Source organism: Lepus europaeus, chromosome 9, assembly GCF_033115175.1.
Source record: "Lepus europaeus isolate LE1 chromosome 9, mLepTim1.pri, whole genome shotgun sequence".
NCBI lineage: Eukaryota > Metazoa > Chordata > Mammalia > Lagomorpha > Leporidae > Lepus > Lepus europaeus.
Genome location: NC_084835.1, coordinates 55,045,770 through 55,167,665, shown reverse-complemented (window position 1 = coordinate 55,167,665; position 121,896 = coordinate 55,045,770). Strand labels below are relative to the sequence as shown.

At 42.9% G+C, this 121,896-nt stretch overlaps 2 protein-coding genes across 6 annotated transcripts; one reads left to right on the top strand and one right to left on the bottom strand.

Moving 5' to 3' along the window:
- Positions 1-236: 236 nt before the first annotated feature.
- FAM210A (family with sequence similarity 210 member A) lies at positions 237-38,577 on the bottom strand. 4 transcript variants are annotated; one of them, XM_062201303.1, is made up of 5 exons: positions 38,440-38,577; positions 27,869-28,042; positions 13,937-14,447; positions 7,304-7,415; positions 237-4,226 (listed from the first exon to the last, which is right to left on the bottom strand). In XM_062201303.1, the coding sequence occupies exons 3-5, from the start codon at positions 14,410-14,412 to the stop codon at positions 3,993-3,995; spliced, it is 822 nt and encodes a 273-aa protein (XP_062057287.1). In that variant the 5' UTR covers positions 14,413-14,447; positions 27,869-28,042; positions 38,440-38,577; the 3' UTR covers positions 237-3,992. The 4 variants fall into 4 exon arrangements, with proteins under 4 accessions (XP_062057287.1, XP_062057285.1, XP_062057288.1 ...); XM_062201301.1 differs by lacking the exon at positions 27,869-28,042; XM_062201304.1 differs by lacking the exons at positions 27,869-28,042; positions 38,440-38,577 and adding an exon at positions 37,148-37,171.
- Positions 38,578-38,738: 161 nt separating this feature from the next.
- On the top strand, positions 38,739-75,840 carry RNMT (RNA guanine-7 methyltransferase). Of its 2 annotated transcripts, none has more exons than XM_062201300.1 (11): positions 38,739-38,828; positions 41,343-41,791; positions 44,442-44,577; positions 47,202-47,327; positions 50,905-51,017; positions 52,914-53,095; positions 53,646-53,810; positions 56,414-56,531; positions 66,727-66,828; positions 67,023-67,056; positions 70,463-75,840. In XM_062201300.1, exons 2-11 carry the CDS (start codon positions 41,378-41,380, stop codon positions 70,498-70,500), a joined length of 1,428 nt encoding a protein of 475 aa, XP_062057284.1. In that variant the 5' UTR covers positions 38,739-38,828; positions 41,343-41,377; the 3' UTR covers positions 70,501-75,840. The 2 variants fall into 2 exon arrangements, with proteins under 2 accessions (XP_062057284.1, XP_062057283.1); XM_062201299.1 differs by lacking the exon at positions 38,739-38,828 and adding an exon at positions 39,643-39,704.
- The last annotated feature ends 46,056 nt before the right edge of the window (positions 75,841-121,896 follow it).

Below are 121,896 nucleotides of genomic sequence, written 5' to 3'. Positions count from 1 at the left end.
GGGAAAGATCTTTCAAGAACTGGAGGATCGAGCCAAAATTCCTGGCTGATCATGTATTCTGGGCTCTAAAAGTGCCCCATCTCCTCCGTGAGGGAAGAATGTGGTCTTTGACCCCTGCTGTCTCTTCTTCTAGTCAACTCCACTTAGTACCAGCCCTACCCATGAGTATGTGATAATGCAAATAGGCCTGAGACCAAATTTTTTTTTTTGATTGATTTATTTATTTGAAAGTCAGAGTTATACACACAGAGAAGGAGAGGGAGAAGGAGAGGGAGAGGGAGAGGGAGGGAGAGAGAGAGTCTTCCATCCCCAATTGACCCCAACAGCCGGAGATGTGCTGATCTGAAATCAAGAGCCAGGAGCTTCTTCCGGGTCTCCCATGAGGGTGCAGGGGCCCAAGGGCTTGGGCCATCTTCTACTGCTTTCCCAGGCCATAGCAGAAAGCTGGATCAGAAGTGGAGCAGCCGGGACTCGAACCAGCACCCATAGGAGATTCCGGTACTGTAGGTGGTGGTGACTTTACCCGCTACACCACAGCACTGGCCTCCCAAGACCAAATATTTGCAGAGTAAATAAAATGCATGTGTGCTTCTGCAGTTTTCTGGTTTTGAGGGTTATGCTGCAGGTGCTACTTCCCTCTCTGAATGTCCACCACGGCCCTGTGGGCATCTGGGCCAATGCACTGAAAGACCCTGGCACTGATGTAGGCAGTTAGTAATGAGCTTCTCAAACCACAAAATACTTTAAAGGAGGGGGGGGAGGTCTGAACAGGTGAAAACGATTTGAAAATACTTCCTGTTTTATTTTAGACCTTTGGAAAATCTGGATGGTATTCAAGTCAGAAAGTGAAAAGAAGTCTCTCTGTTACCCCACCATGGGTTACCTGAGAAGGACTCCTTTAGTAATTCAGAAATCAAAAGTATCTTCTAAAAACGTTATTTCAGAAAAATCTGGACAGATGTGCTCATTTTCCTTCTGCCTCATCTGTCCCTTTCACTACCTATGCTGTCTTCTGCCGAGTCCTGGCTCACGTCTGTATGAAATACTGGAGATGGCCTAACCCAGTGCCAAGGACGAGAAAGTAACTCACTGTGTCTCACACATCTCCTTTCCTTTCTCCAATCACCTTCTGTGAGGTAGGCATCAACCACTCCTGGAATCACCTTCTAAGCTCACTCACAGGAGCCAGCCAGGGGTGCCTTCTCATCTGGAGCATGAGCAGTGCATCACCGTCTTTCATTTTTGAGCGAGTGGGGCAGCTTCAGTGACAACCAAGAAACACACAATTACACCTGAAAGCATCCTTTTATTTTCACTACCGGGAGGTAATCTTTGCAAAATGCTTGCTTTTCTCCTTTGCTGATCTTGTAAGCAGCGCCGTTGCAGGCAGAAGCTGTGACAGCAACAGATGTGGTTCATTAAAGGCTGGTCCTGCTGTCACTCTTGAATAAGCTAAGTCTCTTGTCTAATCCATTTCTCAATTGAATGATCAGTCTCCTGAGCACACCTTTCTGTCCATTTTATTTAGGCAGTGCTAACTCCTGGCTCCCTTTCCACCATCAACGCATCTCACAGAAATGCAGGAGCAGCTCTGCCTCCCTCACAGGCCCCAGAAGCTATGGAGAACAGACCCAGAGAGTAAGCCTTAGTGTAAAAGTGATGAGGATTAATATGTGTATCTATCTATCGGTTATGTATTTTTAAGGTTTTAATTTGACATGATTATATTTTGTTGGCCTGCTATTAATATCCTAACCTCAATATGTTACAGTTATCTATTTATTTATTTTGAAAGTCAGAGCTACACAGAGAGGGAGAGAGAGATCTTCTATCTGCTGTTTCACTCCCTAGGTGGCTGCAACGGACAGTGCTGGGCCCAGGCTGAAGCCAGGCCAGGAGCTTCCTCCAGGTCTCCCACGTGGGTGGCAGGGGCACAAACCTTTGGGCCATCTTCCGCTGCTTTTCCCAGGCCATTATCAGGTAGCTGGATTGGAAGTGGAGCAGCCAGGACATGAATCTGCACCCACCATAGGATGCTGGTGTGGCAGGTGGCAGCTTCACCCACTATGCCATAACAACTGCCCCCGACAGTGATCCTTATAAGCTATTTGTACTTCGCCTTAAGTATTAGGCTAGCAATGTGCTAACAAGAGTGTTTTTGTGCAATTCCTGATGCCAATAATGACAAGAGCACTACAGCGTTCCAAAGCACTCATGGGCAGTACCTCGGCGTCTCTAGCTGGAGAAACAGCACAGTCACACTGCTGCATGGCAGCAGCACTCACAGGGACTGAACAAAAGAAGTCTACGCAGGAAAAGCAAACTTTAGTCTCAATATTATTAGTAACACTAATAATAAACTAAGAACACTCAGTTTATCTCAACTGGAAAATATGCTCTGTGTGATAGGAAAAGTAAAGAGAAAATAGTTTTAGAAGCATTTCATATAGCACAGGATTTCATAGGCAATCTCAAATGACTGAGAAAAAAGGAAACAAGAAATCTGTTAATATCTTAGCATTTAATAGCTGCAAAATGTGATTTAATAAATGTACTACAAGTTAACGATTAGACGTGCAAAGGGGTGGCTGGGGTGGCGAGAGCATGCCCCCTGTGCAGCCGGAGACAGCGGCACAGGAAAGCACAGCAGCTCCTGCTCTCGTCCCGCTCCATCTCCACAGCGATGCCAGCTGCAGCGCGCTCGCTGAACAAGTACTCCAACATAGCACATGTGAACCAAAGGCATTTCTCCCCTTTAAACCACTCTCTAAAACTTTGGCCTAGCTAAAAATTTGGCTAAAAAAACAATCCTGCCAAATAGCAGGGGCCCCTGCAGGACCATGTGGCAAACCCATCGACACTCTGTTGTATTAGCAGAGAAGGCAAAGCAGACACCATCAAGAGACGACTTCCTCCTCCAACTCCAGCTCAAAGCTGAGAGAGCAAAAGGAAACAGACACACGCAAACTCACATATGCCACTGTCAGGACAGCTCTCATGTCCAACAACGGCCAGACATCATTTCAAAAAGGTCATTTAATGACAATTTTGCTATTTAAACAAAACAAAACAAAACAAATCAGCAGCAACTTAAAAAAATTTGCTCCATGATGCAATCAACATTAACACTGAAAGAAAGACACTGGTTTGCTGCATGAGGAGACAATGGAGGCCACCCTGAGTCTCCCGCGCCAGGCAGCTGTGGAGGAACATGTGGCCTCGGCAGCACACCCACAGGGCAATCCTATCACTTGTCTTCTGAGACACGAGTCAGAGAGGACACCCAGGACTCACAACCGTGTTTTCCATCCTAGCTGATCACCACCAACGCACGGGTTTGAAAAGGTACTATGGCCGTAGAGATTGCTTTAAAAATTTTTATAATGATGAGCTTCAGGTAAAAATCAGTTTAAAGGTCCATTTCCTATGTACATATAAGCAGTACATCTCATTTACAAATATATGACTGAATTTTTATTTGACTTTCTTCATCTAATAGGGTCTATACTTTAATGGGTAGGTAACTGTTAAGATAATTTTTTATAGAAAGACTAACTCCCCGCTTATTCACAGGCAGTTCTGATGATGCTAGTTTGTCTCAACAGGGAAAATACAGTTAAAACCTTAGTGGACACATGAGGGTTAGCAGGTTAACAGTTATCTGAGGAGTTCAGCACAGCCAGCAAAAGCTGCAGCAAACAGGACCCTGAAGAGCCTCACAGGGAACTCTGATGCCTAAGACGGCAGCCACTGCTTATGGCTGCTGCTGTGAGAGACTTATACAGGGGTCATTTTTTCCTTTCAAAAAACACTGATTTTTCTTGTGATATTTAACTGTACAACAGTATCTGAGTTCTTTAGCCCTCAGACTACTACAACAGTCAGGCAACTAACCACCAACAAAAACAAAAAAATAAAACAACCCAGAAGCACACATCTTTGCCCAGTCCCCAAAGGGTCGGAGTGCAGGCGTGTGCTGTCATGTAAGGACCCTACTCCACTTTCTTCTTGAAAGAAACTTTCTCTTTGGTTTCCTGGAGCTTCTCAGTGAGCCTGTCCTTGGTCTCCTCCATCTTCTCGGAGAGCAGCTCCTTGGTCTCCTCCATGCGGTCCTGCAGGTACTCCTTCACGGGCGGCGGGGTGGACATGTAGCCTCGGCTGCGCAGGTACTTCACAGTGAAGGACGTCCCTCCCAAGGTCACTGTGTACCGGGCAGGTGTTGCAATCTTCAGAAAAAGAGCAAACAGGCAGATCAACACCAGGTTAGGACTATCATCTTATGCAAACCTGGGCTGAAATTAAAGTTCCTGGGACTAACCAATCAGGATAAATGAATGCTTTAACAGGCTGAAATCTAGCATAACTATCTGTGTGGTTGTGTTCATAATATGCGCTTTTCATGAACTATTCTATGTCCAGGGATTGAAAACAAAGCAAAACAAAACAAAACTTCTGCACCAAAATAAACCTAATCCTTGCATTCCATTTTCCATGGATTTTCTGAGGTACCCTTGTGGATCTAGAGCTAAACCAGAACCAAACTTCTCCAGATGGCAAGAGACAGAGCAAGGCAAACATTTACTCTTAGTGGGTTTAGTTCCACTTCCAAATTCTTTCCCTTGACTTTTCTGAGCTTTATGCTATCTATCACAATTCACTCTGGGCCTGGCATCCCAGCTGGGAACTTCTATGAGGTCGAAAGTGGTAAAATGGGGGTGCCCACGGTACTGACAGGCCACAGCTCTACCTCTGACCAGATTTATAGACCAGGACCAAAGGGGAGACGACTGGCCACAGGGGGCCTTGACAGGAGCGAGGCTGCACTGCAGTCTGAGTGTGACTGCTGGGCTGCTGTTCACCAAAGCCCTTGCAAACGGCTGGCTGTGCTCACTCCAGCCTCTCTCCAACTTACTCCAAGAAAGTTTTCACGCTAACCCCTTCAGCAAACTGCTCCTCAGAGTCGCAGGGACTTCTAGGAAACCACACCCAGCTGTCGATCTGTAACCTGCCCCAGAACGATCAGAGCCACATGATGAAGCTCCTGCTGTCCCCAACACTCCCTGCACCCAGTGCCAGGACAGACCTGCCCCTCCACACCTCTGCCACTGACCACAGGATGACACCTGCTCCTGGACCTCTTCTTACGCCACCCCCTCCCTCCCTGGTGGTTCTCCCATTTCTTGTCTCTAATGCCATCTACACATGGATGGTTCTTACATTCAGATCTCCAGACCTGAAACTTTTCCTGGAATTCTAGCCATCGACAGCCATCTAGTGACCTTCACTTTCCCGCCCAACAGTTACTTAGTTCAAGGCTGACCTCCTGCCTTACCTGTCCCACTGCAGCCTGCTCCTCTCAAAGTCCTTCCCATCGCAGCAGGAACTCTACACTTCGGGCTCACAACCCATGGTATGGCTTCCAATCCTCTTTCCCTCACGTTTATACCCACACCATTAGAAAACCCCATCAGACTCCAGCTACTTCTCACCACCGTCCTGCAACCACCTGGGGCCTTCCTTAGGCTTCTGTGATAACCTCCTGCCAGGCACCTTGTCTCCTACCCTTGCCCTGCTACTGTCTGTTCCCAATATGGCAGCCATAGTGACTGTCGAAACACAGGTCAGAGGCTCGAAGCACCCAATGGCTCTGCATACATTCAGAGCAAAAGCTGAAGTCCTTACAAGGGCTGACAAGGCCACTGAGCTGGCATTCCCCGCTCCACTAGCCCTGAATACCCTACACCCTGGCCCCTGGTGTCTCTGCTTGGAACACTCTTTCCCTAGGAGCAGCCCAGTCAACTCTCGCCTTCTCAGAGCGGCCTTGGCTCTCACACTGCCACCTCCCTGGAATGCTCCATAAACACACCCCAGCCCTAGCGCATTCTCTTCTTAGCACTGACCATCTGAATACACTCACTCTGTGTGTACATTTTTAATTTGCTCTTCTTTTTTCTCTCCAACTGCCTCTTTGCCCCATGCCACTCACCAGAACATAAAGCCTGGGAGGGTGGGGGAAGGGGAGCAGGTCCCATGCACTGTGTATTCCCAGGACCTAGGGTGGTGCCCAGCACACTGCAGCAATGCCATGGGGTCACACCACCCAGCACTTTTCTCATCCCTGCCACGCCTCACTTTGGGGCTTTGCCTCCAGGAAGTAATAAATCTGTGTCATTCTACTTGAGAAATCATGGGTTACAGAAAACACACAGGAGGATTTGTAAATCCCTCCCCCCACCGCCCTTTCCCACGTCATAGCGAACAGTGAGGGGCACCACCATTGGCACTGACCACTGACCTGCCGTCAGCATAGTGTCAGGTTTCAGTCCCAGCTCCACAGACAAACCACCCCAGGCAGAGGAAAAACCCAGACAAGGAAGATTCCATTCTAAAGTCCATGGAGTGCATCATCAAATAAAGCAAACATTAAATAAATCCAGAGCCACCAGAGCCACGTGGGAGAAGAGCACGTGATTTATTAAGCTTACCTTATTCCCAATGTAACTAGAAACGTCATAATGTATGAATTTAGTATGCTTTAATGTAGACAAATTCAGCAATTAAGCTTTAGTCCTCTAGCCAAAATTACAGTAAAAGATTTCACAGGATTCTGGTAAGGATGACAGAACACAGTACTATGCATAGGACTAGGAAGCCGTGATTCTAGGTATTTTTGTGTAAGCAGAAGTAAAATAACATTTTCTACCCATTTTTTCTTTGGTAGATGCTTCATAGAATCTCATAAGAATTTGTCAATTGAGAAAATTACATCAATATGGCTAAATCTTATAATTTACAGTGAGTCTTCTCTTCCAAGGCCCATGGGTATAGAAACTATTTATAAAAAGAATGGCATCTGAATCCAAAGAGCATCTAAAACAAGACATATGTACCATCTAACAACTAAGCCTGAGTTACCACATAAAACAGTTTGGGTTAAACCTTACTATTTCACCTGCTAGGAAAGGTGAGCTATCATAAGCAGTAAAATAAATGCTACGTTTCAGCAATAAGTCAGGTAGCACAAAGATCTCTGCAGAGGGGAGAGGAATTGGTGAGTCTCATGTTTGACCCCAGCAAGCCAGGAATGATCCTCGACTCGTGAAGGCACTTCTTCCTAAAGCCATCGTCTTATTTACACTTTACAATTCGATAACCTTACTTTACTAGACACAGAGGAGATGAAGCACAAGGGTTTCAGTTGTAAAGGAGACTCCTGGGAGCAAACGGGGAGCTTTAAGGAGAGTAGGCAGATCAGGGGTCAAGTGTGCGTGTACCAGGGCAGCCTGTGTGGAACAGCACCCACCTTAAACATGGCATATGCTGTCAGTACATTTCCACTCTGGGAATTTTTCAGGATGTTTACTATGCTGTCAGGTAACCCAATGAGTTCTAGAAAAGGAATGACATTCACTCCTCTATGAAAAAAACAAAAAGCAATTTACATATATATAAACTTTGTAGGATATTTTCAAAAGATTATCTGAAAACACCAAAACCACAATTTACTATAATCTGTATTAATCAAATTTTTTCAAGTTGATTCTGCATTGCCAAGCACTTGAATTTCACTCCACTTACATGTGACTTGACGAACACCACACACACACACACACACACACCCCATCACTGTCGTGCTGCATCTTACCGTCTGCAGCTTCTAGTCTGCTTCTGCGCGTGGCATCCTGATCAGTCCATTCAGAAGAGAGCAGTTATTAGAACAAAACGGATAGCTTTAAGGAAACCAGGAGATGAGGATTGGAATCATCTACCTGATCTTACATTTCCTCAACCAAATCCCACTTCCTTAGAATGCTCCAGCTCAAATTTCAATACCTGAGTTTTTGCCTTTAAAATTACAAGTCAAACTATCCTATTATTGTAGGAAAAAGCCTCACTTACTATGCTATTATGCAAAGAGTAAATGATTCCAGAGGTTTGATGAAAACTTCAATTCTTCTAAAAGGATGCTTCTAGTCTATTAACAGACTTAAAAGGCAGAAGAAGAAGCAATTAGCATAAACTGCAATAAGATTTTGGATGGAGGGCGAGAGAGAAGGCAGAGAAAGTCTCCAACATGAGCTGCTAAGACCTGCTTTATTTTTAGTCTCCTGATGAACAACACTTTGCTACTCCTGCTCTCCCGTTCCTGCTCCCTCACTCTCTCCCTGTGCGGTTTTACAGTCCCTGTGGCTCTTCACTCCTAAACTAAAACAAGGTCATTCCCCTACATAAAAATAATTATCACATACGGGAAGCTGAGCATATATTAACAAGTGATTTAACATACTATCTTCAGTAAAGTGCCCTAAATTGCCCCAGGATGTCCCTTACTGCTATCCTTGTCTCTCCTGGCCCCTTCTCTCCGAAGTGCTTCCCAGCAGGTCTTCTTGGGAGGAGGCCGGGATGTCTTCCCTGACACTGATATCTTATGGCATCTGGGCCAGCTGCATGGTGGGACCTCTCTCAACACGGGTTTTCTGTTTCCTCATGACTAGATCCAAGGTAAGTCGATGCTGTGTCCATCTCAGCGCATCAGAGCAGGGGCTGTCACATGCTGGTATTCCTGAGCCTGCCTCTCGGTTGTGGCAGGGCCATCCATGGGTCACTCCACTGGGAGTGCATCTTTCCCTTTGTCATTAGGAAAGGGAAGCGGGCTTGGGGAACAGGCTCAGCCTAGTGGCTGGCTAAGATGACCACATCCTGCCTGGCCGCGCCTGGGCTCTGTGCTTGCCTTCAGCTCCTGACACCAGCTTCTTGCCAATGCAGACCTCAGTAGAACCGTGATGGTTCCATTAGTTGGGTCCCTGCCACCCACATGACAGATGTAGATTGAGTTCCTGGCTCCTGGCTTCAGGCTAGTTCAGTTCCAGCCATTGCAGGCAACTGAGGGGTAAACCAGCAAATGGGAACTCTGTCTCTGTTTCTCTACACCCACACTCCCCATTTTTTTTTTTAAAGCAAAATCTATGGATTAATTATTATTATTATGGAAAGTGTGATCTCTTAATTTAAATATTAAAAAATAATTTGGAGGGGCCAGCATTGTGGCATAGCCAGCAAGGCTGCTGCTTGCAACAACAGTATCTCATTTGGGTTCTGGTTTGTGAGCTGAAAGCGCTGCTTCTGATCCAGCTCCCTGCTAATGGGCTGGGAAAAACAGCAGAGGAAGGCCCAAGCTTTTGGGCCCTTGCCATCCACATGGGAAACCGTGATGAGCTCCATACTTCTGGCTTCAGCCTGGCTTAGCCCTGGCCATTGCAGCCATCTGGGGAATACACCAGAGGATGGAAGATCTCTCTCTCTGTCTCTTCCTCTAACTATGACGTTCAAATAAATTAATAAATCTTTACCACCCCCCCCCCAAAAACAAAAAAACAAACAAACAAAAAAAAAAACTGGGGCCGGCACTGTGGCATAGCCAGAAAAGCCACCACCTGCAGTGCCAGTATCCCATATGGGCACCAGTTCAAGTCCTGGCTGCTCTACTTTTGATCCAGCTCGGCCGGCACCGTGGCTTAACAGGCTAATCCTCCGCCTTGCGGCGCCGGCACATCAGGTTCTAGTCCCGGTTGGGGTGCCAGATTCTATCCTGGTTCCCCCTCTTCCAGGCCAGCTCTCTGCTATGGCCCAGGAAGGCAGTGGAGGATGGCCCATGTGCTTGGGCCCTGCACCTGCATGGGAGACCAGGAGAAGCACCTGGCTCCTGGCTTCGGATCAGCGAGATGCGCTGCGGCCATTGGAGGGTGAACCAACGGCAAAAGGAAGACCTTTCTCTCTGTCTCTCTCTCTCACTATCCACTCTGCCTGTCAAAAAAAAAAAAAAAAAAAAAAAAAAAAATCCAGCTCTCTTCTATGGCCTGGAAAAGCAGAAGATGGCCCAGGTCCTTTGGCCCCTGCATCCACATGGGAGACCTGGAAGAAGCTCCAGGGTCCTAACTTCAGATCAGCCCAGCTCCAGCCATCCAGCCATGCAGCCATTTGGGGAGTGAACCAGTGGATGGAAGACCTCTCTCTTTCTCTGCCTCTGTAACTCTACCTTTCAAATAAATAAATAAATCTATAAAAAATACAAAAAAAAATCAGAAAAAAATAATTTGGTTAATTGGGAAAGGGTGTCTAATTAACCAAAGAAATCAAGGAGGGGCTAGAACTGTGGCACAGCGGGTTAATGCCCTGGCCTGAAGCACAAGCATCCAATATGGGCACTGGTTTGAGACCCGGCTGCTCCACTTCCGATCCAGCTCTCTGCTATGGCATGGGAAAGCAGTAGAAGATGGTCTAAGTCCTTGGGGCCCTGTACCGATGTGGGAGACACGGAAGAAGCTCCTGGCTCCTGGCTTTGGATCGGCATAGCTCCGGCCGTTGCGGCCAATTGGGGAGTGAACCAACGGATGGAAGACCTCTCTCGTTCTGCCTCTCCTCTCTCTGTGTAATACTGACTTTCAAATAAATAAATAAATCTAAAAAAATAAAAAAGAAATCAAGGAGTATTCTCAACAGTTACTCTGTGTAACTCTGACTTTCAAATAAATAAATAAATCTAAAAAAACAAAAAAGAAATCAAGGAGTATAGTTACCACTCATCACCATCAGAGAATAACTATTACAATTACTCACTGCCTAAAATAAGAGGAAACCAGAAGAACTCAGGGAGCATTAATTAAAAACTCAACTATAATACATTCAAATTCAACTATGATCCAATCTGGTTTATCTCTACTTCTTAATCTTTTCCAACTCTCTATTATTTATTATTATTTTTTTATTCTTTTAAATATTTATTTATTTATTATTTGAAAGGCAGAGTTACAGAAAGGCAGAGGCAGGGGGGAGGGGAGAGAAAGAGAGAGGTCTTCCATCCACTGGTTCATTCCCTAAATGGCTGCAAAAGCCCAAGCTGGGCCAATCTGAAGCCAGGAGCCAGAAGCTTCTTCCCAGTCTCCCACATGGGTGGAGGGGCCCAATGTCTTGGGCCATCTTCTACTGCTTCCCCAGGCTATAGCAGAGAACTGGACAGGAAGTAGAGCAGCCAGGCCTCTAACTGGAGCCCATATGGGATGACAGCACTGCAAGCAGTGGCTTTACCTGCCAGGCCACAGCGCCGTCTCCTCTCTTTCTAGATAAAGATACAATCCATTAAAGTTCAGATCTGGAGTTAGTCATTCCATGGTTCTAATCAACTCACTAAAATAATCAAGTAATGTTCTGCTAGTTTTATCTTCTGGTACCAACATGGTTATGAAATTATTCCATTAATCATTTCCTTCTCCCAACCAAGTCCAGAACATAAAATCAATATATTTAAAAGCAATCACGAAGGGGCCAAATACAAAAGTTAGTGATTAAAGAAATAAGCATCTAGTTCCTCTTCTAAATTGCTGACTTGATTTTCTTTTAAAAAAAAAAAAAAAGGCTCATTTCATTTGGAATTGCTAAATGGGAGTTATGATCTGTGCAGTGTTTGTCAGACAGGGGTGGAAACAAAGCTTAGTTTAAATTAAAATCTATCCACACGCACAATTTAGATCTTCCTGAAATAAGAATTAATGAAATACAGGGGACACTTTGCTCTGGTTCAGAGGAGGCAGTCAGGCCAACCATTGGGTGCTGCCGTGAGACATCATCCTTCTAGACACAAACGACTTTTCCTTTCTTTTAATAGTAAGTAGGCAATAAGAATTTTTTCCAATTTAAAATGCTAACATACAGCAACTATCTTCTTATTAGTCGATTTTAAAAAACTATATTTAATACAAAGAACTTCAATTTGACAATAAAATCGTCTCACAGACACTGCCATTTGAACATAGCCTACCTTCCTTTTTCTTTCATCCATGAGTTCTATTTCCTAAGTATTACTGGTGATAAAGGTCTTCACTTAGAACACATTAGTTCCTCATACTGAAATATTATGGATCTATTGAAGACAAAAAGGAGTGCTGCTTAGGAAGCAGCAGGTCCTGTGCTACACAAATCAGTGGCACGATACTATAACTCAGCCAGCCAGGCAGTCCTGCTGGGCAGCCGGGGGTGGGGGGTGGGGGCGGGGCTTGTGACCAGTTCTCAGTCCCAAGCCAAGTTGTGCAAGGTAAGGGATGTGAGTTTAAAGTGCAGTCTTCCACTGGATTCAGCCACAAGCACTGTGCAGAAAAAAAGCGGGGGAGGGTAAAACTAAGAAAGCTGCACATCACAGCAGAGGGCAGCCACCATCCAGGTCAGGTGCCAAGAGCACACTGTCACCTCTATCACTGGGTCACTCTGCATCTTCTTTTTTAGTTGCATAACTCCTTCACCAAAGAAGGCAAGGGAAAGTAAAAGGAACACAAACATTCTTTTTAATAGTCAAATTAAGGGGCCAGCATTGTGGTACAGTGCATTAAGTTGTTGTATGTGATGCTGGCAAACAATTGTCAGTTCAAATCCAGTCTACTCCAATTCCTTTCCAGCTCCTTGCTGGTACTCCTGGAAAAGCAGTGAATGACGGCCAAGTATTTGGGCCCCTGCTCCCCAGATGGGAAATGTGGGTGGAGTTCTGGGCTCCTGGCTTTGGCCTGGCCCAGAACTGTCTGTTGTGGCTATCTGGGGTGTGAACCAGCAGATGGAAGATTCTCTCTCTTTCTCTCTCTCTGTCACATTTTCATTTTTTTTTTTTTCTTTTTTAAAGGTAGCCCAAATGAGACTCTCATATTCAAATTAATTAAAAACAGATTTATCCTTCTAAGGCCAGGATGCTGAAGGCATATTAAAGGCAACATAAGGAGAGCAGAAGAAACAGGGATTACTCAAGTCACTTCCACAAGACTGAATTACAGGAATCCTTAATGGCTCAGAAAGGAAGTCTAATATGTACAAAGCCATTCATTAAATAGCAGGACTAAATTTCTAATAATTTTTATTCAAGAATGTTTTTTGTTCTGTCAAAAATTAAGGACAATTTTGAAGACTTCTATAAATACTAAACATGCCCGGAAGATGTCATTAATAAACAAAGAATTCCACAAAGCACAGATACAGGATCTCCTGGAAAGAAAGGCACAATTCTTAAAGAAAATAAGCCACTGACCCAATGCTGCAGCCTGAGGCTGCCGCCCAAGCTCTGCTGCACCAGGCCAAGCTGTGCAGAGCAGGCATTTGGCCTTCCTCATGGCAGAATCACTGGTCCTCCTGCTGCTACAGCAGTGACACTGCAACTCAGCTTCAAAGGAACAGTATTTAACAAGGATGCGTTTAGAAATTCTGCCCTACAACAGAGTCCAGGCTCAGCCACACACAGTTTAGAAAAAAAGGTCATAAAATCAGCTGGAGGAAGTGACATCACAGCATACACCTGCAATCGGTATGTGTCTACAACTGACAGTGGCCTGTCGCCAAATATTTTAAGAATTTCCCACCAAAAGCATTCAGCCAGCAAAACAGTTGTCTTTTTTTTACATTTATAAACACCCTAGGAAACACATAAGTAGAGGACCCATGGTGCTGCCAAGTTTCTGAAACCTGCTATTTTATCTCCAGGCTCTCCTGAACGCTGGCTGAGAGCAGCACAGCAATGAAAAGCAAGGGCCGTGAGATCAAACAAACCTAACTGGGCTTTGGTCCAGACTCCACCTCTTACCAGCTGAGTTATTTTACTTCTCCTTGCCTAATCTGTTTTCTCATTGATAAAGTGAGAAGAACTGTTACTTCTGACTTCATATGGTAGCCCTGAGGATGAAATGAGTTGATACAGGTTAAAAATTTAGCAAAATGCCTGCTGCACACAGTAAGCAAACGTTAGTGAATATTCCCAAAATGTGAAAAACAGCTATGAAGAGTAGTCATTTTCTGCCAATCAGACATTCAAGCATTTTAAAAACTATTTAAGGCTACCATTAGTACAATTAACAAGGTTAACATTGTGAGAAAACAAGGAAAGAGGGCCAACCAAGCGAAAACTTACTTGATGGCTGCATAATAAAATGTTCCAAACCACACACCAGAAGTTATTAGATGCACTGGAATCAAGACTTTCCCATATTGTCTAAATGTTCTCTTAAATCGCTGATAAAGACTAATGGATTTGTCTTGTAAAGGATCAGACTCTTCCTTTTTTTCCGAAGAAGCTCCTTGAGCTGTGGCCTTGGATGATAAAGCCCTCTGGAATAGAGTGGCTTGCTCCCATGGTTTATGGTGCAGGGTCCCGGGTTGGGGGTGATGAGCAGCCAAAGGCTTCCTCTGTTTTGCAACACACTGGGTAGCAGGTAAGTGCAGCCACTGTTTTTGAGGGCCTTGTGCCAAAACCACTTTGGATTCAGCATTAGACAAGATTAATGGTCCCTTTATGGCTTGACAGTGTCCCAAGAGACCAGCTTTCTGTGGTTCCAGGCACGTCCTGTGTGCCAGTCGAGATATAGTCCGTGGTACGTTCCATTGCATTTTGAAGGATGGTGACAGACTTCAGCGTCTAGAGCCTAGATTAAAAAATACCAGATTATACATAGGTTTCCATTTTAAACCAACTGACCATTAACTATCAGGAAGAAAAAGACTCTTAATTTCTTACTTACCCAATCCACAGAAATTAATCACAGTACACAGCTTCAAAACCGTAACAGTAAGATTTAATTGAAACACATCATTTAAACATGATAAAGTAACCAGACCGGGAATCACAGAGGGCGCTGTTTTGAGGCTATCTTGTAACTACAAAAGGGATGTTTCTATTATTCTACAAAGAGAATAAACCTGGAGAGAAAAAAGCTGGATTCTTCTGTTTTGGAAACATAATCCCACAGAATTCATTTTCAGACTCCAAGCCCACCAGGAAAATGAGGATGACTTCACAGTTACAAGAATGAACCTGCTGACCTAAAGGTGCTTTTGCAAACCACGGAGCACCACACAGGTGCTGGCTATTATTACAAATATCAGGGTCTGATGATGACTGGATGTTGGTTCCCTTTGCTGTGTAATACCTTTGGACTAAGTTATGGAAAGGTATAAATCGTGTCTCCAATTGGTCAGAAGAGTTGGCCTCTTTTCCCCCTGAATCAAAGGTGGGGAGTATAAAGGGTATACAGTGGGTCTAATTTGGCATCACTGTGGGATTACAGTATATCAGTCTTCTCCAGACACCTAAAACTTTTTTTTTCCAGCAAGGCAATATAATGCAATTTTATGAGTTAACAATATTATTTTGAGCAAATTATTTGGCCTCTCAATGCAAAGGTCTCCCTAGCGGGAAGTAGAACTACAGCAGCCATTACTAAATGGTCAGTTTGTCCTCAGCAGCAGGCAGTACCCCTGCCCCACAGCCATACAACATCAGCTACCCTTACTACTTCTACATTGAGAACAGATGATCTTATCTTTTAAATTGTATATGAAACAGTAAGGTTTGAATTAGAGTCCATTTTCCATGAAGACTCATTATCTAGGATACAAAGTTGACTGGGGAAACAAACTGTCACTGTAGAAAAGCGCCCATTAATGAACTACCCACCAGTACAATTATTCCCCTCCACTACTCCTTGCCTAATTAGTAATTAACACCAGGTTCTAATAGTCTCTCACAGTTAATCCAACAACGCAATGCAAATGGTGAGTTGCTAAGTGAAACTGAGAATCTTGCAAGATAAATAGGCTCCAGGAAGCCTTTAAAAGCGACACAATTGATAAAATCAAAAGCAAAAATCAGTGCCGTGAAGAATCTGAAGAATCAGACCAATTAACAGCCAAAGGGAATGGCGAGCCCTGGGGTACAGGGGTGAAGCCTCTGCTTGGGAGGCTCACATCCTTTATCAGAGAACTCAGGGTCCAGTCCTGCCTCTGCTTCTGATCCAGGTTCCTACTAATGCACTCCCTGGGAAGCAGCAGAGGATGGCCCCAGTACTCAGACCCCTATCATGTACATGCAGACCCAAATGGAGTTCCTGGTCCAGCCGTGGCTATTGTAGGCATTTGGGAAGTGAACGTTGCTCTGCTTTTCATGTAAATAAAAATAAACATTTAAAAAAAAAAAAAAGCTAGAGATAATGACCAGTGCTTCAAGAATGCTTTAAATATGGAAAAATTATTAAGCATCTTTTTATTTTTACAAAACGGACCCTCCTATGGCTATTCACTGTGCAAGTCCAACAGGAAGCAAAGCTATCTCACTGTGTCCTCCTGTGGCCTGCATCTTTGGCTCCATCTGTGCCATTCTCCGTGCACATGGGGCCTCTGCCATCAAGGACTCTCCGAAGCTCAGCTGGAATGACAATCTACCCACCTACTTACGAATACCTCTTGGGCCACAGGAAACTCAAACAGGATAATACTCCAGCTACAAGTACGCTTCTTGGCTTGTAATCAGTATCACAATGGACAGCCTTTGGTTGTCCTGCTCACTGCTCCCTTGCAAGCTTATGGCAGTAGCCACTCTAAGAAGAGACCCCTACAACAGAATACCCTCAGATTACAGTCTGTGTTGCAGCAGTAGTCATAGTCAGCCCCTACTTGTTCCGCTTGGCTGTTGCTTCCCTGCAGTGAATGTGTTCAATGAATCTAGCCCTGCTTACTCTATCTGTTCTGCTGAATTCTTTCGCTACCTGTGACCTGCAACAGCAGCCTCCAGTGGTTGCTTCCCATGATGTGCACATTATCAGAAGCTAGAATGGGCAGCAGAGCTAGGACTGCAATATAGGATGCAGGCATCTTAACTGATAAGACAAATACCACCTCTAAATGTATCACTCAATTCTATTTTGTAGGATTTTCTTTTAAGTGCTGTTATTTGGTTATTCTGAGAAATTGCTGACACAGGAATGGCTCTGAAAGCCTGCCCCTGGTAAAGAAAATTACATTTATAAAGGCAGTCTAACTCAGAGAAGTAAAAAGTGAGCAAATGCCAACAGCTTGCTGTTATCTCCATTTCTGCCTAGGAAAGATCTTTTCCCAGGAAGAGATCCCTGACTACTTGGCTGCTGGGGGATGGGGAGGGAGGGTGGGAACAACTTCCCCTGCAATACAAGCCAGGTCCTGCTCCCTGTGCTTCTCCTGTCCCCAGCCTTCTGTCACCAGAGATGCATCAGTGGTCCTTGTCTTCATACAAGAATTTCAGATATGAGCCAGAGCAGCAGTCAGCAAGGTAGCAAAGTTTAAGAACACACCCGTTGGGCCAGGCAGGCATCTTAGCAAATAACCTAGAGCCCAGTCTGCACTCAGCCTGCAGTTTCCTAGATGTGGACCATCTGTTTCTCCTCCTCCCTCCCTCTTCCGCGCGATGCTGCTGGCAGAGGCACAGTTAATGAAATTCCCCCAGGACTTTATCAGACATGGTGGTGTTGGCCCAAAAAGCAGCCCCCCTCCCGCACACACATACACAGGGCAGGGAAGAGTCCCCTAAGCTGCCCCAGGGGAGGGTTGGGATCCAGCTAATAAGGTGATCTGGCAAGGGCAAGACTTTAGGTGTACAAATGCTGGTCGACTTCCAAGGGGTGTGTCTGTGCTTCTTCCCTCATTCAACTGCATGAAATTCCCAATCTTGTCCTTTAGCCCCTCTCACACACCTGGGCTTCTGCTTCCACAGCCTGCAAAGAAGACAAACCCCACCCCTTTGTATGGGCTCTGTGTAAGCTTCAATTGTCTGGCTCTGCTTTGCATTTCATTCTGTATGTGTATGCCTCCTGTGTTTAGGCACACTAATAAAATTTGTTATTTTTCTTATTAATCTAAGGTCAGTTTTTTAAAAAAATATTTATTTATTTACCTGAAAGTCAGAGTTACAGAGAGAGATACCTTCTACCCTCTGATTCACGCCCCAGAATCGCAACAGCTGGGGCTAGGTCAAGACAAAGCCAGGGATGCTGACATTTACCCACTACACCAAAATGCTGGCCCCCGGTCCATTGATTTATAACCTAAAATTCTCAGGCCTTCAAAGGGAAAAATTACATTTATAATCCCCTAAAGCTAATCCCTCAAAATCTGGTTTTATTTATAAGGAAGGCCTCTTTGCCTTAACTTTTACAAGAAAAGTAAGTTTGAAACAAAAATTTGCCTTTTGTTGTTTCTGCTTTCCTTAGCTCTTTCCAGTTTATAAAACCAACCTCCTGGGGGCTGGCATTGTGGCATAGTAGGCTAAGCCTCTGGCTGTGGTGCCACATTTCATAGGAATGCCAGTTTGTGTCCCGTCTGCTCCTTCAATCCCAGCTCTCTGCTTATGGCCTGGGAAAGCAGTGGAAGATGCCCCAAGTGCTTGGGCCCTCCACTCACATGAGAGATCCGAAAGATACTCCTGGCTCCAGCGCCGCAGCTCACTAGGCTAATCCTCCACCTGTGACGGCGGCACTCCGGGTTCTAGTCCCGAACAGGGCGCCAGTTCTGTCCCGGTTGCTCCTCTTCCAGTCCAGCTCTCTGCTGTGGCCCAGGAAGGCAATGGAGGATGGCCCAAGTGCTTGGGCCCTGCACCCGCATGGGAAATCAGGAGGAAGCACCTGGCTCCTGGCTTTAGATCAGTGCAGCGCGCCAGCCATAGCAGCCATTTGGGGGGTGAACCAATGGAAAGAAGATCTTTCTGTCTCTCTCTCTCTCACTGTCTAACTCTGCCTGTTTAAAAAAAAAAAAAAAAAAAAAAAGGAAAAAAGAAAGAAGCTCCTGGCTTCAGATTGGCTCAGCTCCGGCCACTGCAGCCATTTCAGCAGTGAACCAGCAGACAGAAAACCTTTCTCTGTCTCTTTTTCTTTATGTCTGTAACTCTGCCTCTCAAATGAATAAATACAATCTTAAAAAAAAATTAACCTCCTTTGCTCAGTCTATCAGATCAGAGCATAGATTCTTTTTTTTATTTTTTTTATTTTTATTTTTTTATTTTTTACAGGCAGAGTGGACAGTGAGAGAGTGACAGAGAGAAAGGTCTTCCCTTGCCGTTGGTTCACCCTCTAATGGCCGCCGCGGTAGCGCGCTGCGGCCGGCGCACCGCGCTGTTCCGATGGCAGGAGCCAGGTGCTTCTCCTGGTCTCCCATGGGGTGCAGAGCCCAAACACTTGGGCCATCCTCCACTGCACACCCTGGCCACAGCAGAGAGCTGGCCTGGAAGAGGGGCAACCGGGACAGGATCGGTGCCCCGACAGGGACTAGAACCCGGTGTGCCGGCGCCGCAAGGCGGAGGATTAGCCTGTTGAGCCACGGCGCCGGCCAGAGCATAGATTCTAAAAGCCAATGAAGATCTGTAAACTAAACTGGTTTTAACTACTTTTTGACAATAACATCAATATAATATACAGAAGATGTAACAATTGTAAACATGCATACATTTAATGAGAAGGTCCAAATAAATGAGGTGAAAACTGGCAGAATGGAATGAAGAAAGAGATGATTCTCCTGCTACATTTAGGGAATTAAACTCAGCTGGCAGAAAATCACTACGATCTGTTAACAACACTGTTAATCAACAATCTAAATGAGATTATTTAGCAAGAGTAAATGCACAGTCTATTCAAGCTTGCCTGGAACATTCAACAAGACAGACCACATTTCTGAGACATAAAATATACCTTAACAAATTTAAAAGAATGAAAATCTTGTAAAATGTGTCCTCACACTACAACAGAATTATACTAGAAATCATTAACACAAAGATAGGTGGGAAATCCAAACATCTGGAAGTTTTTAGTCTACTTTTAAAATAACCCATCAAAGAAGTTTAAAAAAACATTTTTAAGTAAATGAAAATGTAACATCAAAATTTGTGGGATGTAGCAAAGCAGGGCTCACAAGAAAATTCCAAGCTTTGATTGCACATTTAGAAAAGACCTGAACTCAGTAAAGGCACCATTCTTTCTCCTTAGAAAACTAGAGAAAAGAATAAGCAGAGGAATAGAAACCAGAACAGAAATCAGTGAAAATAAAAAAGGGAAAACAGAGAGTATCAGTGAATCCAAAATCTGGTTCTTTAAAAAAAAAAAAAAAAAAAAGAATGAAATTAACGACTGAACACAATATCAGTATCAGAAATGAAAGAGGAATACAACTACCAATCCAATAAATATTAAAAAGGTAGTTTATTAACTTAGATGAAATGGACAAATTCATTGCAAAACACAAACTACCACAACTCATACAAGGAGAAATAAAAGACCTGTATTTAAGGAAACAATCAGCAATTAAAAAAGCAACAGGCCCAGAGAGTTTCACAAGTGAACTCTACCAAACATTTGAGGAAAATAATACTAAGCACACTTCCTTCCAGAAAATGGAGGCAGAGGAAAGACCTCATTTTATGTGCTTGGTATTCCCCTAATCTCTAAACCACCCAAAGATAATCCAGGAATGGAAGACCACAGACCAACATTCCTCATGAAAATAGAAAGTTACATCTTCAACAAATAGCAGCAAATCAAATCCAGTAGTGTCTAGAAAGAATCACATACCCTGACTAAATGAGATTTTTTTTAAAAAAATTATTTATTTAATTTAAAGTCAGCATTATACAGAGTGGGAGAATAGTGAGGGAGGGGGGAGAGAGAGAGAGAGAGAGACAGATCTCTCATCCACTGGTTCACTCCCCAGATGGCTACCATGGCCAGGGCTTAGCCAGGCCAATGTTAGTAGCTTCATCTGGGTTGCCAGGGACCCAAACACTTGGACCATCTTCTGCTGCTTTTCTCAGGCCATCAGCAAGGAGATGGATTGGAAGTGGAGCAGCCAGGACAAGAACTGGCGCCCATATGGGATGCTGGTATAATAGGCAGCAGCTTTACCTGCCAACCCCAACTCTGCCCCAAATGAGATTTAATTCAGCTATACAAGGATAGTGCTATCATTTAAAAACCAACCCATCATATCAACAGACTAATGAAAAAGTACATAAACTAATGGAAGAGAAACATCTGGGGGGAAAAAAAGCCACACCCATTTGCAATTTAAAGAAAACAAAGTACTCTCTGCAAACTATGAGTGGAGTGAAACTTTTTCAACACTACGAGGAATATCCATAATGGGACATCTTCCCCTAAGACTGGGAACAATGCAAGGAGGAGCTCTCTCACCACTCCTATTCAGCAAAGATGGCACTCCAAGTCTTAGCTGGTATAGTCCTCCAGTGAGGTAAAAATTTAAAAGTACATAGAAAGGAAAATAAGAAATAAAACTGTTTTTCTTTGCACGTGGCATGAGTGTCTATGTAGAACATCACAAAGAATCTACAAAAAGATTCCCAGAACAACAGGCAAAAATAGCAAGATTACAGGGTACAGTCAATGTATAAAAGTCAACTGCTTTTGTATATACCAGCAACAGTAACCAATATCAGTTAGAATGGCACCCAAAAAAAAAATCACTCCAAGAAACTTAAATATAAATGTAGCAAAATACAAGTATGTACAAGACTTATCTGAGGAAAACAAAACTCTGAGAGAAGTCAAAGATATAAATAAATGGGAAGATAGTCCATGTTCTTGGACAGAGAGATTCATCATTAACACTTTTTGTCAATATGATCTATAGGTTCAAAATTATAATCCCAATCAACAGATTCTAAAGTTTGAATTCATTTACCATAAAGCTGCAGGAATCAATAGGCTTTCATAGTGAAAAAGATTCATGGATTGTTAACAAAGGACAAAGGCAGTTCAAAGGAGGAAGAACAGTCTTTTCAACAAATGGTGCTGGCTGGCCAGCTAGATATCCATGTGTAAACCAATGAAACTTGAGACTTTTTATATCTTTCACAAAATTTAATTCAAAATGAATGACAGGCCTAAGTATAAAATGAAAAAGTATAAAATTTCTAGAAGGAAATCTAAATGACCTTAAGTTGGCAATGACTTTTTAGTTACACCACCGAAAAGCTACCATCCATGAAAGAAAAATTTGATTAAGTGGGACTTCATTAAAATTTAAAATGTCTATCTAGTCCATGACACTGAGAAAACAAAAAGATAAGTCATATACTGGGAGAATATATTCACAAAATTTATATATGATAAAGGACTTATAACCAAAACACACAAAGAACTCATAAAATTCAATAGCAAGAATACAACCCAGTTACCAAATGGGATAAAGATGTGACCAAATCTCCCACTAAATAAAATAGATCAATGAAAAGATGCTCATCAGCCTGTCACCAGAGAACTGGAAATGAAAAACAATGGACACCATTATACAGCTATTAAAACAGCTGAAATCACACCACCAAACACTGGTGAGGATGTGGAACAACAGGAATTCTATTTTGGAAGAGATCTTGGCAGTTTCTTACAAAGATAAACTATAAAATCTTAGAAAGGCATACTATGGGGTCCAGCAATTACATTCCTAGGTCTTTACTACTCAAATGAATAGGTAACTTATGTCCACATACAAACCTGCACAGGGATGTTTATAGGAGGTTTCTTTACAACTGCCAAAATCTGGAAGCATTCAAGACATCCTTCAATGGGTGAATGGATAAACATGTGATTCCTCCATAAAATAGAGTATTAGTGATAGTAGTATTAGATTTTAAAAAATATGAACTATCAATCCCTGAAAAGACATGGAGAAACCCTAAGTGTATATTGACCAAAGACAGTCTGAAAAGGTTTTGTGGGAAAACACAGTCTCTGTACCTTTTCACATAACACTTCTGATGACAACTCTGCAAACAGTACTCTCCTACAACTCTCTCACAATCTAGCACACTTGTGACCAGATGTGAAAGGAATTTTCCCACAAACAAGCAACTCTTCACATCTCTGGAACCTGCTGAATGGCCTATAATGTAATTCTGATACTTCTACCTGGGCATTAGAGCCCACAGGTTAACGGCTCATTTTCACCAAACTGCTCCCAACTCTAGATGTCCATTCAAATCCCAGGAGGTGACCAGTGCTTTTGGCTGATGAGCTATCAATCAAGATTCCTGGAACTCCCACCGCCCTCAGGTTTGGTAATTTGGTAGGATGTTCTCAGAACTCAGGGAAACATGTTTTGGGGATTATTATGAAGGATTCAATTAGTCAGATGAAGAGGTACCTGGGGTGAGTTCAGGAAGAGTACCAAGAGCAGGCGTTTCTGCACCCCTGGAGTTGGGTCCACCAGCCAGGAAGCTTACCAGCTCTGCAGGTCAGGAGCTTTTATAGAGCTTCACCTCCAGCCCCACCTTTCCTGAGACTGGCTGATGGGGTTCAAAGTTCAGATCCTTTACACATTAGGTAGCCTCATTAGTATAAACTTAGGTGTGATCTTCAGGGCTTGTGAATACAAAAAAAGACACAGAAAACAAAAAAAGCCTCACACTTATTACCTAGGAAACAAACAAGGTTAGGAGCTTTGTGCCAGAAATTCCTGAAGGAAACAAAAAACATGCAATCATCCTCCATATCTATGGATTCTACCTGAAAAAAATTAGGGAAAAACTGCATCTAACCGGAATGTATTTAGAACTGTGTTCTAAATATTCCCTGAACAGAACAGTATAACAAGTACCCTGTATTAGGTATTATAAGTAATTAGATATGATTTAAAGTATACAGGAGGATGTATGTAGGTTATATTCAAATACTATGGCATTTATAAAAGGGACTTGAACATCTCTGTTGGTCTTGGAAGCAATCCCCCATGGATACCAAAGGATGAACATACTCCTTACTACAGTATTATACTGTACGTTTCCAACTCTATGACATCTTAGAAAAGGCACAACTATAGAGATAGTAAAAACACATTTGTCAAGGGTTGGAGGGTGGCAAAGAGATGAACAGGTAGCACCTAAGGCACTGTTAGGGCAGTGAAATTATTCTATATATAGTAGAATGGTGGATACATATTTGTGAAACCACACAAAAGTATGCAAAATAATGAGAGAACGCTAATGTTAACTATGAGCCTTAGTAAACAATAATAGGGGAAACCGTAGGGGTAGGAGTGTTATAGATAAGGAACTGTCAGGGACTAGAGAAAAAGCCAGAGGAAATGTCACATCTTTCCCCAAAGCTGCCGCTAAAAAACCCCTTCTAATGGCCTGCAACCTAAAAATCTCTACTGCAGCATAGCTGCCACCCAGAACCAGCTCCTGCTGAAAATATCCAACATGGCTGCTGACTACTTCATCACAATGACCTCTAGACTATTATATCATTATAAGACTTCCATGGCTGACACTCCCACTCCCATCATGCTCCCTAGGCCACGACACTGCCAAGACTTCCTAAAAAGGCCAGAAAACAAGCAAACAACAAATTCCTGAAAAGCTCTGCCCAAACCCCTGCCCCACCCCGTGCCTCTGGACTACATAAAGGGATGATCTGCACCCCAGTGGGCTGCAGCTCACTACGGAGTGTGCCCACACTCAGAGTGTGCACTTTTGCTTTGCCAATACATTTTACTTCTCTGCTAACTTTATCTACAACTTGTCCTTGAATTCTTTTGTGGGTCAGAGAAAAGACCTGGACCCCTCAGCTCCCCAACGTGAAGGTGGGTCTGTGGGAATGCCAATATCTCTGCTCAATGTTTCTGTAGGCCTAAAACTACTACAGAAAATCAAGTCTATTAATTTCTTTTTAAAAAGCACACTGTGGTCTTGCTAAATAAAACTGACAGTGGTATAGCCTTGCCCTGAAACACAAGTATGAAGCACTCTGAAAGATGAAACAGAATAAAACCAGCAAGTGAAGAAAAGAATTTCCCCCAGTTATTCAAGCTCTCTCCGAGTCACCAAATAGGACGTAATTCAAATTTTCTCCAACAGATTAAGAATATCATAAGATTTATTTAATTTCTTATCACACCTTCACTGATGGTTAGTCAAATTCAGTTTGCCTGTTAGAAAAAAGGAAGGCATGCAATAGTTTCAATTTAATTTCTAATGTATAATCCATCTCTTTCAATCTATTCTGTATTCGGTGCTTTCTGATACCAGAATGAGCCACAAAACAGGCTGTGCTAAGGACAGAGCAATGGCTTAAATCTTCAGGAAAGGTTATTATGCCCCCTAGTGAAGTCCTATAGAATTTCCCTAATAATTCAATGATTTCTAAAACAGTCAAATCTATCTTTTAAGAAGTCAATGATTTTTCCCAAGTTACTAAAAATATTCATTTGTACAAGATGCTTATCTTTATTTCCAGAAGACCCAAGTTCCCGAGCAAGCCAGAGGGGTCTGTGAGGGTAACACGACTACAGAATCCACATGGCCCACTGCCACTCACCTCCTTTTCAGTTCTGGCAGTTGTTCTCTCCGTGCAACCTGACAGAAATGGAGGCATTCCTATCACAAAGACCAAAGCTCTTTCTTGGCTCTTTTCTTCATCCCTCAAATATAGGATTTATGCACATCTCCTGTCGGCTGCCTGGGAATGGGAACATTGACTACCTTTACCCTCGGATTGCAAACATCTGGAGCCAATAATTATATTGTGTCCAGAATGAAGATGCATATAAGAGGTTACCAGACTCTTTATGAGTATTTTTATTAAGTACTCATATATACATTCATTATCTTTTGTTTGTCCCTCAGCCATTGTTCTTTCTCAATATCTAAAATTTCCTACAAAGAAAATTTTACTGCTTTGTAACACATCAGTACCATATCTCTGTCTTCTTTGGAACACCGATTTAAAGCAAATCTGCATTTCTTGAATTCCTAAAACCCCATATAAAACTCTTTTACTTTTATAATTTCTGAATGTAAATTGATTGACATTAGCACTCTAAGTTATACCAGTAATTACTAGTGCTAGCTTCCCTTCTTCATCTTCTTATCCAGTGAGCTGGTCAAACCAGACTCATGCAGTAGGGTCTTCCTTCATCTAAACTTTGGCCATTAATTCAAGTAATCCTAGTGTAAGGGAAAAAACTGTTTCCCCTCTACTCTCACAATAATAATACCTCTGTAATCAAATGTAGAGATTCCCCCCTCACACCATAAACAATTCTCTCAACACTAAGTGTCCCACATTCACTCCATCAGATGCTACCTATCTTAAGACCTTGAGTCAAATCTCACAGGTTCAAGGTGTAGTCCTGACTACTCCCCACTTCAGATGCAAATCACAAGTGAAGGTGGTCACTTACACTTCTGACTTGAATGGCTAGAACTTGGGGTTCCCATCTTGGGTTCAATTAATTCCATAAATCCTCCTTGGGTTTGACAAATTTGCTAGGAAGACTCACAGAACTCAGGAAACATTTATTTGTATTTACTGGTGTACTATAAAGATATTATAATAGATACAGATGAGAGCCAAAAGGAGACAGAAAGGGTGAGGTATGGTGAGGGCTCCTATGGTTTTTCTGGGCACACTACCCTTCAGGCACATCCATGTGTTCGGCACCTGAAAACTCACTTTATCTTATTGTTCAAGGGTTTATTTAGAGCAAATTCTCTGATCTCTAGCCCCTTCCCAGAGGAGGGAGGGTGGGACTGGAAGTTCCAATCCTATAATCCCTTCCTGGAGACTAGCCCCCAACCTCTCTAGCGTAATTGCACAAATTATGGAGGGACCTCATTTTAAACTTAAAAAAAAAAAAATACTCCCATCACCCAGGAAACTCTAAGGATTTTACAAGGTCTATGACAGGAACCATGTGTACTTCATATTATCCTACACCTAGGTTCTTGAGCAAATCATTTCTAGTCACGTCCTTAACCTTGAAATCACCTGCTAGCTCTTCACAAATTAAATCCTCACAGCTACACTATCCCAGTCTGCAGCTACTTCTATTTCCAGCCTCCACAGCCTCCTCCTAGTGCCTGCCCCCTCGCCCCCCCCCCCCCCCCGTTCCCTTTCCCTTTCAAATCTAGCAGCTCCTCCTTGTTTCAGCCTGAGGTCTTCACGCAGCTTATCTCCTACTGCACATTACTGGAATCACCGCTTTGTCTTTCTGCCACACCATCCCACAAAATCCAACTCTGAGACTGTCCAGCTGTTTTTTTCCACAATTACATCTCAACAGTTGAGCACTGCTCCTGAAGTCTATACAACTGAGTAAATAGTAGCAGCACATATAGACAGTATTCAAACATCATCCTATCTCGAAAGGCTCTCAGTGCTGTATGACAATTCATGGTTTCTGGTCGGCTCTCTCCCACATTCCCCTCAAGGACTCTTCTACACTTTGCCCAATCTCTCCAAGCCTCTTACAACTTACTTTTGTCAGACGATAAATTTAAGTCAGATGATGACCCTCCTGTTTAAAAACTTCTCTTGGAGAGCCTAGTCTGTACACCTGCTTCCAAAGCCATACCTAATCTCTTCCCTCACCTCACCTATTTCTTTCTCTCATTCTAGTCTTCACTGACTCTGCCCTCCCCCGCTCCCTTGCAGCTCTGTCATCATGCTAAAAAAGTCCCTGCCTTAAAATTATTGCACCGGTTGTTTTCCCCCATTGGAACAGTCTTTCCCCCGATATCTGCAAGCCACCTGTAAAGACTACTTTGACCATACTACTTAAAACCGAAACACTACTGCGTTCTCATCTTCCTTAATTTGCTTAGTTCCTTTTGTTTAGAGCATTCATCTTGCAACATTCTGTATAATTTACTTGCTTACTATGTTTACTCTTAACGGTCCCACAAGAATCAAGACAAAACAAAGGCTAGCTGACACACAGCAGCACTCATTAAATATCTGTTTAATGAATAATCAGATAAAACTATCATCTTCCTCCTTTTATAAGTGAACCAAAATTATCATTGACTACATTTTCCTCACATTTTTTTTTACTGCCATTTCTCTCTCTTTTATCTTCAACTGCCCTCTCCATTGGATTCTTTCCTTTGACATATAGATACACACCAAGAAAATAGATCTGTCGTATCTGCCCAATTTCTTCTCTTTGACCAGCAGTTTCTTAAAAACAATAGCTGCTTCTTTTTCACATACATTGCCCTCCCACCACAAACCACTCAATGAGTTCCGACTCATACCTGTTAGGCCTTTCATTCTGTTGCAGAGTTGTTCTTACCACTTACTTCCTATTTGTTCAAAGACTTGTTTCTAAGCCTCCAGTTTTCTTCTGCCATTTTATCATGGAGTTTCCTTCTCAGTCTCATCATAGCCTTCTCTTTAAGTCTGAGCTCTTTGACCATTCTACACACCGTCTATGAGTAAACAGTGTTGCATCCATTAAAGTGATGGACCACAAATTTGTGTTTTCTATCCAGATCTTTTTCCAATTCAATTTTTGTTGCTTTGAAATGCAGAAGGAGTGGAGGTGGTGGGGGGTAGGGAGAGAATGAGAAAGACAGAGAGAGAGAGATCAAGAGAGAGAGAGAAATCGAGAGAACCATCCTCTGGTTCACTCCCCAAATGCCCACTAACAACCAGGGCTGGGTCAGGAGGAAGGAATTCCATCTAGGCCTCATGTGGGTGGGAGGGACTCAAAAACTTGAGCCATCATTTGTTGTCTCCCACATGCATAGCAGGAAGCTGGATTGGAAGGCAGAGGCAGGACTCATCCCGATAAGGGATGTGGGTGTCCAAAGCAGTGGCTTAATCTGCTGTGCCACAACACCTACTCAGATTTTTTTGTCTCTCAACCAACCTGGACTGCCCAAATGTTTATTCTGGACACAAAGCACCTCATAAGGTACTCATTAATACCTAGTCCTCCCAATCCCATTTGGTGCCCAAGACAAAAAGCTACATGGAAGTCAGCCAGGAATCTTCCTATCACTTCAGTTCTTGCATCCAGTGTTTATCAAGTTTTGCCAAGTCAGCATTGTAGAGAGGCAAATTAGAGGAGCTGCATAAGAAAGAAGAGAAATGGTCAAGGAGAAAGAATGACTAAAAGAAGACAAAGACTCAAAAGAGATCTTAGATTCTCGAAAATGAAATTAAAAAACATAAAAACAATAAGGATATAAAAAAGGTCTGTCAGTGCAAAACCAACAGGCTGTTGGCCCTTTACCATGTGAGGTTCTAGTAAAAAAATGGCTGTCAATGCACCAGCCCTCACTAGACACTTCATCTGCTAGCACCTTGACTGTGGACATCCTAGTCTCCAGCACTGTGAAAAACAAAATTCTGTTAAAGTCACCCAGCATGTGGTGTTTTTTAAAAGATGTCTTTATTCGAAAGGCAGATTGGCAGAAAGAGAGGGAGACACAGAGAAAGTGGTCTTCCATCTGCTGGCTTCACTCTCCAAATGCCTGCAATAGCCAGGGTTAGGTTAAGCAGATGTCAGGAGCCAGGAACTCCATCTGAATATTCCATATGTCCCAAGAGCTTGAGCCAGCATCTGTTGCCTCCCAAATGCAAAGGCAGGAAGCAACCGTGACATGAACAGGGACTCCAATACAGGATGCGAGTGTCCCAAGTAGGGACTCTACCCAGGGGTCACAATGCCTGAACAGACTTAACACAAAATACACCCTTCCTGAAAATATTATCTCCACTGATGAAAAAAGGAGTCAAAACGAAGAACTTGAGAACGTGAGAGCTGAGGGATTAAAGTCTCACTATGGTCCGCTGAGAAAGTGCAGGTAGTTCTCATGGACTTGGACCACACAGATCACCTGCTGGGTGGCTCATCTGGTGTCACTGACTTTCCTCAGTCCAGCTCTGTCTTTCCTTGTTAAAAATGCCAGAGATGTCAACAGCTAAGATGTTCAGATCTTGAAAGGATGACTTGGTTATAATCTTTTCTATAATTACAAGTTTTAATTACACAGTTCTAATAAAGCCTTGTTCCTCACAGCACAACTTTAACTGATGATTATAAATTTAAACTTCTCAATGTTAAAACCAGTAACTTCAGCCGGTGCCGTGGCTCACTTGGCTAATCCTCCGCCTGCGGCACTGGCACCCCGGGGTTCTAGTCCCAGTTGGGGCGCCAGATTCTGTCTCGGTTGCTCCTCTTCCAGTCCAGCTCTCTGCTGTGGCCCAGGAAGGCATTGGAAGATGGCCCAGGTCCTTGGGCCCTGCACTGGCATGGGAGACCAAGAGGAGGCACCTGGCTCCTGGCTTTGGATTGGCATAGCGCGCCGGCCATAGTGGCCACTTGGGGGGTGAACCAACGGAAAAAAGGAAGACCTTTCTCTCTGTCTCTCTCTCTCACTGTCTAACTCTGCCTGTCAAAAAACAAACAAACAAACAAACAAAAAACAAAAACCCAGTAACTTCCCCACAAAACCATTTTTTCTTGAAGGACAACTTAAAAAATTTTGGCATTCTTGCCTGATGTAAGTCTACAATGTATGCTGACAGAAAACAACATGACAAAAGCTTCAACACCAGAGGTAAGATTCGACATTTTGCAACTACCATCTTTTAAGTTTTTTCTCAAATTACCATGATTTACTCTTTCTATTTTCAGCCCCCTTCTTCCTTACCACCAATTTAAGATCTCCAGCCTTCAGAGCAGTTCTTTCAAAAAGCAATTTATTTGAAAGGCAGAATTACAGAAAAAGGGAGAGACAGAGAGAGATCTTCCATTCACTGGTTCACTCTCCAAGTGGCTGCAACAGTCAGGGCTGGGTCAGGTCAAAGCCAGGAGCCTGGTCCAGGCACGTGGGCCATCTTCCACTGCTTTTCCAGGTGCGTTAATAGAAAGCACACGTATAGGTATCACAGGTGGCAGCTTAACTTGCTACAACAATGCCAGCCCCCTCAGCACTTCTTAAACTAGTAAACCTTGCACTAGAACATAAAAGCATCCCAGGGGTACCCATATGTATACAATCTTGAAAATATTTAAACACGTGAATTAGCACAGACTTGTAATTCCAGCCAACCTCTGCAGAGACTGGCAGATGATGCCTGAGGCCAGACTCTACCAATGCTTCAAAGGTCAGGAGCAGTGAAGGACTTGACTCTGAAATATTCACTGAGCCATCTCCTAGCTGCTCAACACTGCTCCAGGAAACTTAATTCATTGTTTTCTCAACAGCATTAGAACTTCTCAAGGGGTAGGAACCAGAGTATTTTCTTCTGCACCTTCAGATCAGGTACAGCAGACCAATGTAAAATGGTTATAAAGCGGGGCTGGCGCTGTGGTGTAGTGGGTAAAGCCACTGCCTGCAGTGCCGGCATCCCACACGGGTGCCGGTTAGAGTCCCGGCTGCTCTACTTCCAATCCAGCTCTCTGCTATGGTCTGGGAAAGCAGTAGAAGATGGCCCAGGTCCTTGGGTCCTTGCACCCTCATGGGAGACTCAGAAGATGCTCCTGGCTCTTGGCTTCAGATCAGTGCATCTCCGGCTATTGCGGCCAATTGGGGAGTGAACCAGCAAATGGAAGACCTCTCTCTCTGCCTTTCCTTCTCTATGTAACTCTTTCAAATAAATAAATAAATCTTTTTTAAAAAAATGGTTATAAAGCAACAACAGAGTTTTTCACTGACCAACTACCAAATGCTTGACATTACACACAATTGTAACTCTTCTGGCACTTGGTATATGTGCAAACAGTCACTGCCTTCAAGTAAAGACTGGAATTGTAATGTATTTATGGAATTGTAAAGGATTTAAGAATTCCCAAGTAAAGAGCAAGTGCAAATTACTTTACTTGGGAAAAGTGACACGCAGCAAGAAGGATAAAGTGAACTTGGTGGCTTCTGTTTTTCACCCTGTAGAGAAATCTGCCCAAAACAATTATCTAGCTAACTGGTCTTCTCTGACCTTTGGCTTTGTACACAGGAACCAAGAGAGAACTAAACTCCTGAGTTTAACTTAGGATCCCAGATTACTGCTTTCTGAATTACATGTAACTGTGTATTCTTTATTATTAGCTTATATCCACATCAATGAAAAGTCACCAAAAGTATGAATCTGGAGAGCTGGATAACAAAGAGTTCATCCTCTTGAAAAAACAAACTCATAAGTGATTCAGCCGGTTGCCAACTATGTCTGCACAAATTTTGCATTCCAACATTGGGGAAATAATCACAGGGTGGCACAGGGACCTACTGACCCACTGGGGTGAACCTGAGCTAAAATTCCACTGACTACCTGAGCTGCATAAACCTCTACTCTGAATGGTGGGCCACAACAACATTTTGGGTCATTCTGTCAGTTCAGTCAGTGTTTGGTAATCCTGGAAAAGTCTGATTATTTCCTTTTCTCCAAAGCATAGTCACTCTGGCAAAAAAAGTCACAGGTCCTTTTGTAAAAGACTAGGGAAAAAGCTAACGGTATAAATTTTTGGCAGAAGAGTGATGTTGTGTCTCAAAAGGGCCCAGCTGGGGCTGGCGCAGTAGGTTAAGCCGCTGCTTGCCAAGCGGGTATCCCAAATGGGCACCAGTTTTAGTCTCAGCTGCTCTACTTCAGCTCCAGCTCCTTGCTAATGGCCTGGGAAAGCAGCAGAGAATGGCCCAAGCACTTGGGTTCCTGCTATCCCTGTGGGAGGAGACCTGGAGGAAGCTCTTGGCTCCTAGCTCCTGCCTGGATCCACCCTGGCCATTGAGACCATTGAGGGAGTGAATTAGCAGATGGATGGTCTCTCTTTAGCTGTCCTTCTTTCTCTCTCTGCAACTCTGCCTTTCAAAAAGTAAATCTTTTTTAAAAAACAAGGAGGGAGTTTCAAAAGTCTCCCTTCATTCAAATGGTTATATCTGTAAAATGACTCATATTTGGGAATTGATTAAGAGAATATCACTGTTTTGGTCATTCAGGTTAAACTTCACTTGACTTAGAACTCTTCTGTTTAGGGGCTGGTGCTGTAGCGCAGTGGGTTAAAGCCCTGGCCTGAAGCACCAGCATCCCATATGGGTGCCGGTTCTAGTCCCGGCTGCTCCTCTTCTCAACCAGCTCTCTGCTGTGGCCTGGGAAAGCAGTGGAAGACAGCCCAAGTCCTTGGGCCTCCACACCCCTGCATGGGAGACCAGGAAGAAGCACCTGGCTCCTGGCTTCGGATCAGCGCAGCTCCGCCCATTGCAGCCATCTGGGGAGTGAACCAATGGATGGAAGACCTCTCTCTGTCTCTACCTCTCACTGTAACTCTCAAATAAATAAAATAAATCTAAAAAAAAAAAAAAAAAAAAAAAAAGAACTCTTCTGTTTAAACAGATCAAATCAGAACTCAGCACTTGTCCTTTAGTTCTCTTTAAGGGACACCATGATCAATCAGCCAAGATTACAGGTCTCTGTGAGCTTAAATAGTTTGCTCCATTATGGTACCATGCCTGCTTAGTTTTTGGTGATGAAGTGCTGCCATCTGGTCCCTCCCACCTGGGTCCAACAAACCCCACTCCATGGAAGGGTTCCCAGTACAGCAGCAGCAGCCCCCACTGTAATTTCTGATCCACACAGAGGAGCACCCATAGTGCCCTTCACAGATTCTGGGGCTCTCTTAAAACATCTGCCTCTCACCATCCTGATGAGTGATCAAAGTGTGTCCTCTGCACCCCTGCAGACTGGGTGAGCAGACCTCCTGTGTTAAACCCACCCTAGCACTCTGGTCTCCCTAAGCCTCTGGGGCCCTTCCTCTGCAGTGAACCTCCTGGCACTTCAGCCTCATTCCATGTAGGCTACTTTCTAGTTCATGTTTCAACCACCTGCCAACCAGGCAACCAGATCAACCAACAAAACTGTTAAGAGCCCTCTCTAATTCCTCAAGTCACAGAACTGAATCCAGAAGCTCTGCTGGATCAGTTGGTTCACCTGCTCCAGCTTCATGTTTCCTCCATGATTTTTTTTTAGCCCACACCCTTAAAACTCATTCCCAAGCACATTCCCAATATTTCTGTCTGCATAAATTTTTTAAAAATGCAGTTTTTTTTTTAAAAGGATCCTCCTCATGGATCACACTTTATATCTTACCCTTCAGGACCTGCTGCATTTGAGTCTTGTAGTTCAAGAAGCAAAGAGGAGAAGTGGTATGTCAAGAGAACCGGCAGTGTCTTGCAGGGCAACTAACTCAAGTGGAATCCTGACAGGTTCTTTAGGCAAGGCAGAGGAAACCTCCTCAAATAGGGGTGGAAGGACTGCTTTTACTTGCAAAACAAGATGAGAACAGAACTTAGAGGTTTACTATCCCAACCTTCACCAGGATCTGGATCTTCTGAACATAGGTTCCCTTTTGGAATTTGAGGACCCATTTCTCCTCAGTCAATGCCCTCATTTAAACAGCCTGTACCTTGTGATGCTGGGAATTTATCGGCATTGTAATTCAGTCATTTTCAGGATAAGACTCTGGGTTTGGGTTTCAGCAACCTCCCCTACTCGGCTATGACAAGGTTTCTGTAGGGCAGCGACAGAAATTCTTAGGTGAGTTATATGGAGCTTAAGCTGGGAATCCGAAGCCCTGAGTTCACCCTATTCTGCTCTTGGTTTATCCAGCAGACTGAGGACCAACCGGCCAATCTCATCAATCTGAGAAAAATGTTCTAGGATCATTCAACCCCTTGCCTTCTCCAGGCATTTGAGCAGGAGTACCGAATGGTGATACTCTGCATATCTCACTGCCACACCCACACCATGAACACAGTGTTCTCTACCACTGCAGTCAGCAGTGCCTTCAAATCTAACCAGATTGGAAATTCAATCCCAAAAACTGCAGACCCATTCAGAAAATTCATCAAAATTCTTTCCTCTACAGTAACTCTTGGTTTCCAAACCTGAATCAGCCAGGGTTCTGGAGAGATACAACACCAACTGATTGAAAAATATATATAAATATCTACATCTATATCTAGATTTAGAGAGACTGTTTATTGAGGGCACTCTCCAAGTCAACTGATTGTATTAACCACATCTTCATAATACCATCACAGAAACACCTAAAATCATATTTGATTAAATAAATACTATAGCCTAGCCAAGTTGACATATAAAATTAATCATCACATATAATAAACTTACAGATTTTTCAATCAAATCTTACTTTTAACTATAGGATAAAACCTTTTAAACCTTGAAAAAAAAAAAAAGAGTATTTCATGTGCTCTAAAAAGACAGTAAAATTTCAGTATGGGTAGTTTGTTGATTGTTCCTCCTAGACTATTTGGAGGAACAATATCCATAAACTACCTCTACTTCCTGCCTAACCAGATCATTATTCTTAGGAAACTGAAACATTGTATCCACATTAAAAAAATCAATTACAGGGGGCCTGGTGTTGTGGCATAATGGGTAAAGCCACTTCGTGCAGTGCCAGCATCCCATATGGGTGCTGGTTTGAGTCCCCGCTGCTTCACTTCCGATCCAGCTCTTTGCTATGGCCTGGGAAAGTAGTAGAAGGCGGCCCAAGTCTTTGGGCCCCTATATCTGCGTGGGAGACCTGGAAGAAGCTCCTGGCTCCTGGCTTTGGATCCGTGCAGCTAAGGCCATTGCGGCCAACTGGAGAGTGAACCATTGCATGGAAGACTCTCTCTCTGCCACTCTTCTCTCTGTGTAACTCTTTCAAGTAAAATAAATAAATCTTCAAAAAAAAAGAAAAATCAATTACATAATTTGAGAGCAGACAGATACAGGAGAGAGCTAGCTTCTGTGTGATGGTTCACTCCCCAAATGTCTGCCATGGTCATGGCTGGGCTATGCCAGAGCCTGCAACTCAATCCAGGTCTTCCACGCGTCAGCAAGGAAGCTGGAATCCCCAGCAAAGCCAGGACTTGAACTCAAGCATTCTGATATGGGAGAGGGGTACATTAACCAGTGTCTTAACTACTAGGCCAAATGCCTGACCCTGCAATCACATTTAAGAAATAATTTTTATATTTCAAAAATATTTTCATCTTTATAATAGAAACACTTTAACATTATACCTCTTAGAGAAGTGCTCTCATTTCCTTATAAATTAATTAAAATAAGTCCTGTATGCTATTAAAAAATTATGAATTAAAAAAAATTTCTTGGGGCTTCATTCACTCAGTAAATACCTGGCATGTGCCAGGCATCTGGGTTAAAACATTGAACAACATGATGGCCCCTGTATTGCTGAAGCTCACATTCCAGCAAGATAACATCCTTTCCCAGCTACCAACTCTCTGTACATAATTACCCAAACATTATGAAATATCGAAACACTTTCCTAGAACCCATGTGGCTGGCAGCTTTCAGTTCTGAGTACACCTTCTCAGTGGGCACAGTTTCATTATTAGCACAGATTCTGCAGCATGGTTCTACCGCTTGACCTTGGACAATTTACTTTGTCATCTGCAAAAAAAATCATAAATATCCCCACCGGATTATGTAACAACTAAATGAGGGTGTAGTCAGTATTAAAGTATCAACTATTATCAATACTTTCATTTAATTTTCAGAAAAGCAGATTCTTTTTGGAAGTAACTGGAGAAAACAACATCAACAGTAACTTTTTAAAAGATTTATTCAATTATTTGAAAGGCAGAGTTAGAGAGGGGGAGAGACAGAGAATCTGGTTCCCTCTACAAATGGCCAGGATGAAACCAGGAACCAGGAACTCCCTCCGGGTCTTCCACATGGTGGCAGGAACCAAAGCGTTTGGGCCACCTTCTGCTGCTTTCCTAGGAGCATCAGCACGGTGCTGGATTAGAAGTGGAGCAGCTGGGGCTAGAACCAGCATTTAAATGGGGTGCTGGTGTTTGTAGGTGGCAGCTTAACCCTCTGCATTACAACAGCAGCCCCCAACACAAACGTGGAAAACACTTGCATCTGGCTCACTTACTTGATACATTACTGCTTTCAAGTATTCTTTGCCCATCCTCAACTGATTTTATACTTCTATTTAAGTTTCACAAAAACCTAAAGGGATCTCCATATATCCCATTGTGGAGTTTCTATAAACGTGTAATTAAAAGCTTTTAATTTAATGAGAAATTTCTATAAAAGTTGGGGCAGGCGTTTAGCATAGTGGTTAAGACAACACTTTGGACGCCAGCATCTCCTATCAGTGTCTGGATTTGAGTCCCAGCTCCACTTCTGATTCTAGTTTCCTGCTAATGCACATGCTGGGAGGCAGCAGGTGATGGCCCAAGTTCTCGAGTTCCTGCCACCCATTTGAAAGACCCAGATTGGGTTCTGGCTCCTGGCTTTGGCCTGGCCTGGCCCAACCCAGGGTGTTGTGGACATTTGGGGGAGTGAACCAGTGCATGATAGATCTCTGTCTCTCTCTTCTGCCTTTCAAACAGGTATTTTTTAAAAGTGAAAATCAGACTTGTTTTCTCTCAAACTGCAATAGCAATTACTTCATGACTTTTAAGCATCAGAACCAGCAAGTACAGGTCACCTAACTGTCTAGTGCTAATGTTTGCATTTGTGAGCAGTACGTCCAATCCCCAGAAACTGATTACCTTTGCAGTTGTCCACACTCATGAACCAAACATATAATAAAAAATATAGGTGCTGATGCTGTGGCATAGTGGGTAAAGCTGCAGTGCTGGCATCCCAAATGGGAGCCTTGTTGTTCCACTTCTGACCCAGCTCTCTGCTATGGCCTGGGTAAGCAGTAGAGGATGGCCCAAGTCCTTGGGCCCCTGCACCCACTTGGGAGATCCTGAAGAAGCTCCTGGCTCCTGGCGTCGGATTAGCACAGCTCTCTGGCCATTGCAGCTATCTGGGGAGTGAACCAGCAGATGAAGAACTTTCTCTTTCTGTCTCTGCCTTTCAAATAAATAAATCTTTAAAAAAAAAAAATACAGGCCCATTTATTTGAAATTGATGGCTCATTTTCATGTTAAAAACAGGCCTCATTCTTGGTTCCAAGTTTATGAAGGGTCAACAAACCTCAGAAGGGCTGACGCCTACAATTCTGAAGTGATTAGACTGGAAGGCATGAAAACACAAAGTTTGTGGAAAATGTATATTATTTAAATAACAATGCATAGACTTCCATTTTTTTTTTGCACCACCATATACTTTTAATTCCATTTTCCCACAAACTTTATTAAATACTCTTGTACCTACAGCAAACATTGCTTTCCCCAGAACCAAGTCTATGAATTAACGTTGTTGTGCCTACAAATAAGAAAGCAGACTGGTAAACACATTTTCAAACCTGCTTTTAAAAGAATCAATTTTAGCAAAAAGTATTTCAACATGATCAGTTTTACCCCCTAAGGTGGAGAGGCGCTGAGACGCAGCAAAGTAACTAAGTGCACGCACGCACCAACAATCTATCTTAAGTCTAGCAATACAGAATAACGCTCCCGTTGGTGCTCTCGGGAACAAGTGTGGGCTGCGTGGCTCCCCCGGGGGGGGAACCGCACGGCCTCCCAAATACGGCCACAGGGAGCGACCTGCCAGCCCCCAAGCTCAATGAGTGTCGACGGCGGCCGTTTCCCGGCCCCACGTCCCCTGGCTTCCGACGAGGGGAGGCGCAGCGCGCTGACGGTGAAGGGCTACAGCGCAGCTCCGAAACACTCCCAAAGGCAGGACTTGCCGGGGATACTGGCACGCACGCCTAGAGCCAGGGTGACCTCTCTCGGCCGCCGGGGACGGTGGGGCCCGCCAGAGAGGGTGACCTCCTCCCAGCAGGCGCACCCGCACAGCCCGAGGGGCCCCCCACTTGCCGAGCACGCGCCCCGGGTACTTGCTGCCCTCTGGACCCCCGCAGTACAACACAGAAGGCTCCGGCCCAGGTTACCTCTTCGCACGCTGAGGCCGCTGCCACTTCCCGCCGCGCAGGCCGGACCAGGCTTCTCGCAAGCAACGGCCAGGTCACTCGGCGGAGCGACTCGCCTGAGCGGCAATCGCGACACCCAACCCGCGGTGCTCACGCGGACGCTCGCCCCCACCGCCCCTGCCCCCCAGCCGCGCCCACCGGCAATGTGCTCCACCGCCCGCGCCCGCCCTGCGCGCCCGCTGCACGCCGCGCGCGTGGCACGACGGGACTCGTAGTTCCTGGGTGGGGGACACGAGCCGCTTTGGGCCGGCGCAGCGCCACGTGACTGCGCACTTCCGGAAGTGACGCAACAAGACAGGCGGGCCGAGCAGCCGGCGTTTCCGCAAACAGAATCGTGAATGGTTGAGCTGGTGAGTGTGGCGGCTGGAGCTCAGGCCGTTCTTTGTGTTCAGCCCCTCTGGCGCTGTGTGAGGGGGTGGAAGGGGGGCTCCGAGTTCTGATGGGAATGCTTCCTGTTAGCCTTCTGCTTTCAGGTCCTTTGCGTGGGGTTTGTTGAGAAAAGCAGCCCAAAGAGCTGCTGCTCGTCGTGTCCCAGGGCCGCGCTGAGCGCTGGCCTGGGGGATCCAGTGGGATCCACAGAAGCGTCTGCCTTGGGCGGCGCGTCGGAAGCCCGAGCCGCGACCGAAGGGGCGAGCTTGCCTCGGGAGCACACCCTCCGGGCCTCCAGGTTGGCGGGCTGGCTCACTGATGGGGCCGTGGGGCTTATCCTGCTGGGGCTTCGGCGGGCGGGCCTGGCGCCCTGCGCTCCGGAATCTGGAAGGGCGGGCAGATCTAGGCGCGCCTGGAAAGCCGGGTGGACCTGCCGGTGTGGACGCGCGTCGGAGATCCGTGTCCGAGTCGGCGCCGCGCTCCCCTCTGCTCGCTCTGCCCGGGTTCTGAGGCACGGCCTGCTCCCACGTGGAGTGTTGTTTTAAGCATTCTTTGCCGTTCCTGCGGCCGACTGGAATGCAGGGTCATTTATCCTGGCGAATAGGTTATGCTTTTATGATAACACGTCTGTGGATGTAGTGCCCCATATAAATAAAATTCACACTCCTTAAGTAGTAGTTTCAGGCGATAGCTGAAGCTAAAATTATATATGGCATAACTTTATTATGAATGTAAAGCGGATTTCTGTTTCCTTTTAGGAAATAAACAGCAGAGCGAGAAATACGAATTTCATAATTCAGTGGCCGGTTTTCATAGATAATCATTTTATGCAATTATTCTGAAAATAACCTTTCGAGGTGATTTTCGTTTCGTTTTGTCTAATAAGTTGATATCACCGTTTGGCATTGCTTGGTATTTTACAACTTCAAACAGTGGTAATGAAAGCTAATATCCCTCGAATCCCTCCCAGAATCACCCATCTGCTTAAGAAACTTGATTTCTTATTCTTTTTATTTACATATAAAGTTTTTTTCTTCATAATTTGCAAGTTCTGAATCTCACTAGTTTTTTGTTTTTTTGTTTTTTTTTTTTTTTGGTCTTTGTCTTTTGCTTGCTTTCTCCATTGGATTTGATAAGACAGCCTAACATTTTAACAGGGGTCTATTATGTTGTAAGCCTCTTGCAGACCTAATTCATATTAAATTCCTCTGTAGCTGGTGGAATGTTGAATGACTTAATAAGTGGACCATCTTAATAATTCCTAACAGACTGGTCAGTTCCCTTTCCCTTCCATGTTACACAGAGGTCTAAGAGCATATGAGTGTTTGAAAGAGAGTTGCTGGGTATTAAACTAAAGGCTGCCTTGAAATTTGTCTAAAGTCATTTCCACTCTCTTCATTTACTACCTAATTGGGACCCGTCCCCTCTCCCCCTCCATGAAATAAGGATTTCAGAAGTCCTTGCTGAAGATTCCCAGGTGTTTTCTGTTCTAAGATACCATTAGTATTCCTAGGCCAAAGTAGATATCTGATAATTCCATTTATTAAGTAGCCCAGACATTATAACAAGTACTTATGCCTTAACAAGTTTGTGTGTTTTAAAAAATTAATATCCATAGATTGGCTGAGATTGTACACCTATTGGGTGCTGTACAACTTCTCAAGTCTTGAAATGAGATTAGACATCAGCAGCCTAATTTCCTGTTCCACCTAGATGTTCTGTAGTGCCACCAGTCTCAGCCTCACACTTATGATGTCAGAAGCAGTGTGTGCAGTCTGCTGAGTTGAGACTGCACTGCCTGAAGCTGGTGGTTCTTGTGAGAGCTAGAGTCAGATCTGCACATGATTTGGGAACTAAATCTGTAGAGAAAGAATCACAATACAAATGGAATCAGTACTTACATATTCCCAGCTCATTTTTCAGTTTTAATGCCAGTAGTGACTTATCTGAAGAAGATTGTAGAAGTTTTTGGGAATTGTAATTAGTACTACCATATACTTAGAAATTCAAATGTAATATGTATTAGATCCATCATTTGATCTCTCGACAAGGAAATTTTTTTTTAATTAAAAAAAAAAAGATTTATTTATTTATTTTAAAGGCAGAGCTAGAGAGAGATAGAGACCTTCCATCCACTGGTTCACTTCCCAAATGTCCACGAAGGCCAGGCCTGAGCCATCCCAAAGTCAGGAGCCTGGAACTCCATCCAGGTCTCCCATGTGGGTGGCAGGGGTCTAGCACTCCAGCCATCTTCTGCTGGTTTCCAAGTGCTTTGGCAGGGAACTGAATCAGAAGTAGAGAAGTCAGGACTCAGACCAGTGCCCATGTGGGATGCGGGTGGTGGATTAAGCCTCTCTGCCACGACACTGGCCTCTACAGAGATTTTTTTAAAAACTCATTGATCACTGAAATTAAATAGCTAGGTTCTAGTTAAAAATATTTCAAAGTGTTAGCATTAGTGTTTAACAAGTAATATTAAAATTTTGCCATTCTAGTGTTCATGAAGTTTTATCAATTCAAGTAACCAAAAATGGAAAATTCTACAAACACAGAGGAATGTGAAAAGCTGCCTCTTGAACAGGCAGAAGCTTCAGTAAATTCGGAACCAGAATCTTCCCTCAGTGCTGGTGAAAACTCAGCAGCTTCTGGACCTGGGCTTTCTGAAAAGACTCTTACCTGTGAGCAGATAGACACATCAAAAAAGAGAAGAGAGTTTGAAGATGATCTTGTAAAGGAAAGCTCCAGTTGTGAGGAGGACACTCCTTCCAAGAAAAGAAAACTTGATGCTGAAATTGCTCCAGAGCAAAAAGGTTCTGCTGCTGATGAAAACATTTCAAAGAAAAGAAAAACGGGGACTGATGATGATACACATGAACCTTGCCCTGGGGATGGTGCTTGGAAAAAGAGAAAACTAGAACTTGAAGATGTTCCTGAAAAGCAGAAGGTATGTTAAATGTATTTCTTTTTATTTGTAATACAATATGTGAAATGAAGATGTGGAGCAGCTCTGGAATTATGCTGAGTTTTACATAATCTTAGAAGCTTTAAGAGTATTCTATTTTTAATACATATAGTTTTATAAAAGAGTAGGTTTAAACTTAATTTTTATTTGAAAGGCAGCATTACAAAGGAGGGAGATACAGAGATCTTCCATCCACTGGTTCACTCTGCAAATGGTCACAGTCGTCAGAGTTGGGCCAGGCCAAAGCCGGGAGCTTCTTCCCAGCCTCTCATGCAGTTACAGGGTCCCAAGGACTTGTATCATCTTCCACTGCTTTCCCAGGCACATTAGCAGGGAGCTAGATTGGAACTAAAGCAGCTGGGACTCGAATGGGCACCCATATGGGATGTTGGCATTGCAGGCTTAACCTGTTTTACCACGGTGGCAGATCTTTAACTCTTAATTTTTATATAATTGAAACTTCTGGTATTTTTTGTTGTTTTAGAGCACTAACTTGATGAGAAACTTAAAATCCAGTTTTACAGTTTGCTGTTTCTTATTGTTTCAGAAAAGTAGGTTGAAGTCCAAATGGTTTAATTTTTTCCTTTTTTATTAGATGTCCATCTCTCTTTCTCTTTTAATTAATTAATTTATTTGAAAGGCAGAGAAAGAAAGAGACAGAAAGCTTTTATCAACTGGTTCACTCCCCAAATGCCTGCAACAGCTGGGGGTAGCCTCTGCTAAAGCCAGGAATCTCCTACATGGGTGTCAGGGCCCAAGCATTTGGATCATCTGCTGCCTCCCAGGGTGCCTATTGGTAGGATGCTGGATCTGAAATGGAGGAGATCCCAGAACCCAACCAACACTTCAGTATAGTATGCAGACATCCTAAGCAGTGGCTTGATGTACTGGATCACAACACCTGCTTTTTTATTGCTGCTGTTTGTTTTGTTTGGAAGTAGTTAAGATTGTCATTGATAAATGTAAAAATGATACTCATCTTTATATTTCTTTAAACTGAGGTTGTTTCCAACTCTTTAAAAATTTTTTTCAGTCTTTTTTGGTTTGTTTGTTTTAAAGATCTGTTTATTTATTTGAGACCCAGTGTGGCAGAGAGAGAGAGAGATCTTCTATCTGCTGATTCATTCCACAACAGCCAGGGCTGGGCCAGGTTGAGGCCAGGAGCCTGGAACTCCATCCTGGCCTCCCACATGGGTGGCAGGGGCCCAAGTACTTAGCAGATACATCAGCAGGGAGCTGGATGAGAAGCTGAGCAGCCCAGCACTATGGTCTGGGATGCGAGTTTGGCAAGCAGCACCTTAACCTGCTGTGGCACAATGCTGGCCCCACCAACTGAAGTTTACATACAGTTTTCTTTAATTGACTACAGAAGCCTGATGTTTAGCAGGGATATTACAGAGCAAGGGAGAGCAAGTCATTTTCCTCTCAAATATTATTTTAGAAAGGAATTTGGGGGCTGGCACTGTGGCGTAGCTGGTAAAGCCAATTCCTATAGTGCTGGCATACTATATGGGTGCTGGTTCAGGTCCCAGCTGCTCCACTTCCAATCCAGCTCTCTGCCTTGGTCTGGGAAAGCAGTGGAAGATGGCCCAAGTCCTTGGGTCCCTGCACCCACATGGGAGACCCTGAGGAAGATTCTGGCTCCTGGCTTAGGATCAGTGCAGCTCCAGCTGTTGCAGCCAATTGGGGAGTGAACCACAGGATAAAAGACCTTTCCCTCTGCCTCTCTTTCTTTCTCTGTGTAACTCTGACTTTCAAATAAATAGGTAAATATTTAAAAAAAAAAAAAAAGAAAAGAAATTGAGGTAGAATCTGTAATTGGACGGAAAGAAAAGAAATTGAGGTAGAATCTGTAATTGGACGGAAAGAGCGCTTTAATGAATAGATGAAATTCTGCCATCAGCCCGGAAGAGGAAACCAGCGGATAGGCCAGGCCTTTACATTGAAGGAGAATGAGTCCTTGTAGCCAGGGCTGGGGGCTAGTGTTTCAAACATATTTTTTCAGACTTTTACCAGCAATATATGCCTTTCTCCAAGTGAAAATCTTGTACTTAAACCTGATAGATAAAATAGGTAAGTAAGAGGCACTTTACTGAAAAGGGAGGTGGGAGGACTCTTAGAGAGTGCCCAGGGAGTGACACAGACTGAAAATTGTTGGATTAGATTAGTAATAGCATGTACTGTTGAATGTAGCCAAATGAGTTCTAACACTTTTATATTTGTTTTATTTAATCTTCAAAATAATTGTATAATAATATGTATCATTATAATTTATTCCTGTTTTATTCCCTTAGAGGAACACCATCTGCTGACATTTATTGGATTGAATAAATGAGAATCCTGAAGCTGTGGGTTCTGTAATGACATTAATACTAAAATTATTCAGATGGAAAGATGAAAATGGAAATTATAAATCTAGAGTTTTTAAAAATAATAAAATAAGTGAAATTGTGAATCTAGAGTTTTTAAAAATAAGAAAATAAGTGTCTGGCAGAATTTAGTGGAGTTTCTGTGGTTGATACCATTGCTTAGTGAAGTTTAACAGTTTCAGTGGCTTCATACATTTACAGGTCAGATGCTCTTATTTTAACCATGTTCTGATCCTTAATTTTATTCCATTCTTTATTTTCAGAACCTAGAACATGGACATAGCTCAGCAGTAGCTGCCCACTATAATGAACTTCAGGAAGTTGGTTTGGAGAAGCGTAGTCAAAGTCGTATATTTTACCTAAGAAACTTTAATAATTGGATAAAAAGTGCTCTCATTGGTATGACTGTTTTTTGTATTTTATTTTGCCATTTCTTTGTTTAAATTGCTTCATTTTTCTCCTCCATACACCAAGCTCAGAGTCTTACTCAATTAATCAAATCTTGATTAAGGTAGAACTAAAACTTGACCTTCAGTAAGTTCTTTTTTTTATTACTTAATTTTATTTGAAAGGCAAAGAAAGATATCTCCCAACTGCTAGCTAATTCTCCACATGGGTAAAATAGCTCACACTGGGCCAGGCCAAAGTGCCAGGACATAGGACCTCTGTCTGAATCTCCCACATGGTGGCAAGGCCCCAAGTACTTGAACCATCACCTGCTGCCTTCCAGGGTACACGTTAGAAGGAAACTAGAATCGGAAACTCAGGTGGGACTCAAACCCGGGCACTAAAATATAATATGCAGACATCCCAAATGCCTGCCTCAAATTATTTCATTATTATTATTTTTTAAAGATTTGCTTGTTTATTTGAAAGTCAGAGTTAACACAGTGAAAGGAGAGGCAGAGAGAGAGATCCTCCATCCTCTTGTTTTACTCCCCAGTTGACTGCAACAGCTAGAGCTGCGTCGATCTGAAGCCAGAAGCCTCTTCCCTGTCTCCCGTGCAGGTGCAGAGGCCCGAGGACTTGGGCCATCTTCTGCTTTCCCAGGCCATAGCAGAGAGCTGGATCGGAAGTGGAGCAGCCAGGTCTCAAACCAGCACCCACATAGGATGCCGGCACTACAGGCAGTGGCTCTACCTGCTATGCCACAGCACTGGCCCCTCAAATGATTTTTTTAAAGACTTATTTATTTATTTATGTAAAAGTTAGAATCACAGAGATAGAGGGAGAGAAAGAATGATCTTCGATCCACTGGTTCACTCCCCAAATGGCCTCAATGGCTGGAGCTGGGCCAAGCTGAAACCAGGTTAATTAATGTAATGGCATGTTCAGCCTCCTACTTGCAAGTTCTCTCTGGACCTTACTCATGCTAATTTGTTTTTAGCTTGTCTCTTTCTCATTATCCTCAATAAAACAGATAATATATATATTTACAATGTATCATTTTTTCATTGGTTATACATTTTAGAGTCTATTTTTCACATTTTACATGCATTCTGTGATTAAGAAAGAATGTAGATGTTGAAAAGTCTGAAGTCAGACTTAACAAAATGTAATTTCCTTCTTCAGCTGTCCCAACAACTCTCAGTGAGTGGTTTGCTATCTGCAGCTGTCTGCCTCACCCTAATGCAATCAGTCAGGTCTCTGCTAAGCTCCCTTGTTGGCTTTTTCTGTTCTCAACATGGTATCATTTCTCTCTCTCTCTCTCTCTCTCTCTCTCTCTCTCTCTCTCTCTGGCATTTATGGCTTAGTAAATAGTTTGAGTACAATTTTTGAAGGTGATGAAGGTATCTTTGAAAACAATATAATATATCTTGATATTGTAATTACTGGTTTTTGCTGTTTTCTGTATTTCTTGTGCCATTTTCTTAATATTCATGATAGAGAATGAGATATGGAACACTTGTGCTTCTGTTGAACTTAATGTTAAGTTCTTATAGACAGTGAAAGACAGAAGACCTAGTGTTTGTATAGAATATTTTAACTGTTAAAATAGTACATGCATGAACTAGAAAGTATTAAACTCAGAATGGTAAGGACAGGGAAATGTAGCTCCGGGATTCAATGTTGTGACGAGTTTTAAAATTGCTGAATACTTAAATTGAGAGTTTTAATATCCTTTTAACTAATATGTAAATCGCTTGATTGTTGATGTATAGAAATCTAATTATTTATTGGCTACTAATGTGGCTTGATAGATTGAAGTGCTTATGAATTTTAATTATTATAAAACTGTATAATTTTTTGGTTTCTTGTATTTCTTTTGGTGCTAAGCATGACATTTTTTATGAAAAGTCAAGCACTCTTGTCATTCTGTAACCAACCTGATTTTTTTAGGTACATGATAATTTAAACACCAAGCTGTGGAAAGAGAAAGCTACAAAAAAGGTTATGGAAATTAGATTTTTGGGGCCAGCGCGGTGGCTCACTTGGTTGATCCTCTGCCTGAGGCACCGGCATCCCATATGGGCACCGGGTTCTGGTCCCGGTTGCTCCTCTTCCAGTCCAGCTCTCTGCTGTGGCCTGGGAGGGCAGTGGAGGATGGCCTGAGTGCTTGGGCCTCTGTGTCCACATGGGAGACCGGGAAGAGGAACCTGGCTCCTGGCTTCAGATCGGCGCAGCGCGGTCTGGTGGCCGTTTTTTTTTTGCTGATCATGAACAAGTGTTGTATTATAGAATGTAACATATCCTATTTAATATTGAGTGAAATTCATAATACAAGTCTTGTATTATAGAGTGTGACATATCCTATTTAATATTGAGTGAAATTCTGAAAGCAGACCTTCAAGAAGTTGTCTTAACTTTCTAAAATGTCAGACACAGTTTTGAATCTTTAATGTTGGATCAAGTTAACTAACTCAGAGTTGTATTTGGAAATACTTACCTAGAGTTAGAAATTAACTACATAAATGAATGTGTAATAACATGTTACATATCAATCAGGTTAGTAGGTTACTAGAGATAGCAGTTTATGTTTTATAAAATTGATGACGTTGTTTATTATGACATTTCTCTTTTAGGGGAATTTTTAGAAAAGACTCGACAGAAAAAAAAACGTGAAATTGCTGTTTTGGACCTGGGCTGTGGTAAAGGTGGAGATTTGCTGAAGTGGAAAAAGGGAAGAATTCACAAGCTTGTATGTACTGGTAAGATGAATAACGGTATTAAAAAGAAGAATGTGATTTTAGTCAGGAGACTGTAAAAATGAGAAAAAGCTCTTCGTCAACCTAGTGCTAGACTATGCCGTGGCAAGGTATCTGAGGACTACAGAGGAGATGAGTGTTTCTGAACGCCAGTTGTAAGACCTTCCTGATGGCTTTGTAGTATGGTTAATGAGCATGGAATAGCTTGTCCCTCTGTAAAGGAAGGAAACTGTCAAAGGTAGTCAAAATCATTTAGAAGGGACAGAATTGGACGTTTCTGTTGGGCAAGATAGGACAGTTTGAACATCAAAAACAGTAGTGGTTAAACCGTTCAAAGAGGGGAAAACCTTCATTGTTCACCCTCGGAGGTTGCTAAGAAGCTTACTATTCTGAAACTCATAGAATAACTGCAGGGGTCAAACATTTTCTTAACCTCTCTAATATGAACAGAATTTTAAGGTAAGCAGATAGTTTAAAGGGAAATTTCTTTAAAAAAAATTACAACAGATACATGAAAGAGGAAAAACAGTACTTCAGTATCACTATTTTTTTACCCTTGATGAAATACTAGACCCTGGCAGCAATCTTTTTTTTTGACAGGCAGTGAGAGAGACGGAGAGAAAGGTCTTCCTTTTCCGTTGGTTCACCACCAAAATGGCTGCTATGGCTGGTGCGCTGTGGCCGGCGCACTGTGCCGATCTGAAGCCAGGAGCCAGGTGCTTCCTCCTGGTCTCCCATGTGGGTGCAGGGCCCAAGCACCTGGGCCATCCTCCACTGCCTTCCCAGGCCACAGCAGAGAGCTGGACTGGAAGAGGAGCAATCCTCCACCCTGGCAGCAATCTTAAAGAGACTGAAGCTGTTAGGTAAAAGATTGACAGGAACTTTATAAATGAATACACCTGAGCCCAGCCTTTAGTCTGCACTCTGAAGAGGGAGAAGCAGACCTCATGTTCTTTCTGATGGAACGAGTTACAGGAGGTAAAACAGCACTCCTTCTGAAGTATTTCCTAAATCAGCAGTTCTCAAGTTTTTCATTGATGAGCTCTGACCCAGCAAGGCTTGTGTATGAGGTAATAGCCATTGATGTTTACCACATTAGACATCAGAGCTCTGAGATGTTAAAAGATACTGAATTCAGAGTAACAAAGTGAAGACTGGTTTGCTTTTTTCTTTGTTTTTCACATTTTTTGCAAATCCCTTTAGAGTCTCGAATAATAATAAGATTCTCAAACCTGTTTTTTTTCCTCTTTAATTTATTTTATTTATGTCAAAGAGTTACAAAGAAAGGTAGAGACAGAGAGAAGGGTCTTTCATCTGCTGGTTCACTCCCTAAAAGGCTGCAATGACCAAGGGTGGTCCAGGCCTGAGCCAGGAGCTTCTTTCAGGTCTCCCATGTGGGTGCAGGGGCCCAAGCGCTTTTGTCATCCTCCACTGCTTTCCCAGGCAACATTGGCAGGGAGCTAGATTGGAAGTAGAACAGCCAGGACATGAGCTGGCCCCATCAAACCTTTTTCTGTATTCAGTATGTTATTTTGATTAAGTGCTTGCAAAACAAAGGAATATTTCAATAATCTTTTCAGAGAATAGTGGATATTTTTGGCACAAAACTCAAATCAGTGACAGTTCCATAAAGGTTAGTTATAAGATGATATTTTTTACTTTGTTATATTAAAAATCTGCTGGTCTATCTTGCATTTCATGATTTTGTAATATTTAGAAAATACAGTTTACTGAAGTTATGCAGATCTTCTAACTGTTGACACCAATAAATAACATTTGTTTAATGTTATCACTAATCAGAAAATCTAAATATTGGGAAGATGTCCAACCCTTTGTAGTTGATAAAATGTTCTCAGAGTTGTAATTTTCCCTTGAAAGTTAAATTTTGCCCTTGGCCACAAATATACTGTTGTTTTCCTTGATAGGGTCATTGTTCATTTTCAAGAAAATACATACCAAGTACTCAAGTCAAAATGAGTTTCCCCAAAAAAGTGGTCAGTGCAGCTCACAACTGAAAACACTCAAACCAGTGCTGTTCTGTAAGAAGGCCATCAAACTTTGTTATGTAGCAGAAATGTGTTTGTTACTTCCTGTTATATCACACAAGATTTTTTTTAAGTGTGTTTAAGAGGGGGCTAGTGCTGTGGTGTAGTGGGCTGAGTCTCCACCTGTGGTGCCGGCAGCCCAATGAGTGCCAATTTGTGTCCCTGCTGCTCCTCTTTGATCCAGCTCTCTACTAATGGCCTGGGAAAGCAGTAGAAGATGGCCCAAGTCCTTGGGCCCCTGCATCTGCGTTGGGAGATCCACAGGAAATTCCTGGCTCTTGGCTTTGGGTCGGCACTCCATCCGTTGTGACCTTTAGGGAGTGAACCAGGGGATGGAAGACCTTTCTCTCTGTCTCTTCCTTTCTTTGTCTGTAAGACAAATAAATAAATAAATCTCTCAAATAAATCTTTTTTAAAAATTATATTAAAGACCTAAAATTTAATAAAATAAGATTTTGCTGCTTTATTAAGGATTTTTTTTTTTTTTGACAGGCAGAGTGGACAGTGAGAGAGAGAGAGAGAGAGAGAGAGAGAGAGAGAAAGGTCTTCCTTTTTCCTTTGGTTCACCCCACAATGGCCGCTGCTTCCAGCGCGCTGTGGCCGGCGCACCGCGCTGATCCGAAGCCAGAAGCCAGGTGCTTCTCCTGGTCTCCCATGTGGGCGCAGGGCCCAAGGACTTGGGCCATTATTAAGGATATTCTTATATGAAACTGACTCCTATATCCCCCATTAGTGTATAGTGGTGAAGAATATGTGAAGTATTCCCCATACCGCTCAATGCCTCTACACTGTATTCTTGGTAAGGAGCCAGAATTTTACCTACTGATGCACCATCTCAAAATAGGGAAAAGAGCAGGTAACATTTTATTACGAAAATAGAAACTTGGCTTTTCCAAAAGTTGCTTTATCTATAGTGTTAAATTTTAGAATTCAGGCTGGCGCCGCGGCTCACTAGGCTAATCCTCCGCCTGTGGCGCTGGCACACTGGGTTCTAGTCCCAGTTGGGGCGCCAGTTCTGTCGCAGTTGCTCCTCTTCCAGTCCAGCTCTCTGCTGTGGCCCGGGAGTGCAGTGGAGGATGGCCCAAGTGCTTGGGCCCTGCACCCGCATGGGAGACCAGGAGAAGCACCTGGTTCCTCGCTTCGGATCGGCGCAGTGCGCCGGCAATAGCAGCCATTTGGGAGGTGAACCAACAGAAGGAAGACCTTTCTCTCTGTCTCTCCCTCTCTCTCACTGTCTAACTCTGCCTGTCTTAAAAAAAAAAAAAAAAAAAAAAAATTAGAATTCAAACTGGAGTCCAAACTTTGTGATTGGATCATGATAGAATTTTTATGGTATTTATGAGAAAGCTTTGAGTTCTTTTTGAAAAATAGGGCATTTGTATGAGAACAAAGACTTTTTATTTTGTGTTAAAGGAAATGGATCCTTTTTGTGGCTACTAAAGCTGAATTTCCTGCCCAAGTTTGTCAGTTGAAATCAATGTCTAGGTTAGTACCATTACATCCAGACTGTTCCTAAGACCCTTCCACCCTTCCAGATATTGCTGACGTTTCTGTCAAACAATGTCAGCAGCGTTATGAGGACATGAAGAGTCGTCGTGATGGTGAATCTCTTTTCAATGCGGAATTTATTACTGCTGACTCTTCAAAGGTATGGATATTTTCTTGTATATGGGTTTTTTTCCTTTTTTTTTTAGTGCTGGTCAGTTTTTTTACATTTTTAGTACAGCTAAATGATACATATTAAAACTTATAACATGCATTTTCAGTTTCTGTTAGGAATTCCATTATGATAAATTTCCTTAAATGAGTGAGTACTTCAGGAAATTTTTGGCTTTAATAATTTGTTGAATCACCTGTTGCTTTTTTGTTCAGACAGGATTTAATTTCTAGTGTAGTCATCTCTTGGTACCCTCAGGAAACTGTTTTAGGACAAAATCCAAAGATGTACATATGCACAAATCCCTTATGAAATGACATATTATTTGCATATAACCTGCTCTCACAGACTTCATAGCATCTCTAAATATTAAAATACTTAATACAAGTGTGAATGCTATTTAAATAATTGTTACTCTGTATTGTTTAGAGAATAATGACCCAAAAAATCTAAATTCATACAAATGCTTTTTTTTAAAAAATATCTTGCTCTGTCATGGTTGCAGAACCTGTGGCTGTGGAGGGCCAGTTGTGTTTTTTTTTTTTTTTTTTGACAGGCAGAGTGGACTAGAACTGAACTTAGTTTTGTTCACATTGTAATTTGTTAGGATAGTTTTACAACATAGCAAAGGCTGTTTGCTTTTTCCACCTTCCACCTCAGTTATGAAGTTTTAAGGAATTCCAGAGGCATTTGAGGTAAAAGTCTCAATTTGAATTATGTCTGACTTTCTAGCTGTATTAAATTATTATAGTTACTTCAGTTGTACATATTTTGTGTGTAGTTTTCAAAATAAGAAAGGTGGTAGTATATTGCCATAAAGTTGGAAACCTTTAAAGCACTTCTGCGTTTTATAAATTGCCAGAAGCTAGGTATCTTTTTTTAGCCTAAGCTATTGTTGAAGGGCATTTTACTTTTTCAAGTGAAGCCAAGAAAGGGTCAGCTGTGAATGTCATATTTGATTGATTTGTTTTTAAACATCGTGCCAGAATCTTTAAGTTTTTAAATGACTATGAAAATAGAATTCAGATTGTTTTGTTAAACCAGGATAAAGAATGATTTCTTAGGTGCAGAAATTTGGTGCAGTGGTTAAGATACCACTTGGGACACTTGCATCCGGGTTGTAGTGTATGGGTTTGAGCTCCACTTCCCATTCCAGCTTCCTTCTAATGTGCACCCTTCGGGGCAACAGGAGTACTTGGTTCACTACCACCCACTTGGGAGACACAGATTGAATTCCTGGCTTCTGGCTTAGGCTGGCCCAGCCTTGGCCATTGTGGGCATTTGGAGGGGTAAACCAGTGAATGAAAGATCCATATCTCCCTTTCTCCCCACTTCCCTCTCCCTCCCTCCCTCCTCTCTCTTCCTCCATCTCAAGTAAAATGAAAAAAAATTTTTAAAGAGAATTCTTTCTGGGGCCGGCACTGCGGCTCAATAGGTTAATCCTCCACCTGTGGTGCCAGCACACCAGGTTCTAGTCCCGGTTGCCCCTCTTCCAGGCCAACTCTCTGCTGTGGCCCGGGAGTGCAGTGGAGGATGGCCCAAGTGCTTGGGCCCTGCACTTGCATGGGAGACCAGGAGAAGCACCTGGCTCCTGCCTTCTGATCAGCGCGGTGCGCCAGCCGCAGCGGCCATTGGAGGGTGAACCAACGGTAAAGGAAGACCTTTCTCTCTGTCTCTCTCTCTCACTGTCCACTCTGCCTGTCAATAAATAAATAAATAAAAGAATTCTTTCTGGCTTTTATTATGTGTAAGGAGGGAAAGCACAAGTTGCAGATCATGAGGAAAAGGATACATTGGTGTCAGGATATGTCTAAATTTTAAAAACTAATTTGGTAAAAATGTTTTAGTCTGTGTTGCAAAATCTTAACCCCTTTTAATTTTTTTCAGGAGCTTTTGATTGAGAAACTTCGCGATCCAGAAATGCGCTTTGACATCTGCAGTTGTCAATTCGTCTGTCATTACTCATTTGAGTCCTACAAGCAGGCTGACATGCTGCTCAGAAATGCTTGTGAGAGACTTAGCCCTGGAGGCTATTTTATTGGTACCACTCCTAATAGCTTTGAACTGATGTAAGTAGTTTTCAATGTATTGTGGTTTTCAAAGTATTCATTATTCAGCTGACAATATCAAGAAGCAGATGCTGATCAGAGAGTATATAAAACATGCTGTGTTAGCCTCAATAAGTGCTGAGCACTTTGATATTGTATTGGAGTAGATATTCACAGTTTAAGTTCAAAAGACAGATTTACAGATGAGCTTTAAAAACCCGTTTATATAATTTAGAGACTGAGATTATGTTGAGGAGGATGATAATATTGGTAGACAAACTGCAGGTCAGAACAAGGCCCAGAAACTTACCCAGTTGTTACAAAGTGATACCTATTTCCAGTTTAGCTTTGTTGGTGAGACATTGTTTCTTTTAAGTAGCTCAAAGTGTATTATTTCCTAAACCTAGCTCAAATCAAAGTATATTATTTCTTAAAAGTAGCTCAAATTCAATTAGAAAACTAATTAAATGTCTTAAAATTGTATTATGCATTTCTTTTCACTTACAATCTGATCAAACTATTTATTCACAATTTTAATCTTTGTATTTTGGTTGTGTGATAACCCTGACAGAAAACGTCTTGAAACATCAGAAACAGAATCATTTGGAAATGAAATATATACGGTGAAATTTCAGAAGAAAGGAGATTATCCCTTATTTGGCTGCAAATATGACTTCAACTTGGAAGGTGTTGTGGATGTCCCTGAATTCTTGGTCTATTTTCCATTGCTAAATGAGTAAGATTATTACTTATCTGTTACTGTTCTCTTTTTGTCTTAAGAGAAAAGGAAAAAGGGGTGGGGATTAATACTTCCAGTCAATTCATTTTTAAAATGAGACCCTGAGGTATATATCCCTTGTAAAAAACAGACTGTGCCTCAATCCCGGGATTGGTGCTCTAAGTCTCTTACAGCCGCACTTGTTTATTCATCTTTCATTGCTGGGTGAGAAAAGGAGCCAACTGCCTTCCCTTGTGATGGAAAAATACGTGACATTGCAAACATTTTTATGTGACTGCTAATCAGTTCTGTAATATAAAGTGCATTTTCATGAATCAGAAGATCTTCCTTTTGATATGATAGGTATTAACGTTATTTACATCTCACTATAGGTTTGAAATTGCCTATGTCTCACAGGCTGTGTTGATAATAACATCTTGATTCAGGAATGGATTCCCCTTGGAAATTCCTCCTGAATTCTAGGAGTCCTGGCAAACTAAAGAGAGGACAAGTCAAGGGATGCAGGACTTAGGAGGTCAGACTGCAAGGCCTTGGTGCGCACCTGGGTCTCAGGTTTCCCAGATTAGGAGAGGATGAATTGTATACCATGTCACTTTTGACTGAATTTGATTTGCTATTTTTTATTTTATCATTATTATTATTATTTATTTGAAAGGCAGAGTTACAGAGGTAGGGTGGGGGGAGATCTTACATCTGCTGGTTCACTCCCAAATGGCCACAACAGCCAGGGCTGGGCCAGGATGAAGCTAGGAGCCAGGAACTTCATCGAGGTCTCCGTGTGAGTGAAGGGCCCAAGTACTTGAGCCATTTCTTCTGCTTTCCCAGGCACATTGGAAGGGAGCTCCATCAGAAGTAGAGCATGCAGGAGTCACTGGCATCCCTATGGGATGCTGGCATTGCAAGTGGCAGCTTAACCCAATATACCACAACACTAGCTCCTGATTTACTGTTTTTTAGAGTCTTTTATTTTGAATAATAACTAAGAAAAGGCTGTATTGTCTATTTATTTTTGGCTGGTGATTATTTGAATTATGATTCAACTTGTAAAATTATGAGTATAGGATTTTCAGGAATTCTTAAATACTAATTTAAGATACTAATAATAATTTAAAATACTAATAATAATAATTCTTAAATACTAATACTACAGGAAAGTCAGTAGTGTGACTGAACATGAGGAAAATAATATGAACACTTTTATAAACTAAATTTTTTATTAAAATTAATGAATTTGGGCTATATGTTAGCGCTCTTCAACCTTCAAAAGAAGAAATTAAAAAATTGTTTTTAGTATGTTTTGTTGGTGTAGTATGTTAGCTTGGTGTTTTTGGTTAATAAAGTTGGTAATTTTAGGAAACCCAAAGAGACAAAGTATAAAGCAAAAGTTTTAAATACTAAGCAGTCACTGGCAGTCTTTTCTACTTAACTCCTTAGTGATGATAAATCCAGTATGCTACAACTCATCACTTCAAAAAAAATATTGTAACAGGTTTGGTGAAGTGAAATCTGAAATTGGATAGGGGTTTTATATCCTTTTGCCATCCCATTAAGAGACTGAACAAAAAAATTAGCTTTTATATGGTAAAACCCTGTTCAAAGTGGCCAAATTGGGTTTAGTTGTTTATAGTTTTTTAGGTGTAAAATCTGGATTCATTTCCAAAGACATAATTTGAAGATTCATGGTAGGAAATGAATTACCTGCAGTAAAAAAGATTTATCTTTGCTCATTTAGGGAGATCTGATTCAAGCAACAGAGAATCCTGTTTTATACATGCCTCTAAATCCCAGTGGCCACAGGTGTTTCTCTTTCCCTGTCCCATTAGTATTAATACTCTAAAATTTAGAAGTTGGTTAATAAACTGGCAAAACAAAGAAGCAGCCTAAGATGTATGGTAAAATGAGTATGTGTTTTGAGGCAGGTTTTGGCACAGCAGTTGGGATAACGCACCCCACTTTGGAGTGCTTGAGTTTGAGGCCCAGCTCCACTTCTCATTCCAGCTTCCTCCTCATGTACACCCTGAAAGGTAGCAGGTGATGGCTGAAGTACTTGCATCCCTGCCATCCGTCTGGGAGACCTGGACTGAATTCCCAGCCTCTGGTTTAGGCCTGGCCAGTCCCTGACTTTTGCAGGCGTTTGAAAAGTGAACTAGGGATGGGAGCTAGCTTGATCAGTCTCTCTCTGCTTTCAAATGAATAAATTTGAAAAATAATTGTCACAAAATCCAGGAGATTAAAGTGAATCTTTTAAGAATGAGGTTGGCGGCCCTTTTTAATGCTGCTATGAAGGATCAAATAAAATAAAATGGAATCAGTAGAAAACTGTTCTCTTTAGCTCTTTTTCCCCATCTCACAGCCCTTGAAATACTTTTTTACTCATGACCTATTTGGTAGCTAATAGAACTGTCTGTGATTTAGAATGTATATTTCTTTACAGGCGTGGTTGTTACTATGTTACTCTTAGTTTGTTTTGCATTACTCTTGGAATTCATGGAGGAAATGATAGCTTTTTAGTTTCAGCCCAGAAGATGTCACTGTTGTACAAAAATGAAGAATTACAAACATTTTAGAATCCTTTTCATTAAGTAATCTTTTCTGGACAGAATGGTGAAGAAGTATAATATGAAGCTAGTCTACAAAAAAACATTTCTGGAATTTTATGAAGAAAAGATTAAGAACAATGAAAATAAAATGCTGTTGAAACGAATGCAGGCTCTAGAGGTAAGTCCTTTGAAAAGTTATAAAAAATCCCAAGAACTTGTTTGGCTGTTTTTGAGATCTTTTCAGAGCCATATAGACACCATAGTGTGTGAGGCATCTTCGGAATGTTTGCAAAAAATGTGTGTTATGGAAAAATGTCCGTGGTTTTCAAATAATTTTTTGTACCAAAATAAACTTGTACTAACTTGCTATATAACAAGTCTGAACACGATCTGGTTTGAGAAGGATAAGGCATGAGTTTGGAAAGAGCCCCTATCAGGGCAAAACGAGTTCTGCTACAATTGAAGCAAGAACAAACATCAAGTTATTGTAGAACTTAGGTGGAAGAACAATGAAATAACTGATGCTTTACAAAAGGTTCATGGGGACAGTGCCCCAAAGAAATCAGCAATTTATTAATGGATAATGCATTTTAAGGAAGACTGAGGGGCCAGCATGTGGCACTGCTGATTGAGGCACTGCCTACAACGCTGGCATCTCATATGGGCACTGATTTGAGTCCCGGCTGCCCCACTTTTGATCCAGCTCCTTGCTAATGCATCTGGGAAAGCTGCGGAAGATGGCCCAAGTACTTGGGCCCCTGCCACCCACATGGATGGAGTTGCTGGTTCCTGGCTTTGGCCTGGCCATTGTGGCCATTTGGGGAGTGAACCATAGATAGATTTCTCTCTGTCCAACTCTGCCTTGCAAATAAATGAAATCCTTTTTTTTTTTTTTTTTAAGAAAAAGAAGGACTGAGACTGTTGAAGGTGAAGCCTGCAGCTGCAGACCACCCATATCAATTTGTGAGGAAAAACTTAATCTTGTTTATGCCGTAATTAAAGAGGACCAGTGACCAGTAACAGCAGAAACAGTAGCCAACACTATAGATACCTCAGTTGCTTCAGCTTACACAATTGTGACTGAGAAAGTAGAGCAAACATTGATCCCTGAATATAAAACTGTTGGGATACACAGATCAGCTACAGACAAGAAAAAAGCTTTTTAAAGGAAACTTTAAACAAATAAGATGACGATCCTGAAGGATTTCTATGAAGAACTGTAATGGAGATGAAGCATAATTTTAACAATATGATTTTTGTCTTGAAGACAAAGCACAATCAAAGCAGTAGATACCAAGAGGTAGAAGAAATTCAGTGAAGGGAAAAATGAACCAATTGGAACAAAGGTCATGGTAGAAATTCTGGGAAATGCTCAAGACATTTTGCTTGTTGACTTTTTGGAGGGCCAAAGACCAGTTAACATCTGCTCATTAGGAGAATATTTTGAGAAATTTACCTAAAACATTAGCAAAAATAACATGGGAAAGCTCTACCAGGATCCTTTTCAACCACTGCAGTGCTTCTGCTTATTCCTCTCAAAATAAGAGCAGTTTTGTAAGAATTTTGCTGGGAAATCTTAGGCATCCACCTCGAAGTCCTGATTTGGCTCCTTCAAACTTCTCTTTCTACTTTTTTTTTTTTTTTTTTAAGATTTATTTGCAGGTAGATTTATAGAGAGAGAAGGGGAGACAGACAGAAAGAGATCTTCCATCTGTTGGTTTACTCTCCACATGACTGCAATAGCAAGGGCTGGACCAGGCTGATGCCAGGAGCCTGGAGCTTCATCTGAGTCTCCCACATGGGTACAGGGGCCCAAGTGTTAGGGCCATTTTCTGCTTTCCCAGTCACATAAGGAGGGAACTGGTTTGGAAAAGGAGCAGTTAGGACTTGAACCAATGCCCATATGGGATACTGGTGTCGCAGCCAGTGGCTTAATCTGCTGTGCTACAATGCCATCCTATTTCCTGCTCTTAAGGGACCTCTAAAAGGGCACCCAGTTTTCTTTAGATAAAATTATAAAACACAACATTGACATAGTTAAGTTCCCAGACCCTTTAGTTCTTTAGTGATGGTCTAAATGACATATAACATTACTAAACAAAACTGTCTTGAACTTGGTGGAGCTTGTATTGAAAAATAAAATTTATTTTTTATTATTTGTCTTTTAATTCTATTTTTCACAAACTTTTTGATGTCCCCTTATATTATGCAGATTATTTATAACTACTCTAGATTTCAGCACCTAGGACAGAACTTGAAACAGGTACTTCCTGCGGAGGGTGCTCAATAAATATTTGCTTTGGGGTCCGCACTGTGGCATAGCAGGTAAAGCCGCTTCCTGCATTGCCAGCATCCCATATGGGCACCAGTCGAGTCCCAACTGCTCCACTTCTGATCCAGCTCCCTGCTAATGTGCCTGGGAAAGCAGTGGAAGATGGCCCAAGTCCTTGAGCCCCTGCACCAATGTGGGAGACTGGGAAGAAGCTCTAAACTCCTGGCTTTGGAAAGAGCCAGCTGCAGCCACTGTGGCTATTTGGGGAGTGAACCAGCAGATAGAAGACCTCTCTCTCTGCCCCTGCCTCTGCCTCTCTGTACAACCCTGCCTTTCAAATAAATAAATCTTTTTTAAAAAAGATACTTATACATGAATGAATAATGTGGCTTTCAAGTTCTCTTTTCTAGATAGTACTGCTTTAAAATAGGATTTTTTTTTTCCCCTAAGATTTATTGAAAGAGTTACAGGGAGAGAGGGAGAGGAGAGATAGAGTTCTTCCATCTGCTGGTCCATTCCCCAAACAGCTGCAATGGCCAAGGCCGAGTCAGGCTGGAGCCGGGAGCCAAGAGCTTCATCTGGGTCTCCCAAGCAGATGTAAGGGCCCAGGTCCTTGGGCCAACATTACACTGCTTTCCCAAGCACATTAGCAGGGAGCTGGATGGGAAGCAGAACAACCAGGACTTGAACCAGTCCCATATGGGGATGCTGGTATTGCAGACAGTGGTTTAGCTGGTTACATCACAATGCCAACCCTTAAAATAGGATTTCTTGGGGCCAGCACTGTGGCACAGCAGGTTAAGATGCCTTCTGCAGTGCCTGCATCCCGTGTGGGCATTGGTTCGTGTTAAAGCTGCTCTGCCTCTTATCCATCTCCCTACTAATGCACCTGAGAAAGTAGCAAAGATGGCCCAAGTCCCTGGGCCCCTGCACCCATGTGGGAGACCCGGAAGAAGCTCCTGACTTCCTCCTGACCCAGCCCTGGCTGTTGCGGCTATTTAGGGAGTGAAACCGGATGGAAGATTGTTTCTCTCTCTCTCTCTCTCTCTCTCTCTCTCTCTCTATTAACTCAGACTTTCAAATAAATAAATAAATCTTTAAAGAACACACATACACACACACAAAATAGGATTTCTTAACCTTGGGACTCTTGACATTGTGAGTGGGATAATTCTCTGTTGGGAAACACTGTTCTGTGCAGTATAGGATATTCAGTGGTATCACTGACTACCCACTAGACGCCTGCTAGTCGCAGCACAGTACCCAACTATTATGAGCAAATATTCCCTGTTGGGGAATTTTTTCAGTTGATAAGCACTTTTTTTTTTGTTAAAGATTTATTTATAGGCCAGAGCTGTGGCCTACTAGTAGGTAAAGCTGCCACTTGTGGTGCCAGAATCCCATATGAGCACCAGTTCGAGTCCTGGCTGCTCCACTTCTGATCCAGCTCCCTGCTAATGTGCCTAGGGAAAAGTAGCACTCACGCACCCGCAAGGGAGACCTGAAAGAAGATCTTAGCTCCTAGCTTCGTCAGTCCCAGTTCCAGCTGTTAGGGACATCTGGGCAGTGAACCAGTGGATGGAAGATCTCTGTCTCTCCCTCTCTCTCTAATACATCTTAAAAAAAATTTTATTTATTTATTTGAAAGAGTTAAAGAGGGCTTCCATCTGCTGATTCACTCCCCAAATGGCCACAGTGTTTGGAGCTGGGTGGATCAGAAGCCAGGGCTTCCAGGGGCCCAGGTACGTGGGCCACCTGCTGCTGCTTTCCAGGCACATCAGCAGGGAGCTGGATTGGAAGTGGAGCAGCTGGGACTTGAGCCAGCACTGATATGGGATGCTGGCACCACAGGCCCCGATAGATACTTCTTTACAATGACCTGTGGTTACATCAGTAATTTAGAACCTTCTTGACCAGGGCCCAAGACAAGCTCTTACCAAGTGACTATCTAGTGAGATCCCAGTTTTCTAGATTACAGTAGCATCCCCCCCTCTTAACTGAAGTTTTGCTTTCTGTAATTTTATTTGCCTCTGGTCAGCTATGGTCTAGCAAGTAAATGTAGTACAATAAAATATTTCGAGAGTGAGACCACCTAGTTTTTATTAGTTTATTTTTTAATTGAGGGGCTGTTTAGTGGAAACAGTATATTATATATTGATCTTTTTCTATTAGTGATTGTTATTAATTTCTTACTGTGCCTGATTTGTAAATTAACGTTTGTCATAGGTATGTATGTATAGGAAAAAAACATAGTGTGTATAGGGTTTGGTACTGTCTTTGGTTTCTAGGCATCTGTTGCAAGGTCTGGAAAATGAATCCTCAGCAAATAAAGGGGGGCTGTCTGTGGTAGCTGAGACCTGTTCTCCTGCTGAGATCCTGTGCTGTTCCCAGTGCAGCAGGGAGGGAGGGAGGGCAGTCTGTATAATCCTTAAGCGTACTGGACAGCCATCGATAGTTTTTCCTTTATCAGTGTTTCATTTGGTGAGGTTTTTTTGTTATTGTTGTTAATCAGCAGAATCATTTGTATCAATTGGGCATTAAACTTCAGAGAGTTCATTCAATTTAGAAGAATCAGATTTTCTTCAGTTTTTCTAGGTAACACCCAAACAAAAATGTCCTGTGGAAGTTGTATCCATAGCCCTCCCACACAATTTTGAGTTTTTTTAATTCTTAAATTGTCTTTTGAAATCCATAATCAAGAAAATGTTGTTCTTTATATTTCCTGTATGTTAGAAATGCTTTTATTTGCTGTACCTTAGGAAGTGGGTCTCGTTTGTCTTGAGAGGAGAAAGTTAGAAAGTCTGTTCACATCTGCATGTAAACACACACCTTTAGTGCATTACCTCAGTTGCTGCTTTGCCTCACAATGATGAGTTATCTATGCTTTCTCTCAGCATATAAATAATGAATTTGTTTATATAACTTATTTAAAGCTGTCCTTAGATAGTTGGATATGGGATAACAGGATCTCCTTCTTTCAAGGATCTTATGGTATACTGAGACCACAAACATACAAGCAAATTAATTCAGTGTAATGTGAGGGTTGCGATAATGAAGAAACATTCAAAATGCATTGAGTGTAATAGGGTCTTCTGGGAAAGAAGCAGACTGTAAGAGTAACGGCAGAGAAGCATGAAATGGAGCAGGGGATGCTTGAGGAGGTACTAATAACTTTCATATTTCTTTAGCATAGTTGCTTCTTGCCCAGAGCTGCCATTGATAATGTGAGTTACTACTATCGCTGTCTGGCATCATAAGCAGTAACACCATATAGCACCTTGAATTCCTTTGTGTTTTTTCCTGCTGCTTGACCAAGTCACATCTGTGGCCTGCCATGAACTTGGAGCAGAAGGGGACGTGTGCTGACAAGAGTTACGGAAGACCATTTGGAGGGACACGTCCCAAAGGTAGAGGGAGTGTCAGCATGCTACTGCTTTAGTGCCAGGCAGAGATAGAAGCAGTTCTAGTCCTTCACACTCTGCATAGGCAACTTTTTCCTAGAAAAAGTGTTTGGCCTTTAGCTGGCCAGAGTTTCAGCACTCTAATCAATCAAACTTTTCTCTGCTTTCCTGGATCATTGCATCAGGGAGAAGAAGACTGGAAAGATGTAGGTCATGGAGCAAAACTGTGATTATGAAGTCCTTATACCTATCTTGTTTTCAGCAATTTACCCCTGAGAGCAGTTTTGGAAAAGTAACTTCGAGAGGAGACTCTGGGTTATATAATATACCTTTCAGTAAGTTTGGAAAAATATAGGGAGTTTTGCAGCTTTATAAATATGTATTGGTTGGTCTTTAGAAATGATCAGGAGAGGAGAGGAACTTGATGTCCGGCAGCAGGGAGATAATCACCAAGGAGTTGCACATTGAGCAGAAGAACAGATTCATAACAGACCACTTGGCAGCCATTCATTCATAATAAAATCTGAAGCTTTGTGATTTGGTGAAAGCTGTAATATGTGGGGTTTTTAAATTTGTGTTTTCTTAAAAATATTTATTTATTTATTTATTTATTTGGAAGGCAGAGTTATAGAGAGATCTTCCATCAGCTGGTTCACTTCTCAAATGGCTACAATGGCCAGGGCTGGGCCAGGCCAAACCCAGGAGCCAGGAACTTCTTCCAGGTCTCCCATGTGTGTGGCAGGGGCCCAAAGACTCAGGTCATCCTGTGCTGCCTTCCTAGACACATTCGCAGGGAGCTGGATTGGAAGTGGGGCAGCTGGAACATGGACCAGCGCCCACATGGGATGCCTGTAGGCAGGAGCTTAACCCGCTGTGCCACAGCACCTGCAGCATGTGATATTGAAGTTTAAAAACCAGTTGATTATCTCTTGTGCTAAGCTGTAGAAGTGTAAGTAGCCAATGCTAAAGATGCGTAGTCTTAGAAAGCCGATAGCTTTCTAATCAAATAGCGTAATTTCTAATGTCTGTGAATGTTGTAGGATATTTATAAAGAAGAAGGAAAAAAATAACAAAGTTGTCTTCAGAAATAATTTTCTTAAAAATGTGTTAGGGAGATTTAGGTTTAAAGTGGTTCCTTGCTGGCTGATTCATTGCAGTAAGTTAAAGGTATTGTAAACAGTAGATAACTTCTGTAAAGTAAATGGTTTTTCCATTAAATACTTCATGTAAGTGTGTTTTGATTTGTACATACTAAAATGCAAAATTACTTCGTAATGTGAAGACTCACTACCTGAAATGGGTTAGAAATAGCGCTTGCGGTAATTTGAATATAAATTTGGCTAGTTATCCCTTAAAAGCACAGCATTTTTTTTAACCCTTCTCCAGATTTTTATGGGCACATGGGAACTGCCTTAATATTAGAGACTAGATTATTTTCCTTACCTTCTCTTGGACTCACATCTTTTGTTGTCTTAAACAGGGTTCTCTGTTGACTTTTTCATTTGCATTATTTCTGATCACTATTTATACTTTTCCCATAGCTATTAAATTGTCATCAAATAATATTTAGCTTTTTGATATCACCTTCTTGAAGCTCTGTTATAATAGAAAAAGCTCTTTTTTGCAGCCAAGACAATGCATGTTTTTGCTACTGAATGGTCCTTGGTAGTAATTCAGTCACATCCAGCTGTGAATTTTCTTAAGATTGTGGTAAAAGTCGGCCATGATAGCTACTATCCAGGGCCTTGCATTGTGGCTTAGCAGGTAAAGCTGCTGCCTGCAATGCTGGCATCCCATAAGGGCGCCAGTTCATGTTCTGGCAGCTCTACTTCTTTTTTTTTTTTTTTTTTTTTCCCCCCCAAAGAAGCCTTTCATTTAAGGATACAAACTTCATACATTTCACAAGTACAACTTTAGGAATACAGTGATTCTTTCCACCATACCCACCCTTCCACCCACGCTCCAACCCCTGCTCCTCCCTCTCTCATTCCCAGTCCCATTCTCCACTAAGATCCAATTTTGATTAAATTTATACACAGAAGACCAACTCTACTAAGAGTTGAATGATTTACACATACACACAAATTTGTTCTCAACAGTTGAGACAAGGGATGTTCAAAGTAAAAGTCATTGCATCTTGAAGTTAATTTCACTTTTTTTTTTTTTTTAAACTTAATTAACTTTAAAGAAGCACCCAAGAATGATACATCTTTTGCAAGCACTTAGACATAATTATAATACAACTCTTTGAGGTCAGAGGTCCTGCCTGGGAAGTTAGTGCACAGTGACTCCTGTTGTTAATTTAACAGTTAACACTCTCATTTATGACGTCAGTGATCACGCGAGGCTCTTAATGTGAGCTGTCTAGTCTATGGAAGCCTTTTGAATTCACAGACTCTGTCAGTATTTAGACAAGACCATAAGCAAAGTGGAAGTTCTCTCCTCCCTTCGGAGAAAAGTACCTACGCCTTTGATAACCACTTTTTTCCACTGGGGTCTCACCCACCAAGTTCCTTCATGTAGGACATTTTTTGGCTGCTCCACTTGTGATCCAGCTCCCTGCTAATGGCCTGGGAAAAGCAGGTGAAGATGACCCAAGTAGCTGGGCTCTAGCACCCACCTGGGAGAACCTGAAGAAGTTCCTAGCTTTGGCCTGGCCCAGCACCAGTTGTTGTGGCTGTCTGGGGAGTGAGCCAGCACATGGAAGATCTGTTTCTCTCTGTGTAACTCTAACTTTCAAATGGATAAAGTAAATCTTTAGAAACAGCAACTACAACAACAAAAACAGGCTGGTATTGTTGTGTAGCAAGTTAAATCTGCAGTGCCAGCATCCCACATGGGTACTGTTGGACCTCTCAGTTGTAGAGATGCCCACTTGCTCGAGAGGACGCCCAAAAATCCAGACTCCAGACCAGTTGATGCAAAAAGCATGAGGTATTTATTGTACGTTTGCGCAAACGGGCCCCCACCTAAGGCGGTGAGGAGCCCTGAGCGGCAGTTTCACACAGGTTATATAGTCAACAAATTAGCATATGGGATTGGCCGGTTCGGAGGGACAATTAGCATACCGGAAAGTGCTGAGGAGAGTGCTGAGGGAACCAGCTGAGGAGAATGCTGAGGAGAGTGCTGAGGGAACCAGCTGAAGAGAATGCTGAGGAGAGTGCTGAGGGAACCAGCTGAGGAGAATGCTGAGGAGAGTACTGAGACTCTCCGAAGGGGAGTGGCAGCTCTGCTCTGGGCATGCCTAGAGGTTCTCTAAAGGGGATAGACTTTTCCTTCCCAGAGAACGTGCCCGCTGGACCCTGGGGAACATCTAACCTCTTAAGAAGCCCCTGATATCTGCCCAGGCCTAGTTTCCTGTCCCTCTCCCCCCATAAGGGTCCTTCAGGTACCAGTTCAAGTCCCGGCTGCTCTACTTCCAATTCAGCTCCCTGCTAATGTGCCTGGGAAAGCAGTGGAAGATGACCCAAGTGCTTTGGCCCCTGCACCCATGTGGGAGACCCAGAAGCAGCTCTGGGCTTCTGGCTTCAGCCTGGCCCAGCCCCGGCTGTTGTATCCATTTGGGGAATGAACTAGTGGATGGAAAATTTGTCTCTCCCTCCTCCCACCCCTTGTCTTCCTTTAACTGCCTTCCAAATAAATAAAAAATGTATCTTGTTTTGTTTTCCCAAAAACCTTTTATTTAAGTTATACAAACTTCAGGTATTTCATAATTACAAATCTGTAGGAACATAGTGATTCTTCCCACCCTACCTACCTGCACTCCCACCCTTCTTCCTCTTTCCTCTCCTAGTCTCATTCTTAGTTTTTATTAAGGGGTATTTTTGATTAACTTTGTGGGCATACAATTAACCGTACACTGAACATAGAGTTCAATAACTAGTATGAAAAAGAAAAAAAAAACCCTGTTCCTCAGCAGTTGACAAGAGCTGTTCAAAGCTATCACATTTCAAATTGCCAATTTTACTTCTATAGACTACCTTTCAGGTACTCTATTACCACAATTCAGGGAGAACATATGGTGTTTGTCTTTTTTGGGACCCACTTATTTCACTAAGTATAATGTTTTCCAGTTGAATCCATTTTGTTGGAAATGGCAAGATTTTAAAAATTGCCTTCCCCTGCCTTTTTTTTTTTTTTAAGATTTATTTTTATTTATTTGACTTTCTCTCTCTCTCACTATCCACTCTGCCTGTCAAAAAAAAAAAAAAAAAGATTTATTTTTATTTATTTGAAAGAGTTACAGAGAGAGGTGGAGACAGAGAAAGGTCTTCCATCCACTGGTTCACGCCCCAAATGGCTGCAATGGCTGGAGCCGAGCCAATCTGAAGCCAGGAGCCAGGAGCTTTTTCTGAGTCTCCCACGTGGATGCAGGGGCCCAAGGACTTGAGCCATCCTCTGTTGCCTTCCCAGGCCATCACAGAGAGCTGGATTGGAAGTGGAGCAGCCAGGACTTGAACCGGCTCCCATATGGGATGCTGACACTGCAGACTGGGGCTTTAACCTGCTGCACCACAGCTCTGGCCCCAGTCTGTTTTTTTTCATGTTACTAAAATATGTTTAGTTTGTATTCTTGAAGCAATAGTGAGGGATGATCTTCCTAATTATTTTATTCCAGTGATTTATTGTATTTAATTCTGCGTTGTAAATGCTAATGTAGAGTTGTTGATGTTAAGCAGGAATTTCATTTGTTTCCCCAGCCATATCCTGCAAATGAGAATTCTAAACCTGCCTCTGAGAAGGTGGATGACTACAGACACGCTGCAGAATACATGAAGAAGAGTCAAGTGAGGTTACCTTTGGTGAGTGTTTATTCTGGAAGTACTTTATAGAAAATAAGGATAAAGCATGCATTATGTGAAAATCAACTTGCATCAATTGTATATGTATTTAGAGTGAAGTTATGGGTTTGGGGGCCCCTCTGTCCATTACTGAAAATAAGCATGTGTTTCCTTCCATACTGAATCTAAAGCTTACTTTCTTTTTTCGATTTTAGGGAACCTTAAGTAAATCAGAATGGGAAGCTGCAAGTGAGTATATCATCAGTGTAGGTTAACTGACAATTTCGAAGATTGTGCTTCAAAGTGCCATTAAGATCTGAGAACTCCAGAGTTTTCCTGACATGTTTTTGAAATATACCTGTATCCCTATGTATGATGAAGCCCCTTTCTTGGCACAGCTGTTGAACGCCAAGAGAAAATGAATGTAGGATGTTGCTCAGTATAAACGCACCAGCACACCAACAGTTTTATTACCTACTTGTTACGAAATAGCTTTCTCTGTTTCATATCTTTACCAAAGATTTCTATTAGAGTTTTTGGCTTATATGATACTTTTATGTATTTTGTTTGATTCTGGCCACTGTGATGTTGACAGTGAGGGCATCACGCTAGTGAGTAAAGCAGCAGTGAGCAGGGTATCTTAGAGGGGTATGTGATTGGGAGCAAGGACATTCTGAAGTGAGGTTCCTGTCGTCAGAAAAGCGGCCAGAGGCCTGGCACATCTGTGAAGTCCTGTTGATCTTCAGCAGGTTGATGGATGTTGCAGAGGTCAGTTCCAGAGCCTCACTGTCAATGATAAGAAATCCCTTACATGATTGCCCTGAGAACTCAATGGTGGTTTCCACTGTTGGTTTAAAAGTGTTCATTATGTTGAAAGTATAAGAGGTCATAAGAGTCCACTTGGTAAACACTGAGCACTGACTTAACGTAATTCCTCTGAAAAGACTTTGGGAACTTATAAGTTAAATCTTCTCCTCCTAGAAGTGTACAGTCTAATGGAAGGTACAGACATAAATGCAGGTACTACAAAGTTACTGTAGTCTGAAAGTAAGTGAAAGAGAGGTTAGTGGAAACCAATGAAATCTGAGAAACAGCAATAGATGATATTGACTCTGAAACATGGACCCGGCACTATTCTAAGCTTGCCTTGTACTTAACTCATTTGATCCTGACAACTTTGTTGGTATTCTGTGACTTATTATCTCCTTTTCACAGATAAGGAAGCAGTTAAGTAATTTGGCTAAGATCACAGACCTAATGAGGTCAATGAACCTGAGTGGTCCATGCTTTTAGCCATGGCCTCATGAAAGCCCCTGCAAGCAAGAATACCAAGCTTGCTGAATTAACTGGAGAGGAAGAGCAAAAAAAATAAGTAGGGCCAATGTGTTAAGCCTGTTTCTCTTTAATATTGATACTGTTAGTAGAAACAGGATTAGAAGATGCTTTGCAGACATAATCATCTTTGAAAAACTGGGGAATGTGGGCATAAAACTAAAACTACCTAGTGCTTTTTCCCTGCAGTAGAGATTGGCCATCTGATACCCTGCCAGTCCCAAAATGTGGCATAGGTTTGTTCAAAGGCCACAGCAGTATTTTGCCATCGCTTAGGATCGTATTTTATATGAAGTATGGAACTTGGTCATAGCACCCATTCATTTGAGGAAAGGATGGGATAGACTTGTGAAAAGCCATGGGAGGGGCCAGTGGCCGAATGGCAGCCAGGACCTAACATCCCACGGTGAGTGGGCTCTGGTGGATTACACTTGTCCAAATTGGAGGCTTTCATGGGCTCGAGAGAGTTTTGTTGACCTCAGAAACTACATTCTAGCTTCTGGCTTGATCTCTCTCACCAAGGCCTGCTGTTACTCAGGAAGGTGTTTCCTAGGGGAAAGGAACATAGAGATTTGCTGTTGATTTGCTTTTGGAAATAAAAGTAGTCCAAAATTTGTTTCTTTGAATCCCAGTTGAAATGCCTTCATAGAAAGAAGGCATTTTATATAACCAGTAGGACTTTCAGAATTTTTTGAGTTAGAAAGGAAAGAAAGATACTAATTGCATATCTGAAGTAAGCCTTCACACTGTTAGTGGTTTCAAATGACCCTGAATTTGAGCAGGACAGGACTGAAGGGTTGTTTGCAGTCAGTGAGGGTGTATGGGTTGGGATCTGGCAGCTGTGGACTGCGGAGAACTCACTTGGAGTAGGGATAGAGTAAATGGTGCTGTCAGCTTTTTCCTCGCCCTCCAGGTTGGGAACAAACAAGGTTGCCTGTTTTCTGTCTGTATACTATGCTGACAACCACATTTCATTTCTGCTGAAGGAAATCAGAACTTAGTAAATAAGGTTCAGGAGAATAGCATGACCAAGGCAGTATATGGGGAGGACCAGTGTGCTTTTCCTATACAGCTTGGGTTGAAAGCACAAAAAGCTGGTTTGAGGCTTGGGACGTAGCCATGGTCTACTGATGCTCAACGCCCTCTGCGCACAGTCAGCTCAGGGAGCACGGTCTTCACCTTCCACGACCTGTCTCTTATCCAGGTGCATGAATAGCTTTACATTCTTTGAAATTTGTCACCTTTTCAGGTATTCTCTTACCATAAAATCCACTGGTGTCTTTATTAGATCAAATAAGTTTGAACTTCAATGTGATTCAGAACAGGGAACCATAAATTTATTTAGCTCTCTTTGCATGAACACACATCAAAGCAGGAAACCTTATGGGACTAGGTGAATACAGAAATACTGGTGCTGGACCAGATAAATACTGTATCTTTTGGTCATCACGTGGCTTTTGACTCAGTTTCTTTACTAAGCCCTACAACACAAGAATTGGATAATCAGATGAATTTTAAACATGTCAAGTTACAAATGTTCCTTGTATTTCTTCTTAATAGTTGTGTTACATGTTCCTTATATTTCATCTTACTCATTTTTTGTTTTGTTATTTCTACATAGAAAACCTAGAGTACCACTGCCACTAGTACTTAATGTGGTGTAGCTACTTGATTACCTTGTTCTAGGTACAAAATACTTATTTGAAAGGCAGAGCTTCAGAGAGAAAAGGAGAGACTGACAGAGAGATCTTCATCAGCTGGTTCACTTCCCAAATGGCCACAATGACTAGGGCTAGCCAGGAGCCCAGGAGCTTTTTCCAGGTCTTCCACATGGGTACAGGGGCCCAAGCACCTGGGCCATCCTCTGCTGTTTTCCCAGACACATTAGCAGGGAGCTGGATCAGAAGTGGAGCAGCCAGGACTCAAACCGGCACCCATATGGGATGCTGGCACTGCAGGCTGCTGTTTAACCTGCTGCACTGCAGCGCTGGCCCTGTTGTCATTTTCTTTGCCTTTATACTTTCAATTTTTCTTACCTCAAATGGTTTTTTGAGGCTTTTAAAGCTGTTGAATCGTTTTTCCTATGGACTGTAATGTTACCATTAGAATAGGTAGATTTGTTTCCAAGTAAGCATATCTCATATCTGCCTGAATGTGACTCAAATAATAGAGGAACTCCTAGAACCGATGGCTTTTTTTCCTCTTAAAAAGCTGCTTGAGAGCCTAAGAATTTTCACCAAGTTAGACACAGGACTAAGAGTGTTGCTTTGTTTACCCTAAGGGCATGATAAGCTAAACTGACTTTCCTTTATTTCCTCTTCAGGTATTTACCTGGTTTTTGCCTTTGAGAAGCAGCAGTGACCACCTGGGCAGTAGCCCCTCAGCAGCTGTGCTCTGCCCTGCACAGTCGTGAGCAGCCATCGCCTGTAGAGCAACAACCTTCTGTTTGTTTTCATTCTAAATGTGCAGGATGCTACCAGGAACTCCAGTGTATAGATTGAACACTTGCTGTCTGTGACAGATGAACTTTCATGTGTATATAAGAAGGGGTTGGGACCTTTGTCTTTAAAAATCTATTTTTAAGTAATGTTCTGAGAATTCCACTTACCTCTACTGTCTTCGCTCATAAAATTTATCATATGCCTTCTTAGGCAGTCAGACTGTTTCCACAGTGTTCTTATTTGTTCAATGTGTATTCACAGTATTACATTTATCACAGTTGTAGAATTGGTGAAGAGAGCATACTGATTCAGCAGTGTGCATGCTTATTTCCATAGTTTTGTTATATGGTATTTTTCAAGTTTAAGTGGGTTGTGTTATATATAATTAAAACTGTTCACTATGTGTTGCTAAAGTTACAAGTTTAAAATTCAGTTTTAGATGATCATAAAAGTTCCCTAGACTGAATTTTAGCAGTTCATTGCATTTCACTAGAAATAACTAATTTTGCTAGTGTGCAGCAGTTCTGGAACTTTTCAGAACATTTAGATGGCAGCATAGAGTCATTTTGGAATTTGGGGGCTTTCTCGTGAGAACTTCCAGTCATAGCAATTAATGGTTCCAGTTTTCAGATCGTATGTAATGAGACACATTTACCCATCTTCATTGAACCATGGGCTGTAGTTATTTTTCTCAAGATTAAGTCAAAATCCCTCCCTTGTGAGACAGTTGTACGTTGTGTTCAAATTTGTACACAGAACTGCAGCAGGAGGGTAAGGATTATAAAGAATGCAGACAGACTTCAGATTAATTCTCACTGAGGTTAGATCTGGGTTATTGATTACTTCAGCTTATCAGTAGACAGTACTTCTCCACAGTAGGAGCCATTGTGTCATCACCTTTCAATATTTTTCTTTTTGCCTTTTCAGAATCATCATGATCGTCATTTTAGCTGATGCCTATGTGAATTATTGTCCTTACTTTACGGCACCACTTAGAGAACTTGCCAGCTTTTAGATATGTTTAAAAACTGAAAAGCGCAAAGCAGAGCAATTGCATATTCTTTTAAATAAAGTCATTTACTCAGAGCATGGTTTACAAGGACATTGCTTTCTCTAATTGTCCAGAGTACTTGTTTTAAAAGCATAGTCTGAATTAGTTTACATCTATTGATTGTTCATAGTTAAGAGTAGGGAACTTTTTAGCAAGAGGATGTGGGTTTCCGCATCCTGCAGTAAACCTTTGGGAAATGAGTAAGTACATCTGACTAGTTGCTGTCATTAGCTAGGAAAGGTTTGGGGATGGTGCTGGGTCGATAGCTTGGGGAGGTACAAAAGGCTTTGCCATCATTTCCTAGCCCTTCTTAGTTAACAGGTGACAATGATTCATGTATTTTTGGCATCTTTTATTCCTTTCCCATGCATGTGTAATTTTGGGGAAAGAAGAATTCCCCAAAGGATGAAATAAGTAGTGATGATACAAAGGAGAGAGAAAAGAAAAGTGGAGTTCTAGGGCTTCCAGTGAGGGAGAGGGAGAGCGAGGTCAGCCTGGAGGGGGCTGTGGGCTGTGCCAGCTATTGGAAGTACAGGGTCTCACACAGCCACACCCACAGGAGCTACCTCCTTCCATGTGCTTTGTTTGTCTTGTTGCCTCTCTGTTCTTGCCCTCTGCTGCAACTAAGTGGGCAGTGACTTGAGGAACTGTCAGGGAAAGAATTGGAACATGAGGGTGGCTGTGGGACACCCCTGGACCTGTGCTGTTTATCCTCCGGGGAAAAGACCAGAAATGGAGATCAAAAATGAATCATTTGCAGGAATGGTACAAGCTGCGGTTGTGGTGGTTGGTTTGGGAATGTGACTGCACTATGGTGTAACCAGAAACACTGGCAGGGAGCTCTTTGGGCCTAGAATCCATTCAAGGAAAGGCAGCAGTGGCCACAGTGTTGAGGGGGACAAGTGGGCAGGGTGCAGCTACAGCTGAGGGGCAGCACCCTCCCCTACACTGGGTGCAGACTGTAGTAGAGTGACTCTGGGGCTATCAGCCTGTGCCTTCAGCGCCAGCCACCCAGGTCCAGTGTGACTCCCCATGCATGTTTGCTTTCAGTGAGAAGGCACTCAGGGAGGCTCTTGCTTAGGTCAGTCACCTGTGGCCCTGCATCATGCTTGGAAACTGAGGAGGTATGATTGCTGTCTGACTTCTGGGGCCAGTAAAGAGGGACACCAGGTGACATGAACTTTGGGGTGGGATGCAGCAGTAAAAAGCAGAAAAACTTTGTCAGCCATGGGAGGTTGCTCTTTAGGGCATTCCCTGCCTCATTGCTGTTGTGGGATTTTGAAATGCATTATCTGATATGTGGGTCTGCCTACAGGGTAGAAGTGCCAGTGTGAACACTCTGGCTACTGGAAACTTCATTATTTTTCGTTATTGGTAAACTGACTTTCTGTTGTCAAATTCAGGCTTTGAATTTTTTGGTTATCTGAAGCCAGTCACTGCAAAGATGTCAGGGTGAAGAACAGAGGCCAGATCCAGGGCCCAGGGTCATACAATAGAAATTGTACCCAAAGGCCCACGGAGCGTACTGGCCTGTTGGTCGACTTGGAAGCATCGATGTGTGTTGTCTCAACCTCTAGTTGCTGTTTGCTCAAAAGCCGCTGGTAGGTATTTTCATTTCCCAGCAACATTCCTGATTCTTTGCCAGCAACCAGGACAGTGGCCACTATACTTTCTTACTGATAGGCATAATTAACAGCAAATACCCATGGGGCTGGGCCCAGGAGACTGTCAGCTTTTCCCCTCATGGACGTCTTCCTTTCTGTCTGCCTCTCTTTGGGCCTGGGGAGCATGAACTTCCTGCTCCTCACTATGGTACAGAGGAGGAAAAGGAGGTTTGGGACATCAGCAGTCCTGCCACAGTTGGAGGATTCCAAGGTAAGCCCCAAACCCTTGGCCATCTACACTGCCTTATCTTAGGCTTTGGTTCGTTGGGGACCACATTCCTAGGACAAAGCTGAGTAGAGAGCTAATATTTTATTCAGCTCCTGTCTAAAGGCCAGTTTTCTAAATACACTTGGTGATAACCCCTTCTGATCCTTAACTCCATAAGGTAAGCAACATTATCCCGATTTGAATGATAGGGAAGCCAAAGAGAGGATAGAAAGTTGTCCAAGAAAGCTGGCCTTTTCGTGTCACACCACAGCCAGGTCTACTCCGCCCCTGTGTTAGATACCTCCCGGGGCATGGGGCCCAGGTGAGTCTGCACCCATTCACAGTGTGCACCTTGAGATGTTAACCATGGGAGCTCCGTCCTTTTTTGATTCCAAACTTTGGTATTTAAACGTGCTCTTGAGGAAGAGCGTATGTGACCCACTGGCAAGAAGGCAAAAGTAGAGCTGGGTTTCGCAGCCTGGGTCTGTTGACCTCAGAGCACAGTGTGAGTGTAGTCCAGATAAAAGTCAGCTGAGTGTCCAGGCAGAGGCGACTCGTTTGTTTTGTAACTTTAGATTGCAGTGTGCTATCTGTGCAGTGATGTTTCACCCGAACCTGTTGTAAGCAGTCATACCCTAGGAGCCTGCCCTCTGCTTCCTTCCAGTCACTGCCTCCCTGAGGGTGACCACTATCCTGAGTTCTAAGAGCATAGATTAGTTTTGTCTGCTTTGGATGTTGTGTGAATGGAATTAAACATTATGCGTTTCTTGTACCTGGCTGCTTTTGCTCAACACAATGTAAGATTTTTCGTTGCATGTATTTGTACATGGTTCATTCTCATGGCTGTATAGTATTTCATCAGGTGAATAAACCACATATTATGTATCCAGTGAGTGGTTGGTTCATTCCTGGTTTGGGAGTTACTGGTACTGCTCCAGATATTGGAATGTGTGTATTTCAGTGCACAGAGCCACACATTGCAGGGACGTAGTCAGGTCCCATGTTCTGCTTTATCAGTTATTGCCAAACAGCCCTCCCAAGTTCCCGTTGTCCATAAACTTACCAGAGTTGGCGACAGTCTTTTTCATCCTTTTCTGGCGGGTGTGTAGTGGTATCCTGTGGCTCTAGTTTTCATGATACTTGATTATTAACAAGATGGAGCACTTTTCCTATGCTTGGTAGCCTTTGGATAGCTGTGAAACAGCTGTTTGATTTCTTGCCCATTTTTCTGATGTGTTGACTATCTTAGTATTGGCATACTGTTTTTTCTAAATATTCTGTTCTGGATACAAGCCATTTGTTGAATGTATTATGAGACTAGTACAATTTATCACTGTTCTCCTTTATAATTGAGCATATTTTGCTCAAGAAATATTTGTACTTTGAGGTTGTGAAGATGTGCCGTGTTTTATCTTCACACTTCGCTTTTATGTTTCACCTTTGCATCTGAAATCTTACCGTATTCACTGTGTGAGAGTAGGGTAAAAGAAGCTTTTCCTCACAGATTTCCAGCTTTGCCAGTGTTACTTGTTGAGGAAAAAGCATGGCCAGTGTAACCTTTGTTGTGTGTCAGGTGAGGACTGTGTGTTTGGTCTGTCTCTGGACTCTTCTGTACTCATGTTCAGCCTGTTCTCCCTTGCACCTTCACCATACTAAATTAGTTACAGTGTCTCTATGATGGATCCTGATGCCAAGTCATTAAGACCTCCGGATCTGTTTGTTTTGCTACTCTACAGTTCTTTATGGTTTTTAGAATCAGAATATAGGGCAATCTTCATAAGACATTTCCCCCAGCTACTATTAAACTGCCTCTCCAGTTTTTGCCAAACAACAATAGTATTTCACTTCTTTCCCTGAATGTCACCAGTTAATTCATACTTTCCTAGAGGGCTTCCAAAAACACAATACCAAGAGCAGTCAAGCAGCCCCTAGACGCATGGACCTGCCAAGACGTGGGCAGTTCAGCCATTGTTCACAAACTCAGAGGTGTATTTCCCACTCCCCCATAGCAGCCTACAGTATCTTGTTATTTTTTACAGATACACTTAGCTTTGTCAAGGCAAACCACTTAGTGGGTGAGTGAAGAGTAATTGGCCGCTTAGTGTAAAGGTTAGATGTCACGAATCGTAAGCCTACAGGGACGATTGTAGAGCTGAAAGGTACAGTGTGCTTTTGTCTTGTTTTTCCCTATAGAAAAATGTTCATTTTCTTATAACTTTATTGGTTTTTTTTCCCCCAACAATAACAATCTGATCTCATAAATAAATTGAGATTTTTCAGAGGAAGACTTCCTTGCATGTATCACTTGTTCTAAATGGTAATGAAATCAAGTCACAGTTGTATCCAAATACATTATTGTTCTCACATCTTTTTGTGTGTTTTTCAATTGATTTTTGAGACAGATCACTCATCTGCTGGTTCACTCCCTAAATGCCCACAACAGCCAGAGCTAAGCCAGGCTGAAGCCAGGAGCCAGGAACTCAATCCAGGTCTCCCAGTTTAGAGGCAGAGACCCAACTGCTTGGGCCATCATCTGCTGCCTCACAGGTGTGCATTAGCAACGAAGTTGGAATCAGGAGTGAAGCTGGGACACAAACCACACAGCTATTTGTACAACTATCCAACACAATGTATGCAAAAATGCTCAATATTCCTAGCCATCAGGGAAATGCAAATCAAAACCACAATGAGATAACCACCTCATCCCTATCAGAATGGTTATTATCCTTTTTTTTTTGTTTTTTTTTTTTTTTTTTTTTTTTTTGAGACAGAGTGGACAGTGAGAGAGAGAGACAGAGAGAAAGGTCTTCCTTTACCGTTGGTTCACCCTCCAATGGCCGCCGCAGCTGGCGCGTTGCGGCTGGTGCATTGCGCTGATCCGAAGCCAGGAGCCAGGTGCTTCTCCTGGTCTCCCATGGGGTGCAGGGCCCAAGCACTGGGGCCATCCTCCACTGCACTCCCGGGCCACAGCAGAAAGCTGGACTGGAAGAGGGGCAACCGGGACAAGAACCCGATGTGCCGGCGCCGCAGGCAGAGGATTAGCCTAGTGAGCAGCGGCGCCAGCCGAGATTGGTTATTATCCAAAAGACAGTAAAACATATGCAGGTGAAGATGTGGCGATAGGGGAACTCTTTTTTTTTTTTTTTTTTTTTTTTTAATTTGACAGAGTTACACAGTGAGAGAGACAGAGAGAAAGGTCTTCCTTCCATTGGTTCACCCCCCAAATGGCCACTACGGCCAGAGCTACACCAATCCGAAGCCAGGAGCAAAGTGCTTCCTCCTGGTCTCCCATGCAGGTGCAAGGGCCCAAGCACTTGGGCCATCCTCCACTGCACTCCCTGGCCACAGCAGAGAGCTGGCCTGGAAGAGGAGCAACCGGGACTAGAACCCAGTGCCCATATAGGATGCCGACGCCACAGGCAGGTGATTAGCCTAGTGAGCCACGGTGCCGGCCCCTAGGGGAACTCTTATATGCTATTGGTGGGAATATAAATTAGTGAAGGCACTGTGGACAACAGTATGATCCAGAAATTCCACCAGTGTGTATGGAGTCACAAGACATGAACACATTGTATCAAAGAAAAAACTGGCTCCACCATGTTTATAGCACCATTGTCCACAGCCAAAATTTGAAATCAACCAAGGTGTCCCTCATCAGGTGAATGGATAAAGAATGGATAAGGTAAACACACAAACACACACACACACACACACAATGGAGTATTATTCAGCTCTAGAAAATAATGAAATTCTATCATTTGAAGCAAAGTGGTAGGAACTGGAGGACATCATGTTGACTGAAATATGAGACCACAGCATGTTCTCCCTTACATGAAGGAGCTAAAAAAATTTGTTTAAATAAAAAACAAACAAAAAATGTTTTTGCTACAGATAGTGTCTTGTCAAACTTTGTTTTAAATATTTGTCAAGGGGCCAGCGCTATGGCGCGGTGGGTTAACGCCCCACACTTCCACCCTTCCTCCCCTCCCTCTCCCCTTGCCAGTCCCATTCTCCATTAAGATTCATTTTCAATTAACTTTATACACAGAAGACCAACTCTATACTGAGTAAAGATGTCAACAATTTGCATACACATGCACACACACAAACTTTGGGAACTAGTTTTACAGTTAACTCTCATAATACAACTCATTGAGGAGAGAGGTCTTGCATGGAGAGTTAGTGCAGAGTTAATTTATTTGTTAATTTATTTTATTTATTTTTTGACAGGCAGAGTGGACAGTGAGAGACAGAGAGAAAGGTCTTCCTTTTCTGGTGCACTGCGCTGATCCGAAGCCAGGAGCCAGGTGCTTCTTCCTGGTCTCCATGCGGGTGCAGGGCCCAAGGACTTGGGCCATCCTCCACTGCACTCCTGGGCCACAGCAGAGAGCTGGACTGGAAGAGGAGCAACCAGGACAGAATTCGGCGCCCTGAACGGGACTAGAACCTGGTGTGCCAGCACCGCAGGCAGAGGATTAGACTGTTGAGCCACCTGCTGTTGTTAATTTAACTTTTAACATTCTTGGGCTGGCACCTCTGCTCACTAGGCTAATCCTTCGCCTGCAGCGCCGGCATTCCAGGTTCTAGTACCGGTTGGGGTGCCGGATTCTGTCCTGGTTGCTCCTCTTCCAGTGGATGGAAGGTTTTCCTCTCTCTCTCTCTCTCTCTCTCTCTCTCTCTCTCTCATTCTCTCTATCTCACTCTCTCTCTCTGTGCCTCTCTGTAACTCTGCCTTTCAAATAAATAAATAAATAAATAAATTTTTTTTAAGACCTAAATGTAAGATCTCTGCGAGTGAGATCCCAGTGGAAAGAACGGGTCATCAAAGGAGGAGGTTCCTTTCTCTGAAGGGAGGAGAGAACTTCCACTTTGACTATGACCTTGTCGGAATAAGATCGAAGTCGGCGAACTCAAAAGGCTTCCATAGCCTTGGCAACTCATGACAAGAGCCTAGGGCGATTACTGATGCCAAAAACAAGAGTGTCAATTTGTTAAGTCAACAACAGGAGTCACTGTGCACTTACCCCCCATGTAGGATCTCTGTCTTTAATGTGTTGTACAATGTGAATGAATGCTATAACTAGTACTCAAACAGTACTTAACACTTTGCGTTTTTCTGTGGGTGCAAACTGATGAAATCTTTACTTAATATATACTAAACTGATCTTATATATATATAAATATAATTGAAAATGAATCTTGATGTGAATGGAATGGGAGAGGGAGCAGGAGATGGGAGGGTTGCAGGTGGGAGGGAGGTTATGGGGGCGGAAAAAGCCATTGGAATCCATAAGCTATACTTTGGAAATTTATATTTATTAAATAAAAGTTTAAAAAAATAATTTAAAAAAAGAAGAAAAAGAATGAGATCCCAATACAGGAAGGACTGCTCACAGCCCAGAACCTTCAGGGATGAAGGTTGGAGTAACTGCAGGCAGAACAGCACCAGTGACTACAATGCTTGCTGATAGCAAAAGCAACTGTGTCCGTGGAGAAGGAAGGCAGAACTGTCAGCTGGGGAAATGAGGAAGGCAGGAGTTACGAGTATCTCCGCCTTTCTTCATTGCAAGCACATCTGTTATAAATTGGCCAATTCTTTCTCTTTCTCCTGACCCATCCCACTGTCATCCACTGAAGGCCATTAGTGGTGAGGCAGGCTAAACGTCAATAGTCAAACGACAGCACAGCAGAGGGGGCGTGTGCTCAGCTGCGAGAGGAATACATCTCCCTTGAAAGTCAGACGGGATTTTAAAGCCTTTTAAAAATTATGCTCATGTATTTATTTATGTGAGAGGCAGGGAGACAGAGAACTCGCATCTGCTGGTTCACTGCCCAAATGCCCTAAATGGGCCTGGGCCCGGGGCCAAAGCTGGGAACCAGGAATCCAATGCAGGTCTCCCATGTAGGTGATGGGAACCTGACTACTACAGTCATCACGGCTGCTCTCAGGATCTGCACTCACCAGACACTGGAGTCAGGATCTCGAGCTGGGGGTTGAGCTCCAGTACTCCATGGTGGGTCTCAGGTGTTATAACCATCAGGCTGCATGCCCGTCCCCGGCAGGCCTTTGTGTACCCTCTTTTAGAGAGGTTAGTGTGCTCTTGGTTGCACCATTTTAAAGAGAAGTATGATGTCATGATCATCTTCCTTGAGCAGCTAATGTCGTAGGAGAGGGTTATGTTAACTGCCAAGCTGTTACTCTGCTCCTGCTAAGGCTGAAAACTACATTTCCCAGGATCTGTTCCTCTGTGTGGCCCTGGGGTTGCATAGCCAATTAGAAAACCGCCTATGAGATTTGGTGGGCAAAGGTAAAGCTAGGCCACTAAAATCTGGGAGTGTGGGGTCTGACCTGGTGACAGATGAGGGCTCAGGGGCCTGGCAGATGCCCATTCTGCAGCCAGCTCATGCCCCTCCCAGCCCCACAGTTCATGAGTATCCGTGGCTGCAGTCCTGCAGATGAGCAGCTTCTAGAGAGCTCTCTGGAGCTGCCCCCAGGGTGCCACAGAGCAGGCAGCCCCACAGCTATCAGACTTCCTGCAGGTTCCTCCACAGCCAGGGCCGGGGGCAGGTGGGTGGTCATAGTAGGCGACTGCTCCTCTTATCTTTCCAAATCTTCATGCCCCATTTCCCTCCAGACCCCAGCACACACACTCATGTCAACTCCTCTTCTTTGTTAATTTCCTCATTCCATTTTGTAGCATTGGTGTCCTCAACCAAACCCTGAGTGGCTGGGACCATGGGAGCTCCCCCAGCAGTAGCCACCTGTAGCCAAGGGGCCGGTGGGCCACTGACAGCAGCGAGGCACCTTCTCAGGGGTAACAGGGATGGGACTGCTGGGCCAGGGGTTCCTCTCTTGTAACCCCTGGCATCTACATGGAACTCGTGACTCAGTCTTGCCCATGAAATGTGAGAGGAGGTGACAGGTGTCACCAACAGACAGAGACAGAAGAAATCATACCTTTTCCATCCCCTCGGCTTCTTCTTCCAGCTGCGCCCAGGAGACTCCCACATTCAGGGATGTATCACCTAGTGTGAGGGCCACCAGCCATGTGTGGTTATGGGGCGCTTGAAATGAGGCTAGTGCAAGCTGAGATGCACTGCATCTGTGCAAAGCACACGGATGTTGAGGATTTAGGACCAAAAAAAGGAAACTGCTTCATTAATAATTTTATATTGATTACACATTGAAATGATAGCAGTTTAGATATACTGCTAAAATAAAATCTATTATTAAAATCCACATGTGGTGCTCACTCTCTTTCTCTAGGCCACGCTGCTCTAGGGGATGACAGAGTCAGGGGATAGTGGGAGCCCCGTCTGCTGTATCACCACGAGAACGCAAGGCATATGCCAACTTGAATGAACTTCTGTTTCGCGGGTCCTCTCACATATGGGGGCTTATTCGCTACATCAGTGAGCCTCAGCCTAGCTAATATAGCACGTTACTTGCCACAGTAAAACAGAATAGAATAAAAGAAAACAAACAAAATCTATGCCTGAAAATGGCAACTGCATGCAGAGGCAAGCAGAGCTAAGGGACAAGAAAATCACTGGAAGCCTGACCACACTGGAGCCGCCTGGACCCAGCCAGCTATAATCCAATGATTGCTTCTGGCTTGGGTTAGTCTGCATTGTGTTTCTGTCATTAGCAAAGAGGATGTCCTGATGAATAAAGCCTGGTTTCACCTGCCCATCCTCTGGCAGCCCAGCCAGCCACAGCTCTCATAGCCACGCAGCTCTGCCTCCTGTTTTTCACCCTGCTGCCCAGTGGTGCCCCTTTAGCTTTCCCATCCCCTTCACCCTTGCATACAGTGTGTCTACCTGGCACAGACAAGGCTGCTGGTCCCTGGCCTGCTCCCCTGCCCTGGGGCACAGCCCTCATGCCCACAACACTCCTCTGGACCCACAAGGCCCATGTGCTCCCTACCTAGTGCACCTGCTTGTTCTTTGGGCCCCTAACACACCTGTTCTGACTCCCAAAGCTTTGCATTCTTTCCTTGTACTCCTGCAGTTCTAATACATCTCTGACCATGCTGTATCATATCCCTTATCAAGTTCATTAAAAATGTTATTTTAATTATCTGTTTTTTCTCTAATAAGCCTTTCCATTAAAGGAAGGCGGATGCTATGTTATTCTATTCCTCATAGTATCTCTGACACCTGGCACCACTGTTGGTGGCATATAGTACCTCAGTAATCATTTGCTAAATAAATAGATTCATGGATAATAAAATAAAGTTATTTTACTATAATATGCTAGTTCCTAGAAAATCTTATGTCTTCAAAAATCATATTATGAAAACATGTATTAGATTATCTATAACTAGGTAATTTTTGCTGCAGTAATTTTAACAATAAAGCTTTTTAAAAGTTACTGACATAACTATCATACCTAAAATAACTTAGCAAATGCAGTCTTATAGTATAACTAATTTTTTCTCCAATAACAGATTTTCCCTTTTTCATGAAAACTATCATTTTGAAAGTGCTCCTAACATATTTTTATATACTATCATCTATTGGTAGGTTAAATAGAGCACAGAAATGGTCAAAGCCACAGTTTTGTTAATTTTTTGGTGGCCTGATGCCATCCAGTGTCATTTCCAATCTCACTCAGTTCAAATCGATCTTGAGTCCTTCAGTGCTTAATTAATTGATATTTTACATTCAGTTCACAGTGTGAAAATCTAGCTTTCATCAAAATACCTGTGGATTACCATAGCAACAGTGTGGCCTCAGTATAATTGTCTTTTTCACAGTCCATTTTTAGTGAAGCAAAAGAACAGCCCACACTGTGTCCCATCCTTATCTTCTCTCCTTTACTTGTGCCTCCCTTGTTAATATTTTTTTTTAAAACTTGAAAGACAGAGAGCTCCCCATCTGCTGGTCTATTCCTCAAATGTTTCCAACAGTGAGGGCCAAGCTGGGGCCGGAGCCAGGAGCTAGGAACTCCATCCACATCCCCACACGGGGCAGGAGCCACCTGAACCAACCACCTGAACCATCATCCACTGCCCCCAAGGGTCTGCATTATCTGCACTAGCTGGAATCAGGAGTCAGAGCTGAGAGTCAAACTCAGGACTCTAACGTGGGATGTGGGCATCTCAACCAGCAGGTGAAATTCCCGCCTCTGAATATTGTTCTGAAAGTATTGCCTTATTTCTAGCAGTAGTCTGATATTACCTTGCACATTTTACTTGAGAGTGATCCAATCACAAAAGGATGTTGAAACAGGAAACAGGTGGTCATTGATAGAGATGTTCTCCCATTGCAAACAAGCCACCATCAGCAGAGATAATTGGGGATGGCTTTAAGTAGATACTGTAAATCTCAAAGACAAGGATCCCAAGGACAAGGAAGAGTCCCAAATCCATTTCATGGATGTACAGCTTCTGAGAGTAGGAAAGGAGATTATAGCCTAATCAGTTCCATTTTAATTTTGTCCTTGAGTGTTTACAAACAATATTGCCAATATATAGCCCAGGAGAAAGCTCCCAGACGTGAAAAGCGCTTTTGTTTGTACTAAATATTTACTTTATGGTACATTTTGAATATTTATCTTTAACATCGATTAAGATGTTACCTTTTTTGGCCGGCGCCACAGCTCAATAAGCTAATCCTCCACCTGTGGCGCCGGCATACTGGGTTCTAGTCCCGGTCGGGGCGCCGGATTCTGTCCCGATTGCCCCTCTTCCAGGCCAGCTCTCTGCTGTGGCCCAGGAAGGCAGTGGAGGATGGCCCAAGTGCTTGGGCCCTGCACTTGCATGGGAGACCAGGAGAAGCACCTGGCTCCTGGCTTCAGATCAGCACGATGCACCAGCCACAGCGCGCTGACCGCGACGGCCATTGGAGGGTGAACCAATGGCAAAAGGAAGACCTTTCTCTCTGTCTCTCTCTCACTGTCCACTCTGCCTGTCAAACAAAAAAATGTTGCCTTTTTAAAATACAATAACAATCTGTATATTTTGGAGAAGATCACTTTGCCAACTTGATGTATCTATCCAGAAATGTATTTTTAAAGCACACCATTAATTCTTGGAAGTCCCAATGAGGACAAGACTGGCTATGAGACTACTGATCCAGTCTTGCTCAGCAATCCTTCTCTCCACCTCCCAGGGTCAGAATTGGCATCACCCAGCCTCACCTAGAAATGCAGTTTGTCACCAATTCTGAATTCTCTTGTAAAAGATTACATTGTCAACCCCAATTCTTCACCCAGCTCTAAATTCTTAACCTATTCTTAACCCTGCTGTTCTTCCCATGAAGGCTACATACCCAGCTCCTTGGTGCCAGCCTTCTACTTGGTCATATTAATTCCATGACAGTGCCCTGTTGGCAGGTCTTGCCTAAAAATGTCTGCCCCTTTTACCTCTGCTATTGCTAAGTGGGAGAACGTGCTAGGAACAGCCCATCTTTTCCCAAAGGAGAATGAGAGACCTGTGGAATACAGTCACCCCTTCCCAGCAGAGCCCACCAGATCAGCTTATCTCTACCGAGCTCTCAGGCACAAGAACAAGGCCTGCTCAGATGAACCGAGCAGTCAGACTTCCAGCCAACCCATGGGTCCATGAGAATAAACCATGATTGCTTTAAGTCACTGAGTTTGTGGGGGTTAGGCAGATTTTTGTGACAGTGGCTAATTGTTATACATACTAAGGACTTTGCAGCAGCAAATCAGGTCAAAATCCTGGCTGGTCCTGCTCTGCCCCTATACATTGGTTCTGGTAAAAGAGTCTATGTATGGGGCTGGCATTGTCACAGTGCAGTGGATTCAGCTTATATGAGCACTGGTTCAAGTCCCAGCTGCTCAACTTCCCATCCAGCTGCCTGATAATGTGCCTGGGAAAGCAGCGGAAGATGGTCCAAGTGTTATTGGATGGCTAGAGCCCAAATTAAATTTCCAGACTGTTGTCTTTTGCCTAGAGAAGAATTCTAAGTACAGATCAAACCCAGCATGCAGTGTGATAAATTTTATTTACAATGTGAGAAAAATACACAGACTCGATAGGGCTTTATTTCTGGAAAGTAGGCCAAAGAAAGGGAATTATTATACCCTACTCTGCTCATCCTGAGTCCATGAGGAGGAGAGAGAGACATTCCACTCTTCTAGCATTTTTTGAGCTTTAGAAAAACAAGAAAAAATGACCTACATGAAGGATCTCTGTGAGTGAGATCAAAGAAAGAGATACCTTTTTCTGAAGGGAGGAGAGAACTTCCACTTTGCTTATGGCCCTGTCTAAATACTGACGGAGTCTGTGGACTGAGAAGGCTTCCATAGCCTTAGCAGCTCATGCCAAGAGCCTCGGGTGATCACTGACATTATAAATAAGAGTGTCAATTGTTAAATCAACAACAGGAGTCACTGTGCACTTGCTCCCCATGTAGGACCTCTGTCCTTAATTTGTACTATTAGAATTAACTGTCAAACTTGTCTTCAAACAGTACTTTATACTTTGTGTGTCTGCAAACTGTAGAAATCTTTACTTACTATAGAGTTGATCTTCCGTATATAAAGATAATTAAAAATGAATATTAATGAAGAATGAGATGAGAGAGGGAGTAGGAGGTGGAACAGGAGTGGGGGTGGGAAGGCAGGTATGGGCAGAACTGCTGTATTTCTAAAGTTGTACCTATGAAATTTATATTTATTATTAAAAGCTTGCTTTAGAAAAAGAAAGAAAAGAAAAATGGAAGTGTTTATGTGGTACCACCCCCACGTCCCAGGAAAGAGGAGGTACTTCCTGGGAAGGGATCCCCTGATTGACAGGGAGGTGACTATGGCAACACAGAGTGAAGGAGGTGCAGTTTCCAACTCATGAACTTAAAATGATCTGTTTAAGCTTTCCCACACCACAAGTACTTGGGCCCCTGCCACCTACATGGGACACCCAGATGGAGTTCCAGGCTCCTGGCTTTAGGTTGGCCCAAGCCCAGTCATTGTGGCCATCTGGGACATGAACCAGTTTATGGAAGATCTCTTTTTCTCTCTCTCCCCACTTCCTCTTGAAACTCTTCCATTTGAAAAAATAAATAGATAAATATTTTTTAAAAACAAAAAGAAAGCAAGCCCTTCTCTCTATGTCCTATGTCTAAGCATCTACCTTCAGGACTAAATTTTATAACTGAGGTCCTGATTCTCAGTATCCCTGGAGAGCAGCAAGGAAACTGAAGCCAGTGTCTCTGACAGGGACCAGCACTGTCATCCATCCGTAACACTAGCCTGATTACATGGTCTCCACATATCGCTGTGACTAGAACTCTACATGAAATCTTGGGCCAATTTCCCAATTTGTCTGAGTCTTAGTTTTCTCATCTGTAAAATGGGATAATAATAGCAGTTCCCTTATCTTGGAATTGTGAGGATTTAATGAAAATGCATGTGCAGCAGGAGAGACATGTTGAGTTCTTAATATGTATCTGTATCTATCCATGTAGATATGGATAGAGTTAGAGATATCAGCCATTGTTCAGAAAGCATTGCCACAGCAGGACTGAGCTGCTATCCTTAGACGAGTCTGTTTGCGAGCTTGATCTCAGGTAGTGTCTGAGAACTGAGGGAACTTGGCACTTGACCCGTTATCTAAGTAGTAGAGTTGGTCCACTCTACCTATGTTGTCTGTGCAAATAGGCCATTCTGAACACCTGCTTTCCTTGGGAGTCTAGAATTTTGCCATGTACAGGATACCTGCATGAGCAGCTCTGAGGTAGGCAGAATAATGGCTCCCCCAAATGTCTGTTCTAATTCCTAGGACCTGGGAGCTGATAATGTTACATGGCAAAGAGGAACTACAGCTACAGGTGGAATTCAAGTTGCTTAACAGCTGACCTTAAAATAGAGAGGAGGCATCCTGGATTATTCAGGTGTTCCCAACAATATCACTAAGGTCAAAGGAAGATGTGGCTAAGAAAGAAAGACACAGATAGATGACCCGATGATGGAGGAAGGGGCCATGAGCCAAGGAAGGCATGGAAACAGATTCTCCTCTAGAGCTCCAGAAGGAACTCCCACACCCGCCAGCACCTTGTTCTCGGCCTGCTGAGACTTGCATCAGATTGCTAAGATAATAAACCTGTGGTCTTTAATCCACTCCTGGCGGTGATTTCCTACAGCAGCAGACAACTTTCATGGCTGCTGATACAGACTCTGGGCACTGAGTCTCCAACAGACGCCCCTGGTTAGGACATCTAACACATGTGCTATTGCATTTTTGTTTCTGGAGAAAGGAGCATGCTCAGTTGCCTCTCCCCACAGGAATGAAAGAGCACAGGAAGCCTGCACTTGGATTCCTTCAAGCCCAGCCTGTAATTCACCTAACAAACTGGCTGAGCGTCCTTCCTATGGGTGCTGACACGTCCTAACCATGAGAACAACCGTGAGCTTAGTCCCGCGAGCCTTCTGGTGAATCTCCAGATACACGAGTAGCCTTGGGTGTCTTAGCATAGCCGCTCAATTATTAGTGCTATTACTACCTCTATTTGTCAATAAAAGACTCCCATGCTAACCCTTTGGTGAGGTCATCTATTTCTTTAAGAAAAATGTTTCAGGCCCTATTATGTGATGAGGAGCTTCCTAGCCCTCTGAGCCTAAGATAATAAGTTTAATGCTCATTCCACATGCAATATTGTAAATGTACCGTCCCTCTAGTCCTGTCAGGGTTCACCTATTCCAGCAGCTACACTGATTTCACTTTAATTCTTCCAGATACTTCAAATACTTCTCTAATTTACTAACACTACCATACACACACACACACACAAATGCTAACTGGATATTCCCAATGGCTAACGGTTTATATCTCCTAAGCTGAAGAATTAATTAAAACATTTACTACTAATATGGAAGTACATTAATCAATCTAGTATTCATATACTCATTAATAAACAGGCAAAGTACTTTTTGATGTTTTTCACATACTCCAATCATAAGATCATTCAGACCAATAGTGATCATATTGATACAAGCTCATAAATCTTTATTTTAAATCCCTGGGGTCAAATGTGTTCTCAAATTTAGTATTTTCAGATTTTAGAAATGCACATTTATTCTATACCATGTAATAGTTCCAGCAGGGCCTGGCACCCCAGAACCAAACACACTGATATTTCCACAGCCACACTCATGGACAGCCCCACTAGGTAAGAATTCACAGACCAAACACACAATCTGTAACGGTTCACAGGCGCATCACTAAGGGACAAACTTTCATCTTTTAGGCACTCAGGTGGCTTCTACATTGTTGATAAGGGTTTGTGGACTTGGCATTTGGAGTGCAATGCTAATGGCGAATGCTGCCAGCACAGGCTGATGCTGAACGTGTCTGTGTGGTTTATCCCCACGACACCTCAGGCACCCAAGGACACGCGCTGACAGCCGCAGCTCCTGGGCTCACAGGCAGGCTCTTATCTGCCCCCGAGCCTCCGCCTGCCACACTCACTGTGCTTCTCTGGGTGACCCAAGAGGGTTTGAGGTGAAATGCTGTGACCCAGCGTCCTCACTCCCCCTTCTCTACACCACACACAAAAGCCCATAGGCAGCACAGTGGTGTGGATCACAAAGCTCAGGAACATGTAACGACCAGGAGCATCTGCAAAGCGTAAAGCCCCCGTGGCATCATCAGGAAGCCCCAGGAACGTCTGCGAAGTCCATGTGATAAATGTGTGCATCTCAAACTTGGTTCTGAGAAAAACAAAATCACTTAAATAAAAAGAGGCTTAATCACTTAAATAAAAAGTGGACAACTCCCAATGTTGATGTGATGCCTTCCAATATCAATTTCAGATAAGAAATAATTTTAGGGAAATGTTTATTTTTTTGAGTACCCATTCTTTAAGTCATGTACTGTAAAGCTATGTTAAATTTCAGTCTTTATCCCCAGAGTCTCTGCCTGTCATGTAAAATGTTTAAAAATGAGGCCTCAGGGGGTTCTGGGTCTCAGAGGACTAATACATGTTGGAATTAGGAATGTATTCTTGGTCCTCAGGTCCGTTTATCATTGACAAATAAGTCTACCTTTTCTTTGGCTTTTTTTTTTTAAGATTTATTTATTTATTTATTTGAAAAGCAGAGTGACATAGAGAGGCAGAGGCAGAGAGGAAGAGAGACAGAGAGAGGTCTCCCATCTACTGGTTCACTCCCTAAATGGTCTCAATGGCCAGAGCTGCACCAATCAAAAGCAGAGCCAGGAGCTTCTTCCAGGTCTCCCATGTACTGCAGGGACCCAAGGACTTGGGCCATCTTCTACTGCTTTCCCAGGCCATAGCAGAGAGCTGGATCGGAAGTGGAGCAGCCAGGACGCAAACTGGCGCCCATATGGGATGCTGGCACTGCAGGCGGCGGCTTTACCAGCTGTGCCACAGCACCAGCTCCTTTTTTTTTTTTTTTTTTTTGACAGGCAGAGTGGACAGTGAGAGAGAGAGACAGAGAGAAAAGTCTTCCTTTGCCGTTGGTTCACCCTCCAATGGCAGCCGCTTTTAGTTGGATTTTGCAACCAGCACCAAAATCAGAAAAGCTGATTTTGATATGAATTGAAAGGATGGCAGGAAGACTGGATCAAACATTGAACCATGTTAGCACTGCCTGATCCACCCTGAGAAATTATTTCACCTTGATATTTTCAGAACAGGTACATTCTTTTTCTTTTTTCTTTCTTTTTTTTTTTTTTTTTTTTTTTTTTTTGACAGCAGAGTGGATAGTGAGAGAGACAGAGAGAAAGGTCTTCCTTTTTGCTGTTGGTTCACCCTCCAATGGCCGCCGCGGCCATTGGAGCCAGGTGCATCTCCTGGTCTGCCATGCAGGTGCAGGGCCCAAGGACTTGGGCCATCCTCCACTGCCTTCCCGGGCCATAGCAGAGAGCTGGCCTGGAATAGGGGCAACCGGGATAGAATCCAGTGCCCAAACCGGGACTAGAACCCAGTGCACCGGTGCCGCAAAGTGGAGGATTAGCCTGTTGAGTCACGGCGCCAGCCAGAACAGGTACATTCAATTTTAGCATTTTGCAACTGGCTTTCAGTAGAAAAATATATCAATTAGCCAGATCTGACCTTTCAGGGGAGAAAATAGCAACTCCTTTTGAGAAAAATGGGAGTTGGAAGCCTGGATGGCCAAGCAGGCTTTTCTCTGTGAACAGAAGAGACCTGTTGTTATGCCTCGCCCACTCTGGGCTGAGCACAGTCTGTTTGTGGGGGAGATTATGAAAGCATTCCAACCGAAAAGGAGCCAGAACACAAATGCTTCTTGCGGTCCCCATCCTTGTCCCCAGTTGTAATGATTTGTGAATATAGAAACAAAGACTATGTTACCTATTCCAATACAAAAGCAGAAACAACAAAGAGCACGCTATTCCCTCGCAGATAAAAAAAGTACAGTCTTAGAAAACATACATCCTCCCAGGAAAATAACCATTTGCAGCTGTTTACAAACATATAAATGATTGGCAATGTCAATAAGAGATGATAAGGCTACAGAATTGTATTTTTAAATAAGATTGTGACATTGTGAAGATAAATTGGGATACACAACCATCAAAATTCAAAAATTAAAATTAAATTTCAGGCGGCGCCGCAGCTCAATAGGCTAATCCTCCGCCTGTGCCTGTGGCGCTGGCACACCGGGTTCTAGTCCCAGTCGGGGTGCCAGATTCTGTCCTGGTTGCTCCTCGTCCAGTCCAGCTCTCTTCTGTGGCCCAGGAGTGCACAGGGAGTGGAGGATGGCCCAAGTCCTTGGGCCCTGCACCCGCATGGGAGACCAGGAGAAGCACCTGGCTCTTGGCTTCGGATCAGCACAGTGCTGGCCGTGGCGGCCATTTGAAGGGTGAACCAACAGAAGGAAGACCTTTCTCTCTCTCTCTCTCTCTCTCTCTCTCTCTCTCCACTCTGCCTGTCAAAAAAAAAATTCAAATTTAAAACAGCAAGAAATAGAATCAACATGGAGGAAACCAAGATGGTCAGTCTTAGGACAAAGGAAAAAAATGTAAGGTGAAATAAATTAGAAAAAGAAGTATGAAAGTTAGGAAAAAGTACAGAGATCTGACCACAGATAAACAGTTTTCCTAACATTGGGAAGAAAAAATATATGTCAGGGATGAAAAACAAAAACAAAAACAAAATTCAGTAAAGTGGGAATGGAGGGGAATTTCCTTAAATAAACATCACCTAACAAAAAATCTGTAGCTAAAATCATATGTAACAAGGAGAAACTTGAAACTTTCCCACCAAGAATGTGAGTAAGTTAGAAAAAGTTTTGCCCTTCCTAGAATGTTGTAGAGTTGGAGTCACACAGTATTTAGCTTCTATGCATTGGTTTCTTCCATTTAGTGGTGTACAATTGAGGTTCCTCCCTGTTCCCATGCTTAACAATTCATCCCTTTAAAAAAAAAGACTTATTTTATTTATTTGAAAGACAGTTACAGAGAGAGGTAGAGACAGACAGAGATCTTCCATCTGCTGGTTCACTCCCTGAGTGGCCTCAATGGCTAGAGCTGCACAGATCCAAAACCAGGAGCCAGGAGCTTCTTCCAGGGCTCCCACGCACTGCAGGGACCCAAGGACTTTGGCCATTTTCTACTGCTTTCCCAGGCTATAGCAGAGAGCTGGATTGGAAGTGGAACAGCCAGGATTTGAACCAGTGCCCATGTGGGATGAAGTGCAGCAGGCTGGGGTTTTAATCCATTGCACCACAGCGCCAGCCCCAACAGTTCATTTCTTTTTAACACTGAAGAACATTCCAGGGCAGGGGCAGCGTTGTGGTGCAGCAGATTGAGCCAGTGCTTGTGATGCTAGCATCCCACACAGAGTGCCAGTTTGAGTTCCGGCTGCTCTGCTTCTGATCTAGCTTCCTGCTAATGCACCTGGGAAGACTGCAGACAATGGCTCAAGTGTTTGGGTCCCTGCCACTTAAGTGGGAGACTAGGGTGGAGCTCCTGGCTTCTGGCTTCTGGCTTCAGCCCAGACCAGCCCAGTCCTGGCCATTGCTCCCATTTGGGGAATGAACCAGCAGGTGGTGAACTTGCCCATCACTTTGGCTTTCACATAAATAAATCAATAATTTTTTCCATAAAACAAAATATTCTATGGTCATCAAACTTCCTAAACTGAAATGCAAAGAAGAAAAAATAATAAAAAAAGAATAAAATATGCAAGACCTACAGTGTAATCTGAAAAGATATAACACGCATGCAATTGAAATACTAGGAAGAAAACTAAAAAGAGCAACAGAAATATTTGAATGGCCAAGAACTTTCTTTTTTTGGTAAAGATTTATTTTATTTATTTAAAGACAGAGTTACAGGGAGAGGGAGAGGAAGAGAGAGAGGGAAAGGGAGAGAGAGAGGTCTTCCACCTGCTGGTTCATTCCCCAGATGGTCACGATGGCCAGAGCTGGGCTGACCCAAAGCCAGGAGCCACGAGCTTCTTCCTGTCTCCCACATGGGTGCAAGGGCCCAAGAACTTGGGTCACCTTCTTCTGCTTTCCCAGGCACATTAACAGGGAGCTGGATCAGAAGTGGAGCAGCCGGGACTCAAACCGGCTCCCATATGGGATTCTGGCACTGCAGGTGGTGGCTTTACCTGCTAAGCCACAGCACCGGCCCCCATGGTCAGGAACTTTCTAAAATTAATGGCATAAACCACATCCCAGATCTTGGAAGCTCAGAGAACACCAAATAGGGAAAATACTCAAAAAACACATCCAGTTTCAAAAACACTACACCTATATATCATATTCAAGCTGTTGAAGGCCAAGAACAAGAGAAAATCTTGAAAGAAACTAGAAAAGAAACCACATTACCTATAGATGAAAAAATCATGAGATCATTCTCATCAGAAACCATGCAATTAAAGAGAATGCAGTGGCTGGCGCCACTCACTAGGCTAATCCTCCACCTTGCGGTGCCAGCACACCGGGTTCTAGACCAGTTGGGGCACCGGATTCTGTCCCGATTGCCCCTCTTCCAGGCCAGCTCTCTGCTGTGGCCTGGGAGTGCAGTGGAGGATGGCCCAAGTGCTTGGGCCCTGCACCTGCATGGGAGACCAGGAGAAGCACCTGGCTCCTGGCTTTGGATCAGCGCGGCGTGCCGGCCACAGCGGCATTGGAGGGTGAACCAACAGTAAAAAGGAAGACCTTTCTCTTTCTTTCCCTCTCTCTCACTGTCCACTCTGCCTGTCAAAAAAAAAAAAAGAGAGAGAGAGAGAGAGAACTCAGTAAAATATTTGAACTATGAAAGAAAACATTCCACAATATTAGAATTCCATATTCAGAAAAATCATCCAACAAAATGAATGTCCCCAGAGAACTGGAAAGAAGTATTCAAATTAATGTATATACATGCATGTTCATACCAGCACAGGTCACAATAGTCACAAGGGCGAAACAACCCAAGTGTCTATCAGTGTACAAATGGATAAACAAATTGTGATTCGCACTTACAATAGACAATTCTCCACCCATAAAATTCAATAAAGTCTTGATACTGGTTCCAATGTGAATTAACTTGCAGAACATTATTGTGGGTAATACTGTACCTGGCGAGGAGTCTGCCTGCAGAACATTGAGAGAGCATGGCACACCATGCCTCCCCGGGAAGGACCCCACAACTTGACTGCTGGCAGGTGGCAGGAGTCCCAGGCACTCCCCACCCCCCCCCCCCGTTCCCTGTTAAAGGGCCCTGTAATTGCCAATCAGGCAAACAGCTCCCGAGTGTGGCCCAGGCCCATTAGGGTCACTTAGAAAGCTATCCTAGCTATGTGACCTTCAAGCTGATTGGAGAAGCATAGCAGCGCCACGTTCTATCCTATAGAATTAGTGTTGCCCTGAATTAGTTACTGCCTGCCCTTTAAAAGGTGTGCTTGCTTGTTAATAAAGTGGACATGTTCACCAAAACTTGTCTCTGGTGCTTCTTACCAAAGAATACCGTCACCCCAGCATCCTGGCAGTGCTCGGGTCTCGCGGGTCGAGGCCGCACGTTATGCTACCTGAAAATAAGCAGGCATTAAATGCATCTGCATTTCAGCCCTCACTAGGGGAGTTAGTTCTTCCTTAGGTTCCTCTGTCTCAGCCTTAGGAGGGGCTGCCCCTTCCATTGCTTTAATACCAACTAATCGATCCCTCATAACTAATCCTCTGTCATAGCTACTAATTCCTAATATCAAACATTTCCTTTTCAAACTACTCTGTAGAAATTTTTTCCTGGGTGGACACTGGTCGATACACCATCCAGTGTTATATCTTAGCAGCAAACAAATTTGTTTTTCATTTTTGTTTATCCAAAAATGTCTTTATTTTGTCCCTCCTATTTTTCTCTTCAAGGATAGTTTCATTGAACATGAAATTCTTGATTAACAATTATTTTTTTCTTTTTTGTCAATTTAAATATGACTTTCTGATGTCTTATGGGCTATTGTTGATAAATAAGCATTAACATTTTGACTTTGCTTTTCATGTAATGTATCATTTTTATCTCAGAGCTTTAAAAGCTTTTTTGAAAAAACTTCGATTGTAACTTTTTAAAGAATAATTCCATATTCATGGATTACTATGTGAAGTTTTGGTCTATGTACACATGATATAAAATTGTAATCAAGTTAACACATCCATCAGCTCACCAATTTATCACTTTTCCATAGTGAGAACATTAGAGATCCATTTTAGCAATTTAAAAATATATATTTACTATTAATTGTGTTCACCATGCAATGCAATTGATAGCCAAAATTTATTCTTACAATCTAAATTGAACTTTGTACCCTTTGGTCAACATCTTCCCTTTCCCCACCCTTTCTGCTCACCCCATGCTGCTGACAAATACCTTTCTGCTTTTCTATTTCTTCTGCACAGCACAGAAAAAAAATTATTATAAAAGAGACAACTTATGGACTGGGAGAAAATATTTGAAAACCATAAATCCTGTAAGAGAGGTTAGTATTCAAGCTACAAATGACTAAAGATACTCAATCTCAAAAAAAAAAAAAAAAAACAAATAACACAATAAAAATTGGCAAAAGATCTGAACATACATTTCTTTAAAGAAGAGACATGAATGATCAGCAGGTATTTGAAAAATGTCCAACATCCCTAATCGTCAAGGAAATGGAAATTAAAACCATAAATTAAATAATTAAAACAAGACATAACCTCACAACTGTTGGAATGGCTATTGTCACAAAGGTGAACCATAGCAGTTACTGGTAAAGGATGTGGAGAAGGGAGAATGCTTACACATCCATGTGGGGATTTTAGAAAATAGCACAGCAGTTCCTCAAAAAACTAAAAACAGAATTACCACAGATCCAGTCATCCTACTTCTTGGTATGCATCCACAGGAACTGAAGTCAGTACGTCAAAGAGCATCTGCATTCCCATGTTCATTTCAGCATCATTCATAACAACCATGATCTGAAAGCAGCCTGTGTGTCCATTAGTGGGTGAGTGAACAAGCAAATACAGCATAGATACACAGTGGGACTCAGTCATGGAAGGAAATTTTGTCAAATGTACATGGAAATAGAGAACCTTGTGTGAAGTGAAATAAACCAGGTACCGAAAAATAACTACTGTATGTTCTTACATGTGAAATAAAAAAAAAATGATTTCTCCTTAGGCAGTGTGACTATTGTATTAGTAGCTGTAGTTTCCTTTTTGTTCATCCTATTTGAGGTGTATTTAGCTTCTTGAAATTGTGATTTAAAGATTTTTACCAAACTCGGGGCAATGTTAGTCACTATCTCTCCAAATCTTTTTCTGCCCCATGGGGTGTTGGGAAGTTTGGCACTGTGCTACCTATCTCTGAGGCATTAATTTGCCTAACGAACCTCAAGTGTGAATGCTGTGTCCCTCTAGCAGGGCAGCCCTTGCTGTCTCAGCTAAATATTTTTGTCTACTCCTTAGGGATAGCCACTGGTTCCATGTAGCTTAATGGACAGCAGTTACTCTAAAATACCTGAAGCCTGTACATTTTTACCTTCTGATGCCTGATTTACTCAGAAAGGCAATCAAACTTCTGGCCTGGGGGCTTGGCCAGGAGGCTGGGCCACAGCAGGATTCTGGGCTACTCAGCCAACACAAAGAGCTGTGGAGCCTCTGCACATTCAAAGCAGCTAGACATGGAAGCTCCATTGGGTGATACGTTCTCTGGGCCACCTGGATTGGCCACCTGGCCTGGCATGTCTGTCCAAGCTTCACTTCTTCAGACAGTGCCGGATGCTCTGAGGAATTCTAACACTACCTTGGTGGACAAATTAGAGTCATCATTTGAGGTTTGCTTTGCTTTCCTGATTAGTCTGGACTATGTCATTGGCACAAATAGGAAGAAATTAGAACCAGTGGTGACCAATATACCCAGAAGTTTGTAGATATTGCAAGACACAATGTTGTTTCCTACACAAAGGCTGCAGATGTCTGTTAGAAACCAGAGTGAGTTATCAAAGAGAATGTTTCATAATGAAGGGATGGACCGCTGGGGAAGACGCGCTGGCCCAGAAGCATTTGACAAAGCTGAGGCAGCAGGTGCCGAAGCACACAGATGTGCAGCATGAAGAGCAGCTGAAATCCTGTCTGGGAAGCCTTGTCCAGACAGTTCTGCCACACATCCCTCCTATGAACCTTGCATGTTGGAAGAACTCTTTGCCAGAGAATGTGACAATTTTACGTTCCCACCTAAAATTCTCTCTCTATTCTAATTAGATATTAATTTTTGAATATTTTATAAAATGTCCATAGCTATGATAAACAAATTAAATTTTTTGCCTTTAGCAGAGTTGAAACAGTGTGATGCCACTGGCATATCCTTTCTTATCTTTGGTTGGTTTTTGGTACTTTTATTTTGTGTGACTTTTTATCTTTATGTTTGCAGCTGTTAGATTTGTTTATATGATCTTAGGGACAATAGTCAGAGAATCTGGGGACAAGGATTTTGGCTATAGGCCTGTTAGGATAATTACTCCTTCAGTGGCAGCTTAGAAAACAATTCACATTTGCAATGTTTAAAGATTCTAAACTTCCTCAAGAAGAGGAATCTAAGGCAATGATGTCTACAACACTTCCAGAACATTACAGGATGCAGGTCAGAAGAGGGTTAAAATACCCTAGGTTAGTTGGTAATATCGTAGGGGGGCCTGTAAGTTGATGCTCACTTCTATTGGGGTGTTTATGTTTCTGTGATGTGTGCTTACTTTTTGAGGGAGAATGTAGAGGAGCAGTGAGACACTGGATCTGAGAAGCTTTGTGGCAGTGAATCAGGGTAAGTAATGCGCAGACCCTGTTCTGAGTAGAGTGACAGCTGGGGCAAGCAAGGTATAAGGAGTTAAGAGCTTCTTCTTTAGTTGGGGTTGTGCTTGGTTGCATTAATTGTGTCTTACTTTTTTGGAGCAGAGACAGTTTTCATTAAGAATGGTTCTGTCTTGTGGATTTGACTACAAGAAGTGGCCTGGGGGCTTGGCCAAGAGGCTGGGCCACAGCAGGATTCTGGGCTACTCAGCCAACACAAAGAGCTGTGGAGCCTCTGCACTAGAGGGGATATTTTACTGTCTTGCTTTCCTTTCTCTGTTTTATATCATCTCTCATTGGGGATTACACCTCTTCACCCAGAAAGTATACCCTTCCACATTCTTAACAGTCAGTACTGTGTGGCCCAGGGTCATTGCCCAGTGTGTCCTTCCCAGGCTTGGAAGCTTGCTGACATCTACTCATATTCCTGGTCTGGCTGCAATGGTCCAGGTTGAGCCAGGCCGAAGCCAGGAGCCCACAGATCCATCTGGGTCTCCCACATGGGTGGCAGGGGCCATCTTCCACTGCTTTCCCAGGAGCATAAGCAGGAAGCTAGATCAGAAGCAAAGCAGCCAGGGTGGGAACCGGTATGCATGTGAGATGTGGGTGTTGCTGTTGGCAGCTTAACCCCCTGCGCCATAATGCTGGCCCCACATAGACATTTATTTGTATAGTGTCTGTAAACACTAGACTGTCAATCACAGACAAGAAGTCTTGTCAGTTTTGTTCATTGATATACTCACACCTCTTCTTGAAAAACAGACCTAATTAAGGCGACTTGCCTACTGGATATGACCGTCCCTGGAGTGGGTTCATCTCCTCTTGGCTGTCTCCTGGGTAATGTTCACAACTGCAGAGGTGGGTTATACAGGTCTTACTGCACACTAGAGATTCCATCTGGAACATTCCTAGGCAGCAGTATTTCCTTTCTTCTAATAGCAAACTCTTGCAGCCATAGCAAACTCTTGCAGCCTGGTTCACAGCACAGGCAAGAGGTCAAGGCAAGTCCCACAGAGTCACCTGGATTGCACTGTTGATTTTACAGGGTTTTGGTTCATGGGGACCATGCTGAACTGCTTGTTTATGCTGCTTTCTGAGACTCCCTAAAGTGTTGCACACAGGTTAAGAATGTCCTTGTCTGATTCACACTTGGTGTTTTCCAACAAAAGCTCTGACTATGAGCAGGAGGGAACTAAGTAAGTGGTAAGGTTACAGTTGCTGAGATGGAAAAACCAATTTTGTGACTGTGGAGGAGGCACAATAATCCTGGCAGCCAAGAGGGGCACATCTAAGACCCCTGCACCACACAAGTTTAAAGACAACAGTATGACATTGTTAAGTACCAAAAAGAAGAAACCTGTCAACTCAGAACACTATACCCAGAAAAAATTATCCTTTTTTCAACATCTTCAGTAATTTTATCATTATCTTAGCTGATGGCAGCATTCAGAATTTAAAACATCTAACTGGCTCCCCTGCTCAATAGGCTAATCCTCCACCTGCAGCTCCAGCACACCAGGTTCTAGTCCTAGTCGGGGCACCGGATTCTGTCCTGGTTGCCCCTCTTCCAGGCCAGCTCTCTGCTGTGGCCCGGGAGGGCAGTGGAGGATGGCCCAAGTGCTTGGGCCCTGCACCTGCAAGGGAGACCAGGAGAAGAACATGGCTCCTGCCTTTGGATCAACGCAGTGTGCTGGCCGCGGCAGCCATTGGAGGGTGAACCAACGGCAAAAGGAAGACCTTTCTCTCTGTCTCTCTCTCTCACTGTCCACACTGCCTGTCAAAAAACAAAACAAAACAAAAAACATCTAAGCAACACATCATTATAGCATATCAGTGTTATTTTTGGTTGCATGACTTTTCCTGAGGCAAGAAGAAAATGTAAATACATCAGACCACAGCTGTAAAATTATGTCTCATATTCGTTTCAGTGTTGTTTATACAGCCGCATAATGCAGTTTTCCCTACAAACGTGGTATTCTGCTTTTTGTGACTGATGGTCAAGGCATCAGGGTTTAAAACTCTGAACACAAGCAAATGTTTGTGGCTAAGGAGAAGTTAACCGACAGAGGGTAGTACATCACCATGCTCCTTCTATGACTTGTATGACTCTTATCCAGAGAAAGTGAAGGAATTATAGCAGTGTTACTGGTGACAAATATTCTGTTTGTTTTGAGAGGTTGAGAAAAATATCTGTGTTATTTACTCAAGCCTGCCAAAACTCAGGCAATATTGAAGAGATCTGCTTTTCAACTTTTTTTTTTTTATTTTTGACAGGCAGAGTGGACAGTGAGAGAGAGAGACAGAGAGAAAGGTCTTCCTTTGCCGTTGGTTCACCCTCCAATGGCCGCCGCGGTAGGCGCGCTGTGGCCATGCACCGCGCTGATCCGATGGCAGGAGCCAGGTGCTTCTCCTGGTCTCCCATGGGGTGCAGGGCCCAAGCACTTGGGCCATCCTCCACTGCACTCCCTGGCCACAGCAGAGAGCTGGCCTGGAAGAGGGGCAACTGGGACAGAATCCGGAGCCCCGACCGGGACTAGAACCCAGTGTGCTGGCGCCACAAGGCGGAGGATTAGCCTGTTGAGCCACGGCGCCGGCCTGCTTTTCAACTTTTTACCCATCTCTGTGCCCTGCTCTCTGACAAGTAGTGTTACTCTAGGGTCACAATGCGAAGATTTTAATGCCCCATTATTGACTCTGTGCAATATGCACTTTGTGATATGTTTTCTTGGCCACCTGGCCTGGCATGTCTGTCCAAGCTTCACTTCTTGAGGCAGTTCCAGTTGTTCTGAGAAATTCTAACAGTACCTTGGTGGACAAAATTAGAGTCATCATTTGAGGTTTGCTTTGCTTTCCTGATTAGTCTGGACTATGTCAATGACACCAAATAGGAAGAAATTAGAACCAGTGGTGATCAATGTACCCAGAAGTTTGTAGATACTGCAAGACACAATGTTGTTTCCTACAAAAAGACTGCAGATGTCTGTTAGAAACCAGAGTGAGTTATCACAGAGAACATTCCAGAACAAAGGGATGGACCTCTGGGGAAGATGTGCTGGCCCAGAAGCACTTGACAAAGCTGAGGTGTTGGCAGCAGCCCGAAGAGCAGCTGAAATCCTGTCTGCTACCATTCCTGTCCATAGGAGTAGTCTGACGTCTGGGGAAGTCAGATGGGGACTGAACCAGCAGATGGAAGACCTCTCTCTCTCTCTCTCTCTCCCCCTCTCTATCTCTCTCTCTGCATGTAACTCTGCCTCTCAAATAAATGAATACATTTTAAAATAAATGAAATAGACGGGAAAGTTTAAAAACAGACTTGGTGAGGCAGAAGAAAGAATGTCCAAGTTAGAACACAAATCCCTGGAAATCTCTCAGACAAGAAAAGAAGAAAAATTAGAAAAATTGAGAAGAGTGTTCAAGATATGTAGGATACTATCAAACTACCAAATATACTTGTCTTAGGAGTTCCTGAAGATGTGGAAAGAAAGAATAGATTAGAAGGCAGGAAACCCATAGAGCTCCTAATGGACACGATCAGAAAAGAGCTTTACTGTGACACACTATAGTCAAACTTTCAACAGTAAAGCATAAAGAAAAGATTTTAAAATGTGCACAAGAGAAATTACACATTACCTTCAGAGGATCTCCAATTAGACTGACAGCTGATTTCTCATCAGAAATCCTACAGGCTAGGAAAGAATGAAGAGACATAGTAAGAGTCCTAAAAGAAAAAAACCTGTCAAACCAGAATACTGTACACCCACATTTCTCATTTATAAATGAAAGCTACATAAAGACCTACCAAGATAAACAAAAATTTAAGGAATTTGTCACCAATAGTCCAGACTTGCAAATGAAACTTAAGGATGTCATACACAGGAACAGAGAGATAGTCACCATCATGAAATAATGTATTGGCAGAAAATCTCAGAAAAAGTACAAAGAAATTCCAAAGCAAGAAAAAGGGATGGGGCCAGCGCCATGGCTCACTTGGTTAATCCTCCGCCTGCGGTGCTGGCATCCCATATGGGTGCCAGGTTCTAGTCCCAGTTATTCCTCTTCCAGTCCAGCTCCCTGTTGTGGCCCAGGAGGGCAGTGGAAGATGGCCCAAGTGCTTGGGCCCCTGTACCCGCATGGGAGACCAGGAAGAGGCACCTGGCTCCTGGCTTTGGATTGGCGCAGCGCTGGCCGTAGCAGCCTTTTGGGGAGTGAACCAACATAAGGAATACCTTTCTCTGTCTCTCTCTCTCACTGTGTGTAACTCTACCTGTCAAATAAATTTTTAAAAATCCATTTAAAAAAAAGAAAAAGGGAAAAAATGGAAAAATGGCAAGACTAAGTCATTACTTATCAATAATAACCTTGAATGTAAATTACCTAATTTCTCCAATTGCAAGATACAGACTGGCAGAATGGATTAAAAAACAAGACTCATCTATTTGCTATCTATAAGAAACACACACACACACACACACACATGGGGCTGGTGCCACGGCTCACTTGGTTAATCCTCTGCCTGCGGTGCTAGCATCCTGTATGAGTGCAGGGTTCTAGTCCCGGTTGCTCCTCTTCTAGTCCAGCTCTCTGCTGTGGCCCGGAAGACAGTGGAGGATGGCCCAAGTGCTTGGGCCCTGCACCCGCATGGGAGACCAGGAGGAAGCACCTGGCTCCTGCCTTAGGATTGGCGTAGCTCTGGCCATAGCAGCCATTTGGGGAGTGAACCAATGGAAGAAAGACCTTGCTCTCTGCCTCTCTCTTTCACTGTCTAACTCTGTCAAATAAAAATAATAATAATAAAAAAAAAAAACCAAAACACACCCCACCAAAAAAGTTAAACACAGACTGAAAGTGAAAGCATAGAACGATATCCCATGCTAATAGAAAGCAAAAATGAGCAGATGTGGTCATCCTAATATCAGACAAAATAGACTTTAACACAAAAACTGTTAAAAGAGACAAAAAGGGGGCATTATATAATGATTAAGGGACAAAATCAACAGGAGGATATGACTATAGTAAATGTACATACACCCAATTCCAGGGTACTTGCCTATTTAAAACAAATGTTACAGGATCTAAAGGGAAACATAGGCCCATACAATAATAATAGGGGACTTCAACATCACACTTTCATCACTGGACAGATCAATTAAACAAAACAGCAACAAACAACAGCGTTTATCTACACTATGAACCAAATGGACCTAGTTGATTTCAGCAGAATATTTCATCCCACACCTATAGAATTTCTCATCACTGAAAAAAAAAAAAGCTTTCTCTAGCATATATCGTAGGCTAGGTCATAAAGCAAGTCTCAAAGAATTCAAAAAAATTGAAATCATACCATATATCTTTAGAAATGAAACTGGAAATTAACAATTCAAGACACTCTAGAAAATATGTAAACACATGGAGACTAACAATGTGCTGCTGAATGAATGGTGGATCATAGAAGAAGTGAAAAGGGAAATAAAAAATTCCGAGAAATGCAGGAAGATGACAACACAATGTAACAAAAGCAGTATTGAGGGAAGTTTATAGCAGTTAATGCCTACATTAAGAAATTGGAAGGGCCTGCGCTGTGGTGCAGCAGGTTAATGCCCTAACCTGAAGTGTCGGCATCCCATATGGGCACTGGTTCGAGACCCAGCTGCTCCACTTCTGATCCAGCTCTCTGCTATGGCCTGGAAAAGCAGTAGAAGATGGTACAAGTCCTTGGGCCCCTGCACCTGTGTGGGAGACCCGGAAGAAGCTCCTGGTTCCTGACTTCAGATCAGTGCAGTTCTGGCCACTGCAGCCAGTTGGGGAGTGAAACAGATGGAAGGCCTCTCTCTCTCTCTCTTTCTCTCTCTTTTTTCTCTCTCTCTGCCTCTCCTCTCTCTGTGTAACAACTCAAGAATTGCTAGAACATATGCAAACACATGGAAAGTGAACAACATGCTCCTGAAGAAATTTAAGAAATCAAAAGAGAAATAAAAAAATTTCTGGAAACAAATGAAGATGACAATACAACATATTAAAACTTATGGGATACAGCAAAAACAGCATTAAGAGGAAACTTTATAACATTTGATGCCTACATCAAGAAATTGAAAAGATACCAAATAAATGAGCTGTCAATGCATCTCAAGGACCTAAAAGAATAATAGCAAGTCAAACCCAAAACTAGTAGAAGAAATAATTAAAATTAGAGAAGAAATAGACAAAATTGAAACTTGAAAAAGATACAAAAAAATCAGTGAGATAAAGAGCTGATTTTTAAAACACTAAATAAAACAGATACTCCATTGGCACAGCTAGACAAAAAAAAAAAAAAAAGAGAGAGAGAGAGAAGACCCAAATCAACAAAATCAGAGATGAAAAATAAATGAAACATCAGATACCACAAAAATAAAAAGAATCACCAGGAATTACTACAAAGAGATGTATGCAAAAAAAATGTGAAACTTAGAAGAAATGGACAGATTCCTAGACACATAAAATCTACAAAAATAGAGTAATGAAGACATAGAGAACTTAAACAGACTAATAACCAAGATGGAGTTTGAATTAGTAATAAATACCCTCCCGACAAAAAGAGTCCAGGACCAGGTGGCTTCACTGCTGAATTCTACCAGACATTTAAAGAAGAACTAACTCCAATTCTTCTCAAGCTATTCAAAACAATTGGAAGGGATGGGCACCTCCCAAACTCCTCCTATGAAGCCTCCATTACCTTAATTCCTAAGCTGGAAAAAGATGCAACAGAGAAAGAGAACAATAGACCAATATGCCTGATGAACACAGATGCAAAATTCCTCAATAAAATATTAGCCAGTCGAATCCAGCAACACATCAGAAAGATCATTCACCCAGACCAAGTGGGATTTATCTCTGGTATGCAGGGATGGTTCAACATTTGCAAAGCAATCAATGTGATACATCACATTAACAAACTGAAGAAGGCTGGTGCTGCAGCTCAATAGGCTAATCCTCCGCCTGTGGCACACCGGGTTCTAGTCCCGGTCAGGGCGCCGGATTCTGTCCCGGTTGCCCCTCTTCCAGGCCTGCTCTCTGCTGTGGCCTGGGAGTGCAGTGGAGGATGGCCCAAATGCTTGGGCCCCTGCACCCGCAAGGGAGACCAGGATAAGCACCTGGCTCCTGGCTTTGGATCGGCGCAGCAGACCAGCTGTAGCGGCCATTTGGGGGGTGAACCAACGGGAGGAAGACCTTTCTCTCTGTCTCTCCCTCTCTCTCACTGTCTAACTCTGCCTGTCCAAAAAAAAAAAATTAACATTCTTACGTACGAAGTCAGTGACCACCCAATGCTCTTGACGTGAGCTGCCTAGGCTATGGAAGCCATTTGAGTCCACAAATTCTGTCAGTATTTGGACAAAGCCATAAGCAAAGTGGAAGTTCTCTCCTCCCTTTAGAGAAGAATACATCCTTCTTTGATGGCCCCTTCTTTCTGCTGGGGTCTGATTCACAGAGATCCTTCATGTAGAACATTTTTGCTAAAGTGTCTTGGCTTTCCATGCCTGAAATGCTCTTAAGGGCTTTTCAGTCAGACCAGGAAGTCTTAAGGGCTGATTCTGAGGTTGGAGTATTATGTAAAGTGATTGTCATTCTATTAATCTGCTATGTGGACTGCTTCCCATGTTGGAACATTCCTTTTTAATTCTATTATTATTACCAGGAACTTGGTCCTTTTTATATGATCACTTTAACACTTAATCTTATCTATACATTCACTTTAACACTAACATGATCACTTTAACATTTAAGATGGCATTTTTACCATTGAGCTTAATGGGATTTGGAGTCCCATGACAAGTTTTTAAACTACACCCTTAGAAGTCTGTAGGAATGTATGCAGAACTATACAGCTTTACAGTTACTTCTTCCTCCCTCTTATTCCCACTGTTATTTTTTACTGAGATCTATTTTCAACTGCCTATATACACAAATGATTAAAGAGTTCAAAAAGTAGAGTGAAGAAAAAAACCAATAAAACAACAACAACAAAAAAGGAAACTATTCCTCGACAGTCAAGGCAAGGCCAGCTCCAGTCATCCCTTCCTAAAGCATCAATTTTACTTCTACAGGTTTTATTTTATGTGCTCTATTAGTTCTCACACATCAGGGAGAATATATGGTATTTGTCCCTTTGGAACTGGCTAATTTCACTAAGTCTGATGTTTTCCAGATTCATCCATTTTGTTGCAAGTGACCAGATTTCATTTTTTTTTTACTTCTGTGTAATATTCCATAGTGAACATATCCCATAATTTCTTTTTCCAGTCTTTGGTTGATGGGCATTTAGGTTGATTCCATGTCTTAGCTATTGTGAAATGAGCTGCAATAAACATGGGCGTACAGATAACTCTTTTTTTACTGACTTAATTTCCCTTGAGAAAATTCCCAGGAATGGGATGGCTGGGTCATATGGTAGGTTTATTTTCAGATTTTTGAAGTATCTCCATACTGTCTTCCATAGTAGCTTTACCAGTTTACATTCCCACCAACAGTGATTAGGGTACGTTTTTCCCCACATCCTTGCCAGCATTTGTTTTTGTTGATTTCTATATGAAAGCCATTCTAACTGGAGTGAAGTGAAGCTTAATTGTGGTTTTGATTTGCATTTCCCTGATGGCTAGTGATCCTGAAGTTTTTTTCATGTGTCTGTTAGCCATTTGGATTTCCTCTTTTCAAAAATGCCAATTTAAGTCCTTGGACCATTTCTTAACTGAGTTTTTTGGTTTGTTGTTATGGAGTTTCTTTCTTTCTTTCTTTCTTTTTTTGACAGGCAGAGTTAGACAGTGAGAGAGAGAGACAGAGAGAAAGGTCTTCCTTCCGTAGGTTCACCCCCCAAATAGGCATGCTGCACTGATCCGAAGCCAGGAGCCAGGTGCTTCCTCCTGGTCTCCCATGGGGTGCAGGGCCCAAGCACTTGGGCCATCCTCCACTGCCTTCCTGGGCCACAGCAGAGAGCTGGACTGGAACAGAATCCGGTGCCCCAACCGGTACTAGAACCCGGGGTACCGGCGCTGCAGGCGGAGGATTAGCCTAGTGAGCTGTGGCGCCAGTCCTGTTGTGGAGTTTCTTGATCACTTTGTATATTGTGGTCATTAATTGTTTATCAGTTGCATAGTTTGCAAATAATTTCTTCCATTCTGTCAATTGCCTCTTCATTTTCCTGAGTGTTTCTTTTGCCATACAGAAACTTCTCAGTTTAATGTAATCTGTTAATTTTGGCTTTGACTGCCTATGCCTCTGGGGGCTTTTCCAAGAACTCTTTGCCTATGCCAATGTCTTACAGGGTTTCCTCAAAGTTCTCTAATAATTTGATGGTGTCAGGTCATAGATTTAGATCTTTAATCCATGTTGAGTGGATTCTTTTTTGTAAGGTGTAAGGTAGGGGTCTTGCTTAATACTTCTGCATGTGGAAGTCCAGTTTTTCCAGCACCATTTGTTGAAGAGACTGTCCTTGCTCCAGGGATTGGTTTTAGCTCCTTGGTCAAATATAAGTTGGTTGTAGATGTTTGGATTGATTTCTGATGTTTCTATTCTGTTCCATTGGTCTATCCATGTGCCTTGAACCACTACCAGGCTGTTTTGATTATGACTGCCTTGTAGTATGTCTTGAAATCTTGTATTGTAATGCCCCTGGCTTTGTTTTTGTTGTATAAGATTGCTTTAGCTATTTGAGATCTCCTGTGCCTCCATATGAAATTCAACTTCCTTTTTTCTAGATCTGAGAAGAATATCTTTGGTATTTTGATTGGTATCACATTGAACCTGTAAATTGCTTTTGTAAGAATGAACATTTTGTTGATATTGATTCTTTCAATCCATGAATATGGAAGATTTTTCCATTTTTGTATCTTCTTATGTTTCATTCTTTAATGTTTTGTAATTCTCATCATAGAGATCTTTGACATCCTTGGTTAAATTTATTCCAAGGTATTTGATTTTTTTGTAGCTATTGTGAATGGGATTGATCTTAAAAGCTCTATCTCAGTGCTTGGCATTGTCTGTGCATACAAAGGCTATTGAATTTTGTGTATTGATTTTATATCCTGCTACTTTACCAAACTTCTATGAGTTCCAATGGTCTCTTGGAGGAGTATTTTGGCTCCCCTATATTTAGATTCATGCCACCTATAGATGGATAGCTTTACTTCCTCCTCAATTTGTATCCCTTTGATATCTTTTTCTTGCATAATGGCTCTGGCTAAAACTTCCAGGACTATATTGAGTAGCAGGGGTGAGAGTGAACATTCTTGTCTGGGACCAGATCTCAGTGGGTATGCTTCCAACTTTTCCCCACTCAATAGGACACTGGCCATGGGTTTTTCATAAATTGTCTGGATTGTATTGAGGAATGTTCTTTCTATACCCAGTTTGCTTAGAGTTTTCATCATGAAAGGGTGTTATATTTTATCAAATGCTTTCTCTGCATCTATTAAGATAATCATATAGTTTTTCTTCTATAGTTTGTTACTGTGGTGTATCACATTGATTTGCAAATGTTGATACATCCCTGCATACCATGGATAAATCCCACTTGGTCTGGGTGGATGATCTTTCTGATGTGTTGTTGGATTCGATTGGCTAAAATTTTGTTGAGTATTTTTGTATCTATGTTCATCAGGGAAATTGCTGTGTAATTCTTTTTCTGTTGCATCTTTTTCAGGTTTGGGAATTAAGGTGATGCTGGTTCCCTTTCAGTTATTTTGAATAACTTGAGAAGGATTGGGGTTAGTTCTTTAAATATCTGGTAGAATTCAGCAGTGAGGCCTTCTGGTACTGTTTTTTTTTTTTTTTTGTGGGGAAGGCCTTTATTACTGATTCAACTTCTGTCTTGGTAGGGGTCTGTTTAGGTTTTCTGTGTCTTCATGGCTCATTTTAGGTAGGTTGTATATGTCCAGGAATCTACCTATTTCTTCTAGGTTTCCCAGTTTGTTGGCATACAACTCTTTGTAGTAATTTCTGATGATTCTTTTTACTTCTGTGGTGTCTGTAGTGACATTTCCTTTTTCATCTCTAATTTTATTGATTTGGGTCTTCCCTCTCCTTTTTTTGTTTAGTTGGGCCAATGATGTGTCAATTTTGTTTATTTTTTCAAAAAACTATCTCTTCCTTTTGCTCTTCTTTTGTTTTGTTTTTTAATTCAATTTTGTTGATTTATTCTCTAATTTTAATTATTTATTTTATTCTACTAGTTTTGGATTTGGTTTGATGTTGTTTTTCTAGATCCTTGAGATGCATTGATAGCTCATTTATTTGGTGCCGTTCCAATTTCTTGATGTAGGTACCAATTACTATGAACTTTCCTCTTAACACTGCTTTTGCTATATCCCATAAGTTTTGATATATTGTGTTGTCATCTTCATTTGTTTCCAGAAATTTTTTCATTTTTATTTGATTTCTTCTAAGACCCACTGTTAATTTAGGAGCATGTTGTTCAGTCTCCATGTGTTTGCATATGTTCTAGAGATTCCTGAGTTTCTGATTTCCAGCTTTACTCCATTGTTGTCTGAGAAGATGCAATGTATGATTTCCTTTTTTTAAAATTTGCTGATATTTGCTTTATGGCCAAGTATATGGTCAATCCTAGACAAAGTTCCATGCACTGGTGTGAAGAATGTATATTCTGCAGCTGTAGGATGAAAAATTCTGTAGATATCTGTTAGGTCCATTTGGTCTATAGTGTTGATTAAATCTGTTGTTTCCTTGCTGATTTTCTCTCTGGTTGATCTGTCCGTTGCTGAAAGTGGAGTACTGAAAGTCCACATTACTACTGTATTGGATCTAATTCTCCCTTTAGATCCCTTAACATTTCTGTTAAATAGTCAGGTGCCCTGTATTTAGGTGCATAAATGTTTATAATAGTTACATCTTCCTGTTAAATTGATCCCTTAATCATTACATAGTGCTCTTTGTCTCTTTTAACAGTTTTTATGTTAAAGTCTATTTTGTCTAATATTAGGATGGCTACACCAGCTCTTTTTTGGTTTCTGTTGGCATGGAATATCTTTTTTCATCCTTTCACTTTCAGTCTGAATGCATCTTTGTTGGTGAAATGTGTTTCTTGTAGGCAGTAAATAGATGGGTTTTGTTTTTTTAATCCTTTTAGCTAGTCTGTGTCTTTTAACTGGAGAGTTGAGGCCATTTACATTCAAGGTGACTACTGATAATTAATGACTTTGCCCTGCCATTTTTTCCAAAAATATTCCTATTTTTTGCTTTGAATTTCCTTTGAATTTTACTGAGAGATTTTCTTCCTTTACCTTCTTCCATAGTGATGACCATGTTTCTGTGTTTCTGTGTGCAGCTCATCCTTAAGCATATTTTATAGGGCTGGATGTATTGTGAAAGATTCTTTAAATTTTTGTTTGTTATGGATGGTCTTTATTTCATCTTCATTCATGAGAGCTTTGGAGGGTATAGTATTCTGGGTTTACAGTTTTCCTCTTAAGAGTTGAAATATATTTCTCCTTTCTCTCCTAGCCTGTAGGGCTTCTGATGAGAAGGCCACTGTGAATCTAATTGGATATCCTCTGAAAGTAATCTGGTATTTCTTTCCTGCACATTTTAGAATCTTTTCTTTATGTTTTACCGTGGTGAGTTTGATTATAATGTGTAGTGGTGAAAATCTCTTCTGGCCATGTCTATTATGAGTTCTATGTGCTTCCTGTACTTGGATGTCCCTTTGTTTCTCCAAATTAGGGAAGATTCTTTTATTATTTCACTAAAAAACCTTCTAATCCTTTCTCTCTCTCCATGCCTTCAGGAACTCCTAGAACCCCTATCTTGGGTCTTTTTATAGTATCCTGTAGATTCCCAACAGTGTTTTTTAGTTTTCTAATTTCCTCTTCTTGCCTTTGGTTTGTATAATTTTTTAAAAGATTTTTTGAATTTATTTATTTGAGAGGTAGAATTACAGACAGTGAGAGGGAGAGACAGAGAGAAAGGTCTTCCTTCCATTGGTTCAATCCCCAATTGGCTACAATGTCCAGAGCTGTGCCAATCCAAAGCCAGGAGCCAGTTGCCTCTTTCCCAGTCTCCCATGTGGGTGCAGGGGCCCAAGGACTTGGTCCATCTTCTACTGCTTTCACAGACCATAGCAAAGAGCTGGATTGGAAGAGGGGCAGCCGGGATTAGAACTGGTGCCCATATGGGATACTAGTGTCGCACGTGGAGGATTAACCTACTGCACCATGGCACTAGCACCTGACTGTATAATTTCCTGTGCTTTGTCTTCTAAGTAGGATATTCTTTCTTCTGCTACACTGATTCTGTTATTAAGGCTTTCCACTGCATTTTTTATTTGTTTTATTGAATTCTTCATTTCATTTTGATTTTTTAGGATTTCAATTTCATGGGAGAAATTTTCTTCCATGTCCTATGAAGATTTCAGCAGTTCATGCATTTGCTTCTGATTATTTCTATGTAATCTTATGATCAATTTTTTGAATTCCATTTCTGCCATCTCATCATCTTCACAATCTAGTATTGAAGTCTTGTGTTCTTTTGGAGGTGTCATGTTGTCTACCTTATTCTTGTTTCTTTAATTGGTGTGTTTGTTGTTCAGCATTTGGGGAGATACTCACTCGATGGTTTCTTCTGTTTTTTTTTTTTTTTTTGCTGTGGTGGATTTTATCTTTGTACTATGCCTCTCTAGATAAGTGGAGTGTCTGCTTTCAGTGAATATCTAAAGGCTTGTAGTGGGTGTGACCAGGGAACACTGTTCAGGTCTCCAGGGTGAAGGGCATGTCTATGGTGACACACCCAGGTTTAGCATCATAAATCTCTTTTTTTTTTTCATCAGAAGGGAAGTTTATTCTGCTCAGCTGAGCTCCTCTCCTCACAGGAGACTAATGTCTGAGTGCTAGCCCCAATGGGTATAATATTCATCTGCTTTGCCCCAAGGAGCACACAAAGGATCTGTGTTGTCCTCAGTGTAAGTTCAGATTCCCCAGCAGTGTCCCTCACCAGGTAACCAGGAATCCCTGAGAGTGTGGAGTGTCCCACAGTGACTGTCCAAAGTCCCGGCCATATCATGAGTCCTCCCACAATGCCTCAGTTTTTTCACAGTCTCGGCACAGAAGCCTCTCATAGTCACAAGCTCCTAGCTCCCTGTTAGTTCTTCCCACCAGTCGGGAATCTCCACTCACCTGATTGCTGAGCATGGACAAGAGCTGGCACAGCTGTTATGTATGCCCAAAATGGCTCCTGCTCTATCAGAGTGTTACAGGACACCATTGTAAAGTGATCAGGGAGAGAGAGAAGCGTGTCCCTCCTTTTTTTTTTTTTTTCCCCTCCTCTAGTTTGGCAGGTACACTATCCCCCGCAGGGCTCCAAGCCAGTTTCCCTCTAGGCTCTTCCTGCAGCTTTAGCACCAGTGGCTTGGGCTGCTTCAGTCTGGTCTCATCTCACTCTCCAATGCTGGTACATAGGTTCTTGGCTGCTGGAGTCTTGAGTGTCCACACCCTCCACGGAGGTCCACCATGTCCCTCTAATTTCTATAGAGTTTCCTCTTCTGTTTTCTCTCTAACTCTTCTATGAGACTGAAATCTCCACTTTTTTTAAGCTATCTTCTCCTGGAGTAGTGCAGTAAGCTCCCTCCTGACTCCACCATCTTGGAACCTCATTGACACACATTTCTTGATTTCTAAACACATTACAAAGCATCAATAATCAAAATGGTTTGGTATTGGTGTATGACCTATGGAATAGAATGGATAGCCTAGAAACAAAACTTTGTATAATCAAACACTTTTTGACACAGGCATTAGGTCAATATAATGAGGAAAGGATAATCTTTTCAACAAATGATGCTGGGTAAACAGGGCATTCACATCCAAAGGAATGAAGTTGGGCCCTACTCAAGCACCATATTCAAAAATTAACTTGTTGGAACAGAGTTATGGTAATCTTAAATGTAAGATCTAATACTTTGCAACTCTTAGATGAAACTATAGGGCAAAAGCTTCATGACATTGAATTTGGCAATGATTTATTGAATGTAACACCAAAAATTAAGACAACAAAAGAGGGACTGGCACTGTGGCACAGTGGGTTAACGCCCTGGCCTGAAGCACTGGCATCCCATATGGGCACCTGTTAGAGACCTGGCTGCTCCACTTCTGATCCAGCTCTTTGTAATGGCCTGGGAAAGCAGTAGAAGATGACCCACGTCCTTGGGTATCTGCACCCAGGTGGGAAACCCAGAAGAAGCTTCTGGCTCCTGGCTTTGGATCGGCATATCTCTGGCCATTGCGGCCAATTGGGGAGTGAACCATTGGATGGAGGACCTCTCTCTCTCTCTCTCTGCCTCTCCTCTCTCTGTGTAACTCTTTCAAATAAATAAATAAAAATTAAAAAAAGACAACAAAATACAGAAGACTTGCATTTCTTTTTTTTATGTTTTCTTTTTTTTTATTAAACTTTTATTTAATGAATATAAATTTCCAAAGTACAGCTTATGGGTTACAATGGCTTCCCCCCTCCCATAACTTCCCTCCCGCCCGCAACCCTCCCTTTTCCCGCTCCCTTTCCCCTTCCATTCATGTAAAGATTCATTTTCAATTCTCTTTGTATACAGAAGATCAGTTTAGTATATATTAGGTAAAGATTTCAACATTTTGCCAATATAGCAACATAAAGTGAAAAAACTACCATTGGATTACTAATTATAGCATTAAATAGCAATGTACAGCACATTAAAGACAAACAACCTACATAATTTTTTTTCAAATTAATTAATTTTCTATGCCATTTCCATTTTAACACCAGGTTGTTTTTTTTTTTCATTTCCAATTCTCTTTATATACAGTAGATCACTTCAGTATATAATTAGTAAAGACCTCATCAGTTTCTGCCCACACAGAAACGCAAAGTATAAAAATACTGTTTCAGTACTAGTTGTAGCATCACTTCGCTTTAGACGACACATTAGGGACAGATCCCACATGGGATGTAAGTACACAGTGACTCCTGTGGCTGATTTAACAATTTGACACTCCTGTTCATGGCGTCAGTAATCTCCCTAGGCTCTAGTCATGAGTTGCCAGGGCTATGGAAGCCTTTAGAGTTCGCTGACTTTGATCTTATTCCGATAGGGTCATAGTCAAAGTGGAAGTTCTCTCCTCCCTTCGGAGAAGGGTACCTCCTTCTTTGATGGCCCGTTCTTTCCACTGGGATCTCATTCACAGAGATCATTCATTTAGGTCTTTTTTTTTTTTCCATGATATCTTGGCTTTCCATACCTGCTATACTCTCATGGGCTCTTCCGCCAGATCCGAATGCCTTGAGGGCTGATTCTGAGGCCAGAGTGTTGTTTAGGACATCTGCCATTCTATGAGTCTGCTGTGTATCCCACTTCCCATGTTGGATCTTTCTCTCCCTTTTTGATTCTATCAGTTAGTATTAGCAGATACTTGTCTTGTTTGTGTGATCTCTTTGACTCTTAGACCTATCAGAGCTATCAATTGTGAGCTGAAATTGATCACTTGGACTAGTGCGATGGCATGGTACATGCCATCTTGATGGGATTGTGTTGGAATCCCCTGGCACATTTCTAACTCCACCATTTGCGGCCAGTCCGATTGAGCATGTTCCAAATTGTTCATCTCCTCCCTCTCTTTTTCCACTCTTAGATTTAACAGGGATCACTTTTCAGTTAAAATTTAAACACCTAAGAATAATTGTGTGTTAATTACTGAGTTCAACCAATAGTACTAGAACAACAACAACAACAACAAATACTAAAAAGGATAAAGTATTACATTGTACATCTAAAGTCAGGACAGGAGCTGATCAGTTCAAATGCCCATCAACAGTAGACTGGATAAAGAAATTATGGGACATGTACTCCATAGAATACTATACAGCAGTAAGAAACAACGAAACCCAGTCATTTGCAACAAGATGGAGCAATCTGGAAAACATCATGCTGAGTGAATTAAGCCAGTCCCAAAGAGAAAATATCATTTGTTTTCCCTGTTCGGTGACAACTGAGCGCCAAAGGGGAAACCTGTTAAGTGAAATGGACACTACAAGAAGACTTGCATTTCATTAAAAAGTTCCACATCAAAAAGCAATATCAACAGAGCAAAACAGCAAATTTAACCTCATCAGACTGATAAACCTATTTTGATCATCACAATAAAAGAAAAAGGCAATGGTTATTATGGTAAATTTTATATTGTTGTTTTGTTTTGTCTAGGAGTTTGGGAGGATAGTTCTCTCTCTCTCTCTCTCTCTCTCTCTCTCTGTCACACACACACACACACACACACATACACACAGAGTTTGCATCTGCTCGTTCATTCTGCAAATGCCCTCAATGTCCAGGGCTGGGCCAGGACTGGCACCAGGAGCTGGGAACTCTATGCAGGTCTCCCTGCTGCGTGTCAGGGACCCAACTACTTTAGCTATCACTTGCTCTCTCCCAGGGTCTGCTTTAGCAGGAAGCTGGAGTCAGGAGCCAAGGCAGGTATTGAACCCAGGTATTCCAGTCTAGAAGGCAGGCTTCTTAACCACTGTAGGCGAAACACCTGCCCATAAATTTTATGTAATGTTTATTTTATGACAATAAAAACAATGGGGGAAGTGCAACAGAGACTGTACATGGCCCACAAAGTCAAAACTATTTACTGCAGCTTTGACAATGTGGAGAAATTGGTTCTGTGAGGAGATTATTCTAGAAGAACCCAGTTCCTGTTAATAAGAAACTTATAGTTTGTACAATGAAATTATGAGTATATAATCTTAAGAAACCTAGAAGTAGACATTTGAACTATGTAACAATTTGAGTACATAAGAATGATGTGCTTCCTACACTCTTGTAAATTGCTCTGGCAACATAAAACCTAGAAGCTGATTTTAAGATAAATGATGTGAGAGTTCACTGCAGACAGTGACAAGACACAGATCAGAGCACTCCTGCTGCCCGCTGTGCCTCTCTATGAACAAAATAACTGAATCCATACAAATGATGTTGCTCCATCTGCTCTTGAGATCCAAGGGAATGAAAGTGCATTTAAGGACAGAGGTCTGCCACCATGGATTATTGTGATTTCATTCATTATCCTGAGAAAATTAATTATCCTGGAAGGCTAAAAGGATACAGTTTCTGTAAGATCTTCCATTGTTGGATTCATGCTGTTAGGTCTCCACTAGCCATTGGCTGAAGCTTTTGATTTCTTTATTGTCGATCTTCTCTGTATTATGCCTGAGCTAGTGCAAAACACTGATAGAACTGGACAGTGCTTTACTGTTGGTGGTGGAGAGTGGGCTCACGCCCTAAAGAGCTCTCGACCCTGAAGCTCAAAGCAAAACAGCAAAAACCACAAGGAGGGGTGGGGGAATACATGGTTGCTAGGGTCGGGGGAATACATGGTTACAAGGGTCAAGCTGACCTAATGTATATGCGAAACTACTATCAGTCACAGTCTTGACAATACCAATGACAGTCTTGACATTAGTCTAGGTACTGACCTAAATCATAAGTGGGACATAGACAAATTACAATCCTAATGTTAATCCAGGTGCAACCGATCTGTTTAAGCTTGAGCAATCATGCCAGAGGATTTCTGTTTCGCCAAGCAGGATGCAGTGTGCTGTTGATATTGGCCAGCTGATTAATAATTTTCAATATTAATAATCTTGCAGGTTCTTGCCATGTATTCAGAGAAGAATTCTGAATACTGGCTCAAATAGACCAGACAACATGGTCAGTTTTTAAGGATTTTATTCAGTGAGACAAATGTGCAAGAGAGTGAGGGCTTTATTTAGGGGAGAAAGAGAGGTCTAGAAGCTAAGTTGGGTCTATGCCAAGCAGAGAGCAGGCCAGGAGTGAACCATGTGGAGCAAGCGTATGGTTATGAGCAGCCACAGGTAGCCTAGTGAAGCAGCAAAGCAAAGGCATGGAGCAGGCCAGGAGCCACGTGCAGCAAGCATGCAGGCCGTGCACGGTTGAAGGCCACGCACCCATGGGGCAACAAGGGCAACAAAAGGGTGGGCCCACCGAGGTCCAGGCCTTTTATCCACTTCCAAAGCGGGGTGGTTACATAGTCTGGCAGGTGAGTGTACAAGTGGGGTCAGGTAGGGCCATGAGATCACACAGGACACAGGGAGCGTGGTCTTCCAGCTCACTGATCTAATCAATCTTATCCTATCTTCCTGCCTACGGCACTGTTATTGTCTCAGTTTTAGACCATAGTTAACTTCAGAACATAGTCTCACAGTGGGGAGTGCTTTCTCAAGAGGGAGTCTTGGGTGCTCTAAAGTGGAGTACCCTTGTGTCAGCAGGGAGTCACTTCATCTGGAAGTGTAGACAGTAAGCCCCAGACTTAGCAGCGAGGGGAAACTTCAGTGCTCTGATCTAGGCTTCCAGGGGCGTGAGGTCATTCCTGGGGAGGCACTTGGAATTCTGGAGCACGGAATCCTTGCACCTTGCGGACATTATGGGACAGTGAAGACATGAGCTTCCTCTATCCAGAGTCTCTGCACAAAATCGGAACGTCCAGCCCAGGATGGCTTTGGGGGGCCCTGTCTCCATATCCCTCTAACGCCTCTTACCTGATTTACCTCCTGCCTGCACTGTCCATCAACCATCTCTTTCAAGGTGGGATAGAGCAAGCATTTTGTGTTCTGATGGAAACTATGCATATGCTTCCAGGTTATCAAATTCTACTTCTGTGTACTGTCTTGGAGGAATTTAGTAACTTCTTGTGAATTGTGATAATGGACAGGGAGGCAGGCTGTGTTGCTTGGGGAAGGTTTAGTGGACTCCCTGTTCTCTCTCCATTACAGAAAAACCATTTTTTAGGATCTACCTACAAATTGAATCAAATCCTATCATCTTTCCCAAACAGTTCATTTTCACCTGCTTTTCAGTATTTGCCGTTTTCTTCAATTTCTTGCGGCAACCCTCCAAACAGCTGCTTCTCAGTTTGCTCCCTCCTGCCTGCCTGAGAACTAACCTGACTGTCCTGAAGCCTGTGGAGGCCCCCTGCACAGCCGCATGGGCTGGACGTCTCCCTGCACCAGCCTCTCTGAGCCCCGGCCATGTCTGGTGAAGTGCTTGGGCCACTTGTGCCTTCAGAGAAATGTGAGATAAGTAAGTCTATGTGCATCACCAAAAACTCAACATCCAGGAAAGAAGGCCAGTGTGCTGCGCTGGGACAGCGGATGGCACTTGGTGTGGTTCTGACTCCAGAGTGTTCGTACCATGGTTCCAAGCCAGTGCTGTGCACATCCCTGGAATGTCTCAGACACTTTGACACCACCAACCCCACTCCAGACACCAGGGAAGGAATTCTCTGCGTGGCCAAGTGCTTCCAACTCCTCCAGTTAAAGGTTTCCTTCCAGCACCCTCTATCTCATGAGCTGCTTGCTCTCAGGGTTCAACTCCTTTACACCTTTCTCTGGGATATTTCCGTTGTCAGGCTTGATCTCCAGGACCCTGATGTAGCCGGCTTTTGCCACCACCTCTCAACAAGGCTTCCAGTGTTTTTTGTTTTTGTTTTTGTTTTTGTTTGTTTGTTTGTTTTTTTTAGGAGCACCAGCAGCCAAAGCATGGAACTGCCTGGGGGTTTGGGCAGAAAATCTGCTTTGTAGAATGCCTAGTGGAGTCCTGGGAGAGGGACTGCCTGCAGGACCCCAGAGCAACCGAGCTCTGGCAGCCTACAGCACGACACCTAAGAGAATTGCTACAAGGGCCAACCCTGGCAAAGCCACTGAGGCAGAACTGCCCAAGCTGAGGGCCCAGATCCTACAGTGCATCCAGGAGGCAGCACATGGACTGAAGGATTCCTCTGAGACTTACTGTCTGCCATCTCGCGCCGGGGACTTGTTTAGGGTCCGTTACCCCTTTCTTCTTTGGCCTATTTTGTTCCTTTTGGCATGGGAATGTCTAATCTTTGCCCGGTCTGTCATCCTCTCGTGGAAGCACAAAGCTTGTTTGGACCTCGCAGGTTCACAGCTGGACTCTGGACGTCCGAGTTGGTGCTGGAACACGTTAAGGCCTTTGGGGATGGTTGGGAAGGAATGCTTGTGTTTTGTAGGTGACGAGGACATGAGTGTGGGGGCCAGGAGAAGGATGCTATGGTTTGAGTATGGTTTTTCCCCTCTGAAACTCCTGCTGAGATGTGACCAGCTTTGTGGCAGTGGCCTTTCAGTGGTGATGAGGCAGTTAAGAGGGAGGTGGCCTTTAAGAGGTGCTTAGGTGGTGAGGAGCGACTACTGCCTCTCTTGCAGGACAGGAATGGGTGAGCTGTCTGGTGGGACTGGATCGCCCACTGCGCATGGTTCTGAAGTCAGGCTCCCGCAGGTTTGCCTCTTCTGCAGTCTCTGCTAAGTTACCCAGTACTACAAAGCCCTCGCTCGATGGGGCCACCCCACTGTGGACTTCTAGTTCCAAAAACCGTGAGCCAAATAAACTTCTTCTTCTTCTTCTTCTTTTTTTTTGACAGGCAGAGTGGACAGTGAGAGAGATAGACAGAGAGAAAGGTCTTCCTTTGCCGTTGGTTCACCCTCCAATGGCCGCTGCGGCCAGCGCACCGCGCTGATCCGATGGCAGGAGCCAGGTGCTTCTCCTGGTCTCCCATGGGGTGCAGGGCCCAAGCACTTAGGCCATCCTCCACTGCACTCCCTGGCCACAGCAGAGAGCTGGCCTGGAAGAGGGGCAACCAGGACAGAATCCAGCGCCCTGACCGGGACTAGAACCCGGTGTGCCGGCGCCACAAGGCGGAGGATTAGCCTATTGAGCAGCGGCGCTGGCTAAATAAACTTCTCTCTGTGAGTACCCAGCCTCAGGTGTCCTGCTGCACCAACAGAACATGCGAACATGCACTGGCGGGGGGGCGGGGGGGGGCACAGCTCAGCTGGGCCAAAACCAAAACGAAACCCACAGTGTGTTGAGGAGAAGCTCACTGTTTAGGATAAGAACGTGTGACTATCAGGAAGTACATTATTTCTTCCTGGGCAGTAACTGGATCTTACTTTAGGAAGTGCTGTGGTGGCCTCTGGGGGTTAAAGGTGTATTCCTCTCCTCCCTGGTGGGTTAGGGAACACGAAGGGAGAGTAGAAGTACATATTTTTTAAATCTTTTTTTTAAAAAAAGGTTTTATTTATTTATTTGAGAGGTAGAGTTACAGATGAGGTGGGAGAGGGAGAGAGAGACAGAGAGAGAGAGAATCTTCCATCTGCTGGTTCACTCTGCAGATGGCCGAAACGGCTGGGGCTGGGTCAATCCGAAACCAGGAGCCTAGAACTTCTTCCAGGTCTCCCATGTGGGTGCAGGAGCCCAGGGACTTGGGCCATCTTCCACTGCTTTTCCAGGCCATAGCAGAGAGTTGGATTGGAAGTGGAGCAGCCTGAATTTGAACCGGTGCCCATATGGGATGTTGGCACAGCAGGTGGCAGCTTTACCTGCTACGCCACAGCCCCAGCCCCAGAAGTATATATTAAAGGAAGAAAAGTTAGCCCCCAGATGCTAGTGAAAGGAACTAAGGGGTAAGTCAGGCAGGCAGAGCTGGGGGAGATGAGAGAGAGGATCCAGTGACCTGGCAGGGGCCCAGCTCAATTCCTGGGGCTGAGAGCAGCCACAGCTCTGTGCAGAACAGGAATGTGATCTCAGGGTTCGCTTTCAACTCTGGATCTTCCACTTTTGATCCAACGGCACCAGGAGAAAAGTTAGGTCCAAGAAGCTGTGCTGTTTGCCACCGAGTAAAGAAAACATCAGGGAAATACAATGCAAGTGGCAGAAGGAAGCAGGAGGAGAGGCAGCGCTGGGACTAACACTCCATCAGGCAGCGGCCAGGCTCTGGGTGACGAAGGATCTCCGACCCACATCTTCATGGCTACCTGCCCTGGAAGCCAAACCACAACCTCCGAAGTCGTTACCCCAGAACAGCCAGAGCTTGCTCAGCCAGCACAGCCTCTGTAATATCCCCCTACCTGCACTCCAAGAGCAACCAGAGAAAACCAAATGTGCTCCCCAGCCAATCATAGACGATGCCTGCTTCTAGTTAGCCTTCCTCCAAACACAGCACGCCTGGATCCTTCTCTCTCGTCTTCCTTTCCTCCTGCCCTCCTATCGCCCCTCCCACGCTCCTTCTCCTCCCTCCCATCGTCCTCCCCTCCTCCCCTCCTCTCCTATTTCCCAGTCTTTGCCAGACAAGGTAACAGTGGTCGACTCTCTCCCTGTATCAATTTGAAATAAACTCTTCTTATTTGGGTTCATTTATTTCCACAGCTCTGAGGAACTCATGGATTTGGGGGAATGTTACTATCTTCTCATGTTACTTGAGATGATATTTGAACCACACTTATATATTTTTAAGACATTTGTTTATTTGAAAGGCAGAGTGACAGAGAGAGAGAGTGGCTGACACAGAGATCTTCCTTCTTCTGGGTCACTCCCCAGATGTCCTCAATAGCAGGGGATGGGCGAAGTGGAAGCCAGGAGCCTGAAACTCCTTCCTGATTTCCCACATGAGTGGCAGGAACCCAAGTACTTGGGTCGTCACTCACTGCCTTCTCAGGTGCATTAGCAGAGTGCTGGATTAGGGGCCGGAGCTGTGGCACAGTGGGTAGACGCCCTGGCCTGAAGCACCAGCATCCAATATGGGCCTGCCCTGGGGCTGCCTTCTCCCACTACCCAGCAGATGGGACAAGTAGAAGCAATGATTTGGGCTAGAAAAGTGGCAGATTGTCCAACTTTCCACAAATGCTACAAACCTTCTACATTGAATCAACTAGTCTGTTTCTGTTTTGAATTCAAAATCATGTTCCAAATGTTTGAACAGAGAAACCTCACTGTGAACACACTTTATCATAACTTTGGGGGATTTTTTGCCTATCATAGGAGAGAGAAATATTTTATATTTCTATTCAAGTGAAAGATACATATTAATCACCCATGTATCTCTCTCCTGCCAGAGTTCTTCTGAAACTTCCTGGAATACTCCTGTCAGCCTGGAGCTTCTTGGGTCTTTGGAGCCAGGAAATACTCAACATAGTTACAGTATTGCACTGCCTGGAGGGAGGGGAATAGGGGAGTATTTATGTCAGACACTTGAATGTGGTCCAGTACCTAAAAGGGACTCTGCGTTTTGAAGCTTGATTCCCTTGAAGCAATGTAAATGGGTTCTTTAACAACTTTTTTTTTTTTTTACTTATTTATTTTAGAAGCAGAAAGAGAGAGAGAGAACTCCTAACTGCTGGTTCACTATTCAAATACCCACAATGGCCAGGATCAGGCCAGTTCAAAGCAGGGGGGCAGGAACTCTGAGCCATCACCACTGCCTGTCAAGGTTTGTCTTGGCAGGAAGCTGGAGGCAGGAGCTGGAGCTGGGTGTGGAACCCAGGGCATCTTCAACCCTAGGCTATGCACCTGCCCCTGGAGGTGTGTTGCTAATAATATGGAGGCCAGCAGAGGGCGATAGCGTTTCCAATCTTCACAGGTAGTCAATATCTTTGTAAAATTATTAACAAGATATTCTACATTCTTTTATTCCTACTAATGTTTTGAAATCCTGTGTTTTATAGCATATTGCAATTTGAATGTTAACTATTCATGATACATATTTGATCTTTATTTACAGTTCATAAAATTTACAGTTGGAAAAATAGATTTACCTACCCAACTTGTTCCAAATATACTTAAGGTTTCCAAACACTGAATTGAGTATCAGTTTTAAAAGTTAAATTGATTAAGATGAAATCAAATTAAGAATATACTTCCTCTTGCTACATTTCATGAGCTGAATGGCCACAGGCAGCTCCCAGCTGCTGAACTGGACAGTGCAAATCTAATCTGTTAAAGTCTCTAAGTTGATTTCCTGCTCTCAGAATTACTCTCCCTCCCATTCTGTCCCATGCACAGTGGTCACTTTGCTGTGTTAACCACAGGAAAAAATAATCAGTAACACTGACCTTGCCTTTATTCCAAATTTTGATATTTTGTTCAACACAGACTTTTTGCATTTACTTGGACTTTTTAAAGTACTGAGTTAAAATATTTTTTACCTTGATTACTGATGTTTTTAGCATTCTCTGTGAGACTGCGCCTGGGGTGTTTCCTTCATTTGCTGGGCCTATCCCAGTCCTCTGTTCCCTGTGGCTTCTCCTCTGGCTTCCAAGGT

Coding starts and splice junctions, on each gene's coding strand:
- FAM210A (XM_062201303.1), bottom strand. CDS start 14,412: ATGCAATGGAACGTACCACGGACTATATCTCGACTGGCACACAGGACG. Junction 7,416..13,936: donor TTTTATTATGCAGCCATCAA/GTAAGTTTTCGC, acceptor TTTTTTTCATAG/AGGAGTGAATGTCATTCCTT. Junction 4,227..7,303: donor CAGCATATGCCATGTTTAAG/GTGGGTGCTGTT, acceptor CTTTTTCTGAAG/ATTGCAACACCTGCCCGGTA.
- RNMT (XM_062201300.1), top strand. CDS start 41,378: ATGGAAAATTCTACAAACACAGAGGAATGTGAAAAGCTGCCTCTTGAA. Junction 44,578..47,201: donor GATAAAAAGTGCTCTCATTG/GTATGACTGTTT, acceptor TTTCTCTTTTAG/GGGAATTTTTAGAAAAGACT. Junction 51,018..52,913: donor TTACTGCTGACTCTTCAAAG/GTATGGATATTT, acceptor AATTTTTTTCAG/GAGCTTTTGATTGAGAAACT.